Raw genomic sequence first — 139,408 nt, 5'->3', positions numbered from 1 at the left:
TTGGCCAGTTCCCTAACGGGCAACCCCCTCCTCCTGGGCTCTGAGTCCAATCCCTCCACTGGCCACACCCCAGAGCCCTCCTGGCCCCGCCGGGGATCTTTCATTCACTTTGCCCGCTTTATAGAGCGCCTGCTGAGTGTCAGGATTTGCCAGGCGCTGGAGAGTTCTCAGTGAACAAAACAGGTAAAAAGTCCTTGCCCTCGTGGAGTTTACCTCTCAGTGAGGGGAGTGTGTGTGTGTGCATGCTAAGTCGCTTCAGTCGTGTCCAACTCTGCACTCCATGCACTGTAGCCCACCAGGCTCCTCTGTCCATGGGATTCTCCAGGCAAGAATACTGGAATGGATTGCCGTTTTTCCTCCTTCAGGGGATCTTCCTGACTCAGGGATCAAACCCGCGTCTCTTATGTCTCCTGCATTGGCAGGTGGGTTCTTTACTGCTACCACCACCTGAGAGTCATTAAATAAGACAAATACAATACTGTGTGTGATGGGGAGAAATGCCAACGTGAAAAAAATAACCAGGGAAGGGATTCAAGAAGCCAGCAGAGTGAGGGTACAATTTAATACACGGTGGACTGGTAGAGTGAAGTTTCCCCCATCATTCATTCACATTTTAGCTCACACGCAAACCCTTCCGGCCTTTGCAGGATTCAGGAGACCCAGCATCCCTTCCACAGCTCCCCTCTTCCTCTCCCTCTCTGGCTTGGAGGAGCCAAGAGGCTGGCTCTAGACAATCACGTCTTCCGTGTATTCATTCATTTGACATGTACTGAGCACCTAGTGTGTGCCAGCCCTGTGTGACTTCATCCATTTGCAACAGGAAATCAGACAGGCTAGCCTGCTCTTGCGTGACCCACAGTCCTAGGCAGGGAGAGGGTGTACTGGGAGACAGCGCTCTATTTAGCAAATGTATTGTTGCCCTTTGTGATAACCAGCCCCTAGCTTCCTTCCTAGCATATGTTACACTCTGTAATCATCTTATTTACTTTTTCATTTTATCTCTTTGTAGCTCTGACCCAGGAGACTGTGAGCTCCACAAGGGCAGAGACCTTATCTGTCTTACTCATGTGCCTGGCCAGAGTCCACGGGATCTTACTGGGGACCTGGCACATTGGTGCCCAGTATGTTTTCTTGATTAGGGTTTTCAAGGATGGTGAAGCTGAAGCTCCAATCCTTTGACCACCTGATGCAAAGAGCCAACTCATTAGAAAAGACCCTGATGCTGGGAAACATTGAAGGCAGGAGGAGAAGGGGACGACAGAGGATGAGATGGTTGGATGGCATCACCGACTCGATGGGCATGCGTTTGAGCAAGCTCCGGGAGATGGTGAAGAATGAGGAATCCTAGTGGGCTGCAGTCCATGGGGTCTCGAAGAGTGGGACGCGACTGAGCGACTGAACATCAAGAATGGAAAAGGAGCGCCCCAGGTCCCATGCCTGCCACAAGATGGCAGCACAGTCCATGGCTCCTGGAGTCGCCACGAAGGGGAACTGGTCGGGGGGAGATGGGAGCCCCGAGGTGCACCGCGGTATCCAGGGTTCATCAGGGAAACCCCCACGCTCCTCCTGGGCGTCTTGCAGGGCGCGTAGTGAGCATTCACTCGGTTGCCTGTTGTTACAGCACGATTGCCGTTAGCTGGCACAAAGTAAGCACAGAATGGGATGCTAAAGGATAAAGGATATCCTGGAAGGAAAAAGCGGAGCGATCGATTCCAAACTCTCCAGCTCCGAAGACCGCCCCCCCCCACCCCCCACTCCCCAGCTGGGCGAAGGCTGAAATGCAGATTCCCTATCACCGCTGGAAGAGCCTAGGAATTTGCTTGTTTAACAAACTCTCCAAGTGGTTCTTCAAAGTGGACACGCCTGGCAGTGCTGGAGGTCATTCCCAGAGCTGGGATTTCAGGACGCTGAGGAATTGCGGGCCCTGAGGAGGGGGGTGGGGCGCTCAAAAGTGGGGGAGGTCGGCTCTCAAGAGCTCCTCCCACATGGGGGGCGTGCTCACTGTTGCCAGTACCGTATTCTGCCCAGACGGAATCTTCCGGGTCACCTCCACGCGTGTCTCCTTTGCCACAGAAGGTGCCGGCTTGGGGGAGCAGGAGCGGGCGTGAGAGATGCAAGGAGTGGGAGCAAGAAAAGCCACGAGGAGCAGAGGAGAGGCCCTGAGGCTGCGGGGAGGCTCCGGAGCTCCCGGCTACAGTCAGCGCCGCCCCTGCCCACAACCCGTGAGGACGCCACTGCCGGGAGGGGGGGTTAGGGGGAAAGGGGTGCGACAGGTGCGTGCGCACAGCTCAGAGTGGAAAATGGGGCCCAGAGGGGAGGGAGAGCCTAACTCCCCCTTCCTCCAGCCAAGGCAAACGAACCAGTAACAGCACCACCTGCCACGTGCTTCTATCACAGCACTGTTTTTCTATCCTTCATCCCTACCGTTTATTGAGCACTTACTTGGCACAGTGCTGAATCAGGCAAGGGGCTTCCCTGGTGGCTCAGAGGTTAACAATCCGCCTGCAATGCAGGAGATGCAGGTTCCATCCCTGGGTCGAGATGATCCCCTGGGGGAGGGCATGGCAATCCACTCCAGTCTTCTTGCCTGGAAAATCCCATGGACAGAGGAGCCTGGCGGGCTACAGTCCTTGGGGATCGCAAAGAGTCAGACAAGACTGAAGCAACTTAGGACGCGCGCAGGCACATACCAGGCATGGTTCTAAGGCTTTACAAACATTCAAACACTTAATCCTCAAAGATAGCCCCTGTCGTGATGAAAAAGTTTTGGCACTCCACAGAGGCGGCGGTTGCACAATACTGTGAATGCTCTGAATGCCACTGAATTGTACACATTGAAATGGTTCATTTTATCTTTTATAACTACACCTACCCTGAATATTCATTGGCTGAGCTGCAACTGAAGCTCCAATACTTTGGCCACCTGATGCGAAGACTCGACCCATTGGAAAAGACCCTGATGTTGGGAAAGACTGAAGGCCAAAGGAGAAGAGGGCGGCAGAGGATAAGATGGTTAGATAACATCACTGACTCAATGGACATGAATTTGAGCAAACTCCAGGAGATAGTGGAGGACAGAGGAGCCCGGAGTGCTTCAGTCCACGGAGTCACATGGAGCTACTGAACAACAACCAACTATACCTCAATTAAAACAAACAGCCTTTTCAGGTCAAAACTCTGTTAATCCTCATTTTAAAGACAAGGAAACTAAGGCACAGAAAGGTTGAGTAACTTGCCCTAGGTCACACAGCTAGCAAGGGGGTCAAACCCAGGACTTCTTCCCCCAGAGCTGCAGTGGAAGTACCCAAAAGGTGTGATTTTTCCCAGCCTGAGCTTCAGAGATATCCAGGCATCCTGGTCAGGACTGAAAGTGAAAGTGAAGTTGCTCAGTCATGCCCGACTCTGGGATCCCATGGACTGCAGCCTCCCAGGCTCCCCCATCCATGGGATTTTCCAGGCAAGAACCTGGAATGGGTTGCCATTTCCTTCTCCAGGGGAATCTCCCCGACTCAGGGATTGAACCCAGGTCTCCCGCATTGCAGGCAGACGCTTTACCCTCTAAGCCACCTGAGGAGGTACCAAAAGGATGGGCTGATCCAATGGGAACACTGGGGCATGAAGTCAGTCCCAGGGGCAGGACCTTTAGCCTCCACCTGCTGCTTCCTACTGGCCCTGAGAGAATGATCGAGCCTATCTGCCTATTGTTGTGGCAGGTTTTGAAGACTCCAGGAACTACCTCACATCTTTGAATATCTCCCTGCAGTTGAGCGCGTGTGTGTATGTGTGTGTGTATGTGTGTGAGATAAGGTACACATAATGGGACTTCTATGGTCATCCAGTGGTCAAGACTCTGCACTTCCACTGCAGGGTTCAAGGTTCAACCCCTTGTCAGGGAACATGCCACATGCCATGGCAAAAAAAAAAATGATAATAACATGAAATGTTTAAAAGCAGAGACATTACTTTGCCAACAAAGGTCTGTCTAGTCAAGGCTCTGGTTTTTCCAGTAGTCACGTATGGATGTGAGAGTTGGACGGTGAAGAAAGCTGAGCGCCAAAGAATTGATGCTTTTGAACTGTGGTGTTGGAGAAGACTCTTGAGAGTCCCTTGGACTGCAAGAAGATCCAACCAGTCCATCCTAAAGGAAATCAGTCCTGGGTGTTCATTGGAAGGACTGATGTTGAAGCTGAAACTCCAATACTTTGGCCACCTCATGCAAAGAGTTGACTCATTGGAAAATACCTTAATGCTGGGAAGGATTGGGGGCAGGAGGAGAAGGGGACGACAGAGGATGAGATGGCTGGATGGCATCACCGACTCAATGGGCATGAGTTTGGGTAGACTCTGGGAGTTGGTGATGGACAAGGAGGCCAGGCGTGCTGCCATTCATGGGGTCGCAAAGAGTCGGACACGACTGAGCAACTGAACTGAACTGAACTGAATAACATGAAAATTACAAGTTTTAGCCATTTTCTTTCTTTCTCTCTCTCTCTCTCTTTTTTTTTCCTGACAAAGCCAGAGACTTTACTGGGGAGTGGCACCCAGCTGGAGAACAGGAGGACTAAGTTATTTTCAAGTGTACAATTCAGTGGCTTTTCATGCATTCACAAGGCTGTGCATCCATCACTGCTATCTAGTTTCAGAACATTTTTATCACCACAAAAGAAAACTGATACCCATCAAAGCAGCCACTCCTTCCTACTCCCCTTCCCCCAGTCCTGGCAATCCTCAGTCTGCTTTCTGCATCACATCTCATTTGTCCTGGGGCTGCTTCTAATCCTGTTCCTTCTTCCTCCTCCCCAGAGCTCAGAGACCTCCCAGACTGGGGAACCTCCAGGGCCATCAGGGTCATTGGCAAGGGTGGTCATGTACGGATGTGCAGGTTGTAGCCTGCACAACTCTGTGTGGTTGTCCTGATCACTGGGCAGCTTTGATGGAGCAGAGGCTGAATCTGGGGTCAGCAGGAGTTGGAGGAGGGGAGCGAGGGGAGAGGAACCTGACCTAGAGGGCTGCACAGCCAGACCCCACCCACCTCAACCCCCCAGCCCACCCCCAAGTTCAGTCACTTCCATACAAACGCTCTGGGATTCCAGCAGGCATTGAAAGTGGAGTCGGGGTCCAAAGGTGAGCAAAAGTGTCAGAGCCCAGGAGCGCTCATCGAGGAGGAGAGGAAGCGGAAGGGAAGGTAGGATGCCCTAGCAGAGTCGCAGGGCCCTTGAGAGGGGGCGGGGTAGCAGGGTGGTGGGCGGCGGGTGCTGGAGTCCAGACAGGCCTGTGTGCAAGTTCTGGCCCTGCCACCTCCCAGTGTTCCGGCAGTATGTGTGGCTGCAATGTCCCCCCCTTTAAAATGGGGAGGATGTGGAAATGTTTCAGCCTTCAAAAAGGAAGGAAAGGCCCGTGGATGAACCTTGAAGACATTGTGCTCCGTGGAAGAAGCCAGACAGAGAAGGACAGATATTGCACAATCCTACTTCCATGTCGTCAGGTTCACAGGCTCGGAACACAGAGGGGTGGCTGCCAGAGGTGGGAGGGAGGCAGGGGCAGGGGAAGGGGAGTTAATGTTTAATGGGTGCAGAGTTTCAGTTTTGCAAGATGAGAAATTTGAGGAAGTCGTGGAGGTAGATAGCAGTGAGGGTTGCACAACAGTGTTGAGCGCACTTAATGCCACTGAACTTGTACTTAAAAATGGTTAAGGGACGTCCTTGGAGATCTAAGGCTTCTCCTGCCAGGGCAGGGGATGTGGGTTCAATCCCCGGTCAGGGAGCTAGAATCCCATGTGCCTAGTGGCCAAAAAGCCAAATCATAAAACAGAAGTGGTGTTATAACAAATTCAATAAAGACTTTCTAAATAAAAATGGGGCTTCCCTGGTGGCTCTGTGGTAAAGAATCCTCCTGCCAGTGCAGGAGACATGGGTTCAATCCCTGATCCATGAAGATCCCACATACCTCAGAGCAACTAAGCCGGTGCACCACAGCTATTGAGCCTGAGCTCTAGAGTCCATGAGTTTCAACTACTGAAGCCCTTGTGCCCTAGAGCCCGTGCTCCGCAACAAGAAACCATCACGATGAGAAGCCACAATTAGGGAGTAACTTCCGCTCACTGCAACTAGAGAAAAGCCCACTCAGCAACTAAGACCCAGCACAGCCAAAAATAAGAAATAAATAAAAAAATTTTTTAAAAGACTTAAAATGGTCCACATCAAGAAAACCTCTAAAAACATGATTAAAATGGTAAATTTCATACTATGTGTATTTTATCACAATAATAATAAAAAAAACCTCATTGGAGAAGTCGATAAAACAAAATAGTGCTAAATAGTGCCAGCTTGGAGAGAGAGTCCATTTCCCATGAGACTCTGTTGAGAGGGTGGTGTTGAAATGGAAGGGGAAGGAGACACCCACTCCCCTGCCCCTTTCTTTCCCACCTCCGTCATGACCTTCCTTTAGCCCAAAGTCATCTGGATGGTAGGGCAGACAAAGTCCCCGGTGGGGCAGGGAAGAAGGGCGCCATGTGTGAACTCCCCACGGCCGCTGTAACGGATCAGCACACTCTTAGTGGCTTTAAAAAACAACACAAATGGGGACATCCCTGGTGGTCCAGTGGTGAAGAATCCAGATCCCGCATGCATCGGGGCAGCTAAACCCATGAGCTCCCAATGCAGGGGGCCCCAGTTCGATCCCTGATCAGGGAACAAGATCTCACATGCTGCAACTAAGACCCAACACAGCCAAATAAGTCAGTAAATATTAAACACACACAAATGTATTATCTTACCTTTCTGGAAGCTGGAAGCTGAAATCAGTCACCCTGGGCTACAGTCAAGGTGTTGACCACCTTAGTGCCTTCTGGACGGTCTGAGAGGAGAATCCGTTTCCTTGCCTTTTCCAGCTTCTGGAGCCCGTGTTCCTTGGCTGGGGGCCACTTCCTCCTTCCTCAAACTTCGTCGTTCCCATCTCTGCCTCAGTCAGGCATCCCATGGCCTTCTCTTCAGGCGTGTCTCTGTCTCCAGCCTCCCTCTGCCTGTCTCTTATAAAGACATCTGTCATCAGATGCAGTGCATGTGGGCTATTGCCTCAGTCTCGTCTGACTCTTTGTGACCCTATGGACTTTAGCCCCCATTAGATTCCTTTGTCCATGGGATTCTCCCTCCTCCAGAGGGTCTTCCCGACCCAGGGATCAAACCCACGTCTCTTATGTCTCCTTCACTGGCAGGTGGGTTCTTTACCACTTGCTCCACCTAGTAAGCCCCATTGGATACAGTGAAATTGAAGTCACTCGGTCGTGTCCGACTGTTTGTGATCCCGTGGACTATAGCCTACCACACTCCTCTGTCCATGGGATTTTGCAGTGAAAGTGGAAATGAAGTTGCTCAGTCGTGTCCAACTCTTTGCAACCCCATGGACTGTAGCCTGCCAGGTTCCTCCATCCATGGGATTTTCCAGGCAAGAATACTGGAGTGGGTTGCCATTTCCCACCCAAAATCCAGAATGATCTCATCTTGAGATCCTTAATTTAATTACATCTGTAAAGACCCTTTTCTCAAATGAACTCGCGTTCCCAGGTTGCAGTGGGATAGGACTTGGACTGGTCTTCTCCGGGGGGGCCACCAGCAGCCCACTGCAGGACCCCACCCTGGGTCAATGTGCTGCCCTTGGCATATGCTCTCCACCCACTTCCCTGCTCCTGTGCCCCAGAGTCCCTTCCAAAAGCCAAGTCCCTGAGCCCAAGCTCTATTTTCAGGGGGACCTGGGTGAGGATGTTCAGCAGATCAGATGTGACCTCTGCCCCCTCACCGGAGGAGGGGTGTAGGGACCAGGTGGGGGGGGCAGAACTATAGTGCAGGCAGTCAGAAGTCTAGGAAGGATGAGGGAGGCTGGCCCTCGATGCTGGAGCCCGCACTCCAATGCTAGGAGATCAGCTCAGGTGATGATTCTGCCCGCCACGCTGGGTTAGACTAAGGGGCTAGGGATGAACGGAAAGCTGAGCCATGGGTACGAAAAGCTGAGCTTGACCTCTTCAACAGACCCCAAGGGACCCTCAGCTCCATCCCGGAGGCCCTAACTGCCCCTGCCTTGGGGAGAGGCTATGGTTCCAGGCCATTGACTGCTCCCCCACCCCAATGTGACAGTCGTCAGCCACAGGCAGCTATTTAAATTCATGAAACGGATATGAACATGTCATATATTTATGTAAATAAAAAATGTAAACAGCAAAATTAAACACGCAGTTGCACGAGCCACATTTCAAGTGCTCAACAGCTACGTGAGGCTCGTGCTGAGAGGACAGACTATTCCAGCACTTGCAGGAAGTTCCTTTGGCAAGGGCCGCTCCAAGTCACCCCCAGGGGCCGGCAGAGGCTGGGCCCTGACTCGGGAACAGGATGGACTGGGTGGGCGTGGAGCAGGGACCCCAGGGCCGGGAGGAGGAGGGTGTTTGTCCAGAGCTGACTAGCGTTGACTCATCACTTCCGAGGCCCAGGCCCGGATGGGGGATTAAGCCTGAGCCGGTGACCAGAGGTTGGCCTGGGGTGGGGAGGGGGTTAGCCTGCCATGGCTGGGCCTCCCGGGTCCAGGGCAGGAATGTTTGACCTCAGCAGAGAGAGTAGACAAAGGGCCTGGGCAGGTCCAGACTGGGTAGATAGGCCAACTTGCCGAGTTAGGGGCAGCTCTAGTTTAAATCAGAAATGGTCAAAACATCTGCTGCTTCACTTGTTACCACCTAGACTTTCCTCCCCGTAAGGCTATGGACCCCTGTCTTTCTGACCCCATCTGCCTGTCCAGAGCCTGGCAGTATCATTGTTCCTCTGCCCACCTCCCCATGGATGAGCAGTTAGGTCATTTCATTTCTCTTTTTTTTCAAGTCACAAATAATGCTTTTAATGATTTCGTTTCTTACAGTACTCATATGACAGAAACTGACAAATCCATGTTGTTGTTGTTTAGTCGCTAGGTCACGTCTGACTCTTTGCAACCCCATGGACCGTATAGCCTACCAGACTCCTCTGTCCATGGGATTTCCCAGGCAATTATGCTGGAGTGGGTTGCCATTTCCTTCTCCATTCATTTCTTTAAAGAAAAAAATTTTTTTTTTGGCCGTGCTGCATGGCATGTGGGATCTTATTTCCTTGACTGTCCTTCGGGATATTCGAGAGATGCCGTGATCTCCCCCTAGGGACCTCATACTCACACTGTCTCCTCATTCCTACCCTACTAGCTCCCTGAGAGCCCCCTGCATTGGAAGCACAAAGTCTTTTTGGTATGTTTTTATTTTGGGCTGTACTGGGTCTTCATTGCTGCCCGGGTTTTTCTCTAGTTGCGGCAAGTGGGGGCTACTCTCTAGTTTCGATTCCTGGGCTTCTCGTTGCTGTGGCTTCTCTTGTTGCAGAGCACCGACTCTAGGGCACTCGGGCGCAACAGATGCAGCTCCCGGGCCCCAGGGCACAATAGTTGTGTCACATGGACTTAGCTGCTCCACAGCATGTGGGATCTTCCCAGATCAGGGATGGAACCCGTGTCTCCTGCATCGGCAGGCGGATTCTTTACCACTGAGCCTCCAGAGAAGCCCCTGAAAGCACAGAGTCTTAAACCACTGGACTATCAGGGAAGTCCCAGGTCATTTCATTTCTTTACGTGTGGTCATCAGCTTGCTTTTCTATCCCTTTCTCTTCCCAGACCGGGTTGTTCAGGCTGTATCTTGCTAGCTGCTACTTCCCCAGGATGGGGAACTAGGTAGGTGCTCCATTAATGGGAAGCACACTGGGGGCAAGATCTTCCCCCCGGAACAGGGATGCCTGGTTCCCAAGGAAATATCAGTGATGCTTGGGAGGCAGGGAGGACCATGATGAGGGAGCTGGGGGTCCCTGCCTCCAGCGAGGGGCTCCAGCCACCCTCAGCCTGGGGTCTGGCTGCTTTCTTCACGGTGTCTTGGGGCCCAGTCCATGATTTTGTCTGCCTGTGGTGCTCCGTCCTTGGGGATATTCGAGAGATGCCATGATCTCCCCCTAGGGACCTGATACTTACACTGTCTCCTCATTCCTGCCCTATTAGCTCCCCAAGGGCAGGAACCTGTGTCCATGTGTTCCATTTGTATCCTGAGCACCTAGAACAGGACTTGTCGCATAGTAGATGCTCAATAAATATTGAATGATGGGACAAATGACTCCCTTCTCTTCCACCACAGTTCTGACTCAGGACCTACTAGCTCTGGTTGGTCCTCCTCTGGGGACCTTCCCTGGGACCACGGTGCAGTGACCCTCTCAATCACACCATTCATTCATGCAACATGACACTGGGCACCTACTCTGTGCCCAGCACCTGCTGCTGAATGGTGGTTGAGGTAGGGACAAGGGTGCTGGCTCAGACCGCAGGGTTTAAATCCTGAGTCCCTTCCTGACCTTTCTGAGTAAGCGTTGAATGCACTGAATGCCTTGGAGCTTCAGTTTCCACATCTGAAAAATGGGGAGAGGAAGAAGGCCAGTTTGCCCTCTTTGTTGTGGTTCCACCACTGTGTGCTTGTGTCAGAACTTATCAGATGATACACTTGAAATATATGTACTCTGTTGTATGTCTATCACACCTTGATGAAGCTAGAAATCACAGTGCTGGCATGCTTCCCCGAGCAAGGCCTGGCATACAGTAAATGCTCAACAAAAGTCGTTATTTTCTATCATTATTACATGTTTTATTGCTGGGAAAGATTGAGGGCAGGAGGAGATGGGGATGACAGAGGATGAGATGGTTGGATGGCATCACCGACACAATGGACATGGGTTTGGGTGGATTCCGGGAGTGGGTGATGGACAGGGAGGCCTGGCGTGCTGCGGTTCATGGGGTCGCAAAGACTCGGACACGACTGAGTGACTGAACTGAACTGAATCCTTTTAAGGCCCTGTGGAGCAAGTGCCAGAATGTCCACAGTTTTGCAGATGGAGAAACCAAAGCTCAGAGAGTCGAAGACATTTCCCCAGGGTCACACAGCTAGGAAATAGAGGAGCGAGGATTTGACATCTTAGTTCACGGTCTCTTCCCAATTTTACGGATGGAGAAATTGAGGTTCAGAGAGGTTAAGCCACTTGCTTAAGATCACACAGCGGGTTATATGGCTGAGCCAGATTTCAGACCCAGTTTGGTTTCAAGCTAAAGTTTGATTTGACTTTGTGTTTTGTCCCCTGTGGCCTGGCCTGTCCATCACTCAGGTCCCCAGGTGCAGGAGGGAATGGGGTCCTGACCTCCTGACCTGGGCCATCCCCAGGAACTGTCACACACTGGCCCCAGAAATGTAGCCCCACCGGTCTGGGCAGCGTGGGCCCCTGTAGGGCAGGGAGGAAGTAGGCTTGGTCGTGGGGAGGGGAGTTTTGGAGTTGGGTTGGGCAGCCTGTCCTGCGGTGGAGATCCCAGGTCTGGCAGAGCCAGTCTGGCCCCAGGACCCCACCCAGCTCCACTCTCTGCCCTGACAGCGTGACCTCCTCACTGCTCCATCTGAGAGGCCCAGGGATGGGCTTGAAATGAGGCATCCAGAGATGTAGAGTAGGTTGTGCCGGCAAGCCATCCAGGGTTCACCATGAGGCTCAGATCTGCAAGATGCTATGAGGGTGCAGTCTGGCTGGGCCAGAGGGGCTGTCAGCCTGTGGGTGAGGCCAGGTCCAAGAGGGCCCCTGCTGAGCAGAGGGTTAACCCCTCCGTGGCTGGGTCCTGTGGAAGGGGCCAGGGTGGCCAGGGGCAGTGGGGGCTCAGTTGAATAGCCACTGCTATTTAACCACTGGTCAGGAGCTGTTCCAATGTTTTGAAGCAGACAGAGTCATGCAGGTACACGGCCCTCCAGAGGGGGCCAGCAGGAAGGTCATCCAAGCCACAGATTCCCCCTTGGGGGGCATCAGGGTGGGGCTCCCTGGCAGGCAGTGGGGAGGTGGCCAGGATGGGGCAGCTTGCCTGGGGCCCCAGGCGGGTTCAGGCCAGAGGCACATTCCTGGGGGATGACTCGGGCAGGCAGAGTGGGTGACTCACCATAGACCCTCTCCTGTCTCTGCTGCCAGCGGCCAGCCTCCTCTCTGGTCCCGGGGGGCTGTGGTGGGGAGCTCACCGGCCCAGGGCTGAGTGTGAGTCAGCCCATCTGGACTGGACGGCCAGCATGATTTTCCATCCATTGCATTGTTCTGCGAGGAAAGTAAATACATGTTACAAAACATGGGGTGAAGCCGGGCCAGCCCCCTCCTGTCCCCTTGGAGGGTGGGGAGGAGAGGGCCCTCCATGCCACGCCATCACAGAGCACTGGCTTATCCACATTTTACAGATGGGGATGCCGGGTTCAAAGAGGTTAAGCCACCAATCCAAGGTCACACAGCTGGGCAGGATTCAAACTGAGGTTGGCCTCAAGCTACAGCCTGTGGGTTCTTCCCCAGCGAGTGTAGACCGGGCCTGCCCATGTGCTGCATCTCTCTGCTCACAGCTGTGTCTCTCAGGGCAGCCCAGAGACCCACAAGCTTTAGCATCCCGGGGTGGGGGGGCATGGGGGTGGGGTATGTGCTTGCTAGCATGCAGATTCTGGGGCTCTAGCCAGACCCACCAGCTGCAATCTCAGAGGGGGGCCCTGGAATCAACATTTCTGAATGTCCCCCAGGTGGAGGTGAGACCGTACCCCTGGAGAATGGCTGTCTCTCCACAGGAGGGCCGGGACTGTGCCCTGGGAGGAGAGACTCTGTGGTAAGGAACCAGCCTCCCGTCCTGCACACCCCTCTCTCTGCGGGAATGCTGCCCTTCTTGTTTCAAACTGGTTCCCCGAAACACCTGAGCCAGCCAGGGAGTGAGCGAGGGCCTCTCCAGCTGCTGGGGAAACAATGACAGCAAACAGGGAAGGTGTGGGTGACCCTTCAGATGTGGTGGCCTCCTGGGAGACGGCTGCCTGGCCCCGCTCTAGGCAGGGGATGGGGTTCAGGGGCCAAAGGTGGGCCTGGTTGCCAGAACGGCCCGGAAGGTACCATCCCCTCAGGGTGAACGTCAAGTCAACCCCCCAGGGAAAGCAAACACGCTCCCCGTGCCCCCGCCCCACAGCACAGGCAGAGTGGATGAGTCACTTGGCATACGAGGGCTCCTCAGAACCAAGCAAATCCCATCTGCCCACAGGAAGATCCACAGGGGCCAGATCCCAGCTCCCACCCCATCCGGCCTGCCCACGGAGCGTCGTGCACACGTGTGTACACACGTGCACACACATACACACACACGCTGCATCAGCTCAGAAACCCAGATTCTAGAGGCTGGAGGGAGGAGGGATGGTGAAGGACAACTCAGTTCCTCCCCAAATCTACTCATTCTCCCCGAAGCACTTGGGCCAGGCCCAGCTGAGTCAGCCCACGAGGGTGGAGACGGGTGGGGGTCCAAGAGCGCGGGGCCAGAGCAGGCTATGCCAGGAAGCAGCCCAGCTGGCACTGGGCCTCTCGGGCCTCAGCGAGCTTCCCTGGAACATAAGATAAGAGAGCTTCCTCTTGGGAGGGAGGGTCCTCGGGGAGTCAGTGGGGGTCTCTGGGGAGTGTCAACCCGCTGAAGCATGTTGGCCACATGCTGTGTCGCCTGACATGGAGTCAGTGCTCAATAATGGAGAAATGGCATTAATATCATCAATGTCACGTAACATCATCAGTGCCATGGCTGTTAACTGAGCTATCAGTTAGCTAACATCAGCTATCTAGCAGCTGAGCTATCAGCCTGCTCACCTGGAGGTCCCTAGTTTGGTTCCCTCCCAAAAGCCAAACTTCACTTTTCTAGGTGTGGGGAAGGAGGATTTGGAAGTTGGGAGAAGTCCGGAGTTCTGAAACAGTTTAGAGTTCCTGTAACTGCTTGTAACCCTCAGCCCCACGAGCATGGAGTCTCCACCTGCAGAGGTCAACCCCTCCCATTTGTGGGACCCTCACTCAGGGCCAAGGGGCATGCCAAGTGCTTAACACATGGGATCTCACCTAGGAGGTGGATACTATAGTTGTGTCCATTTCACAGACAGGGAAAACTGAGGCTCAGAAGGACAAAGTGACCTGCGTACAAGCTGCAACAGCTGAAAGGGATTGGATGAGAAGGCCACTCCAGGGCTCCCCAGGCTGCGGCCCCCACCCCATCTTTGGAGCTCTGATAAGGTTCATCTCCCTAGACTCATCCCAGCTGGCTTTGTAGTTGTTGTATCTTTGTCTCCGGCCTTAGACTGTCAGCAACTTGAAGGCAGGGCGGCTTCCTTCCTTAACATGGGTTCTATTTTGCCTAAATGTTATATCTCCCATAATCCTTACCAACCAGTATCTTTCAATCCAGTAAGGAAGACTGACAAGGAAGGAGGTTAACACCACAAAGTGTAGTGGACCCTAACAGAGGGGCATGAAGTGGGGAGTGGAGGCAGGGAAGGGTCTGGGAAGTGGGAATGCCAGGCTTGGGTCATTTTGAAATGAGTTTTTTTAAAGTAACTGAAGGACTTCCCTGGTGGTTCACTGGTTAAACTTCTGCATTTCCAATGCAAGGAGTACAGGTTCAATCCCTGATTGGGAAATTAAGATCTCACATGCCACATGGCTAAAAAATAGAAAGTAACTGAAAAAAGCCATTGAAAAATTAATCCAAGCACATATAAAAATAATATCCAAAGGAAGTTTTAAAAAATAAGACAAAATCCAAACACTATGAAAGAGTGTACAATGAAAATTCAGATTTGTCTCCTGAGGGGACTCATGGCTAACAGAGTCTTGTGGATCCTTCCAGAAATTTTCTGTACATACAGGCATATATATTCTCTGCTTCTCTCTCACACTTTGCTCCTGGCGCCTGACAACGAATTCCACATCGCATTCATTTCCAGGTGCATGGTCTTCCCAGTGTAGAGGCACTCTGGGTTATTTAACCACCTGATCCCCATCCCAGTGGCCATCAGGCTGTTTCCAGGATCTCCTCCCTAGCAACGGTGCTGCTGTGAATGACCCCAGTTTACCCTCCAAGGGAAAGGCAGTCCAGAGAAGGAAGGAAAAGAGTTTCCATGCAGAGTTGTGCCATAAAACCGGGGGTTGGACAGTATTCCCTCCTGAGCCACAGGAAGGGGTCCACGCTGAGCAAGTTTTGTCCTGACTTCAGGCCAGGTCCCTAGACCCCAAGTCACCCCCACCACCACCAAGCTGTGTGTTCTGAAACCTTGGGCTCCTCCCTGACACCTATTCCCAATGGACTTGTAGTCTGGACTTATAGTCTCTAGGTCTCCTGCATTGCAGGTGGATTTTTTTTTACCATCTGAACCACCAGGGAAGCCCAATGCTTGTAGTGGGACTCTAGGTCCCAACCCCACTCCCACCCCCGGAGCTAACCTCAGACTTGGGGAAGGAAGTCCCTTCAGGTTGGAGGGAATTGCTCAAGCCTTCAGCTGCCTGGTGGGGAGCTCCCCACCTAGAAGGGGCATCTGATAGAGAAGCTGGGGCAAAGCCAAATTCAGAGAGGAAAGAAGGGTTAGGTGTGGCTGGAAGGTCTGTACAGGGTTCCCCATCTGAGAGCTGCAGGCAAGATCCTTGCTCCTGGTTTCTCATAGAGGGGCCAGGGACCACCAGGGGGACTTGCTAAAAGTTTAGACTCCTGAGACCCTTCCTGAGCACCGCCCCCCAACCAGGAACTGGGGGAGGGGATGTCACGCCCCGGAATCTGCATTTTACAAGCTCCCCTGGGGAAGCTGAGCTGCTGCTCCTCCCAGGGTTCTTTATCCTTTTTAGGCCTTCAGATCCCAATTTAAGGTTGTCAATGTATTGTTAGTAGTATTAGTATGTGTCTTTTCCCCCTCCCTTAAGAGAAAGGTCTTTTACTGTTTTTTTGTTTTGTTTTTCCCTTTCCTCATCAACATAGCAGAACCAGGCAGCCACGCCTGGGAGAATGCCCATATCTGTGGAATGAGCCAACGAATAAGCCCACTGAAAGCGATAGACCCTCACCCTCAAAATGTGCGTTTGGACACATACACATTTTGAAAGCAACTGTAGGAGGATCCGCAGGCCCCCTTAAGCCCACCATAGATACCCCCTAACAAATAAGGTTTTCCCAGAATCTCTGTAGCACTTCAACACTGAAGTCCTGTGATGGCAGGGACAACAGATGACCTAAAGCAGCTGTCCCCAAACTTTTTGGCACCAGGCACTGGTTTCGTGGAAGACAATTTTTCCAAGGACGGGGTTGGGGGGGATGGTTTCAGGATGATTCAAGTGCATTACTTTTTTTTTAAATTGAAGGATAATTGCTTTGCAATGTTGTAGTGGTCTCTGCCATACATCAACATGAATCAGTTATAATTATATATATCTCCTCCCTCCCCACAATAGTAAACTCTCTCCTCCCAGGAAGGAGAAACTCCTAAATGGAGGTGCCGGGCATTGAACCTGGGGCCTCGTGCATGCTAAGCACACGCTCCACTATTGAACTACACCCCCGCTACTACACTTACTGTGCACTTTATTTCTATTATTATTACACCAGCTCCACCACAGATCATCAGGCATTAGATGGTGGAGGTTGGGGGTCCCCATGGCCTACAGGACACTGTTCTCAAATGCTCTGGGGTCTGGGGCAGGAAAAACCTGTAGGAATCAACTTCCCCATCAACCTCTTTATTTTTTAAATAAAAAACGGCTGGGGAAGCGACTGGCCTGGGGACTCTGGATGCCCGGTGGAGGGGGGGCGGTGCTCTGCCTCCTTCCCACATCATTGCTCCCCATCTGAGCCCTTTGGCATCTCCCCTGAGGACTGTGTGCTCTCCCTCCCAGCTAAGCTCAGAACCCTCAGTGCCCTCCAGAGGGACGCTGAACGCTCCCTGCTGTCAGGGCCCCACTCTGGCTCAGACCTGGGTTACTGTCTGTCTAACTGCAGCCTTCTCCGCGGGCACACAGTGCACCAGGGCCCCCGCGTGACTGGCCTCTGCTGGCACAGATGTAACTTGGCACATGGGACTGTGCGAAGTGTTGTGTGAATTATCTACAGGAATCCTCTATGGGGTGGAGTGCGGTTGTTACTACTGTTTGACAGATAAAGGAAACTGAGGCTGGGAGCGGAGAGAAGCCTTGCTGAAGAGTCAGCTGACCGTTCATAGCAGCAGGATATGAACTCAGGCAAGCGCACTTCGGCAGTTCCCAGGTGGCTCAGAATCCGCCTGCCAATGCTGGAGACGCAAGGTCCATCCCTGGGTCGGGAAGATTCCCTGGAGAAGGAAATGGCTACCCACTCTTGTATTCTCACCTGGGAAATCCCATGGAAGAAGGAGCCAGTCCATGGGATCGCAAGGAGTCCGGCACGACTTAGCGCCTAAAGAAGGCGCACTCCCAAGCTCCCTTTTCCCAATTGCGACCGACAGTCCTATCACCTGAGAGTAATTCTCTAGCTATCGGGGCATAGAGACCCGTCCGGCTTTCCCATCTGACTGGGGGCCCCACCTGGGTGTCAGCTAAGAAAGGGGAGCGCCGGTGCCCAAGAGGGGCATCCGAGAGCCGGGTGAGGGTCCTCAGCCTGGGGCGCGTGCGCCAGGCCGGGAGTCAGGGGCGAGGGGGGCTGCGGAGCGCGCTCGGGAGAGCAGCCAGGACGCCTCCACCCGCCTGCCCAGCTTCTCGAGTGTCCAGACTAGGGGGTGGGGTGGGCCGGGTCCTCCCAGGACCCCGTGTCCCCACCCCGGTTCCAGGCCGGGCGCCCCGCTTGCTCCGGCCGGGCTGAGGGCTCGCCTGGAAGCCCCGCCCACCCGGCGCCCCTCCCCCGAGAAGGTAAGCGCCACCTTCTCGGGAGCGGCGTGGGGAGCCGGGGCCTGCGGGCGCCCCGCCCCCCGCGAGTAGTGACCGGCCGCCGCCGCCGCGCCGCACTCGGGGCTCCCGCGTCGCCGCCCGCTCACCTGCGCCCGCTGCCCGCCCCTCGGTGCGCGCCGGGGCCTCCGCAGCCCAGTGCCCAGCCCCGCGCAGCGACCGCCGCCCCGCCCGGCCGCCACCATGAACTCGCTCTTCAGGAAGAGAAACAAAGGCAAATACAGCCCCACGGTTCGGACCCGCAGGTGAGGGGCCGCGCTGGGCCGAGATGCTCGGCCCGGGCCGTGAGGGGAACGGCCGGGCCTCCGGGGTTGCGGGGGCTGGGAGGGGGTGCCCACCGCCCTGGGAGGCCCGCGGGGCGGGGAACCCAGCCTGGAGTGCGCGACGCGCCGGGACCCAGGCGCCGGAGGGCCACCCGTGAGCTGGGAAGCACGGCCAAGGTGGGAATGGAGGTGGGCTGGGGGCGCGGAAGGAAAACACGCTGTTTGGCACCAGAAAGTTCTAGGAGCCCAGAGAGCACTGGCTTGGGCGCTTTAGAGGGCAAGGTACTGAGGTGGAGTCCCGGCGGGGGTGTGGGGGGGTCGCCGCGTCCCGCCGTCGCCCTTGGGCCAGGGGTCCTCGCGGGCCAGGAAGCACCGCCCGGGTGGAGAGTGGTGTGTCCGGCGGACGCTACACCCAAGGGTGGGGGCGGGGGTGTGTGCAGGGACAGAAGCACCGTCCAGGGGCGCAACCACGCGGCGAATTTGAGCTGGAGCGGGGGGCGTGGCGGGGAGCGTTCACCAGCGCTTCTTGGAGGGGCGCGCAGGTGCTTCTGGAGTCGGGGAGGCGAGAGCTGAGGGGACGGATGGGGGCGGGGAACGTGCCACCTGCAGCAGGACTTCCCGGCACCTGCCATCCTGAGCTCCAGAGCCCGGTTCGGAGGAAGCTGTGGGTGTGCGGTCGGGTTGGGGGAACCCGGGCTGAGGCACCCCTGGCCCACACCCCCTACCGCACCCCGAGGTCTGCGCAGCTCCTGGGAGGGCGGTGGGGCCTTCTCCCTGAGTGATTTCTCAGGGGCGTGGCTGCCCCCAGCCCCCGCTACCCCCCCACCTCCCCGCAACCAGCGCCGAAACTGGCGGCGTCTCTGAGAGCCTCCGGTTCCCAGGGCCGCCTGGGAAGGGAATGACATGTCTCGATGTGTTTGCGTTGAAACGGCAGCCCACGTCCGCTTGGTAAGCCTAATGTATTCACTTAATAACCGGTTTAGGGGAACCTCAGTGGAGATGCTGAGATTTAGGGAAGGGGCAGGACCTCAGACCCTTCCTTCGCCTCTCTCTAGGGAAAAGGAGGCAGGGGCTATAGCTGGGAGGGAGTCTTTATCCGACAAGGGGCTTCAGGCAGGTGGGGAAACTCAAAAAATAATTGTAAAGCTCACCTGCCCAAAGTGCCCTCCCCTGAGATCCCCTCCCCTGGAAGCAGTCCCTCACTCCCTCCCAGGTCACAGATGAAGGCGAGGAGACCCTGGCCTGCGCTCCCACCCTGGCCCTGTGGTCCAGCCCAGGCAGACCTGTTTGACAGGTGCAGGCGGCCTAGGCTTGGCCTGGAGAGGGTGGGCCCTGCATGTCTTTGTTCAGTCAGTTAGTTGCTCAGTTGTGTCCGACTCTTTGTGACCCCATGGACTGCAGCAAGCCAGGCCTCCCTGTCCATCACCAACTCCACGAGCCTGCTCAAACTCATGTCCATCAAGTCAGGGATGCCTTCCAGCCATCTCATCTCAGCCCTCACTTGAGACCATCTGAGATGTAGAGGGTAGATCCTCCATGTCTTTGAATTCCAGGCTTTTCAGAAACTCCCCTCCCCTGTGATCCCACTGCCCCTTCTCCTCTTTGCCTTGTTTCAAGTTCAGAAGCATTTCTTTCCCTCCCCTCCCAGGATCCCCTGCCCCCGCCACACACACACACACAAGCCTCCCTGGTCTTTCCCAACCCCAGGGATTGGGCAGGGCTCTGTACGCCGCTCCTCAGTGGCAGGGTCCAGCTGGCTCTCAAACCCAGCTGGGGTCCCGTCCAGTCCCTGAACTGTTCTTTCAGATGTTGCACAATCGGATGCTCCGTGCCAGCCAGGGAGGGCTGTGCTGTTCTCCCCCCACCAAGACCGGGGCCCCTCCAGTCCTCCACACACACGCACACACCCACGCACCAGGAGAAGGGCCAGCCTCGCCCTGCTCTCCGCCTCCCTCATCCCTCTGAGCCTCCCCTTCTTCCAGCTCTCCATCTGTCCAGTCCCCCAAGGGCTGGGCTTGGACCTAACAAAAGGTTACAATGAATCTGGACAATCTGGGAGGGTCTTGGCCTTCCCAGCAGAGGGAAGGAAGGAAGCAATTAACATCCTTTACAGCTTCGGGGACTCAGGGTTAAAGGGCACGGGTCCTGCACTTTGCAATACCCCTGGCCCAAGGCAGCCAGCCGCTGCCCCTGGCTGAATGTGTGATCTCAGCACGGAGGCCTCTTTCTCCAGGAAGCCCTCCCCGATTCTTCCCAGGATGGGATGAGAGACCCTTCCTTTGGGCCCTGTAGCCTTGCACAGTCACAGCCTTGGGTCGATGCCAGGTGACCGTGGTCTTGCCAGCCCAGCATCTCCATCTGCCTGTTCCCCTTGGTGGAGACAAGTTCCTGGACCAGATTGCAGGGTCGAAGGTAGCCTCTTGAGTGTTCCCCAGTGCTTGGCCCTGTAGCTCTAAGGTGTGGTCGCTGGTCACAGGGTGCTGACCCCCAAGTTACCCTTGCACCCAGAGTTTTATGGGGGCCTCCTCTTCTGTCTGGGGGAGGGCGGGGTTGCCAGTGAGATTCAGCATTGAGGTGGTCAGTCAGTTGAGGACCTAGCTCTGGTTCCAGAGAGGCTCAGGAACCTCTCTGAACCTCGGTTTCCTCGTCTGCAAGGCAGGCCTGGTACTAATATCTTCCGCGTGGGGTTTCTGGGAGGATCCAACGTAACAATGGAGAGGATGCCCCGGCACATAGGAGGTGCCCAGAGTGAGGGTCAGCATCCCTGCCCCCAGCAGAGGGGATCCGGGAGCCAGGACTTGTGACTCACACACAACCCCTCAGTCACAGGCTTTGGACGGCACAAGTGAACAGAAATTCGTGAATGGAGAGCCCCTTAGGAGAAAACCGCCCCTCCCTGTTTGTCAGCCCTGTAGCAGCTGGAACTGGGTGTGAACTCTGCTGTTCCTGCCGCCCTGGTTTCTAATGACAGGTGTCGGAACTGGTGTTCACACCTGAGCTAATGACAGGGTCAGGCTGTGGGTGCAGGTCACCAAGGATAGTGTCCAGCTCGGCGGGGAGGGCCTTGACAGGCCCTGGTCCTACTGCTCTCCTTGGGTGCTGAGAGTACAGTCCTGGCCAGTCCTTGCTCCCCAGCTGTGCCACCTGGGGAGAGCTGCGTGGCCTCTCTGAGCCTCTGCTTTCTCACCTGTGGAATGGGCATAAAAATACTACCTGCCTGTGAGGATTAAATGAAATGATGCAGGGAACGGGTTGAGAATTACAGGAAGCCTCAATTCACGGCAGCTATGATGGTTATAACTGTTGGATAAATTTGATTAGGCACCTGCTATATGTCTGGGATTGAGCTGAATGCTGTGATGGACAGGCCGTGCACTGCACAACTCCTGGGGTGCCATTTCGGGGAGTAGGGGTGGCTGTGGAGGAGACATTGACAGTCTCTCTACAGTTGATGGAATTTTGCTTAATTACCACTATGGTTGCAGGTCTGTGTCGTGGCGGTGATGGGAACCACTGAGAGTTTGGTGGGACATACCCTGGACAGATGAGATGTCCAGCCTGACGGCCCTGTTGCTCCCCAACTGGTCTGAAGAGAGATCTGTCAGGCTTAGGGTGGAGACCTGGATTGTCGGGGAGGACTTCCTGGGGAGGTGTCTGACCTGTCATTGCGAGGGATGGATGGTTAGACCCAGCTCTGCAGTTGGACTGAACTCTGCCTGTGTTTAAATTTGGCAAAGAAATTTGGCCTCGTTAGGAGCCTCAGCTTCCCCATCAGTAAAATGGGACTAATTTTGCCCGTCCACCCAGATCTGGGTCCCAGTGAGCACCCAGCAGCCTGGCCTCACTTCCTGACCTCATCTAGGCAAAGTCCTACAAGAATGGCCCAGTCCTAATGGGGATACCCTCTGGGGGAGTCAGGGCCCAAGGCTTTGGAGGCTGGTGAAAGGGGCGTCTGTCCTCCTGGAAGCTAGCTGGGGTACCCTGGGCTCCTTGGTGATTAAGAGCGTGTCGTCCAGGTGTGGGTTCAAGCTCCAGCTTTGCCTCTCCTGAGCTATGTGACCTTGGGCAGGTCACAAAACACCTGAGCCTCAGTTTCCTCATCTGTGAAATGGGAATGTTGCTGCAGCCATCAGCTGGTGAGGTCGCTAGTGGCTCAAGAGAGATCATGCGTGTGACAGGCCCGGCTCCCAGTGAGGCTCAGTAAGTCATGGCAGTGACCGTGGTGACGGCACACTGCTGTTAAAGATGAAAAGTGAAAGTCGCTCAGTCGTGTCCGACTCTTTGTGACCCCATGAACTATACAGTCCATGGAATTCTCCAGGCCAGAATACTGGAGTGGGTAGCCGTTCCCTTCTCCAGGGGGTCTTCCCAACCCAGGGATCAAACCCGGGTCTCCCGCATTGCAAGCGGATTCTTTACCAGCTGAGCCACAGAGATGAGGATGGTGCTAAGAACAGAGCTGACCAGGCAGCTGGGCTCCTTCCAGCCTTGGAGGCTGTTGCCCCAGGGGCACAGGAGGTCAGCTGACTCCCATTCATTCACCCCAGCATTCATGTGGACCCCCCACACACACCTTAAAAAGACACATGGAGAGACACACCTGCATGCATTGATCAGCAACAGCTGAAAAGCTGGAACAGTCTGCAGGAGGGCCCTGTCAGCAAAGTTCACCTCCCACTACGTGGGTAGTCAGAACTGGAGTGATCCGCCCAGCCGTTTCTCAACACCTGCTGTGCTCCCAGCACAGCCATGGATGTTTTATATATGTATGCATGTATATATATAGAATCTCATTCTGACACTGAGCCCGTAAGGCTGCTGGTGGTATCCCATTTCACAGAGAGGAATGCTGAGGCCAAGAGTAAAGGCACTCACCTTGGGCTCACAGCTCACACATGGCCAATGCTGGGGCCCCTGGAGAGGGAAACTAGGGCTCCCCACCTCGACCTGGGGCTAGTGCTGTCTCTGGGGCCTGCCCCAGGCCAGATGGTGGAGTCGCTGGGTTTTGTATCCCTGACTCCGCCCAGCAACCCTTTCCACTTCCCCTCTCTCTGGCTTTGCCCTCGCTTGCCCAGTGCTCTTGGCAGAGGGAACAAGACCTGGTGAATTAGATTCAGCACAGACCGGAGCTGAAACATGTAACAGTGGCTGCTAGTGGTGGCATTTCAGGCACGGTCAGGGAGCTCCTCTGGGGACAGGGAGTTTTGTGGGGAGAGGCTTACCTCAAGTCATACTTTTTAGGCAACACTCCTAGGTGAGTGAGGGGCCTCTGGAGGGCCCTGGGGGCTGGGGGAGAAGCTGCCTTTGAGAACATGTCCAAGGTTCCTTGTCAAGAGATTTCTGGCTCCTCTCTGCTCCAGGCAGGGCTGTGTGGGGTGTTGCCAGCGCCACCTGCCACTCTCCAGCCTGCCTGCCTGCCCTGACCTGTCTTAGGAATGGGGAGATGGAAATGGCCCCGGTCTTTGTTCTCTCTGCTTTTGATGGATCTTCTGTCTTCTGTCCTCCTGAGCCTAGGGAGTGAGGCCCCCGGTGCTCCTTCCTGCCTCCAGGCAGACTGAGCCCTGCCCTGGCCTCTAGGCGCCCTGTCTCCAGAGCAGGCAGCCCTGCTGGGCCCCCAGGCCCTGTCACCAGCACCTCTGCAGGAGCCGCTTCACCGTTCCTGCCTCTGCCCCATCACCCGACTCCCTCCTCCCTGTGGCAGCCAGGGAGCTCTCCTTGTTGTTCGGTCATTCAGTCAAGTCCCATTCTTTGTGACCCTATGGACTGCAGCATACCAGGTTTCCCTGTCTTTCACCATCTCCCAGAGTTTGCTCAAACTCATGTCCATTGAATCAGTGATGCCATCCAACCAACCTCATCCTCTGTCGTCCCCTTCTCCTACCCTCAATCCTTCCCAGCATCAGGGTCTTTTCTGGTCAGTCGGCTCTTCACACCAGGCAGCCAAAGTATTGGAGCTTCAGCTTCAGCATCAGTCTTTCCAGTGAATATTTAGGATTGACTGGTTTGATCTCCTTGCTGTCCAAGGGACTCTCAAGAGTCTCCCTGCCAGATGCCAGTCTGGTCCTGTCCACCCCTCCCCGCTGGTTCATCCCACCCCAAGCTTCCCTTTGCTCTCAGGCCCTGGGAACCACCACCCTGCATGCTACGAGTGCATTCCCCTCTGCTTTCCATGACCCTTCCAGCCCCTGAGCCTTTGCCCATGCTGTTCCTCCCGCCTGGAATGCCCTTCCCACCCCTCTGGGCTCACTTCTCTTCCTCAACTGGTCTCTGTTCCTTGGGGAAGCCCTCCCTAAACCTCTCTTTCCCCAGGCGGATCCACTTCCTGCATTGTCTCTCCCATCTCCTTGGTCACCCTTATCTCAGTGGCTGTTGGGTGGTCTGATGGAGATGAAGGTCTGTCTGCCCCAGAGACTGGCAGGGTGGCACGTTTGCTGAACGAGTGAATGAATGAATGAGGGTGGCCCTGGGGGCCTACAGAGATTTCCCCCTCCTGAAACATCTCAGGCCGATGCAGACACACACGCTCATACACAAGACACGCACGCATGCACTTGTTCCTACCAAGAAACCGGCTGGGTGGGTGGGGCTTTGACCTAGTGGAAAAGAATAAGGGGGCCTGAGCAGAGGGCCCCCTGCCCCCACCCGCTTCTTCTCTGTGCTGCGTGAACAGGCTGCAGCAATGCTGTGTGACAGATGCGGAGACAGTGGAGGCAAAGGCGGGGGCGCAGCAAGGGTCACGAGATGGCGAGGTGGGCGTCCACGCGCACCAGCCCGCAGAGCCATCATAGGGTGTGGACAGAGCAAGCTAAGGACACAGACAGCACATCTGTGTGCATTGATGAACATTCGTTCACGGACTTCCCTGGTGGTCCAGTGGCTGAGACTCCAAGCTCCCAGTGCAGGGGGCCTGGGTTCCATCCCTGGTCAGGGAACTAGATTCCGTATGGTGCAACTAAAGACCCCACATGCTGCACCTGAGACTCGGCTCATCCGAATAAGTAAATGTTAAAAAAAGAAGAAACCGAGAGATCATAGTAACAAAAACACTCTTTAAAAAATAAAAAAATTTTAGAAATTCATAAAAAGCAATGTATGTTTATAGATGCAGCCACCAATATGTAGTGAAAGTTTAAGACAGGCTTAGGGAGAAACCTGTGTAGATCACAATAAACTGTGGGAAATTCTTCAAGAAATGGGATTACCAGACCACCTTACCTGCCTCCTGAGAAATCTGTATGCAGGTCAAGAAGCAACAGTTAGAACCAGACATGGAACAACAGACTGGTTCCAGATTGGAAAAGGAGTACGTCAAGGCTGTATCTTGTCACACTGCTTATTTAACTTATATGCAGAGTACATCATGCGAAATGCCAGGCTGGATCAAGCACAAGCGGGAATCAAGATTGGCAGGAGAAATATCAGTAACCTCAGATATGCAGATGACACCACCCTTATGGCAGAAAGTGAAGAGGAACTGAAGAGCCTCTTGATGAAAGTGAAAGAGGAGAGTGAAAAAGTTGGCTTAAAACTCAACATTCAGAAAACTAATGATGGGCATTCCCGTCCCATCACTTCATGGCAAATAGATGGGGAAACAATGGAAATAGTGACAGACTTTATTTTCTTGGGCTCCAAAATCACTGCAGATGGTGACTGCAGCCACGAAATTAAAAGACGCTTGCTCCTTGGAAGAAAAGCTATGACCAACCTAGACAGCATATTAAAAAGCAGAGACATTACTTTGCCAACAAAAGTCCGACTACTGATTTTGCCAATAGTCATGTATGGATGTGAGAGTTGGACTATAAAGAAAGCTGAGCACTGAAGAATTGATGCTTTTGAACTGTGGTTGAAGTTGAAGAAGACTCTTGAGAGTCCTTTGGACTGTAAGGAGATCCAACCAGTCCATCCTAAAGGAAATCAGTCCTGAATATCCATTGGAAGGACTGATGCTGAAGCTGAAACTCCAATCCTTTGGCCACCTGATGTGAAGAGCTGACTGATTGGAAAAGACCCTGATGCTGGGAAAGATTGAAGGCAGGAGAAGGGGACGACGGAGGATGAGATGGTTGGATGGCATCACCGACTTGATGGACATGAGTTTGAGCAAGTTCCGGAAGTTGTTGATGGACAGGGAAGCCTGGCGTGCTGCAATCCATGGGGTGGCAGAGTCAGACATGACTGAGTGACTGAACTGAACTGAGGAAGAAACCAACAGCTCCAAAATTATGCTCCCCCAGAGGAGGGGGCACAGAGGGTACTGAATAATAACACTGTTTTTGAAAAAAATCTGAAACACATATGGCCGAGTGGGAACATCAGTGAAGTCTCGGTGGCGTTCTTTTCCATACTTTTCTGCTCGTTTGAGCTAGGTTAAGAGTTTTCAAGTTTTTAAAAGTGCGGGGTGGGCTAGATCAGGGGAGCTGGCAGCTGATACAGCCTGGAGGGAAGCCCACAGTTCTGGATCCGAGTCCAGTCAGCAGGGAGAGAGGGGGGAGGAAGAGGAAGGTGGCCTCAGCCGGGGGTGATGTCCAAGGCCTTGGGCGCAAGAATGGAGGGTTCTGGCTGCAGAGACTGAGAATTGCGGGAGGGAACAATGGCCAGGAGCTGGGAGAGGTGTGAGCACATGACAGCCTCTGAGGCTGAGGGGTAGAGGTACAGCCGTCCTGAATTATGCTTGCATTGTCCTTCTTAGATAGTAGTACCCTCGTCTCTCTTTTCCAGGTGAGGCTCAGCGTTTTAGAGTCTCAGCGGCTCTGAGCCGGGAGCAGATGAGCTGGCTGGTGGGGTGTCCGCACTGATTTCCCAGCCCATCCTTTCCTGGTCAGCGAGCTTGTCAGGTCTTATAAATGCACAGCGGGCTGCTGGCTGGCCGGAGGCTCCACCCCACCTGTGGCCTGCTGACTCGGGAAGGCTGCAGGGCTGCAAGAAGACCGTCCTGTGCAGAATTCTTTGCTGCGCCAGCAGCCGGGGCTCAGATGTCAGACTCATGGCTCTGAGGGCTTTTCACTTCTCCATCCTGGGATGGGGACTTTTGGGTTCCAGCTGGAGGTTGAGAAAGGACTCTGAGTTTGTGCCGCTAGGAACAGAGGAGGCTCCAGTCCTGCTGCTCTGCATCAGGAACGTGACTCTTCCCAACTATAGACTGGGCAGTGAAGCCCCCATGTTACTGAGAGGTGGAGGGCTTGAGGGTCGAGTTGGAGGCTGAGGTCAGGGATGGAGGGTGGAGTAGAAAGAGCCTGTGTTTGGGAATCATGGACCTGCTTTCCAGGCCCGATTGTGCCTCTGGTCAGCTGTGTTGCTGCCGGCCACCTTCCTGCCCCGCCGTGGGCTTCACAAAGATAGGGGCTCTGCAGACCGTGTGGTCGCTCCCACATGCCCCAAAAGATGCCTCACCATAGTAGGTGCTCAGCAAGTGGCAGTGAGAGGCCTGTTTTGAATCTACAAATTCGAGGTGTGTAGAATCATGGAGAGAACTGGAGATGATGTGTGTAAGAGCATCAGGCACATAGTAGGTGCTTCCTATTCGGAGGCCAGTACTCCTTGTCCACTGGTTTTGAACCCGGAATAATGTCCTACCAACTGGGTTTGTCACAGTTGGCTTGAGCCCCATTTAAATCTTGCGAAAATCTTCAAGACACACCCTGGTGTTACTCAAAGAGGTTTGAACTTGTGTGTGTGTGTGTGTGTGTGTGTGTGTGTGTGTGTGTGTGTGTGTGTGTAATGCGAGCCCAAAAGCACACGCCTGACATGAGGCCCCGAGGTGGGGAGGCCTTCCCTGGGTGGAAGCAGATTAAACCATGAAACAGGGCCGTAGTTACTCCACCAGCAGCCTTCTCACTGTAGAATCTATTTCCCCAGGATTAGCAGACAGTAAACTCCTCCACGCCCAGCTAATTATCGCTGAGGTTTCTAGTAGGGAGCCCGTCAGTCAGTTGACCTGTCAGCCTGGTATTTTTTGGATGCTTTCTGAGTACTGTTCTCTACAAGACTTCCTTCCTTCAGAGACCTGGGAATTCTTCCTCGATCTGCTGGTCTAACCCTGCAGCACATGACTCTGGTTCGTTTCCTTGTTCCCAGCCCTGCCAGCACGTTAGAATCATCTGAGTTTTGGGACTTCCCTAGCAGTCCAGCGGTTAAGACTCTGAGTTCCCAATGCAGGGGGCCCGGGTTCCATCCCTGCTCGGGGAACTAGGTCCCACATGCTGCAACCAAGACCTGGTGCAACCAAATTAAAAAAAAAAAAATTATCTGAGCTTTGAAGGTGATGTCCAGGTCCTATGGCAGACCAATTAAGTCAAAATCAGTGAGGCGGGGCCCAGACTTCAGTCTTCTGATGTGCAGCCGTTAAACCCAGTGTTTACGCTGCCCTGAGTAAAGGGGCAGTATAACTTGTCCATAGAATTATATGTACCTTTGTTGTTGTTTAGTCACTAAGATATGTCCAACTCATCTGCAGCCCCATGGGCTGTCCGTGGTATTTTCCAGGCAAGAATACTGGAGTGGGGTGCCGTTTCCTTCTCCATGGGATCTTCCAGACCCAGGAATCAAACCCATGTCTCCTGCTTTGCCGGTGGGTTCTTTACCACTAACCCACCACTGTACCTTGCCCTTCCTTTAAAAGAGCTAAAGCAGAAGTTGCCTGGTCTGTCACACTCTATTCCTTTAGTCTCAACCTTCCTATGTAATTTTATGTTAGATATGTGCCTTATAAAATGGCATAGAGCTGGCTTTTGTTTTGTTTTCCTATTCTCCCCTGAGAGGCTTATCTTTTAGCGGATGAGTTTAACTCATTCTCATTTATTACAATGACTGATGTGTTTGGACCTACTCCTGCCATATATTTTGTATTTCCTATTTATCATGCATTCTCTTTGTTTCTTTCTTGCTCTCTTCTTGCATTTTATGGGACCGACCTTTATTTTCACAATTAAATTAGGATACAAGGCCTGAAGTGGGCAGAGTGGATGAAAATACCCTGACCCAAACAGTCTGAATCTCTGGAATTACAGTTACTGGAGAGCTTTTCTAAATCCTGCCTATTAGACCATAAACTTTTGGACGATAAGGACTTACTTACCTTTTGGTGGAGGTTCTTCTGTGGCTCTTAATTCCAGGATTTGTGTAGGCTGGGGGCTCAATAAATAGGTGTTGAATTAAATAGACATTTTAAGCATGTTGACAGCTCCAGGGACTTGGTGATGGAGAAGGGCCTGTCCCCAGGGCCTGTAAGAGGGGCCGAGAGATGACAAGGAGTTGGGGGTGTGGTGAAAATTTATTCAGCAATTGCTGAGTATCTGGAAATCTTGACAATCTGGAAAGCTGACAGGGGGCGGCAACAGTCGCCAGCGTGGACACTAACCTTCTGGCCCCAGGCAGGTCTCCCTCCGTCCCCAGGCTCAGTTTATGTATCTGCACTGGAAGCAATAATAGTACCAAGCTTGATGATGGGTTGTTAGGATCAAAGCAGGAATGCATGTCAGACCCTGGGGGAGGGCGTGGCCCAGGGAGGGGTTCCGTCATACCAGTTCCTTCCTCCTGAATGGCCTGTTCAGAGGGACAGGCTGGCAGCCCCTCATGGTGGCATCTTAGGAGAATGACTCAGCCTCAGCTACCACCACTGATGGTTACTCAACCACTGGGATTAATTATACTGCTGAAGATGCCAACAAGTTGTAAGTCACTACGCCTCCCCTGGGTGGTGAACGCCTTGCTGCTTTGTCTCATGTCCTTGATCTCTCCCCATCACTTTGTGGAATAGTATTGACAGACCCTGATGCTGGGATAGATTGAGGGCAGGAGGAGAAGAGGGTGACAGAGAATGAGATGGTTGGATGGCATCTCCAACTCAATGGACATGGGTTTGAACAAGCTCGGGGAGATGGTGAAGGACAGGGAAGCCTGGCGTGCTGCAGTCCATGGGGTCACAAAGAGTCGGACACGACTTAGCGACTGAACAACAATATTGACATCTCTCTTGTTCTGAGGAGGTGGCTCTAACACCTGTTCGGATCTTGACACCATCACTTCCTAACAGTGTGACTTTGAGCAGGTTTCTTAGCCTCAGTTATCTTCATCTGAAAAATGAAGAGAGAAGAATTATTCACATGCTATAAAATGTCTGCTCAATTCAACATGTATTTATTGAGCCCCAAGCCTGTACAAAGCCTGGAATTAAAGCCTACAGAAGGGTCCTCCCAAAAGATGAGTAAATCCTTATTGTCTAAAAGTTTATCACCTGATAGAATTAAGAAAAGTATCCCCAATTACTATAAGAGTATATTTCTCCCAAGATTGCCAGGTGTCAGGAGATGTTGCAGGAATAGGCTGAGCGGGCGTGGGCACCTAGTAAGTCCTCTCAGTGTCTGGCTGGCTGTTTCATCGGTCATTTTCTGCACCTACTGTGTGTGCCTTTGTGGTCAAGACAGGGCAGGTGTCCTGGAGTAAAAGTCTTTGCTCTCTCAGTCTGGCAGTGTTTAAAGAAGGTGGGGTCTGGGGGCCACCTAGCACCCAAGATGAACTTGGAGGTTCCCCTCGGGGCCGCTTGGGCCCTGGAGGCAGGCAGGACCCAGAAAGGGTTGACCATGCGGAACAGGAGGCCAGGCCCCCTTCTCTGGACTGTAGGAGGGGCGAGGCTGGGACAGGCTGGTTCCCAGGAGAGGTGTGGGCTCCTGTGCATTCCAGACATTCCGAGACTGATCATCCAGCTCCGCTTGCACCCACTGAGACAGAATTAACCCCAAAAGGGAGGGACTGTGGACCTGATCAAGGACCAGAATGTGGGGACTGACTCAGGCCCGGAAGGGGAGGTGGCGCTGGCCAGGGAGGAAGGGCTCTCACCATCAGCCACACCCTGTCCCTGCCGGTTCCCATCTTGACACCCAGAAAGAAAAAGCAAGTTGGGCGTGACCAACAGGTGACAGAACAGTTCTAGGCGGGCAGCGACTGCTGGGGTGGGGGCTTATAGAAGGGCTGTGGCCCTTCCATAGTGGTATGAGCTGTTCCCTGGAGGTGGGTCAGGAAAGAGGCCGTTCTCCCAGGAAGGAGGGTGGCGTGGCTGGAGCAAGCTGTGTGCCTGGCTCTGGCCTGTGGCCATGAGCAAAGAAGCTGGAGTCAGGTAGCTAGAGACCCATAGACGAGACCTGGCCTTGGGCAGGTGTCTGGCCAGTCTGTGTGGGTCTGGTGGGACAGTGGCAGGGAGCAAAGGAGATGACCTTTTTTCCCCCAATTAATTAATTAATTAATTTACTTGGCTGTGTCAGTTCTTAGTTGCGGTGCACAGGATCTTCACTGTGTCACAGGGTATCTTTCACTGTGACACACAGACCTTCTAGTTGAGGCTCAGTAGCCTCACAGCATGTGGGATCTTAGTTCCCCAACCAGGCATCGAACCCACATCCCATGTATTGCAAGCTGGATTCTTAACCAGTGGACCACCAGGGAAGTTCCAGGAAATGACCTTTTATTAAGTGGCCCTGGGGCGCTAGTGGTAAAGAACCCATCTACCAATTCAGGAGATGTAAGAGATGTGGGTTCCATCCCTGGGTTGGGAAGATCCCCTGGAGGAAGGCATGGCAACCTGCTCCAGTGTTCTTGTCTGGAGAATTCCCATGGACAGAGGAGCCTGTTGGGCTACAGTCTATTGGACCACGAAGAGTCAGACACGACTGAAGTGACGTAGCATGCACGCGAGGATGCTGATAACCACCTCATGATGCATGCAGGTACCAGGCACTAGTGTTCCGAGCCTCCTTCAGCTTCATTATGGCAGAACTGATGGGCTGCAGTCATTGTGGGCTTATCGCAGAGCGGTCCAGGGGCCACAGAATCACCCAGAACTATGCCGTCGTATTTGTTAACCACTTGCCGTGTGAGATGTGCATGGAACAACCTGAGATGCCCTGCAAGTGTAAACCACATGCCCAGTGTTGATGAAAAGAAAATGTAAACTATCTCTTTAATAATGCTCTATTGGGGCTTCCCTGGTGGCTCAGAGGTTAAAGCGTCTCGGGGTCACAAAGAGTCGGACACGGCTGAGCAACTTAACTTTCCCTTTCACTATTGACTGTCAAAATAATGGTTTAGCTGTATTGTGTGTGTGTGTTAAGGCACTTCAGTCATGTCCAACTCTTTGCAATCCTGTGGACTATAGCCCGCCAGGCTCCTCTGTCCGTGGATTTCCCAGGCAAGAATACAGGACTGGGTAGCCATGCCCTCCTCCAGGGGATCTTCCTGACCCAGGGATCGAACCTGCATCCCTTATGTCTCCTGCATTAGCTGTATTAGATTAAATCAAATGTTGTATAAAAGTTAAGTTCACCTGTTTCTTTTTATGTTTTTCACGTGGCTGCTAGGAAGATTTAAACTACAAAGGTGCTCACATTCTGTTTTTATTAGACAGTGGCGGCCTTGAAAGCAAATCAACCTAGTCCCCACCCTATCCGCCTTGGGAACATTTTCCACCTATCAGATATGTCTTTCTGTTTGCTACCCAGTCAGTGGATCCAATAACCTGATTGTGCAGACAAGGAAATTAAAGGTAGGAGGGTGAAACAGCACACGTTGTTATTCCAAATGTCAGCAGCTGTTCATTAGATTACTGCTGGGACGAGCTCTGTGCCAGACACCATGGACACAGCAGTGAGCCAAGCAGACCAAAATGCCAACAATCCTGAGCCTTCCTGGCGTGACACACACGTCCAAGGTCCAACGTGTTTTACAAGGCTCCTCTCTTGAACTGTCTTCATCCTCTGGATGGGGCTGATTCTTATTCCCATTTTGCAGATGAGAAAACTGAGGCACAGAGAGGCTAAGGAACCTGCCCGGGCGCTCTCAGTCTCTGTTCTTTCCCTGGGCCAGGCTAACTCAGTTTCCCTCCCCACAGGCAGGATCGAGAGGAATGGACCAGTTGGTGCAGGGTGACCGGGACAGGGAAAGCTGACAGCCAGAAGGGCTGGGGCGGAGAAGGCAGGCCCCGGACTGGACAGCGAGCCCTCTCCTGAGCATGTTTGGGAGTGTCGACAAGTCTGGGGACGACAATGGCAAGATCTGGTTGGGTCGTTGAAAGATCTCTCCGACAAATGTGAGAAATTGGCTGGGGTCCACAAGGGTCAGAGTGCATGGAGATGGCTGGGCGTGGCCGTCACACTGATCCAGGTGAGAGGTGATGCTCTTGATCAAGGTGAGGGTTTTAGGGCCAGAGAGAGGATGTAAGCACAGGGCTCTCTCTTCCCAGGTGGAATCGGGTGAGGGGGAGGCGGAGGCAGGGGTCTGGGGTGGTCTTGGCGTTCTGCTTGAACAACTGGGTAGATGAAGCCTCTCCACTCTGCCTATCTGCGGTGTCCCTGCTGCAGTCCAGGGAAAGCAAAACTCATGGTAGAAACACCCTAGACCCCTCAAATCCCAAACCTAGTGACCCGATCCTTACTCCAAACCCAAGAGGGTTCTTCCAGACTGGGTCTGGGAGCTGCGTCCTCTCATTACCCGTATATGTGCACGGCCCCTCCCCGCAGGAGCTCGAGGAGACATGTCCAAATGTCGAGGTGACGTGAATTCTCCATTCCCCGGGCGAGGTGACATCCGCAAAGCGGAAGCAGAGTGTGTCTGGGCTTGCATGAAGATCGGTGTGGATGGCCTGGGTGGCCTGGGGTCTCTTTTTTTTTTTAGCTCCTCCATGCCTGTGGGTTCTGACATGGGGCCTTGGCTGCCAGCTTTTATCAGCTCCTTAAAAGGAGCCCAAATCCCTGGGTGGTGGCTCTGGGCGGAAGCAGAGAACCTGGGCTCCCTGCAAAGCACCACTTTGTATCTGCTCTCAATTAACCGTGCCCCAGCCCTGAGGGGTGTGGACTGCCGTGACCCCCAGTGACAGATGGGTAACCTGAGGCTCAGGAAGGTTAGGTGACTGACAGCTTAATAAGGACTGAGTCAGGATCCGGATCTAGGCCGCCTGCCTTTGGTCTGGGTGCTTAACCACCAGGTTATACTGTGGTACGGCTTATCGTGGAAAAGGGCCAGGGGCTCCCCACCCAAAGTAAAGCAAGAAGAAGTGATTAGCAGTAGGTGGGGCTGAGGGTCCTGCGAGAGCCCTGGGTTCTCTGTCTTTACCCACGTGGAGCATCCGCAGAGTCTGGGTGACCTGGAGTGCCACCTCTGTCCCCACTTCTCTGATGGGCTTTCCTGCCGGCCCACTGACCAGACCCCACCCCCCTGGGCTTCACAGCACGGGTTCCAGCCCCGGCTCCCCAGTCTGCAGCTGACTTCCTGGGCTGCGAGCAGCCACCTGCAGAGCAGGCCAGGCTGTGCTTCTAGAGTTTCTAACTCTGGGGACAGAGTCAGGGTGCCCGATGCCCCGTGAGGCTCCCAGGCCATCTCGCCACAGCTCTAACGCCCAGAGTACATCCTGAGGGACAAAGAGATGTCTATTCCAGGCTAGTGCATGCGGCCTCAGACCCAGAAAGTGATTGTTTGTCCCCAAGTGTCCTCAGACACAGTCACGGGACTCTGAGGCAGCCCTAGACGTCCCCCTGGCCGGCCTGTGCCCTGTTTTCCCTCCTCGCACCAGGAGTCTCATACTCAGACCGGGCCAAGGAAACGGGGTCCCTTGTCATGGCCTCAGATGGGACCTGGGCCCTCCTGGACCCTCGCCAGACTCCAGCGTCCTCAGCCTTGGAAGAGAAAACAAGGGCGGATTCTCTGGAGAAACAACCCCTGTCTGCAGGGTGTGACTCCACCTGGCTTGTGAAACCCATTCACCTTGTCTGACCAAAGTCTGGGCTGGGCTGAGAGGACCGTTTCTGGAGACAGCCAAGACCTGGGTCCCACTGGCCTTTATTAGTACCAGATGGGGTCTCGGGCCATGGCACCTACGGCCCGACTTGTCAAGGTGGGCATCCTAGACACACCATCGCCCAGAAAGATCTGCTCCTATGGGGTTTTGCTGGAAAACCTGGAAATCTAGACATGAAAAAGTGAGTGTTAAGTTAGCTCAGTCATGTTTCTTTGTGACCCCATGAACTGTAGCCCACCAGGCTCCTCTGTCCGTGGGATTCTCCAGGCAAGAATACTGGAGTGGGTTGCCGTTTCCTTCTCCAGGGGATCTTCCCCAACCTGGGGAGTGAACCCGGGTCTCCTGTATTGCAGGCAAATTCTTTGCCATCTGAGCCACCAGGGAAATCTAGAAGGAACCTTTAAAGAAAAAAAAAAAAAACAGCTGAGCTATGGGGGCTTCCCTGGTGGTCCAGTGGTTAAGCCTCCTCAGGTTAACCCCTGCCATCACTGGGTGCACACGTTCGATCCCCAGTCGGGAAACTAAGATCCCACATGCCATGCATTGTGGCCAAAACATTAAAGAGAGAACAACGGAGATATGAACTTTGTTCTGCCTGCCCAGTTTCCCCGGATGCCTCGTTCTGTTCCAGACCTGCAGGTTGTATTTAGTCATCGTGTCTCCATCATCTCCACCGGTCTGACAGTTCCTTAGTCTGGTCTTTCATGACCTTGGCCGTTTTGAAGAGGTCTGGCGAGGCGTTTTGCATTTGTCTGCTGGCTCCCAGCCATGGCTTGTGGGTCGAAGGTTACCAGGGAGGATTCTGAGGGAGTGCCCTGTCCTCTGCGTCCAGGTGCCTTCTCCCTGGTGGTGTTCACCTTGCTGTGAAGTTACTGTTTTTTAGAAGGAACCTACTTACAGCTTCCCTGGTGGCTCAGCCAGTAAGGAATCCGCCTGCAATGCAGGAGACCCAGGTTCCATCCCTGGGTTGGGAAGATCCCCTGGAGAAGGGAGTGGCAACCCACTCCAATATTCTTGCCTGGGAAATCCCATGGACAGAGAAGCCTGGTGAGGCACAGTCCATGGGGTCACAAAGAGTCAGACACGGCTGAGCGACTTTCACTCACTTCTTTTACAGGACCAGGCACCACTGGCAAGTGGGGTTCCCCAGGGGGAAAAGGGGGTCCATAAGCACAGCCCCATGCACAGATCAGGGAGCAATGTAAGGGCTCAGTTTCATTTAGATGGCAAGCCCCTCGGGATGTAAAAGTGCATGGAGTAGTGTTCTGTGAATAGTCATTGTCAGCACTTATGGGACCCCTGCAATGTGCTAGGTGATTAGACTGAATATTTGTTGAGTGTCTCCAGTGTGCCAGGCACTGTTTTAGGTCCTGGTGAAACTGGTGACACCCCACTCGTGAGGTGACATGATGTCTAACCTGCTTAGAGGCTGCTGTAAATCTCTAGCTCAGTCCTCGAACCCCAGAGTGGTCTTTGAAACTCGATTCCAGGGTCCCAGAAGTGACCCTGACCCTCGCCACCCACCTCACTTGCCTAGATAGGATGAATCTTGCCCACCTGACAGGTGATAAAACCAAGATTCAGAAGTAGAAAATAGTTCTTCCAAGGTTGTGTGCTCAGTCACTCAGTTGTGTCCGACTCTTTGCAAGTCCATGGGCTATAACCCGCCCTCCTCTGTCCATGGGATCCTCCAGGCAAGAATACTGGAGTGGGTGGCCATTTCCTTTTCCAGGGGATCTTCCTGACCCAGGGATTGAACCCCCGTCTCTTGCGTCGGAAGGCGGGTTCTTCACCACTGCACCACCTCTGTGGTGGGGATATTGACCACACCAGTGGAACTTCTCCCGCAGCGTCCTCTTCTTGACCTGTCCCTTCCTTTTCCTGGCGCTGGCTTAACGAGGTTACACGGACGGTTAGCGCACTCAGGATTTGAACCCTCTCTGGCTCTGGACACTGGCTGCTCCCCGGCATGACCTTGGGCGGGTGCCTGCGCTTTTGAGGGCCTCAATTTTCTCACCTGTGTAATGAGCAGGTGGGGCTCGATGACTTCCGAGGCACCTACCAGTGCCAACGGCCACTGCCCTCAGCATCTCTGTCCGTGTTAAACTTCTAAGTAAGTGGAGGGAGGCTGGGTGTGTCCCTCATCCAGCCTGTCACTCAGATCCGCTTCCCTGGTCCCTTCCCTTCTCTGGTGGGGCCGGCGGGGTGGGGGGGCACCTCAGCTTTCCTGGCTCAGCCCAGAGATTCCCATCTTCGTGGGTGGGACCAGACTCGGAAGAGGCTGGTAGGGAAGAGCTGTATCTGGGCCTCCATCAGTCGGGCTGACAGCCCCCAGGGGCCGTGTCTGGCTGCCTCAGTGTGGCCCATTAGCTGGATGAAAAGCTGGACCAGCCCAGCCAGTTCTCAGCCCTCTTGGGATCTGCATACACACACACACACACACACGCACACGCACACGCCTCTGTCCCTGCAGATTCCCGACTCACCCATATTCCTGTACCCCTGGTGCGGGGATCTGTGGCTCTTATGGGAACACATGTCTGCTCCTGTGGCCATCTGGATGGCGCGAGGAAGACAGGACCCTTTGGGGCCTCTCATTTGGGACTCCAAACCCAAAAGGCAGAAGTGCTGAGACTGCTCCAGAGGCGTGGGTTGGAATCCCAGCTCTGCTTTGCTTTAGCCAGTGAGACTGTGGCCAAGTTAGCTAATGGCTCTGTGCCTCAGTTTGCCCATCTGTAAAATGGGAGACCAGTGCTACTTCAGGGAGTGGTAGAATTAATGAGTTCATCTGGATGTGATTTGCTTAGCACCAACCGGGCACATGGTCAGCCCTCTGTGAGTTTTAACTAGCATCTTCCAGGTACCTGGGTGTAACCCAGGACTGGCCCAGCCTCCACGGAAAACAGGATAAAAGGTGGGAACCATTCGAGCGGGGGACGGAAGAAGAAACAAGTCCCTGCCACTTGTAAATGGCACTGGCCAGTGCTTTTGATGTGAGGTTTATTGAGATATAACTCACATACCATGTGTCTCACTCATTGTGCTTGTGCTTGGTTGGTCAGTTGTGTCTGACTCTCTGCAACCCCATGGACTGTAGCCCACCAGGCTCTTCTGTCCATGGGAATTCTCCAGGCAAGAATACTGGAGTGGGTTGCCACGCTTTTCTTCAAGGGATCTTCCCAACGCAGGGATCAAACCCAGGTCTCCCGTGTTGCAGGCAGATTCTTTACCATCTGAGCCACCCGGGAAGCCCAGTTCACTCATTAAAAGTGTACAATTCAGTTGTTTTGAGTATATTCACAAAATTATATGACCGCCACCATACTCAGGGTTTTCCCAGGTGGCACTAGTGGTAAAGAACATGCCTGCCAATGCAGGAGACGTAAGAGACTCAGGTTTGATCTCTGGGTTGGGAAGACCTGCTGGAGGAGGGCATGGCAACCCACTCCAGTGTTCTTGCCTGGAGAATCCCATGGACAGAGGGGCCTGGCGAGCTACATGGGGTTGCAGAGAATCGGACACGACTAAAGCAACTTAGTACGCATACACACCATAATCAATTTTAGAACATTTCATCACCTTAAAAAGAAATTCACACCGTTTAGTACTCACTCCCCTTCTGTCTCCCCATCCCAGCCCCTCCTGACTATTAATCTACTTTCTCTTTCTATGAATCTACCTACTCTAGATAATTCATGTAAGTGGACCTTTTGTGTCTGGATTCTTTCACTTACCCTCGTGGTTTCAAGGTTTCTCCATGCTGTAGCCTGTATTAGCGTTTCATTTCTACTTTCCATTGTGTGGATATTCTGCATTTCATTCATCTGTTCATTAGTTGAACATTTGTGTTGTTTCCACTTTCTGACTAGTGTAAATACTGCTGCTGTGAACATTTGTGTACAAGCTTTTACATGGGCCTGTGTTTTCATTTCTCTCGATATCTATTGAGTGGAATTGCTGGTTTCCTTGCTTGTAAAGGCGCACACACACCTCCCCCAGGGACTTGGGGTGAAGATGCTATCGGGGCCGTGTCTGTGGACGTGTCTGATGCCTGGTGAAGCATGTGCACTAGGTGTCAAGTTACCACAGTGACTCTGTGGTCATCCCGGTAGACAGATGGAGAGACTGAGGCGCCTCAAGGCTGAGGTGCCTGCCTGGGACGGTCCAGCAGGCCTTGGAACCCATGCCTCTCTGGCCACACACTCCCACCAAATTGCCCTTTGTTCCCCACCAGGAGCACCAGGTCCATGGAGCTGGCTGTCCCCATCCCACCGCCCTGGGTCCCCTTCCGATGCTGGGCTTCGGCTAGAGTAATGGGCTGGCCAGGGTGCGGCCCAGGAGGCGCTTTCCTCGAACCTGTCCCAACCAGTGAGGGGGCTGGTTTGGGAGCTGACCCCGTGCCCTGGGGTACGGCTGGGCTAGACCCACGAGGGATAGAGGCCCCCACCTAACCGACATTGCAGGTTCGCAGTGGTGGCCCTGGCTGTCATGGTTAAATATTTGGGTTGAGACTCACCACGTCTGACTGCTGAGGCCACAGTAGGGGTCAGTGGCTGGGGCTGGGTTGAGGGCAGAAGTGTTCACATTCGCCATGTGGTCTGCCCAAGCCAAGGCGGGGGCGTGGGGTGATGGGAGTCGACCCATGACCTGGCAGCCTCACCCCATCTTACCCAGATCCTCCAAGCACAGTCCCCTCTTCTGAGCCTTTCTAGATGCTCCACTGAATACCAGCTTTCTCCACCACAGGACTTCTCAGAGCCTTTACTGACTCATGAGCTTATTGAGGGGTCGGGTTTTCCTAACCGCCTTGAGTGACAAAGCTTTCATTCGAGGAGCAATGTACAGGACCAGGATTCCCGAGGCCCCACTTTGGGAAAGTCTGCCTCCTTGGTGTTCTTCGCAGAGGGTGTGGCCTGGGTCTTGTTCCCCAAGATCCTGACCCTCTCCCCTCCTAGCGCCTGTGTATCCAGACCTGGCACAGAGCAGGCCCCCAGGCAGGGTTTGGGACTGAGCTGGACAGTCTTGCAGCTTCTGTTCGTGTGCCTGTCTCTGCCACCACGCCAGCTTCCCCCGCAGCATCAGCAGTATCTGCAGTGTTGAGCCTCAAACCCTTTTGTTCAGCCGCTAAGTCGTGTCTGACTGTCTGCAGCCTCGTGGACTGCAGCACGCCAGACTTCCTGTCCTTCACCATCTCCCAGAGTCTGCTTAAACTCATGTCCACTGAGTTCGTGATGCCAGCCAACCATCTCATCCTCTGTCGTCCCCTTCTCCTCCTGCCTTCAGTCTTTGGAGCCAGTATATGAGGTCTCTGATGGAGACAGGAGGACTGAGTGCCGATCGCGACGACTGCTGGGTAGCTGTGTGACGGTGACTAAGCTGCTTCCGCTTTCTGGTCGTTGTTTCCTCCCTTGTTTAAAGAAAACAAGGAGGGACTTCCCTGGTGGTCCAGTGGCTAAGCTCCATGCTCCTGATACAGGGGGCCTGGGTTCAATCCCTAGTCGGGGAACTAGATGCCACATGCCGCAACTAAGAGTTCCCACAACAAAGATCCTGCATGGCCAAATAAATAAATTAAGAAAAAAAAAGAAAACAAGGAGCTGGACAATGATCAGTAAGGCTCCTTAAGTATAATCAAGAACCTTCGTGAGACTTATGGGGCGCCCAGCTCTTTGCCTGCATAACCTCACTCCCATGCCTAACACCCAACCAGGAAGGGTCCGTCTGATAGCAGGAAGCAGAGCCACAGAGAGGGACAGCAGCTTGGCCAAGTCACACAGCCCCAACGCACATCTGAGTCCCAAACCAAGGTCTCCTCCACTCCCACAGGAGTGTTTGCCAGGGTGGGCTGCAGTGGGATTTTGCGGGGCAGGCAGGTACAGCCAGAGAGAACACAGGAACACCGAGTGAGAGAGCCTTTCCGATTTCAAATCTCTCCCAGACACCCTGAGAACTCTCAGGAGGTCTCAGCTCAGTGCCAGCAGAGCTCTGGCTTGGCTGCGGGGCGTGCATGCCAAGCTCTGCCTTTAAGCAGGGGTGGGCAGGGCTCAGTTTCAACATGTGCAGGCGGCCCAGTGTCCAGCTAGAACTTAATGCCATCCTTTTATTTCTGTGGGATTTATTTTGCCTATTACCTCTTTATGGCAAGGGCTTCTGGCTTTCTGTTTACAATGAGGAAGCAAGTCCTCTTTCTTAGGACATTTATTTAAATATAAAGAATGAGTAGATTGAAAGAAAAGTATCAGGTACTTAATAATAAGGCTGCTGACACAAAACTTGTACCCGAGTGTCCAGAGAAGCCTGAGCCATCAATGGCCAAAAGGTGGAAACAGCCTAAATGTCCATCAGTGGATAATCAGGTAAACAAAATGTGGCATAGCCAAGGCGTGGAATATTATGCAGCCATAAACAGGAGTGAAGCACTGTTGCACACTATCTACAACGTGGATGTAGCTCCAAATATTGTTAAGTGAAAGAAGTTAGACACAAAAGGCCCTATGTGGTACAGAGTAGGCACATCCACAGAGACAAAAAGTAGATCTGTGGTTGCTAGGGGCCATGGGGTGGAATGGTGAGGAGTGAGTGCTAAAGGGGGCGGGGTTTCTTTTTGGGGGTGATGAAAATGTTCTGAGATTACATAGCAATGATGGTTTTACAACCTTGTGGATATACTACAAACCCTGAATTATGCACTTTATTTTTAAAATTTACTTTTATTGCTTTATTTGGCTGCGCCAGGTCTTAATCATGACATGTGGGATGTGAACTCTTAGTTGCAGCGTGTGGCATCTCGTTCCCTGACCAGGGATCGAACCCAGGCCCCCTGTATTGTGAGCGTGTGGTCTTAACCACTGGACCACCAGGGAATTCCCAGAATTAGCACACTTCTAAGGGGTGAATTTTATGACATGTGAGTTATATCTCAATGAAAAAGGTGGGAGAACAGAATAAGTGTGCTCTGCCCACATGGCCAAGAGAAGCATCGCAGTGACGGCCAGAGTAGAGGCTGATTCCTGGGCAGGTGCTGCCTCACTCTGCGCCTCTGGTGACATCGCCCTGGGGGGACAGCCAAGCTCCATCTGAGGCTCACTGGGCAGCTTCTGCTCTGAGCCCGGGGCTGGGGACAGCCTGGGTGGCTGGGGCGCTGGCGGAACCCCGTTCGGGCCTGGTGGCTCACCTCCCCTCTTTCCGCCTGCAGCGTCTCTAACAAGGAGCTGTCGGAGCTCATCGAGCAGTTGCAGAAGAATGCCGACCAGGTGGAGAGGAACATCGTGGACACAGAGGCCAAGATGCAGAGCGTGAGTGCCCACCTGCCCCCCGGTGCCCCTGAGATGCCAGCCCCCTGGGGACCCAGGGCTTGGCTGACCCCGAGGTTCTCAGCTGGGCATGATTCTGCTCCCGGGGGACGTGTGGTCACATCTGGAGACATTTTTAGCCATCGCACGTTGGGGAGTGCGGGGTTGGGTATCTAGTGATGGAGGCCAGAGATGCTGCTATGTAGCCTAGAGAGCAGAGAAGGATTCAGCCTCAAGTGTCAGGGTGCCCAGGGGGAGACAGACTGCAGAGGAGCCTCCTCCGTGCTGTTAATACCAGCTCCTCCACCCCGGATCCCGAGACCCTGCAGCCGTGGGCCCTGTCTGGAGCAGAGCCAGTTTCAGGAGCCAGGCCTTGGCTAGGACCTTGATTTTGTCACTTCCTGTGTGACCTTGGGCAAGTCACCTTACCTCCCTATGCACCCGAAAGGGGGAAAAGCCATCACCCCCTCTCCTGGGCTGCTGGAGGGATTTGATGAGATTATGCAGGTGGCGCTAGTGGTTAAAGAACCCTCCTGCCAGTGCAGGTAGACCTTAGAGACCCAGGTTCAATCCCTGGGTCGAGAAGATGCCCTGGAGAAGGAAATGGTGACCCACTCCAGTATTCTTGCTTGGAGGATTCCATGGACAGAGGGGCCTGGCGGGCTGCAGTCCATGGGGTCGCAGAGAGTCGGACACGACTGAGCACGTTATGCGGGTGCGGTGCAGGGCTCCCTGTGATTAGCAGCAGCAGCATCCTCACGTCCCTACCACTGCCACTGCTCAGACGCAGGCGGGCCAGATCATTTCCCCGCTCCGTGCCTCAGCTTCCTGGACTGTAAAATGGGGACAACAACCGGCCCGAGCCCAAAGGTTCTCCCAGGGATCCTGCTCCGTGGGCAGCCCTGCGGCCGTGCTCATGCCTGTGAGCTGCTAAGCTGGCCACCGCCTCTTTGAACCCCTCCGCACCAGCCCAGAGAGGTTGAGTTTATACCTTCTCTATAGCTAGAGAGGGCCAGGATGGATTGTGTCAGTGACAGAGCTGACCTCAGAGCCATCCCCCACCCCCCAGAGAGGGTGTTGCCAGATTTAGCAGTTCCATTTGAAGTTTAGGACACAAATTTTTATGGGTGTAAGTGTCTCCCACGCACTGCTTGGGATATACTTATATTATAGATTATCCATTGTTTACCTGAAATTTGAATTTAAACAGGTGTCTATATTTCATCCACATTCCAGGCATGACTAAGAGGCAGGTCCAGAGGCATGCAGAGGAGTTGAGGGTGGACAGGTCATGAGTCGTCTGGTTGGCCCCAGGGCCGTCCCCTGGCCATGACCTGGCTGCCTCTCCGCAGACCACCCAGGCGTCCACTCCCCTGAGGGCCAGTCCCCCTGAGAACTGAGGGACAGGGGTGGGTTGGGGGAATGGCACTCTTTGGGTGAGAAGTAGGGGGTGGGGAGAGCTCGAGAAGGGGGCAGGATGGACCCCGCTGGGGTCTCCCTCCCCCAGGACCTCCCTTCCCCCCTCCCCGCCTCCACCTCCCATCTTTCTCCAGGCCTCAGCCGGCCCTGCCAGCATCCCTCCCTCTGGCCATGCCCTGGCCCTGGTACCCAGTCCCTCTGGCAATTTTTTTTTTGTCCCCACTCTCATGACTGCCATGGTGGTGTGTGTACTTTCCTAAATGAAAACAGATTTTTGGGGTGTCTCCTTTTTTCCTCCTAATAAAAGTAATATGTGTTCGCCACAAACATTTCGGGGCCGATAAACAAGTATAAAGAAGCAAATTAAGATGGCGTATGATTCCACCAGCAGAGGGGAAGCCCATCCCCTCACATCCAATGTCTCTCTGACCTTTTCTGGCCTGTGTGAGAGTGTGGGAACAGACCCCAGTGCTCATCTCATGGTATTTGCTTAGAGTCATGACTCAAAGTAGCAAGGATGTGTTTGGAAGATAATTTTGAACTTGTTTTTTGTTTTTATTCAAAACAAACTTAAACCAGATTTTGAAGATGGCATGGGCTAATCTTTTTGTCTTTTCTCTTCCTTCTTTCAAAAGAAAACATCATTATTAATTTTATTTATTTATTTAACAAATAGTTTATAAAAATTTATAAACTATTTGTTAAATATATTTATTCATTTATAAGTTAAATTTTATTAATTTAACAAAATTATTAATTTTATTAAAAGAGAACCTAAAAGTTCTCTTTAATTTTCCTATTTTTTAAATGGAAGTGAGGTTCACATGAGATAAAGTGAAGCATTTAAAGTGTAGAATCTCATGGCATTTCATACGTTTATGATGTGCGATGACCACGTCTTTCTGGTCCCAAGGTGCTTTCATCCTCCCAAAGGGAACTCCCGTGCCCACCCGCCCAGCAACTGCTACTCCACTTTCTTCTCTTTGAATATGCATATTCTGGATATTTCATAGAAACAGAATCACACAGTGTGGGGCCTTGGGTGCTGCTATGCTTTCCCTGGTGGCTCAGATGGTAAAGAATCTGCCCACAATGCGGGAGACCCAGGTTCAATCCTTGGGTCTGGAAGATCCCCTGGAGAAGGGAATGCCAATGCTGTCTAGTATTCCTGGGGTTTCCCTGGTAGCTCACACGGATAAGAATCTGCCTGCAATTTGGGAAACCCTGGTTTGACCCCTGGACTGGGAAGATTCCCTGGAGAAGGGTATGGCAACCCACTCCAGGATTCTTTTTGTACCTATCCCAATTTTTAAATGCCAGAAAAGCCGGAAGGTTTGGAGAACACCTGTAACCTCACCACACAGACCCTACCAGTAACCATCTCCTGGATTTGCTTTATTGATTATCTGTCCGTCAGTGTGGGCAAAATTTGCAAGATATGTTGGTCCCTATGACTTTCTCTTTTTTTTTTTACTTAAAAAAACTTGTCTGTGGTAAGTGTCCAAATTTTAAGAGCTCACACTTGTGAGTTTTCGCATCAGTCGGTACCCATGGAACCTTTACTCAGGTCAAGTCAAAGGACATTTCCCGAAAGGTCCTGGGGGACCTTCGCAATCAATGTCACCCCCCCACCCCCGAGGTAACCACAGCGCTGACCTGTCCTCATCGATCAGTCCTGCCCGACTGTGGACTCCTGAACGCCCACATGGCATCTTTTGGCTGGATATTCTCTCCTGTTTTGGCTGGACACGGCTTGCATTCCCACGGAGGCCCTGCCTCTGTGGGAATTAGGAAATGATTAATTTACTTCCTCCTTTTGCAAAATTAATCTTTGACACGGTAATTGCCCAGCAGAGCTTCAGATCAACTGGTGATGATGGAGCTGATAAAATTCCACCCACGCCAAGAACCATGATGTTTTGCTGTAACTTTTAACCAGCCAGTCCTGCCCACAGTGGGGCGATGGTCCAGCGACTTTGACCTTCTGCCACATGGGCCTCACCCCCAAAGCCCCTCAGGAAGCTGCCCCCGCCCCTCACTGCCCAGCCCTCCCAGAGTTGGCCCAGGAAAGACCTGGAATGTGGGCTGGATACCATCTCTTCTTCCAAGAGGGAGCTGAGTCGTTTTACACTGTACCAGGCACCACACCACCTCCGTTCACTTCTTTTCCCTTTTGCTGTTTCTCCCTTTTGTGCTTTTTCTTTTTTTTAACAGCTTTATTGAGGCGGGTTTTACAGATCAGAAAATGCACCCCCTTCGAGCACACAGTGCAGTGATTTTTTTAGTAACATCACCGAGGGGTGCAGCCATTTCCACAGGTCGGTTTCCAAACCTGTAATCCCTTTGTAAGCTCCCCTGTGTCCATTGACTGCGGATTCCTGCTCCCATCTGGCCTCTTTTATAGATCGACTGACTTGGGGCAGCTCCCGGAAACCAGTCCCGAGGGGCGTGGCCTTTGGTGCCTGACTCCTCTCACTTGCTGGTTTTGAGCTCATCCCCATCTATACTCCCATCTTCTGGTGGCCGAGGGACAGTCCCCTGGTCCCTTGGCTGCCTCTGCTGAAGCGTGGGTTTCTCTTACTGCCCTTGCAGAGATGGGGACACCGACCCCCACCTGGGGGTAGGGGACTGGCCTGCGAGGTCCCCTGTGGGACCCCCCTCCTCCCCGCCTGTGCTCAATCCAGTCTCTGACTCGTCTCCCCCCACCCCCGGGCCTGGGGTCCCCAGGGCCTGGCTCAGAGCCCATCTGCTCTCCATGAAAGTCCACTAAGTGGATTAACAGGCTGTGTTTTGAAACCTGCTGTTCCCACTGCCAGTTCATCATTCTTCCCTAAATTATCAGAGACCCTGGACTCATCAACCCTGAATATTCATGGAAGGGTTGATGCTGAAGCTCCAATCCTTTGGCCATCTGATGAAAAGGGCCAACTCTTTGGGAAAGACCCTGATGCTGGGAAAGATTGAGGGCAAAAGGAGAAGGGGGTGGCAGAGGACGAGATGGTTAGATAACATCACTGACTCAATGGACCTGAGCAAACTCCAGGAGACAGTCAAGGACAGGGAAGCCTGGTGTGCTGCAGTCCATGGGGTTGCAAAGAGTCGGACATGACTTAGCGGCAGAACAGCAACAACGGGACTCATCAGCGACTGAGCAGTTATACCTCCCAGACATCCCCCCACTCTGTTCATGCTCAACATTTCAGTGGGCCACCCTCAGCTCTCACCTGGGCCTTGCCACAACCCCTGACTGTGCCCCTAGCTTGGACCCTCTCCCCTGACGAGCCCCTGGAGGAGTCGCCTTTAAGGATGGGTGGCAACATGCCCTGTCCCACCCCCAACTTCCTCCCCTGACCCTCCTTCCAGCCATCATTTCCTGCCACAGGACCTTTGCACAGGCCACTCCCTCTGCCTCCAAAACCCTTCCCCTTCTTCCTTCATTCTTAGCCTGTGTCACTGCCTCAGAGGGGCCTCATTGAATCCCAGAGCCCAAGCTCAAGCAGGTCCCCCATGTTCCACCTCTGCTGTGTTTGCTTGGTAAACACCGACCTGTACGAACTTTGTCATCTTTCTTCCCCGACCAGGGAGCGAACCCATCTCCCCCCTGCAGTGAAAATGCGGAGTCCTAACCACTGGACTGCTAGGGGGTTCCTGACTCTTTTTTGTTGACAGGCCCTTCCGGGGGTCTCCCTCCTCCCTTGGTGGCACAGTGGTAAAGAATCTGCCTGCCAATGCAGGAGATGCAAGAGCCTCCAGTTCTATGCCTGGGTCGGGAAGATTCCCTAGAGGAGGAAATGGCAACCCACTCCAGTATTCTGGCCTGGAAAATCGCATGGACAGAGGAGCCTGGCAGGCTACAGTCCACAGAGCCGCAAAGGGTCAGACATGATGAGCACACACACTGCCCTCCTCCCTGGGCTGGATGGGCCATGTCTCCCTGTGCACGGCTGTGTCCCGAGCCTGCTACCTCAGAGCAGGGGCTGGGCAGCGCCAGGGGAGCCCCCTGATCCCGGCTGTGCCCCCCGAGTCCCTGGCCTCTGTCTCCCCCACCCCTTTTTTGTGCCTCTCACAGGACCTGGCCCGGCTGCAGGAGGGCCGGCAGCCCGAGTACCGGGACGTGGCCCTGCAAAAGGTGTCGGACTCGGAGAAGCTGCTCTACGTGCTGGAGGCGGATGCGGCCATCGCCAAGCACATGAAGCACCCCCAGGGGGACATGATCGCCGAGGAGTAGGTCCACTCTGCTTCCGGTCCTGAGGGAGCCGCTCGGGGTCAGGGCAGGGGGCTGCAGCCGCTCAATGTGCAGGGACCTGAGTCAGGGTTTGTGGAGGGCTGACGGGGGGGCAGCCATTGCTGAACGCGTCACATGATCCTTCCAACAGCCCATTTCACAGCTGGGGAAATTGAGGCTTGGAGTACCCGGGTCTCCTTTCCTGGTCACAGTGTGACCACAGCCCCCGACCTCCAAGCTTGTGAGCGCACTTCCCCTGCCTGATGCCCAGCTGGCTTTTTGAGCTCCGGGCTCTTGCCTCAGCTCACACATGGACAGAGCACCGTCCCTGTCACAGCCCTACCGTGGGCCCTGCTGGGTGGATGGTGGGCTCCAGAGAGCAGCAGACTGGCCTGTTTGTCCTGGAAACTTCTACGGTTCCAGGCGCGTAGTAGGCCCTGGGGAAACATTGGTGGGGGGAGGCAGGATGAAAGAAAGTGGGCAGGAGCAGGGCAGGGAGTGGCTGCCTGAACCCAAGGCCACCGTGACCCTGACCTTCCAAGCTACTGAGCAGAAAGCTGAGGCTGGGGGCTGGCGTAGGACCCCCCTCGGGGCAGAAGCACTACACCTGCCACCAGCCCCACTAACCAGGGTGGTCTCTCTCCCTCCCCGCTCAGCATCCGTCAGCTGAAGGAGCGTGTGACCAACCTCCGCGGGAAACACAAGCAGATCTACAACCTGGTGGTGAAAGAGGTGGACCCGCAGGTCAACTGGGAGGCGCTGGTGGAGGAAAAGCTGGTACGGCCCAGGCTTCAGCTGGGGTGGGGCGTGTAAGGGCCAGGAGCCCCCCTCCATTGCATGGGCACCGGAGTCTGGCTGTTCCCGTTATTTCCTGATGTCTGTGTTGATGAGATGAGCAAGGCTCAGAGAGGTGTAGTGCCTAGCCCAGGGTCACTCAGCAGACATGGTGGAGGTTGGGACCCTTCCAGGATCGTTGGGGTCCTGGTCAGCTGAGGGCAGCAGCTAGATTTCTGGCCGGCCACTGGTCTTCCTGTGCCCTCACCAGCCCATCTCCAACCCTGGAGAAGCCCGGCCACTGGTGTGATTCTGAGCAAGCGACTCCCCCGGCCGAGCCTCTGTTTTCCCATCTGAGAAATGGAAACAGTAACCGCGAGGGCCTCTGAGGTTGCCGTGAGATTAAATGAGATCAGGGGTGACAGCCTCTTCCCCCATCCCTCCGGGGCTACTTAACTGCCTCCTCGGCTGGCGCTGTGAGGAGGAGAGCTAAGGTTCCCCGGGCAAGGGTACCGGGTGGCCCGCGAGTCCTGGGCCCCCTGGCCCACGCCTTTGCGTGTCGTCCCCCCGCCTCCCTGGCCAGGACAAGCTGAGCAGCCAGAGCTTCGGGACGGACCTGCCGCTGGTGGACCAGCAGGTGGAGCAACACAACATCTTTCACAATGAGGTCAAGGCCATCGGGCCCCACCTGGCCAAGGTGTGTGCGTGGGGGCAGGGGTTGAAGGGACCCTGGGGAAGAGGGGCTCCTGCCTGCACCCCTCAACCCTAACCCATGTCCCCGGCCTCATCCTCAGGAACAGAACAGTGAACTCCAGGCCAAGTACCAGAAACTGCTGGTGAGACGCCTCCAGGACCGGGATGGGAGGGGACGGGAAGCCAGGCTGTGAGCAAAGAAGTGTGTGCGGTTAACACTTCAAGCAGGATGGAGGAGGATGAAGTGGGGAGAAGCAGGACCCTGAGCCCCTACCTGAGAGGCGCCCCTGATTGCCCTTTGCTCATGGAAAACCCCAAGAGACCCTATGGATACAGTTTATCCTACTGTTTGCTTAATTCTTTATTGAGCACCGACTGTGTGCCAAGAACAGTGCCAGGGGCTTAATAAGCAAAAGTTCTCTATTTTCCTTTCCAAAACCTTTGAAGAATGTCTTCTTTTTTATAACTGCACAGTGATGCATAAGTGCTTTCTTGTTGTGGATGTCACAGACACCTCGGGCATGAGAAGGTAGGGGCAGCAACAGTGTTGCCCATGGTCGGAGGCTCTGGAGCTGGGCCGCCTCCACCCCTTCAGGTGGGGAGACCTCGAGCATGAGCTGCTGAGTCTCTGGGAACCTCAGTCTCCTCATCTGTAAAACGGAGTCACTTCCACTGCTTGGCTTACAGGATGCTTTCAGGATTGCATGAGTTGATGTTGGAGAAGTCCTTTGCACAGTCCTGGGACATGGTGGGCTCCCTCCTATGTGTTCACTACTGTTATTTGCTGCCCTGTGGCAGTTTGCACCATGACATGTTCAAGCCAAAAGTGGAAGCGTAGCTGCTGACGTTTATGGAGCACCAACTGTGTGCCAGGCTTGGTGGCCTATGAGATCAGTGCTGTTATTCCCATTTTGCAAATGAGTAAACTGAGGCTCCACAAACGTGTCTATTCTGTGAGGGTTTTGTCTGTTTTGCTCACTGCTATATCGCAGGGCCTGGAGCCATGACCAGCACTTGCATACATGCCAAGTCACTTCAGTCGTGTCTGACTCTTTATGACCCCATGGACTGTAGCCCACCAGGCCCCTCTGTCCATGGGATTCTCCAGGCAAGAACGCTGGAGTGGGTTGCCATGCCCTCCTCCAGGGGATGTTCCTGACCCAGGGATAGAACCTGAGTCTCTTATGTCTCCTGCATTAGCCCAGCACTTAGTAGATGCACAATAAATGTTTGCTGAATGAAGGAAGGGGTTTGAGAGGTTAGATGATTTATCCAAGGGAGTCCAGCGGGGCAGGAGGCATGGAGGGAGTCCATTGCCGGCGAGGCTGCAGCCCTGTCCTTACCCGCCCACAGGCGGCGTCGCAGGCGCGGCAGCGGCACCTGAGCTCACTTCAGGACTACATGCAGCGCTGCACCAACGAGCTCTACTGGCTGGACCAGCAGGCCCGGGGCCGCATACAGTACGACTGGAGCGACCGCAACCTCAGCTACCCCAGCCGCCGGCGCCAGTACGAGGTGGGCGCTGGGCTCTGGGGCTGCGGGCCCCGAAGGAGCGCGGGGCTGCCCAGCACGGCACTGAGCCCCTCCGCTGCCTTCGCTGCAGAATTTCATCCACCGGAACCTGGAGGCCAAAGAGGAGAGAATTAACAAGCTGCACAGCGAGGGTGACCAGCTGCTTGCCGCCGAGCACCCCGGGAGGAACTCCATTGAGGTGCGTGAGCCCCGGGGAGGGACGCTTGCTTCAGGCTGGCCTCCAAGTGACCTCTGCTCTGGGCTGCCTGCACTCAGGCAGGCCCCAGGGTCCGGTGTCCAGTGTCTGTCTGTCTCTCCACTTTACCGTCTCCCTTTCCTCTGACCCTGCCTCCTTCTTGATAGTCCCTAGACTTCTGAAGCCCATGTGCTGCCTGCATTACTTTCCTATTGTTGCTGTAAGAAATGACTGCCAACTTGGAGGCTTTAAACAATGGAAAGTTATTCTCTCATAGTTCTGGAGGCCAGAAATTCAGAGTCAAGGTGTAGGCAGGCTTGTTTCCTCTGAGGGCTCTAGGGGAGAATCCTTCCTTGTCTCTCTCCTTGAGTCTGGTGACTGCTGGCAATCCTTGGCTTTCCTGGTTTTGGAGCAGTATCACCTCCTAAATCCACCTCTGTGTCTTCACATGGCCTTCTTACCTGTGTGTCCTCTCCTCTTCTTGTAAGGACACCCTAAATCCAGGATTTCATCTTGATATTCTTAACCAATTATATCCACAAAAATCCTATTTCAGATAAAGCCACATTTTGAGTTCTGGTAGACATGAATTTGGGGAGTACCTTGTAAGATTTTTTTTTTTTAAAGCACCACTTTTTCTGGGTAGACATAGTCCCTACTTGTCCCTTGTACAGTGCACAACCTGTGCACCTGAACATGGCAGCCCTGCTTGACCGCTCAGTACATTCTCCTCTCTCCTCCTCCCACTCCTGGGCAGGAACTGGCTGGGAGTCACACCCAAGCAGAGCCCAGATGCCCCTCTCCTCTACCCTTTTCTGGTCTGGAATCCTGCCATCCCTCCCTTGGTGTCCCAGATCCCAGATACCTGCGGGGGTGTGTGCTAAGTCGCTTCGGTCATGTCCGACTCTTTGCTGCCCTATGGCCTGTAGCCCGCCAGGCTCCTCTGTCCGTGGGATTCTCCAGGCAAGAATACTGGAGTGGATTTCCTTGTTCTCAAGGGGATCTTCCCGACCCAGGGATCAAACCTGCGTCTCCTCCATCTGCTACAATGGCAGGCGGGTTCTTTATCGCTAGCGCCACCTGGGAAGCCCTGTCCCAGATACCTGGCCAGCAGCAATGTGCCCCTCTCTCCTGGCAGGCTCACATGGAGGCCGTCCACGCAGATTGGAAGGAATACCTGAACCTGCTCATCTGCGAGGAGAGCCACCTGAAGTACATGGAAGACTACCACCAGGTGCCTGCCAGCCGGGGCCCCGCGGCGGGGAGCCCCAGTGCCCACTTGGCTCGCTTGTGGGCTCAGCACCGCTTCCTCCAGGAGCCTTTCAAGCTGCCTTCCCACGCCTCCCAATGTCTGTGGTTCTCACGGTGGACATGCACGTGCCCCAGGATTGCCAGGCCCTTGTCTGCCTTCCCTGGGGGCTGGGACTGGTGAGTCTTAACTCACCAAGATAGCACAGGCACAGGAATAGGTGGGTAGGTTCTCATTTTGGTATACATTATACAAAATTTGCCATTTTAGGCATTTTTAAACATACAACCCAGTGCAGTGATTATATTCAGTGTTGTGCATCCATTGCCACTGTCTTTCCAAAACCTGTTCACCACCCCAAGTAGAACTTCTGTACCTAATAAGCAGTCATACCCCATTCCAACCCCTGATAACCAGCCCCCTACTTCCTGTCTCTTTGGATTTGCCTATTTTAGATATTTCATAGACGTGGACTCACATGATCTGTGGCCTTTTGTGTTTGGCTCTTTCACTGAACATCATGTTTTCAAGGTTCATCGTGAACCGGAACTTCATTCCTTTTCACGGCTGAATAATAGTCCATCGATTCCATTGTATGTGTAGACCGCATTGTGTTTATCCATTCACAATGTTGATGGAGACTGCATTATTTCCACTGGAATGTGTTTTTAATAAGACAGCTGCACATGATTATTACGAGCAGGTGGTTTGGGGACATTTGAACTCAGATGACACTAACATAACTAACTGTTACAGTGTCTCAGTCCTGCCAGGCTGTGGGCTTCCCAGGGATCCCAAAATCATGTTCACAGCTGCAGCCCAGGGGACCTCTGTCAATGAATGATTCCAGAGCTGATAGGCTGAAAAACGGGCAAGAGAGTGTCCCAGAACCAAGTGGGGAGGCTTGTCTTCCGTGTACTGAGACTTGGAATAAGTCAGGGTGTTCCCAGCACAAAGACAGGAGTGGCATAGAGGAGAACCCTAGGCTTACTGGTGTGCGGACATGAAAGCAGTATGTCATAGAGGTGGCGTTGCGTGGACTGTGAGAAGGGACCCGGTTTCTTCCTGTGAAGCCCCCCAGGAAGGTGGGCTGGGAGGGTTGGGGGTGTCCCCAAGCCTGTGGATTCAGGGTGAGTGGGAGGCCCAGCCCCACCTGAGAGTGGGTTTCAAGTCACAGCCAGGATGAGCCCCAGGCATCTTGGCAGACTCCCATCCGTGATGGGGCCCTCTGGTCTCCCCTAGTTCCACAAAGACATGAAGGATGCCCAGGAGCTGCTCCGCAAGGTGGACTCGGACCTGAACCAGAAATACAGCCCCGACTTCAAGGACCGATACCAGATTGAGCTGCTGCTGCGGGAGCTGGACGTGAGTGACACCCGCTGAGTCGGCCCTTCCCCGGCTCCCTGCCTGCTGCCTGCGGAGGGCTGCGTGGCCTCACCCGGGCACCCCCCTCCGCACCCAGGACCAGGAGAAGGCCCTGGACAAGTACGAGCATGTGGTGCGGGGGCTGCAGAAGCGAGGGCAGCAGGTGGTGCCCCTCAAGTTCCGCCGGGAGACGCCCCTCAAGCCCATCCCCGTGGAGGCGCTCTGTGACTTCGAGTGTGACCAGGTGAGCCCCTTCCCAGGTGTTCCAGGTGCCCCAGGCACCTTTCAGGTCACTGAAAGGCCTAAGGGGTGACAGGGCTGGAGGCAGGACCTCAGACGTTTTCAGGAGCCTGTGTTCATCTCTGTCATTGGGGTCACTCTCTGCCAGGCCTCCCCACACAGTCCCACCTGCTGCCCTGGCCTTCTGTCCCACCAGCTTAGCAGCGCCAGTCATCCCAGCAGACGTCTCAGGGAAGGTTCTCATTGGCCCACTCTTGAGTCATGTGTGCAGCCGGATCCAATCACTGTGGCTGCAAGTGCCGTTCTCTCATTGGCCAAACCTGAGTCACATGTTCACCCTGAGCAGTCAGGGAATGAAGGGAAAAGACCACTTGGGCCGGAACTGCATGGGGCGGTCCACAGAGGGAAGTCCAGGTGGGTGTTAGGCTGGCAGAGCCTCTCATCTTTATGATGAAACATCTTGAGGAGGGTCTGAGAGACGGGCTGAGACTCCCCAGGTGCCAGAGTTAGGCAGTGACTGGGCTCCCGGCCGCCAGCTGGCACAGGCCTGTCCGTGTGTCCTGACCGGCCTGTCCCCCACCAGGGCCTGATCTCTCGGGGCTACAGCTACACCCTGCAGAAGAACAACGGGGAGAGCTGGGACCTCACGGACAGCGCGGGGAACGAGCTGACGGCCCCAGCCGTCTGCTTCATGATCCCGCCCACCGACCCCGAGGCCCTGGCTCTGGCCGACAGGTACGGGGTGAAGGAGGGGCCGGTGTGGGGTGTGGCCGCAGCCCCGCTGGGCTCCCAGGCCCCATTCACAGCCCTGGGCACCACAGCTGAGCCTCAGGGTGCCACTAACGTCCCACACATGCACCCCCTTTGGAGGCTCAGGTGGGACAGCGGCAGATCCCGTTGGCCTGGCCAACTTGTGTGTGAGCGTCCGGCTCTGGGCACGTTGCAGGGAGGGGCCTCTCTGCAGGTGCCTGTGGGCCTTGGCATGCGTAATTCCCTCCACCTGCACATCAGCCCACCACTCTGTTGACTCAAGACCTCTTGGCTTGAAGACCCCAGTCTGGGGGCCACCTCTTCTGTGAAGCTGTCCTTGATTGCCCCCTCCAATCTGGCTCCAGGAAAAAAGGCTGCCGCCTCTTGGCCCCAAGCACCTTCTCCCACCTCTTGTGCTGCTCTCATGAGGGTGCTCTGTGTCTATGTGTCCATCCCGCTGGGCAGAGGTTCCTTGAGATTTAGTATATTTTCAGGGTCTTGTTCTATTCCTGGTGCAAAGCAGGCACCCAAGAACTCTCTGTTGAATGAGTGACTCAGGAACTCCTTCACTTATTCATTCAGCAGATATGTACTGAGCATCTGCTGGGCACTGCTCCCCCAGAGGTAGCATCGTGGTGGGGACAAGTGATGACCAGACAAGACCATTGTAGGTAGTAAGACTTGGTACGAAGAAAAGAGAGACAGAGGAAGGAAGGCGGGGTGGAAGGGGCCCACTGAACACGGGAGCAGAGAGACATCGGCGTTTCAGCAGATCCTCTGTGTGTGTGTGTGTGTGTTGACTTTTTAAAGCATTTGAGGAGCTGCCCGACTCCTCAGGTCTGCCTGTCAAGCCAGGACCCAGGGTTCCACTTCTGTGGGTGGTGGGGGCATGGACTGCCTCGGGGTCCCCAGCCCGTTTTTGCTGTCACAGCCTGGGCAGCCAGTACCAGAGCCTGCGGCAGAAGGCAGCCGGGAGCAGAAAGGTGCTCCAGCAGCGGCATGAGGTGCTGAAGGCGGAGAGCTCTGGAGGTGGGTGCCCGAGGCTCTGGGGGCACGGGGAGGGGGACTGATCCAGGGTCTGTGCAGCAGACTAAACAGCAGGGTGGGGGGGTGGGGGGACACGCTGAGCTGACCCCTAAACACCCCCAGGGCCCCCACGGCCCCCTGACTCTGACCTCCCTCCGGCAGATGCCTCGGACCTGCAGGGCCGCCAGCTGCTGGCCAGCTTGGACAAGGTGGCCAGCGACCTGGACCGGCAGGAGAAGGCCATCACGGCCATCCTGCGGCCGCCGCTGGAGCAGGGCCGGGCTGTGCAGGACAGCGCCGAGCGGGCCAAGGACCTCAAGGTACCGGGGCTGGGGGCGGGGGCTGGCCCCCTGGGCTCCCTGGGGGCCCTGCCTACGGTCTCATGCCCGTGGGGGCGCTGGGTGCTCCACGGGGACCGCTTGCCACGTGTAACAGGAAGCCGTGAGTCGCAGGGAGAGGGACTGTTCTAGGCTGAGAACTGAAGAGGTGCCTGGGGCCTGGTGCCCCCCACACATGTCTCCAGGAGAAAGGGCTCTTGATAGAGCTGATGGCAGGACCGTGGCCCGAGCAGGTCAGCACCCAGCTAAGAGAGAGGCATGACGCCCGGCGGCCCAGGGGCCCTGGGCCGACAGAGCCGGCCCCCTTGCCCTGACTGGAGACCTCAGTTTCTTCAATAAGATGGGCTGGCTGCCCGCTCAGGGAGCCTCGGGAGGCTGGAGCACAGGAACACGGGGCACGGCTCACCTCCCTTCACACACACAGTTTCTGGGGTCATCGGCCCCCTCCGTCGTGGGTGCAACCTTTCCAGGTCAACAGAGGAGGCATGGGACTCAGAGCAGTGCTGTGGCCCTTGACGGGGCTCATGCCAGGGCTGGGAGGGCGTGGGGGTGGGGGCGTGGCTGCAAACTCCTAAGCCGCATGGAGTCGTACCCATCTCATCAGAGTTCCCCCCAAAGATGAGTAGCACCATCCCCGTGGAGCAGTGGGAACAGGAAGTGCTGGGTGTTAACCTGTTGGTTTTCATCAGTCCCGAGTCCCCATCTGCTACATCAGAACCCCTGGGGATGCTCATTACAGACCCTGACTCCTAGGCCGGCACCCCAGACCCCCAGGCGGCCCCCACCCCGGGGAGGGGGCCGTCCCTGGGGGAGAGGGGCCGCCGGCTGTGGCCAACATGAGGCCTCCGGTCCCCACAGAACATCACCAACGAGCTGCTGCGGATCGAGCCCGAGAAGGCGCGCAGCACGGCCGAGGGCGAGGCGTTCGTGCGGGCCCTCCCGGACAGCGGCAGCACCGCCCTGCTGAGGACGCGGGTGGAGGACACCCAGCGCAGATACCAGCGCCTGGTGCAGCTGCTGGAAGCGGCCCAGGAGAAGTGGGTGCAGGCGGGCAGCGGGGAGGCCAGGCAGGGTGGTCAGCGGCCGGGCCACCCCAACCCCCCAACTAACTCCTGACTCGTGTCCTCAGGGTCGACATCGCCAACCGCCTGGAGAAGAGCCTGCAGCAGGGCCGGGAGATGCTGGCCACGTATGAGACGCAGCTGGCCCAGGAGGACACAGTGCCCGAGAGTGGCCAGGCCCTGGACAGCAGGAGGCAGGAGCTGACGGTGAGTGTGCAGACTCTGGGCCCCGGGAGCCCCTCGCTGAGCTGGGTATGGGCTCTAAGGGCCCCCATTCCCCGCTGCCTCTGGACAATCGAGGGGCCCAAGGCCCAGGACAGCAAGTCTCTCCAGGTTTGGAATCCCAGCCGCACAAGGGGTTTGTGCAGCCTGCGGAAATCAGGTGCTGGGATCTTAAAATCAGGTATCAGCATAACCACCCCCACTCCCTGTTTCTCTGCAGGAGCAGACCTGCCCACCTGGGCCCAGGTGCCCGCCGGGCAGGTCAGCTGAGCAGAGGCAGCTCTGCCTCTTACCCGGCACCTGCTGTTTTCACGGTGCCACTGGGCCACTCTAAGCACCAGTCTGCGAGCCCGTGGGAGGCCCCTTATTCATGAACCACCTCACAGAACCCTCGCCTTGTGGGACTCCCTCACCCGGGAGTCCAGGCAGCAGGCTCGGAGGGCAGAGCCTCCGCCGGGGGCACTTCAGTCCCTTCGCGGTGTCACCGGCCCGTGCTGTGAGCCGCAGGGTCTTAGAAGCGAGGTTTTCCCAGGTGTTGTTCACTGTCACGAGACGGAAACTGTAGAAGTGACCACAGGTTTGAGGACCAACTCAGAGGCAAAGCCCTGGTCCCTGACCGGGCCAGGCCCACCACCCCCTCAAAGCGGGCAGCCCCAAGCCCTCTGGGCAGCACTGCCCTGGGCCCTGGAGCCCTTGGCCACGGCTCCCGCCACCTGCCTCTCCACCCCGCAGGCCATGGCCTCCGAGCTGCAGGCCCGGAAGGCCCTCCTCGGCGAGGTGCAGCGGAACCTGCAGGCCGCCAAGCAGTGCTCGGGCTCGCTGGCCAGCCGCTTCCAGGAGCACTGCCCGGACCTGGAGCGCCAGGAGGCTGAGGTGCAGAAGCTGTGCCAGCGCTTCGACGGCCTCTGCCAGCAGGCGGAGCTCAGGTCGGGGGCCGCGGGGATGGGGAGGGTGGTCTCGGTGGCCTCGGCTTAGCTAGTCTGCCTGAGGCACCCAAGTGGGATTTCTACGGGCAGCACTGAAGGCTGTTTTTCAAGTAATTGCCGCTTTTTGGAAAAAAGCAATACACATACGAAATTTAAAAACCCAAAGGGACCAAACCGCTCCCCCCAAGATCAGCCCTGCTACCAGTTTCTTGTGCGTCCTTCCAAAGGCACTCTGTGCGAGCCGGGGTCGGTAGGAAATGTGGGAACGCCCAGCGTGTCCTACTATTTCCCCATCGTGTATTTTCCTGGCCTGAACAATCAGGAAGTGCTCCCTCCTCCTCTTCTGTTTTCTGGAAGAGGGTCTGTGAAGACTGGGTATTACTCCCTTAAATGCGTGGTAGAATTCACCATGGAAGCCATCTGAGCCTGCAGTGTTTTTTTTTTGTAAGAAGGTTTTTAACTACAAATGCAACCTCTTTTTTATTAGATATTTTGGACGATCTGGGTCATCTGATGCTTGAGCGGCTTCACAAGTTTGTGCCTTTCACATTGTACACCTTGTCAAGCTGTTGAGTTTTTGGCATGAAACGGTTCATAATATTCTCTTATCCTTGAACGTCTGCGAGATCTGAGGGAATGTCCTCGCTTTCATTCCTGACATCGTATCTTCTTTTGTTGTATTTGTTTATTCTCTTTTCTCCCCCCAATGATTCTGTCTGGGGTTGATCACTGACTGTTTCAATGAATCAGCTTTGGTTGCAGTGATCTTTCTCCTGTTTTCCTGTTTCCTGATTCACTGACTTCTGCTCATTATTTTCTACGGTAGCTGCTTACATCAGGTTCAGTTGGCTCTTCTTTTTCTTAAATTAGAAGCTTAGATGGTTGATCTGAGAGCCTGCTTTGTTTTTTTTTTCCCCTAATCTAAGCATTTAAGTACCTCTCGCTAAGTACCGCTTTCGCTTTGTCCCACAAATGATGTTTTTTATTTTCAGTGAGTTCCTAAGATTTCCACACCTCCCTTGTGATTTCTCCTTGGATCTGGGAGTTATTTAGGTCCTGGGATTCACAGTGGGCATGCCCTTGGGCCCACACACTCGGGGCTGCCTGCCTTTAACAGAGGCCGTGCAGTATTCCCACCCGATGCTCCGTAATTTACCTAACTGCTCCCCTTCCTGGCAAACGTCGCGCTGACTCCCAGTTCAGTTCCCTTTGGTAACCTCTAGAAAGGGACTGCAGGCGGCTCTCAGTGCGACCCGAGCACTCAAAGGCCTGGCTGGCTTTGCCCCGCAGGGCCCAGAGCCTGCAGAGCGCCCGGGCCGAGCACGACGCCTTCTGCAGCGGCCGTGACCGCCTGCTTCAGTTCCTGTCCCACATCCCCAGCTACGAGCCCCAGGAGACAGACGGCCTCGGCCAGGTGGAGACCAAGCTGAACAACCAGAAGGTGAGCAGGCTGCGGGTCAGCAAGCCCCTTTGTGGACGGGCGCCTGGTCGTGGTCCTGGACCAGCGGGCTCCCAGCACCCGCGTCTCTGAGCTCGAGGACAGGGCCCCCCTCACTGCTCCCTCCCCGGTTCCCTGCATGGGGCCTGGCCTGCAGTGGACCCCCCACGCAGGTCTGCTAAATTAGCGAATCACTGCAGGGACACCGGGGAGCCCTCGTGGGGGGAAACCCATTTCCACAGCCCAGCGCCCCAGCTCCCCGGAAGACAGCAGGGCCCTGGGGTGAAGGACGAGGAATGGAAAAGTCAACAGCCTCGGCTCAAATCCTGCTCCCACCCCTGGAGCTATGCACCCGCAGGCCAGGCACTGCACCGCGCTGGAAGTGAGGATGGTGCTCACCTCAGAGGATGTGGGGAGAGTCAGGGAGATAATCTCAGAAAGACACGTGCTTAGCCTTAGCACCGTGCCTGACACCTCCATGCACTCAGTAAACACTGCCTTCCTGGCAAGGTTCGTGACCTCCTTGGCTCTTCTTCACAGGCCCTTAGAACCATCTTTTGGAACCAACAAATGTAAACAAGGAAGCTCCTCATTATACTCTGTGCTACAGAAGAATTCCAGGCTCTAAGGAATTCAGCTACTCTATCTAGGTTTAGGATTTTTTTTTTCTTCAAGTTTTTATTTTTGAAGTCTCTGTTGTTGTGCAGAACCTGCTAGATGAAATAGCAAGAAGGGAAGAGGAAGTGCAGAAAGTCCACATGCACTCCCAGCAGTACCAGCAGGCTGTCAAGGTGAGATGCAAAACCCCGGCCCGGAGGGTGGGCAGCAGGGCCTCTCCCCCACCATCCCTCCCCGCTCTGAGCTGGGCCATGGGGGTGTCCTCAGGCACGGCTGGTGGCCTTGCAAACCGGTACCACCCTTTGGGAAACAAGATGGTACGAGGCATCAAATATCAAAAGGGTTTTCTACTGTTTAAAGCAGTATCTGGGGGGATTTATCATAACGGAAAAGATATGAAAAAAACGATAATGTGGGATCAACAAAATCACTATAAAATAAAAAATTATTTACAGTAGCCAAAGAGACAAAATAGAAGTAACCTAAATGTCCAACATAAGCAGAGGAACAGCTAGGAAATTATCATCCAGCCACTTGACGGATGTTTAAGTCACCAAACTGACCATACAGGAGGACTAGGACAGGGCGGCCTGGAAAAAAGCTTACGGTGTAGAGTGAAATGAAGACAGCAGGATGCCACATTCTCCAGGCCAGGGGCGGCCTGGAGGAAGGGAGAGGGCTTTGGGGATGAAGGGGTTTGCGGGCCCGTTTTCTCTTGTCTTGCGTGTCGTCCACGGATGTGGTTGTGTGCCGTTGATGGAGTGACAGTTCTCCAAACCTCCTGATGGTCAGAGCAGGGTACGGCTGAGCGGAAGACCTCCGCAGTCAGCCGGAAGGGGCATGGGAACACTTTGGTCTCATCTGCTCTGGTCTGCCCTTTGCCACGTCTCTCTCACCCAGGACTACGAGCTGGAAGCAGAAAAACTCAGGTCCCTCCTTGACTTGGAGAATGGAAGGAACAGCCACGTGAGCAAGCGGGCCAGGCTCCAGTCCCCTGCCGCCAAAGTGAGGGAAGAGGTGAGCTCCGCGGGCCCGGCCTCCTGGGGCTCCCTTCCTCCAGGGAGCATGGCACGCAGGCCTCAGGGGGGCACGCGCAGTGGTAAATGGGGCTGGGGGCCAACAGGCTCAGTGGGAGGAGAAGACGAACTAACTCTGGGCCGGTGACAGTGACGTGCCTGGAAAGACAGCCTGCTAGGCGTCATGGCTGGGGCGGTTCCCCGTGCTCCCCGCCGAGTGGGTCCGCACACACGGGGGGCTGACGTTACCTGCACACGAGTGCCTTAAGGCTCACAGACAGACCTGCCCAAAGTCCCGGGGGGTTCAGGCTTCTGACTCTCAATCCAGTTTTCTCTCTTACAGCTGAGACTAGTAGAACTCCAGGTAGGAAGTGGCAACTCTCCCTGGCATCTCTCCCCAGATGCCAGGTTTTTTCCGAACACCTTGCTCAGCTTGCTGATTCCTGTCTGTCTGCTCTCCTGTAGGAAGCGGCTCTTGCTGCCAAGTTCACGGAAGTTAATGCCATCAACAGACAGAGGCTGCAGAACCTGGAGTTTGCACTGATCCTCCTGAGACAGGTAATGGGTCTCAGGAAGGCATCCTACTGCAAACTATCCCAACAGCTAAGACGCTAGGCTCGCTCTGCCTCAGAGAAACAGAGGTGGCCAGGGGGTGTGGCCCCTTGCCAACAGGGCAGGACAGCGCCAGTGCCATGCCCACGTCCCCCCACGTCCCCGTGGGCATGAGTCCAGCCTAAGTGGCCTGTCGCGCAAACATTTGCTGAGTACCCAGTAAAAGGTAACTTACTTCTAAAACTCGAAAATGTTGACAACAACATTGAGAGACACTGGAAGTGACTCAGTGTTCATCAGCAGCGCGTGGCTGACTGGGCCACTGTCCACACAAGGGAAAACGATCAAACTGTCATACGATGAGGTGGTCTTCTCTGGCCGCTGCGGAGTCTCTCATAAGCGCCATCAACAGGGCGCATGCAGATGGGGGGCCACCATTCGTGTAGAAAAGATAAATACACGTCGCGCACAAAAATACATGTGTGACAAAGGTGACTGTGTCCTGTAGGATACGGGCTGCCCTGGGGGCTCAGGTGGTAAAGAATCTGCCCGCAATGCGGGAGACCTGGGTTCGATCCCTGGGTTGGGAAGATCCCCTGGAGGAGGACATGGCAACCCACTCCAGTATTCTTGCCTGGAGAATCCCCGTGGACAGAGGAGCCTGGCGGGCTGCAGTCCACGGGGTCGCAAAGAGTCGGACACGACTGAGCGACTAAGCGCAGCACAGCACATCCTATAGGAACAGGACTGGAAGAGACGGGTGGCCGTCACGTCGTACTCTTCTGTGGCTTTAAGATATTTTCCCAGATGCGTTTAAGCTAGTGGTTTTACCAATTTCAAAAGGAAGCCCAGGGCTCTAGTGGCCCCGACACTGAGCACGGGGTGGGGGGGTGGTGTCCCTTGGGGACCGCAAGACAAGCAGTGTGACCCTTGGCGGGTGGCGAGATGGGGACCAGCTGCATGGAGTCCGGCGCTAACCCTGCGTGGTCTCCCCCTTCCCAGCAGCCAGAGGCAGGTGCGAGCCAGGAGGCCCTGCCCGGGAGCAAGCCGGGCCCCGGAGCGGAGGAGACGTGGAAGATTCAGAAGGAGCTAGATGAGGAGACGGAGCGGCGGCAGCAGCTGGAGCATGAGGTCCGGAGTGCCCAGGAGGAGATCCGGGCCCTGCGGAGCCAGAGTCCGCAGGAGGCGGTGGTGACCAAGGAGGTGCTCAGGAAGGTGCCGGACCCGGTGCTGGAGGAGAGCTTCCAGCAGGCGCAGCAGACCCTGGCCGAGGAGCAGCGCAAGAACCGGCTGCTGCAGGGGGAGGTGGAGGCGCTGCGGCTGCGGCTGCGCGCCCTGGAGGAGGAGGCCCGGGCCGGGGGCCAGGAGTACGTGGTCAAGGAGGTGCTGCGCATCGAGCCGGACCGGGCCCAGGCCGACGAGGTCCTGAGGCTGCGGGGGGAGCTGGAGGCGCTGCGGCGGCAGAAGGGCGCCCGCGAGGCAGAGGCGCTCCTCCTGCAGCAGCGCGTGGCTGCCCTGGCCGAGGAGAAGCAGCGGGCGCGGGAGGTGGTCACGGAGAAGGAGGTGGTCAAGGTGCACAACGACCCCCAGCTGGAGGCCGAGTTCCGGCAGCTGCAGGAGGACCAGCGGCGGGAGCAGGGGCTCCGGGAGAAGCAGGAGGAGGAGCTGGGCTTCCTGCAGGACAAGCTCAAAAGGCTGGAGAAGGAGCGGGCCATGGCCGAGGGCAAGATCACCGTCAAGGAGGTGCTCAAGGTGGAGAAGGACGCGGCGGCCGAGCGGGAGGTGGGCGCCCTCCAGCGCCAGTACGAGGATGAGGCCGCCAGGGCCCGCGCCAGTCAGAGGGAGAAGACAGAGTTGCTCCGGAAGATCTGGGCCCTGGAGGAGGAGAACGCCAAGGTGGTTGTGCAGGAGAAGGTGCGCGAGATTGTCCGGCCCGACCCCAAGGCTGAAAGCGAGGTGGCCAACCTCCGCCTGGAGCTGGTGGAGCAGGAGCGCAAGTACCGGGGCGCCGAGGAGCAGCTCAAGAGCTACCAGAGCGAGCTGGAGGCGCTTCGGAGGCGGGGCCCCCAGGTGGAGGTCAAAGAGGTGACCAAGGAGGTCATCAAGTACACGACGGACCCGGAGACGGAGAAAGAGCTCCAGAGGCTTAGGGAGGAGATCGTGGACAAGACACGCCTCATCGAGAGGTGTGACCTGGAGATCTACCAGCTGAAGCAGGAGATCCAGTCCCTCAAAGAGGCCAAGCCCCAGGTGCAGACCAAGGAGGTGGTCCAGGAGATCTTGCAGTTCCAGGAAGACCCCCAGACCAAAGAGGAAGTGGTGGCCCTGAGGGCCCGGCTGGCCGAGGAACACAAGAAGCAGGTGGACCTGGAGCGGGAGCGGGCGTCCCAGGAGGAGAAGATCCAGGAGAAGGAGGAGGAGCTGGCCCGGGGGAAGGAGGTGGTGGTGCAGCAGGAGGTGGTCAGGTACGAGGAGGAGCCGGGCCTCCGGGCCGAGGTGAGCGCCTTCGCCGAGAGCATCGACGCGGAGCTGCGGCAGATCGACAGCCTCCGCGGGGAGCTGCGGCGGCTGCAACGCCGGCGGGCGGAGCTGGAGCGCCAGCTGGAGGAGCTGGAGCGCGAGCGGCAGGCGCGGCACGCGGCCGAGCTAGAGGTGCAGCGCCTCAAGCAGCGGCTGGCCCAGCTGGAGGCGCAGGAGGGCGAGGCCCGCGAGAAGGTGACCCTCACGCAGAAGGTGGTGCTGCAGCAGGACCCCCAGCAGGCCCGGGAGCATGCCCTGCTGGCCCGGCAGCTGGAGGAAGAGCGGCACCGCCGGCAGGGCTTGGAGCACGAGCTGGAGACCCTGAAGCAGCAGCTGGAGCGCCTGGAGAAGATGGAGGTCAAGGAGAAGGTGGTCTTCTCGGAGAGCGTCCAGCTGGAGAAAGGCGACACCGAGCAGGAGATCCAGAGGCTCAGGGGCAGTCTGGAGGCCGAGAGCCGTGGCAAGAGGGAGCTGGATGCCGAGGTGAGCCGGCTGGAGGCCAAGCTTTCGGAGCTGGAGTTCTGCAACTCCAAGTCATCCAAAGAGCTGGACTTCCTGAGGGAGGAGAACCACAAGCTGCAGCTGGAGCGGCAGAGCCTGCAGCTCGAGGCCCGCAGGCTGCAGTCGGAGATCGAGATGGCCGCGGCCGAGGCGCAGGGCCTAAGAAGCCTGCCCGCGACGGCTGGGGCCGACCCCGGGGCGCAGCTCGACTCGCGCCTGCGGTCCCTGGAGCGGGAGCTGGACGACCTCAGGAGGCTCTCCAGGGACAAAGACCAGGAGATCGAGGAGCTGCAGCGGCGCCTGGGCTCCGTGGCTGTCAAGCGGGAGCAGAGGGAGAACCACTTGCGGCGCTCCATCGTGGTCATCGACCCTGACTCAGGCCGTGAGCTGTCCCCCGAGGAGGCCCACCGCATTGGCCTCATCGACTGGAACATGTTTGTGAAGCTCAGGAGCCAGGAGTGCGACTGGGAGGAGATCTCCGTCAAGGGCCCCGGTGGCGAGTCCTCCGTGATCCACGACAGGAAGTCTGGCAAGAAGTTCTCCATCGAAGAGGCCCTGCAGAGCGGGCGGCTAACCCCCGCACAGTACGACCGCTACGTCAACAAGAGCATGTCCATCCAGGAGCTGGCCGTCCTGGTGTCGGGGCAGAAGTAGGGAAGACTCCGCCAGCTCGCTCCTGCCCGGGACCCTCCCCCGGGTCTTCTCTCCCTGGCCCCCGCACAGCTCCCAGTCCATGCAGAGCCCCGTGTGCCGCCACCCCAGCTGCTGGGCACAACCACAGGCGGGACTGGCCCCACTGGGCCATCCCTCAGCCTGGAGAGTGACCCGCTTGTCCCCGATCGTTCACGCCTGCAGTGCCCGTCTCCCCCCGCTACTTCTCCTACACTCCTCTATCAAGAGACTCCCCCTGGGACACCTGGAAGCAACTGACATCTACCACTAAAGCACAAGACAGGCAGCAGCCCCGTGGGCCAGCGTGGTCCGCACAGCACTGGCCTCCACACCGCAGCCGGAAACTCAGGGCAGGGAGGGCTCCATTTGGCAAAGCCCCGGCCCCCGGGGCCACCACCAGCATTCACAGCCCTCCAGATTCCAGCTCAGCTGACTCGCCATCGAGGCCTCCTGTGGAAACCGATCTGGGCGCTACACCAAAGGAGGCGCAAAGAAACTAGAACAGCGTCTGGCCCTGGTGCTCAGGTGAAGCTTAACTGTCGAGCCAGACTGTCCCAAGAGAACGCACCATCGGAGAACGTGTCGTGGTTCTGTAACTGAAGTACTTTCCTAGTGGACTATCTCTGTCGGCCTTGGATTCGGTGCCTGGTCCTGCTTATTCTTTCACTGCCACCTAAGACTCCACAGTTGATTTTTTACCAAATGAAATTTGGGTTCTCTGTATCTCATATATTATGTAAGAAAATGGGAAGAGGGAACTGTATTTATAGCGTGAAAATAAACACCTGGTGGCTTGATTCTAATTTCATGGAAAGTGTTTCTTCCTCTCTTTCGAGTGGGGCTGATTCCCCAGGGCCTGCTTGGCTTTCAGCCAGAATGAATGTTCCCCAACTACCAGCTCCTAAGGGAGAGAGAATTACTTGCAAATATGGTAAAAAGAAATGCGTAAGAAACGATGTTCTGGAAACCTTGAAACAATTTATTGTGTTGCTTTATACAAGATTAACAATTTCCACACCACCCCCAACACCAACATAGTCGCTGCACAAAAGCCACAGCCCTTTCACACCCAAGAATTGCCAGCAAGGGGAGCCCGCAGCGTGGTGGCCGGGATGCCTCCGCCTGCAGCCCTCCTTGCTGTGGCTCAAGTCACTCACTCTTCCGTTACCACAAATAAAGCATCAACAAGGAAAAGAAACCTCATCAACTCCCCATCAAAGAAACATTTCCCTGAGGCAAGAGGCATCGCTAGATTCCTAAGGAGGAGGGCATCCTGCTCCGGCCGCAAGCTGGGTGGTGCCGGGAGGTGGGGGCACGGCGGGAAGGGGCACCGCTCAGCGCTCTCGGACGGACGGCCTCTGCGCCGCTCTGAGCTCAGCAATACCAATCTCTTCTTTGGCTCTTTTGCTACTACCTAAGACTAGTCTGTAAACTGGATACCCAAGTTGCAAAAAATAGATATAATAAAGGGACAAGGACTCCACTTGGCCCCGTGTGACACACGTGTTGGTTTTTCTGTTAAAAAAAAAGTCAGAGCAGAGGCCTGGCCAGCTGGCTGGCTGCGGTCTTGCTCCCCGGGGAGCCGGGCAGCCTCTGAAAAATCACGAGACACCAAGCATCATATCCTGGGAGTCAGAACCCAAAAGAACTGCCCGTATCTCCACGTAGGCAGGCGCACATTCTGAGGAGGCTGTTTACTCTCAACATAAGGGAAATGACTTAGCTGGAGCAGTCAGTTCAGACTTCACAGGACAAGCAAGTGCCTGAAAATCCTTGAGAAGCAGCCACTGGCTGAGTGGGGCGCTGCCCCGTCCATCTCCCAGTGAAGGCAGAGCCTGCTGTCTGGAGAGCGCAGACCTCAAGGCCTGCTTCTGCACGGCAGACACTTCCCAGGGGCCTGTGCCCGCAGCCTAAGCATGGTTTTACAATAAACTGGAATGTCTACCTGTAGCCTGGAACTCCTCACATCCTCAGCCCTCAAAAAGAGGAAGAAGGAATTCGGGGCTCTGCAGCCTACCTGCATGAACTTGGGAGAAACAAACTGGAGGCCCTGGCTGAGCTGGGACCTGGGAGGCAGGGGCCTGGGTGACCTTCCAGTCAGGATGGCCCAGGTTGTGATGTGCAACCATAGAAAACTCAAAGAAGCTGGCTCTGTCTTAGATACAGACATGTCTTTAAAAAGGTCTTCATCTGAGACCCACTCAGAGGGCCGAGTGGACGTGTCCAGTCCTGCTCCACCATAAAGGCACTGGAATTATGTCTTCCTAGGAACAACATGACGTGCGGAGAACAGTCCAATTCTATCCAATGCGTTTAATGGTAAGGATCAAAACTGAGCCAAAAATAAGTGTCTTTAAAAATCCTACCACAATTGTTGAATCTACAAAGGTCTTTTCTCTAAAAGAGCTTCATTGTCATGTTCAGTGGAGAGACTGGCCCCCACGATGAGCACACGTTGGGTGTTCTGAGTATTGTTCAGAGAACAAGGTACCTCTCCCAGCTGGGATGTGAGCCAGGAGGATGGACGGACACTCTGACCAACCAGGGAGCCCACTGTGGCCAGAAGGAGCCCCGACCAGTAGGGTGCGATGAGGTACTCTGGCCAAACACGAGGAGCTGGGCCACCTGCTCTGCCCCGCCACCAGAGCTCCCAGCACGAGCCGGCATGCTCCTTGGCCTAGCGCTGCCCCTCCAACGATTGTCTGCAACAGAGCTGCAAGGCGCCGAGCACCAGGCTGGCCGGGGCCCCGAGAAGCACAGGGCTGCTCCCTGAACTGAAGGCACATCACACGTGCCAAGAGATGCTCCACTTAGCACTCACGCCTTCTCCAGAAGGAAACCAATGGCAGAGCGTAATTATTATCCAACTTCTGAGACCTCCTTGTTCAGCTTCCAGCCTTTGCCCTGAAAATCACAATTTCCTCGGTACACTGGGCCCTTTCCCATGAAGCTGAGAAGCATCTGAAAGACAGTAAGCAAAAACAGAACACAAGACTCTCAGGATCTCTGACTCCTTGAAGGCAGCAGTAACCAAACCTCAAGGGGACCACTTCTGAAATAGCAAAAGCCCCTGAACACCGAGTGTTCTGGGGCTCAAAGGAGCCGGACACGCTGGCAGGTCATCTGCAGCACAGGCAGTGCGCCGGTGCTGGGAGGGCGGCCGCTGGCTGAGCGCCATCCATGCTGCAAGTGCCGCTGCAAGTGCCGCTCCCGTTCCCAGCCACAGCTGCCATCCCGGGGCAGAGCCCGGCTCCTGGTGAGGCCTGTCAGATACAGCGAGCACCCCTCCACTGCAGACCTTGGTCTGGAAGGGCAAGCTCACAGGCACTCATGTTCTGAGCCCACACAGGGAAGAAAGCAAAGCAGACACGAGTCAGAGCTGAGACAGCAGAAGGCTTCTCACTGATGACCACTCAGTGTAATCCTACAACACGACAAGTGTCTAAAGAGAGACATTCAAGTGGTCTCTTATAGCCCAGATGCTTTTCAGGCAGCCTCTTAACTCCCAGAGGAAAAACAGGAAGGAAATAGTACAAGAAAACACTTTTCCCTTTTTTCCTGAAAATTCCACACATCAATAGTCACGTTTCCAATAGCACTCCCATTAGTTTCTGTTTGAGAGTGTTACCAAAAGCAAACACAGGCAGTGCAGTCTTGCAAATGCTACCTGCTCTCGCCTGGATGGCTCGGAGACCACCAGTTTGTGGAACAAGTCCCTGCTTTATCCACAGGAACAGGGAGTAACTGCTGACACAGGCTTAGCCCCAGTTTCTTTCTCTGAAAAAAGCATGTTTCTGTCTGAGGGACTTGCAGTCCACCATTGCACGCAGATGGCCTCTGGCATCCACTATTAAGCATCAGCCTCAGGACACTGATCAGTGCAGCCCCCAGGCCGTGTCTGCAGCAGGTGTGGAGCAGCGGGAAGAGCAGCCGGCCCTGCACTATGTGCAGCCAAGAGCCAAGGTCCCGGGACGGGGCCAGGCGGCCTGCCCACTGGGCATGTGCTGGCTCGGGGCGCCTGTGCCCTCTCCCATGCTGTGAACCAGGGCTCGCAGGCTGGCCCCTTCTGCAGCCACTGCTGTTTGCAGGGCAGACGCCAGGGAAGGAGGACACTGCCCAGTCCTGTCGTGCTCCCAAGCCCCCGCATCACCCCTGGACTGAAGCGCACGCCGCTCCTCTCCTGGACACACGCTCCATGAGGGGTCAGGGTCCCTCCTGAAGCCCTGTCACTGCCACCTGCCACTGCCACCCGACTCCCCCTTTCACTCACACTGAGATCGAGTCCTGTTAGCTGGTCCCACCTGAAAGGGGTGGCAGTGTGACCCCAAAGGCCTGCAGTGCCCCGGCCTGCCCCAGGAGTCAGCACCGTCACCCTTCCAGTCTCGGTCACGCTGAAGAGGAAACACGGAGCTGAGGGCGAGGAGGTCCTGAGCTGAGCACTCAGGCCACTGCGCCCGCCTCTGCGATCACACAGGGCAAGGCCGGTGTCAGTGAGGGGGCGACTGCATCCCTCGCGCCAAGCACCACGGAGACGCCCGAGCCTCCAAGGACAAACCGAGACAACACAGTGACAACGGGGGGAGACACTGTCCTTGGCAGCAGAGAAGGCATCTGATGGGGGGAGCGGCCGCAGTGCTCGCGGCACTGGGACCACCTGGAAATTACCTGGCAGGCTCTGCGGGAGGTGGGCAGACACGGCAGTGTGCGGGAGAGGCGCTGCACGCGGCGGGCTGGAGTGCACGCCGGCCAGGAGACCTGAGAGGAGACGAGAGGGGGAGGGGACAAAACGCACTGACGGGGAGCAGCCTGGGGCTCCAGGGCCCCAGACGGCCGACTGCCCTGGTCCCGGGTGCACAGCCCGGGCTGGGGGGTTGGCACACTGCCGGGGAGGCTGCCCACAGTCACACACCAGACACACACGGGCACCCAGCACGTGAGAGCAGAGCCCGTCGGTCACGGAGGCCCGGGGCCCCTCCTGTGCTCCGGTACGAGGGAGGAGGGGGGCACTTACTGTGGCCGAGGCCGTGGTGGAATGTCCCAGGGGCAGGGCCGGTGACGATGGCATCCTTGGAGACCCCCGCTTTAGCAGAGGAGTCAGCACTGAAGGAGATCACGTGGAGGGGAAGCTGGGAGATAATCCCCAAGGGGCTCGAGTTCAAGGCCCCAGGGAGTTTGGGACTGCCAGCCTTGTAGGATGAAGACAGCAGGTTCAAGGGTGAGGAGCCAGTCAACAGCACAGCCCCACTCGCTCCTTTCTGGGGAAGAAGCAGAGAGGGGTCAGAGGTCCAGCCCACTCACAAACCGAAGCTGGCACTGCACCGGGGGTGGGTTGCAGAGGGGTACGTGCACACCAGCTGCCCCTCAGCGGCAGCCCCGAGGGAGGAGGACCATTGTGAGAACCGGCAGAGAAGGGCTCCCCGAGCAGCGCTCACTTAGGTACTAACTATGCCTCCTTTGTGCAAGAAAGGAAGGAGAGAGCATCATACATGGACAGCCACCAATACAGGGATAGAGCAACATGTGTATACTTACCCCCATCACACACATACACGCACACAAGCACACACAGAGGCATTTCCCTTTAGTTTTTACAAAGAAACAGAAAAAACCTAGAAACTAAGGAATGCAGTTAAAAGGGCTGGAGGAGGAAGGCAGAGGCGAGTGAAGCTTTGCTAAACACACCTTTCTATAGGTTTGCTCTTTGCAACCACACTCTCTTATATGTGGGAAAAAAGAAGAAAAAATAAGCTCTCATTCCCCAACCTTCATCCAAACCTCCTGTAATGAACCACGCGAGGCGAGCCTCAACAGCCAGGGGCTGGGTCACGGCGCCTTTGTCTCACGTGCAGTCTCCTCAAACCCAACAGAACCACCCTGAAAAGTACCAGTCTTCCTGGTCACGACATCCCTGTAACTGACCACCTGAGGGCAGGACTAGTTTCACATGCTCCCTTGGAGAGATGACGGGCAGGAGGCTGTGCAGGGCGAGTTTCCTGACACCCTCTGGCCATCCGGATCCACAACCTCCAGACGCAGAGCTGCCCAGTCCTGCCCTGCTCGTCCTCCCCAGGAGACTTTTCAGGCTTTCCTGGGAGTCTGGCCACCAGAAAAGTAAAGGCCTGAAAACAGGAAGCCCGGTCCTCCTTCCAACTGGTGGGCTCGCTGTTCCTACCTGACCGTGAGCATCAGCTCTCACTCTCAGACCAGGGCGAGGCCAGCGGCCCTGCCCACAAGGCCCACAAGGGCGGCGGGCCGCAGCAGGACACTCACTGGCAGGGAGGTAGACGATGTCACGCTGCTCACCGCGCTGGGCTTCAGGGAGGAGGTCAGTAACTTGGCCACGCCCTGGGTTCCCCCACTAGAATCTCCATTGGGACCACCAGGAGGGGCCACCAGGGTCAACTTCTGGGGTACAGGCGGCTTTTTCACTGCAGGGCCAGGGATGGGTCGGCCGGCAGACTGTCCTGTGGAGGGAGGCTGAGCCGCGGGGAGCAGGTTCCCAGAAGCAGGGCTCTGAACCGGTGTTCCTCCAGACGAGGGGCTGCAGGACGACACCCCATGTTTGGAGGCAGAGCCCAGGAAGGGACTGGTCTTGTACGTGGGCCCTGAAGAGCTGGCTGAGTGTGGTTTTGCTGGATGGCTCACGGCAGCAGAGCATGAAGCTGGGGTCTTATGAGAGCTGCTGCTGGAGGCTGGTGTGCCCCCTGAGGAGGCTGGCGTGGAAGCATGGAAGCTCTGGCTTTTGGTTGCTGTCTTGACAAGCTGCAGGAGGGATCGGTGACACTGAGGGGAGCCCGGCTTCGGGCCCTGAAGCTTATTGATGAATGGAGCTGGAGGGGTGAAGCTCTTCTGCGGCTGCGAGCCGGCATGAAAGACCTTGACCTGGGGGCTGGGCATGGTGGTGCCTGCCGGGGGAGCGTGAGACGTCCGCGGCAAGCCGTGGTGCTTGGCTTTCAGCTGCTGCCCTTCCGGCGGGCCCTTGCCGAGAGCTGCCTGACAGGACAGCTCTTTGTAGCCGGAACTCTCTGCTTTTTTCTCCTGAGAGGACTGCCCCAGGGCCAGAGCCTGTTCAGCCAGGAAATTGAGGGGTGACTGCAGAGAGCTAGAGGGTGGAGGGGCTGAGGAAGGGCTGGGCTTTGGAAAGTTCCTTTTTTCTTCTGGACACAGAACACCCGCGACCTTCTCTGCAGGCACTTTCACGGGTGCGGGCAGTGGGAACTCTGAGCTCCCACCAGCCCTGCTGTTCAAAACAGCCAGTTCCTTGGACATTGCCTCCAACGAGGAGGCGGAATTATGGACCAAGTCTCCATCCAACGAGTCCTCCAGGTTGATAGGAGCAGGATGAGCGAGGCTGCCAGATGCCTGGGATGAGAGCTCCCGGCTTGCGGCCCCCATGCCCAGGCCTCCTCCCAGGTGCTCTGAAGGCAAAGCCAGGGGGCTGCCCATCTGGCCTGATGAGATGGACACCTTCTTATCTGGCTTAGCAGATGACTCCTAAAGGCAAGCAGAAAGGCTCGTGTTTACAAATATCCAAAGATGCCAACCCTGGCCCTGCTGAAGGAACTCAAGTGTGAGAAAACCAGACAGACAGCGGGCCTTCCAGTGTGATCGCGAAGCCAGGGCGGAAAGGCACAGGAGGCAGGCCTGCATGGACTCGGAAAGGCTGCGACCCCACCACCCTCTGCCACCCTCTGGCCATGGCTGGGCGGGGCTGGGCTGACCCCGGCATGCTGCCACTGCAACACACACAAGGAAACTGCGTTCTGTTTCTGAAAAACTGTACGAATTGAACAACAAGATGTGCTCCCTTCTGGCTCTCACCCCACCTTAGCTCCCAGCCACAATCAGGATGAAAGGGGACTGCTTTCGCTTTCTCTCCTTCCTGGTTTCTCCAGCACCTAACTCCCCTCTGGGCTCAGAGTCTGTCCTGTCACTCCCGCCTCCCCAGCACCTGGTGCAGTGAGTCTTAGGGACATCAGAGGATAGCAAAAGACACTTGGGAATAACTGATCTGCATGCTGCTTCCCTCGGGCTGCTTAGGGACAGTCAGGGGTGCTACAGAGCCTCAGGAATTGGCAAAAATTTTGGTGAAGCAGCAATTTTTACTACATCGAGAGAGCTCTGCAACATCAAAGTCATTTCACAGTCTCCAGTCTCTAGCCATTGCACTCCCCTCCGTGTCTGTCAATCAGCTGGACACAGACTCCTGCCTGCCTGATGCCAATCCAGGCTCACCTGCACTTGGCTCAGGGGCGCTCTTCCGTACGACGCAAGGACAATTCACCCATGACACTTCCCATTTTCGAGGGCTCAATGATTCTCAGAGGGCTACCAGAAAGACCTCATTTAACTCTACAACAACCCCAGGAACTGGCCAGGTAGGTGCTGCTTCCTAGACCTGGGGCTGGAGGGCACTAGTGGACCAGGTCAGGTCTCTGTCCTGCAGACCCCAGGCCCCTCCTGTGGGCCAGGCTGCCTCCTGGTACAACCTCATCTCGAACAGCTGTCCCCAGACCAGCAAAGCTCCATGAGCTGCTAGGAGCATGGCTGCAGAGAGCTAAGAGCAGGTGGCACACGACCGGGCAGGCTGACTCACCTTCACCTTCATTTTGGAAGAGGCCATTACTTTCTTCTTGGCCCTGTGCAAAGGAGTGAACACAGGAAAGGTTGAGAGGAACTCCCCAGAGATAAAAATGCCAGCAGTCCTGACAAGTGAGAACACTGAGACACTCACAGAACTGACGTCAGGTGCCCATGGCCTCGTCTGCTCTCCTTAAACAGAGTCCTGCAACAGAGAGACATGGGGAAGTCCTCACGAGCCCCTGAAAGCAGTCTGCTCCCCGAGCCTCCCCACCTCCCATTAATGCCAGGGGGCTGCTGAGGGCCTTACGTAGCTGCCTGACCACCCGAAAGCCACGGAGCTGGGATTCCCCCCAAAAGGCGATGACTCTGCCCCAGACCTCTCAGAGTGATTCCTCCCCTAACGGCAGGAGCACTCTCCTCACCATCTCTTCTCATCCCCCTTCAAAGGCACAACTTTTCCCAGAGAAGCTCAACAGAATTTTCTTTATGCCCTTTCCTACACACCGTCGGGAGTCCAATCTACAGTGAGAAGAGCAGTTCCACCTGAAGGGACTCTAAGAGAAGGCCTGCTCGACCAAGAACACTCCCGAGCTCCATGGGGAGGTCCTGGGAACATGCTGAGCAGGAAGCACCAGGTGTGGTCTCCCACCTGGACAACTACTACACTACACTGGCTGAACCCATCTGATGGAACTACTCTGTAACTTCAGAGGCTGTTCAAGCTTGCAGCTTCCAGGGGAGGACTCAGACGAGTAAACTGCGGTTCATCTTGGCGCTCAGCACAGGAGCAGCCGCCCACCCCCCACCCGGTGGCCCGCAGCTGCAGGCATTCCCGGAGCAGCTTGCACACAGCTTGTGGGAACCAGCGTGGGAAAAAAGACCTTGTCTCCAAAGACCAGGGACCTGTGCTCTGATGGCCGATTGTTGCTTCTGATCACGGGGGTGGGAGGTGCAGACACAGGGCGGCAGCCCATTGCTGCTGCTGAAGCAACTGCCAGGGGATCTAAAGGGCCAGGACCCCCTTTAACCTCTTATTTTTTTTATCATTTTTCCCCATTTTGGAAGTCAGATGTTAAAGACTAGAGCATTAAAAATATATATATATGTGGGAGAAATTAGAAAGTGACTGCGTGTGCCTAGGGAAAAGCTTGGAAAAGATGTAAGAATATCATGTTAGGTTCACACCTCAGGCTGATCCTTGACACAGAGACAGCCTATACTAAAAACAAAACACAAAACCAGCAAACTCCAGCCAAAGGGGAGAATCTGATTTTTGTAGTTATCACATTATTAGATTCAAACATCTGCTGTTCAACAAGAACAACAAAAATACAAGGTACATAAAGAAACAGGAAATATGGCCCGTTCAAAGGAAAAAACAAATCAATAGAAACTGTCTCTGAGAAAAGACCAAATGGCAGATACACCAGACAAAAACAAGTGTCCTAAAGGTGGACAAAGAACTACAGGAAGATGTGGAGAAAGAAAATAATGTGAAAAAATATCAACAAAGAAATAAGAAACCTGAAAAGAAACCAAAAAGAAATTCTAGAACTGAAAAAGACAATAATGGAAATGAAAATTTCAGCAGAGAGATTCAAAGGCAGATTTGAGCAGGCAGAAAAAAAGCAAAGAACCTGAAACAGGACAATGAAGATGATGGAGACTGAGGGGCAGCAAGGAAAGACTGAAGAAAAGTAATCCGAGTCTGCGGGACCCATGGGACACCATCAAGCGCACACACACCCTCAGAGCATGCCCATCCCCGGAGGACAGAGAAGGAGGCCCAGAGAAGAGTGAAGAAACAAAGGCTGAAACTTTTCAAATGTGAAAGCAAGCAATGTAAGCGTAAATGTATGAATATAAATATCCAAGAAGTGCAAAGAACTCCACATAAGATGAAACTGAGAGACCCACACCAAAACACATGATAATCAAACTTTCAAGAGTCAGAGACAAAGACAGAATACTTAAAGCATCCAGAGACTACTGAATCATCACACATGAGGGATCCTCAACAAAATTATCCGCAGATTTCTCATCAGAAACTTTGGAGGCCAGAAGGCAGTGGGCTGATACACTCAAAGTCTGAAGTAAGAACAGTGTCAACTAAGAACCCTATTATCTGACAAAACTGACCTTCAAGAGTGGGGTAGATGTAAATCAACTATACTTCAATCGAAGAGTAGAGGATAGCCCCAGATAAAAGTTGAAGGTGTTCATGATCAAAAAACCTATCCTGTAAAAAATGCTCATGGGTCCTGAAGGTGAAATGAAAAAACAGCACTTCAAAGTTACATGCACAAATAAAGATCTCAGAAAGGTGAATATACAAAGACCACTACAGAAGACAGTATCATTATAACAATGGTTTGTAATCATAAAGTATGATTTAAGAGACTAATACTAACTTAAAAGCTAGTAAATATTATTATGACTTTGGTTGGTAACTCTAAATCTTGTTTTCTGCATAATTTAAGAGGCATTTTAAAAACTATTAGTTTATGTTTTGGGGCACACAATGTATAAAAATGTACTTCTGTGACAGCAGCAGAGCTGTATGGGGGCAGAGTTTTTATATGTTAATCAACTTACAGAAGTATTAGTAACTACTTTAAAAAATAACAATTCAACACTCTAATCAAAAGACAGAGACTGGTAGAATAAGTAAAAAACATGATCTGATCTAACTACATGCTGTCTGTTGCCGCTGCGGCGCTGTGCTCAATTATGTCCGACTTGGTGCGACCCCATGGACTGTAGCCCACCAGCTCCCCTGTACGTGGGATTTCCAGGCAAGCTACAAGAGCCAAAGACAAGAACAGACTGAAAACAAAAGGACTGAAAAAGGTACTCCACGCAAAAATCACCAAGAGAGCAGAGGCAGCTGTATTAACATCAGACAAAACAGACTTTCACTTGAGAAGGTTACAAAGATACAGAAAGCTATTATATGTTAATAAAAGGTTCAATACAGCAAGAAGATATAACGATTATAAACATTCATGCACCTGACAAACCTTTAAAATATATGAAGCAAAAACTGATGGAACTGAAGAGAGAAAGAAACAGTTTTACAATAAAAGCTGGAGATTTCAATACCCCCTCACAAAAATGCCTAGAATAATCAGATAGAGGATAAAGCAACAGAGGACTTTACACAATAAACCAATTAGATATAACAGAGAGACACAAAAACATTCTACCCAACAACAACAGAACACACTTTCTCAAGTGCACATGGGACATTTTCTAGGACAGATCATATGTTAGGCCACAAATGAACTCTCAGTAGATTTTAAAAGACAGATATCAAACAAAGTGTCTTCTCTGATCACAACGGGAATGAAGTTAGAAATCAAACAAAAGGAAAACTGGAAAACAAAATTGTAAGAAAAAAAGGCAGATACATTAGACAAAACAACTTTTAACAACATACTTTTAAATGATCAACGGATCAAAGAAGAAATCACGAAGACAATTAGAAAATACTTAAAAAAACAAATGAAAACGAAAACACAACATACCAAAACCTACAGGACACAGTGAAAAGTGGTGCTGAGAGAGAGAACTCTTAGGTATAACTGCTTACATGAAGAAACAAGGAAGGTCTTGAATCAACAACCCAACTTTATAAGGAACAGAAAAAAGAAGAACTAAACCTAAACCCAGCAGAATGAAGGCTATATCAATAATAAAGATTAGTGAAGAAATAAGGAAAATAGAGAATAAACAATAAACAATTATAGGCCTATTTAGACTTCCTATTTTTTTCTGATTTAGTCTTGGTAACTTTTGTGTTTCTAGAAACTTGTCCATTTCATCTAGGTTGAAAGATCCATAGAGTAAAAAGGCAACCCAGAGAACAAAGAAATATTGGGAAACTATGTATCTGATATGGGATTAATATCCAGAATACATAGTGAACTCTTAAAACTTAACAACAAAAAAGCACACTAACTTAAAAATGGGCAAAAGACTTGAATAAACATCTCCAAAGAAGATATACAAATGTACAGTTAGCACATGAAAAAATGCTCAATATCACTAACCACTAGCAAAGTGAACGATGGGGCACCACCTCATATCCATCAGGATGATGGCTACCAAAAAAAGAGAAAACAACAAATGTTGGTGGGGATGTGGAGAAATTGGAACCTTGTGCACTGCTGGTGGGAATGTAAAAAGATAACAACTACTATGAAAAACAGTATGGTGGTGCCTCAAAAATTAAACACATCATCATATGATCCAGCAATTTCAGTTCTAGGTGTCCATGTAAAAGAACTGAAAGCAGGCTCTCACAGAGATGTCTGTATGTCCGTGTTCACAGCGGCATTATTCACAATAGCTTAAAGGTGGAAGCAACACCAAGTACCATCGACAGATGAATGGATGAGCAAAATGTATATATACAGGAGAATATTATTCAGCTTTAAAAAGGAACAAGTTCTGACACTTGCTACAGTTGATGAACCTCGAGGACATTATGCTGAGTGGAGTAAGCCAGACACAAAGACAAACACTTTGTATGAGTCCGCTGACATGAGGTACTTAAAAGTAGTCAAAACCAGACAGTAGAATGGTGGCCTCCCGGTCTGTGGGGAGGAGAAATGTGGAGTTGGTGTATTTAACACCATTGAACTGTGCCCTGAAAGATGCTAAAGTTTACATTAAGTATATTTCACCACTCCTCTCCCCCCCAATTTTTTTTTAAAGAACACTAGTTACAGGAAACTTTCTCTGTGTATTGCAGATATAGTCCATTCATGGAAAGCTATGTAACACAAAGGAGCCTGTTAGAAAAGTCTAGCACTTGGCTCTAAGAAGTAGTCACTCCTGCCAATTGCAAATAAGAATTCTGTTCAAAAAATTAAAATGTTCCCGACATGCACCTGCCTCCCAACTTCCAGTAGGCGCCATTATGTCACAGCAGAAAAGGGCATACTGACATAGAACTGAAGTGGGATAAAGAATGACGAAGACAAAATCCCACAAGTAACTCCCTCTTCCCGGGGAGACAGAGAAGCCCCTAGTTTCTCAGGTGAGATGAGAGTCCAATCCACTAGCCTGTGACTCTGAGGGTGGGGCTCTGGTGGCCTGGCACAGAAGAATCACTCAAAACATCTCTTTACCACAAGAATGGGCTTCCCTTGAAGCTCAGCTGGTCAAGAATCCACCTGTAATGTGGGAGACCTGGGTTCGATCCCTGGGTTGGGAAGATCCCCTGGAGAAGGAAAAGGCTACCCACTCCAATATTCTGGCCTGGAGAATCACATGGTCCACAAAAATGCTCCACCCTAGGGTCACACTGACTACACTGGCTGCCCACGGGCTCTCACCTGGCCTGCATCCAGCCTTTGGGCCAGAGAGGTTTGACCTCGGCATCCAGAAACGCCTTCACATAGTCCTCCCAGGACTGGGCCTTGCTCTTCTCCAGGTCAAAGCTCTCCAGTTTGATCTTTACCACCTGACAGAGCAGCTCCCTGCAGAGTGGACAGAAGTCACAACCTTTAAACCATCCCAAATGCTTCTTCAAGGTTTCAATCATGTGCTTTCAGCAGCCCTAATTAAAGAAAAAGATTCTAACCTTCATTAGAAACACAGGAACACGCTCAGACACTGGCCCCACAAACCCTCCACTGAGGCAAGGTCCCAGTTTGGGCACACCTGATTTCATCACTCCACTGGAACTTCTTCCGGGGTCCCATTATCCTCCGGCCCCCCTTCTCCTCATCTTCCTCCTCATCAGAACAGACCCGTTCTCTCTGCTCCTTGTCCTTCTCCTCTTCCAGCATCCTAGAGAGTGGGAAGGATTAGGCGGGACCCCAAGGTCACCACAGACCCGCTTCCTCCTGCCCACCGCCCCCCACCACCCCCCAAGACTTCTCAGAAGAGATGAGGATGCTGAAGGCAGCGAGGGGACACACTTACTTGGCGACCTTGGCTTGTGTGTGGGCCTGGCACTCGTCCTGGTACTTGGCCATCTGCTCCGGCATGGCCCTACCAATGGCTTCCTTAAGTTTCTGGAGTGGCTCCTTCAGACGCCCACCCTGCTAAGAGCAAGACCAGTCATGAGTCTGGTTTACACGTCACTTTTTACACTGAGGACACACTCTAAGCATAACCAACCACACGGAGGCAGTGCAGCAGCAGCTATGGCACCTGTGAGCATGCGATCACCCTCCCCACTGGGCCCCGAAGCCACAGGGCTCCACTGCAAGGTCACCCACCTGCTCACACAGGTGCAGTTTTCGTGCACGCTTGACCAAGGTGTCTTTGCTGCAGGGCAGGAAGGAAGCAAGGTAGGCATACACTCCAGAACGGGTCTGGCTGCTCAGCTCCCGGGTCTGCGCTTCTATGCTGAAGAACAGAGCAGAGTTACCCACCGCAGCACCTCTCATCTGCAGGAGCCAAGAGTGGGCCAAGCCTTATCTCGCCAGTCACACAGCATCACGGAGCGGCCAGCACAACAAACCCGACGAACTTGGCTAGGCAGAGTGCACCAAGGTTCTCAGGTCAAAGACAAGACTGAGTCAAAGGTGTCAAGAAAACTGAGTCTCCAAGAGTATAAGCTCTGAAGTTCTAAGTTTCATAAACAAAGAAAGCATAAATGCTTTCAAGCTGGGAAGTAATCGAGTTACTTGGGATTGACAGGGAACAGTTTCCAGCAGAGCTTCCCTTTTTTTCCCCTATAGTTCCAAGTTCTGTCCCTGACTCCGTGGGTCAAGGAAATCCTCACGCCTGCAGAATCCCCACTGAGGCGAGCAGAACACAGTCTGCCTTCCAGCCCTTGAGCTCTCTGGACCTGGCACAGTCCCGGGCACAGACCCCTCACCTGAGCAGACCCTCAGGTGCTCCCTGACTCCAACGGCCAATCTCCCTCTGTCCTGGCCAGACAAGGTGCTTTGCTAGAATATTCCCTGGTCTGGACCACTGGTTTCACACACGCAAAACCCTCAGCGGTTGCGTAGTCAGCTTCCTCTGGTACACAATGCAACCAGGAGAGAAACTGGCAAACCTGGTGGGCCAGATACAAAGAGTCTGGCTTGGATTTGTATGTGTGGGTTTTGGCTTTTTTTTACTTTTTAATCCAATTCATACAGTCGGGTGTCCCAGAGGCTCGTGTGTGTGAGATGGGGAGTGGGAGGGTGAGCACCGGCCTCAGAACACAAGTGCGACCAGGAGAGCGACCAGGCTCCCCGAGGAGCTCCCCGAGGGCAGGGCCAGGGCCTGCACTGAGCCGTCGCCCCCTCTCCTCAGAGACGGGCAGGCGGTGCCTGCTCTCTGCTCTCGCCTCACAGGCGGCACAACACCCTCCCCAGCACGCCGTGACAAAGACACATGGAGTCCCAACAACGTCTGCCGCCTCAGGTTAGGATGGTCTAGCAGATCCTGGAGACAAACATCTGATGTCCCCGCCCCTGACTTCTATTATAAAAAATCACAATAAAGCAATAGAAACCAATTTTTAAAAATCTCATCAGGGCTTTCTTTTCCCTCAATTGTACTCCCACTTCCCCAGGCCTGCAAAACCCCTGCATGGTAACAGCAGATGCAAAGAAACGAAAGATACTCACTCTAGGAGGATGCCATTAATATCCTGGGTGAAGAACTTCTGTCTGCTCTCTCCCTCCGCAGCTCTGGCAGCCTGGTTCATGGCAGACAGGAACAGGCGTTAGCACCCTTGCCCTGCACCGCCCGCACTCACCCACAGGCCTAGACAACGCCAGATGACAAAACCCTCGCGCCGAGCCCTGCCCCGCTCAATCCTAATCCAGACTAAGTTCACCTATGACCACTGCATGCTCCAAAAGTGGCGCATCCAGCTCTCTTCACAGGCTGCTGCAGCATCTACGGACAGACAGTCCATTCTTCCCAGGACTTGACACAACAGTCATGTAAGAGGGTTGAGTCTTATGTGAAGAAAATCAGAGTCAAGGGACTCGTGAATCTGATTCAGCCAGCGAGCGAGCTCCTCTGCCCGGCACTCTATCATCTAAACGGCGAGTTGTGTTTTCCATACCATCTACAGCACAAAACAATCAAGAACTTTAACAAACCTGCAATATTTGAAGGCCTTTATTCACCAAAACAATATTAGTAACAATGATAATGTGCTGCTTCAGCATTTAAAAACCATAATTCTTTGAAAATTCATAATCTATTTAGGGTATGTTATCACAAACTCTATTTATTACTCAGACCACTGGAATGACTAACCCACCTGACTACCTACTAACACAGATATAGCAGGCTGCTATGGTGCTGTGCTTCCCACAAGCACACAGTTCACAAGACCCTGGCTGGCCACCCTGGAGGCCCCTGAAGTCATCCCAGGAGGCGGCCAAGCCAGCAAAAGCACAAGCGAGGAACGCAGCATGCAGAGGTCCGGGCCAGGGGTTCTTTACTTGGCTGCGCACAGCTGGCGGCCTTCTGCATCCTAGATGCATCCCACCGGAATCTCCCGGGAAGGCCTGGGTCCCTTACAACAGGCCCCAGGATTAGGACTCTTTAAAATAACTCTGGTGACGAGCATGTAGAGGATCGAGAACCACTGACCTACACCCAAGAGTTTCCTGGTTCAAAGTCAGTTGCTCAGTCCTGTCTGACTCTTTGTGACCCCCTGGACTGCAGCCCACCCAGCTCCTCTGTCCATGGGATTCTCCAGGCAAGAATACTGGAGTGGGCTGCCATTCCCTTCTCCAGGGCGTCTTCCCGACCCAGGGATCGAACCTGGGTCTCCTGCATCACAGGCAGATCCTTTACCGTCTGAGCCACCAAGGAAGCTCCCTGGTCCAAAGGCTTTGGGCAAAATAAAACGTCAGGCTTGACATATAATAATGATGGTAAACAGAGACAAGAAGGTGACTGTCTACAGTGAAGTGATCAATCCTGATCAAACTTTGGGAACACCTACCTTTCTCTAGCCCCACTGGCCTTCCCCTCACCACATCCTCTGGGTCCTGTCCTGACTTCCTAGCTCTAATCTGTCTCCTCCACTAGCTCTTAGCTGCAGGCGCACTCCCAAGTTCCATCGAGAGACCTCTTCACCCAACAGTGTCTTCCCCTCAGCTTCAAAATAACACACATGCACAAAATAACAAACACAAACCTAAACCTCTATCCTTAGCTCTGGACCAGAACTGTCAATTATCTCCCTGAATGAATGACCCTGCAGTATACAAATCAACTTGTCCAAAATCTAACCCACTCCTTTCTGCTCTTCCTCCCAAGTCCCTACTTCTAACAACAGCACCTCACCCTTCTTAAATCCTCTCACTTTTCTTTAGAACTCTTCAGGAGGCCTTCCCAAGCCTAGAATCAAACCCAAACTCCTCCACCTGGCAGTCAGGGCTCTCCAGGACCTGGCCTCACAATCCTCTCCAGTCCCCACCTCCCACCATATACCAGGAGTCCCTGTTATTCAACACGTTGCCTGTTCTCAGCCCTGGGCCCTGGCTTACCAGAAGGCCACGTCATCTGAGAGGCTGGCCAAGCTTGCTGCTTCCAGTCCTTTCCCTATGGACCCCCAAGAGCCCCTCTTTCCCCTCCTCAAGTCTGGTGGTCCACTGGGCCATCCTGTTGGCCATCCAATCATGACAGCTTATTTCACCCTGCTCTGCCCCACAGCCCATTCTTTACATGGCTACCAGTCTGTTTATACAAGAAGCTCATGGAGAACGTGAACTGAATCTTACTCATCAACATGTTTCCTACAGCGGCCCATCACCTAACAGCTACTGAATAAACATCAGCTGAGTGGGCGATGAATGAACACACAAATGAACAGATTATCACCGCAAGGATGAAAACCAAGACGAAGAAAAGCTCACTACCAGACAAAACTTGCAGAGGATATGAAAAAATGTATTTAGCTCGGCTAGGGGAGGGGCAGAGGCCGGAGATGGCTGGCAGAAAGGGAAGGAAGAGAGGGTGTCACTAACGTCACCCGTTATGTCTTATGCTATCACAAAGTTTGGAATTCCCCGGTGGCACCTTTAACGTACTAGGATTGTGATTTCAGTTTGAGAGAAAACAAAACGGAGTCATTCTTTTAACTTAGAGACTGCTGGTTATAGGGCTTCTCAGGTGGCGCCAGGGGTAAAGAACCCACCTGCCAATGCGAGAGATGTGAGAGACATGGGTTCGATCCTTGGGTCAGGAAAATCCCCTGGAGGAGGGCACAACAACCCACCCCAGTGTTCTTGCCTGGAGAATCACATGGACAGAGGAGCCTGGCAGGTTATAGTCCATGGGTGCTGTGCATCGGGCCGCAGAGAGTCAGACACAACTGAGGGGACTTAGCACACTGCTAGTTATAAGATGCAGAAGCACCTTTACAGTAATCCAACCTAATTAACATGCACTTCAAATGTCTGTTTGTCAGACCCAACAACACCTCAGGCTTCCAATTTTTGTTTGTTTTTGGCCACACTGTGCGACTGGTGGGATCCTAGTTCCCTGACCAGGGACTGAACCCAGGCCCCTGACAGTGAAAGCAAGTAGTCCTACCCACTGAGCCGCAAGGGAATTCTCTCTAATCAAATTTTTAGATGTTAGCCATTTCAGAAGCTTTCTGGCTATATAATTTTTTTTTTTTCCTGATGCCTTCTGAATCATGCAGAACAGTGTCTCTGAGGATCTGGCTTTATGCTGAAGTAGTCAAGGGCTGCATTTTTAAATAAATCTAAATAAATGAGCCACTGACTATGTAGTTGATATCGTCTGCCAAGAAGAACTGAGATCCCTCAACCCTAATGAGAAACACCCTTGCCGGAGGCATTGTATGAATCAGTTAAATCAATCACTCCTAGGAAGACTAGCTAGGAAATGAAATAAAACCAGACAGCCAGATCGTGCTGATTTACAGTAGTTCCAATAGCCTTTTAATGAGCTCTTTATTCATTATAAGAAAAGCCACTTCTAGCCTTTCAGCACCTAGATCACAACTTTATATACTGTACCTGCTTTTGCTGAATAGAGTGAAATCTGACATGATTTTCTTTACAAAGACCAAATTGGTTTGTTTGTTTTTAGGTTGCACCGTAAGGCATGCAGGGTTTTAGTTCCCCGACCAGGGATCAAACCTGTGCCCCCTGTATTGGAAGTGCAAAGTCTTAACCACTGGACCACGAGGGAGGTCTCAAAGTTTTTTTTTCTATCTTACTCTCCTTGAATCTGTGTCTCTCTAGTTTTGCAATGCAAGGGTTCTAACTGTACAGAGGGGTAAGCAGTGAGCAGGTAGAAGGGTGGGCAACATGTGTCTCCATTTCTTTTCTATTTTTAGGATCACTATCCTTTCCATTTTATGCTTAAATGAAGAGGAAACAGACATGGGTCATCTGCACGAAGCAGGGTAAGTAGCTGCCAAACTCTTATCAAGACAGTTACCTATCAATGGGCAATGTTATCTCAACTTTCCAACCACCAAGACAAAGGACACAACCAACACATATTAGGAGAAGACAGACAGGGGCAAGGCTGTCAGGTCAAACCACTGGGGTCCCTGGGGCCCATAAATATCATAGCACATGGGAGTAAGAAGTGGAAAGTGAGCTAACAGGAGAAAACAGCAACAGTGCTGGAGTGCTCCCTCTCAGAATATCTCTTTCACATATGTAAATTTTCAAATGTATTTTTTGAAGTTTTAAGAATAACATTTAGTTAGAAGACAAATCTTATTTTCGCTTCCAACAGCAAAATATTTTTCCCTGGGAGACTGACGCACATCACGTTAGAATCTGCTTCAGAACCATGGGGGACTGCAAACAGGACCACGGACTCCTCCCCTCCCAGGGCAGGCTGTCCCCATGGGAGGGGTCCTCTAGCTGGTGACTTGCTTTCCCAATACAGTGTGGCAGAAGGGATACAGTGCATACTACCTCGAAGGCTAGATCATGAGGGTCTTATGGCTTCCACCTTCACCCTCTTGAGATAGTACCCTGAGACTGTCCTGCCCAGAATGAGAGACGGGAGGAGAGGCCCTGTGGTCCTGGCTGTCCCAATGCCCAGCCATCTCACCAGCTGAACGCAGCCCCGAAAGCCACCACGTCTGTGGGGTGGGGTAGGGCGGGTTCAGACACAGTAGAGACTATGCCCTCTAGGGCCGAGATTTAAAATCTCAACAATCACAAAAACAAAGCAAGGGGGGACAAAAAGAAAAAGAAGGGAGTGAAAAATAAAGTGAGAAACACATAAACACTGTCAATGTTAGTGATATATATCAAGTTTAATTTAAATTAAAAAAAAAAATAATGTCCAATTCAAGATCTAGGACAGGGCTTCTTATTAATGATCCAAAGATCCACACGTGACTTTTGAAAATTTGTGTAACTTTTGTGTACACAGGCATCTTTCCCTGGGAGGACACTCTGCCAGCAGACTCTCACAGTGGGGCCTGGGGATAGAGCACCTACGCCCATGTGCAGAAGGCTCCAAGTGCCCCCAGCGCTGGGGAGCCTTTAGGGTGGCATTAAGTAACTTTCTAAAACAAGCCTTCTTTGTCATGCAATCATTAAAAATAATGAGGGCTTTAGAATAATATTTATTAAGTGAAAAGAGCAGAAAACAATTATTGACAACTATAATTACAACTGCATAAAAACATATATACAGAGGCTAGAAAAGAAAGTGAGTTGAAAATAGTTTTCAAAGTGGCAGTTTCCCAAGTTTCTTAATGCTGGCATAGAAGGGCCAGGTGATGACTGAAGTAACAGTTTCACACGTGAATATACGTTCAAGCCAGTACAGTAACGTCTCATCACCACCTCCTCACCAGGGCCTGAGCCTACCTTACCTATGGGCCCCTGACCCCTCTCTCCATCATTCCTGAGAGATAACGGAGACTTGGCAATTCCTGAGGAAGGACAGCCTGCTCAGTGTCCACCTGATGGACTCCAGAAAGTAAGGTTTTCTCAAATCACGACCCAACGCTGTTCCACATGAAGCCACTCTGTTTCCACCAGACTTGTCCATCCTTCCCAAGAAAACGCAATAATGAGTCTCAGTTACCACCCTCGGTGGAAGCAGGGACGCATCCCAGAGCCACTTTTAACTTTTCTCTAAGGAATGACTGGCCTCTGCCACACACATCTGACTTGACTCAAGGCTTTCAGAAGCTACGGGATAATCTGATTACAAACCAGAAGACTGAAAAGAAGGAGTAATTTTTTTTTAACATGTATTCTTAGAGCAAGCACAGACCCTGAATCCTGACAGGGCATAATTCATTTAAATGGGTACACTCAAACAACACTGTACACATTCCACAAGGATGAACAGAGCTCTGAATAAGACATCTGAAGTATTTCGCATGCCGTGTTCAAGTATTTTTTGCAAGTGAGAAAATCATTTGCAGAAGTGGTTCACATTTTATCCTGCCCTGATCCTAGTGTATATGAGGACTAGTATACACAAGAGATTCTGAAACACTCAGAGTCCCTGGTTTAAAACTTAAGCTATAGAGTATAAGTGCCCCCAGGGTTGTCGTAAGTCATGATGTCCAAGGTGAAATAGTATTTTAACTAAAATACACTACAACTAATGACCCGTGCTTGGCTTATCATCAGTATTCATGGATCACGGAATTTACAGTCCTTAGTGCTCTAGTACTAGGTCAACTCCCCATCCCCAGGGGGAAAACAGGAGGAATGTCCACTATTTTCCAAAGACTGTTACTGTTTTTAACGTGGGGCATGGACAGCACTTACGGTTCAGCTCTTCTTACGTATCAGAATTCCAGATTCCTATAATCACTACCTAACAATAAACCCAGTGGCAACTAGGCATATGCCCCACACTCAACACGTCTGCAAACTTCTGTGAATGTTCAAAACCTTCAGATTACTAAAGAGATGGATCTCTGCCTCAGCTGCCTGCTGCCAACATGAGTGTCTGTCACACAAAAGGAAAGATGCTGACAGGCACAGAGGAGGAGAGAAAAATCTCTCCAGAAGAAAGTAGATTTTCCAGATGTGAAGGAATCACAAAAGGACAGGCAGAGCTGACCCTGTGCTCTTGCTTGGGATGGGAAGAAAGCCCAGAAAAGCAGACACTGGAAGCGCCCATGACTAAGGGTTGCCCTGGGCCATGAGCTGTGGGGGGTTCGGGACCAGCAACGATCCGCCCGATCGCTTCCAGGAGAGCCCAGCCACTCCATGTCACCATACCTGAGCCAGCTCCTTAACGCGCTTCTCCAGGGGTGCAGGCAGGCCTTCGGGAAGGGAAGAGGGCTGCCTGAATTCCTGGTCCAGTCCCACCCCAAGGGAATCGCTTTCATCATCCATATCGTGGAAGGGGCTTCCTTCTGGAGACTCACTGAGCAGCTGCTCCAAGTCCAAATCCGTTAGCGAGTCCATGGCGGTGGCCGCCTGTAGCAAGTCGTTGTCAGAGGCGGAGCCGAAGAGCGAGAGCAAAGGGTCGGAGGCACCTTCCAATTCCCGCAAGCCCTGAGCTTCCGCTGACGACACCGCTATGGGCTTGTGCTCTTCGTCCCTCTTTCTCTGAGCCTCTTTCTCCTTTTGGAATTTCTTCAGCATCTCTTTAACACTCAAAGCCGCAGAATACTTCTTTTTCTTCTTCTCCTTACTGGCATTGAGGGCTGTAAAGCTGCAAGTAAAAGGGAGAAGTCGGTTACTAAGATTGCAGGACCCCTCGCAAGGGAAATTTCCAGAGGGGCTTCAGCCCCGCTCCCAGCACAATGGTCTCCGGGAACCTCAGCCACAAGTCTACCCCTCCCTCCTCTTGGCACATGGAGCTCCTCCTTGCTGGGACCAAAGCTTGAGACTGAATACAGGTTAGCAAAACAGTAACACAAAATGCTAAACATCCGATAGGTTTTTTAAAACCACTGCCAGGCTGAAATAAAAGGTTGCAAAAACAGGAGGGGCAAGAAAGACATTTAAAGGGAGAAAGCAGGAGCAGCAGCAACTTGGAGGGCAGCTGGGATGAGACCAAGTGAGGCTGAGGAAGCAGGACCAAAGAAGACAAAGGGGACAGAGACAGGAGAACAGGGGCAGAGAAGGGTGCTCAGGAGGACAGGAGACGTCAGCAGTCACACAGTGACAGAGAGACCCGCCAACACAGACAGCGGGACAGAGCGCGCTTTGATGCCGACACACAGGGACGTGAGAGCCCCGACGAGGCCGCATGGCCCCGTGAGGCTGTGAGGAGGGCGCATGGCCCGGCGGCCCTGACGGTGCAGAGTCCTCCTAGCAAAGAAGCTGCTGCCTCTCACCCGGCTTTGGAAAACTTGGACTTTTTCGATTTCTTCTCCTTGTCATAAGTGTCATCTTTTTTCTTCTTCTTTATCTTCTCACCACCTTCCTTCAACTTCCGCTTCTGAGAATTAAAGACAAGGCACAGTTACACGGCTCCCCAGCTCTGGGAGCAAGTGCACTACGCAGCACTGGCCTTCTCCGCCCAGAGTACATCCTGAGAGCTGTCTTACTTCCTCCACGAACACACGGTTTCAGCTCAGTCCTTGGACCACAGACCCGCAGGTCAGGACAGCATTCCCACTGACAGCGGCTCCTAGGAAACCTGGGCCAGAGGCAACAGAGGCCCTTCTGCAGTCTGAACCATTTCTGGGGGCCCACCTCGCATTTTAAACACCCAGGCAGAGATAGACAGCTTTCAAAATAAGCTTATCTTAGGGCTTATTTTCGTTGGGGTGACAGTCCTGGGAACCGAAGTCCTCTAATGTCCACAGAAGAGACACAGTAAGCTGGTGCACACTTTCCTCACTCCACACCCATCACTGCCCTCGTCCCCGCCCTGGGGCCACCTCGAGGAGCGAGTCCCCGCTGAGCCTGCTGGGACACAGGCATGGACACAATGACTGAGCCTCCAGGGTCACGGCACACGTGTGAGAAGGGAACCGCCAGCCTTGGCACAGCTGGTGCCTCTCCGCCACTCTCCTGAGCCATCCTACACCGGCACAGATTCGGGCACGTCACCTACTGATCTCATAAGGTCACGTCAAAAAGCACTTCTGAAATCCAAAGGCGAGCAATGTTCTAACCTTGGGAGATTTTTTCTTCTTTTCCTTAATGAAGTCATCCTCAGATTCTGACGCTTGTCTAAACTGCAGGGTTCCCGAGTTAATGTAAAATCCTCCATACTTTGTAGTCAAAGAAGCAGGAACAAGCTCATCGTACTGAAGGGGGAAAACAAACTTGGGTCAGCTCCGAGGTCAGTGCTATGTCCACAGGTGCAGAGTGCATCCTGACAGAACGGATGTGACCCTGTCCCTCTGTCACACTTCAGATGACATACTAAGGTATGCTTCAGGTCAGTCACCAAGGTCCAAGTTAGGAGGCGCTCTGCACAGATCTGATCACCATATTCAGAGAGGGAACCAAGGCCCAGATTAAGGCGTCACTCGGCTCCCTTCAGAGCAGCTCTTTCCACTGAAAGGGCACACCCACTGACTCCACCCCCAGCTCCAGTCAGTAGGTGCCTGGGGGCCGAGGTCCTGGCGTCCTTAAGTACTCACCGCCTCAGAGTTATCAATGAAGGAATCGGATTCATCATAACCATAACCCATATCAATCAAGTCCTGTATTCGGTCTTTTCTACGTTTCTTTCCACCCTAAAATTTAAAATAGATCACATGCTTGTTTTTATACTTGTGATAGGAACATACAACACAAGATCTAAACTTTAAACAAATTTTTAGGCCCAGGGTCACAGGACTTCTTTGTTTTTAATACACAGAATTAATTGTTGCCTTGAACTCCAACAGCTAATGACTAAGGGTTATAAAACACTGGACCAGTCTCTATCACACATCCCCCAAAACCGTGTTCCCTAAAGACCTTTCAAAATAGGACAGATTTGTAAATGCGTAAAGTGGCCTAAGACTGAAGAAAGAACTAAATGGCCTTGCATCAAAACATTTATTTTCAGGACAAATTCTAAGGGTAAAAGCCTCCTTATGTTTATTCATCCATTTAGCTCCACATGTGTTCCTGCCATATGCACTTTCTGCACCTTAATGCATTTGTTTAATAACGTCATTCTGCTCTCTCCAAGCTCTATATTCTTTTCACATTAGTGTTGATTAGATAAACCACTAAAGGAATATGAAAATGTCTGAAAACCTCTCCCACCCGACAAGGTTGTTCTGTTGCCCAAGAGAGAAATCTTACATATTTTTCTTCAAATTTCCTAGCAAGGGCCTCCACTTTATGCCTTTCCTTTTCTTCATCATTGAAAGGATCCAAGAGATCTTTCTTCTGTAAAGAGACCATTCCACAAAAATAAGTCACAAAAAAATTCCCACAAAGCTATTCATTGTACCTTCACTGATTCCACACCGATAAACTATATAATAAAAGCAACTTTTTCAGAAAAGACAAGGTAAAATACATATTACCTTCCCATCCGTGTTTACCTTACTTGTTTAAGAAAGCAAAATTTCAATTCATGAGACTCAACAGAACTTGATTCAGTTCATTTCAGTTCAGTCGCTCAGTCATAGTCACGTCTGACTCTTTGTGACCCCATGAATCACAGCACGCCAGGTCTCCCTGTCCATCACCAACTCCCGGAGTCTACCCAAACCCATGTCCATCGAGTTTGGTGATGCCATCCAGCCATCTCATCCTCTGTCATCCCCTTCTCCTGCCCCCAATCCTTCCCAGCATTAGGGTCTCTTCCAATGAGAACTTGATTAAATACCTACAATCGCCCACTGAAGTACTAGGTCCTATAGTGCTCCAAATATGGCAAAAGGAGTTTAGTTGGGGATGCTCACCCCCATGTAAATCTGTGTTCCAATATAACTGGTTTCCTCTGTAATACTAGAAATTATTTTGTGCATTTAAAAACATTATTCTAAGAAAAGGTCCAAAGGCTTCAACCAGACTTGCAAAGCAACCAGTGGCTCAGAAAGGTTAAGAACCCACTGAGCACAGAACAAGCTCCTGACAGCTATTCAATCTTACCGGTTAGAAGAGTGGTATGAACTTATTCTTCTCTCAGTGCTATCAATAGTCAAACCCAAGTTTGTGCCATTACTTTTCCTTGGAAGCCTATCTTAAAGGATCAATAATCTCCCTTCCCTCTCAATCTCAATACTATCTCCAGATATTTTCAAGTAGTCTTCCAAAGTTTGTACTCCATAAACCTTTCTATTTTTCCTCAAATTTTCCAGAGTTGGACCTTAAGCTTTCATGGCAAGGAATCTTAATTTTAATAAAAGACTTCTGTATCAAATACACTGAAGACTTTGGAGTCCAAAAACACTAAGACTGGACTTTTACTTTTTCTACAATGATCACATATAACCTAAGTGGTTCAAATAATTTTAAGAAACCCCACTCATCTGGAGCAGCACTGGATTTAATGTTTACTCCTTAACGACCTGCAAACAGCAATCATCCACGATTTCCTGAATGCATGAAGGTCTGCCTCTGTCTGAACACAGCATCTGGAATGTAAGCTCCTCTCTGTCCAAGCCCTTCAGGGCCTGCATCTGTACCAGACTTAACAAGTACCACACTGTGACTCCTGTGACTTGTGTAGGTGTAATTCTCCTAAAGCATCTACGAGAGCGCAAAGTCCCTGAGGCTGGGACGGCAGCCTCCCCACCTTTACTCAGTCCTCAGCATTCCAGCACAGCGCCTTCACACTCTAAGGCACACGTGTTAAGTGAGTTAGCATAAGTGTGTCAGATTATACCGTGCTTTGAACACTGCAGAGCAGACAGGGTCATTAGGAGTTCTGAACCTGAAGCCAGAAGCGAATCCCCTGAAATCGGACCTGAAGCTCTCTGTGTAAGTTTCACGCATTTTTCTGCAATTGAGGAGGGCATCTGAACCCCACAAAAGGTGAAATCAGAGCACTGGAGTTCTGATCTCAGTTGACCTACTGATTTAGTATGAGCCCATAAATAAATACTTTAACCAATTCCTGCTACTTTCTCTTCCTCTCAAGGAAGAGGATACTGTTCCTACTTTGGAGAAGAGTTGATGAATGGATATGAAGTTACTTTTTCTCAGTCTACCCACTGGCCCTCATACAACCTGGCACAGACTGAAATGGCTTTCATTCATTCAATCAGATCTTTATTAAGGAAACACATTTTTATCTAAAAAAGTGGATAGTCCTTCGGACCAAAGACAGCCCAAAGAGCACAACCACAGGTCAGACTGAAGGAACATGGTGTGGAGGAGTCAGGCACCTGCATCATCTCTTCAACCTGATAGACACTGTGAGCCATGCCCGCCCAACCCCCACGTCCCTGGAGCCAGTCTAGAGACGGGAACGCCGCCAGCCCAGGACCCTGCTCACCTTTCCCACAGAGGCTGGCAGAGCACACAGGCTTACAGTAGGTGCTTAAAATAAATGCTCCTGACCCAGCTCCTACTCAAACTGCACGGTTCCACTGACATGAAATACAGAAACATGCAAAACTGATCTCAGCTATTAGAAATCAGGACAGTTTTGAGGGCTTGAGGGCTGACGTAATATTCTGGGAGGGAAGAAGGGGGGTTTCTATTAGCCCCAAAAATGTTGCATTTTGTAATTTAGGTGCAGGTTACAGGAGTGTTTGTGGAAAGTCCATCAAGTTGTGTATTTATCACATGTGCATTTTCATTATGCACATAATTCAAAGTTTATTAAAAAAAAACGGTACAATGTTAATGAATTGCCAAAACATCAGTAACAACTAAAGCTGGGTAATGGGTACATGGGGGCTTATTATATTATTCCTTCCACACTATACATGACAAAACCCACAAAAATAGGTTTCTATCCATCCAAGTAAAGAAACTATCCAGAATATTACTGTGCTTAGAGAGATGAGCAATCTGTGTCTTTTTTTGTCTGCCCTTGTATTAGGCACAATGAGATTCCCTTGGAAAAGAGAAATGCCCAGCATGAAATTCCAGGTCTGGAAAAGGCAGGGGCTGGTCACACTAAGATGCAACATTTATAGCTTTGGCATGAAAAAATCTGGTGTTTATTTGTGTTAATTAGCCATAATACAAATTAGCCTTGGCTGTGCCACACATTTTCTCTAGCATAAATGAGGAAAATGATTCTAGAAAGAATTCTAACCCTTCCCTCCAGAGGCAAAACTGGCAGACCATGAGCTTGCTTTGTTGGGGAGGCCAAAGCCTCTCTATGCTGCTTCCACCCTCCGGAGCCCTACTGACACACACTACCCTGAGCATTAGATCTGCAGAGCGAGTTGGGGCCACAGTGTACCTTGTCTGCGGGCTGAAGTCCTTTCACCTTCCCTCGTAAGTTCTTCACCAGCTCTGGGTAGAAGAACTCTGGGCAACGTTTGTGATCCGGCTCAAAGAGGGTGAGTGTGATTCGAACAGCAGCCGCGGCTGGCTCTGAGTCCTGATGCTGCTCTGCTCCCCCAACTTCCTCTTTCCGGGATTTCTTCAAAAACGCAGGATTCAAAGAACCTGGGAGAGAGGTGAACTGGACCCTGTGGGGCTCCGACATGGCTACCAACAAGTCTTAGCGGGTGTCACTGCATGGCTTCTGTTAACATTGAAAACAAGAGCCAGGTCAAACCAAGATGATAAAAATGGTGATTTTCCTGTTCAGTTATACAGATTTAAATTTAAAAAAAAAATTCACTGTCAAGAATCATTGTTAAATTTACCCTAATTATTGTTTACTGCTTTTTTCTGCCAAAATACTATTTACTTTAAATATAAAAAACTTCATATAGATATGAAAAACATCCCAAATCCTATACTCAGAGATAATCACTGTTTAGCATACTTCCAGTCTTTTTGTCCCATGCATATTCACTAGATCCTTGACACTTAAGAGAACCCATGCGGATACAGCCTTAAAGAATCCTCAGAACTGCAAAGGAACGCAGAGGAAACTGGTTTTCATTTAATTTATCCAATATACTTTTTTTTAAACTTCGGACTGAGAATAACCTCTTTCTTAAAACCTCTTTATTTTCAGCACCAGCAGTTTACTTTCATGTGGGGCCATTCTTCAAAATGACAAGGTTTTCATCAGTTCATAGAAGCTCTGCCTGCCCCAGGATAAGTTTAAGACCACTGTCTCAGGAGCAGTGTGGCTGGACTCACTTCCTCATACCAGTCTTCCTCATACCACCCAAACTTGGGCCTCAGCAAAGTGACAAAATATCACAAGCCAAAGACCTTCCAGGGGCTTTCCCCAGTGGCACTAGTGGTAAAGAATCTGCCTGCTGATGCAAGAGATGCAGTTTGATCCCTGAGTAGGGAAGATCCCTTGGAGAAGGAAATGACAACCCACTCCAGTATCCTTGGCTGGAAAATCCCATGGACAGAGGAACCTGGCAGGCCACAATCCATGAGGTCACAAAGAGTCAGAACGACTGAGCATGCACACAATATCCATATACATTATGTGTATGTGTATACATGCAATATTCACTTTATTGTGACCATAAAATTGTGACCTATAAAACCAGCTAAGGGAATAAAATATCTAAAAATGAAGAGTTAAAATAATTCTAATTAGGAAGAAAAGCAACTGGCAGCAAAACAGGTTGTTTTTTGGCAGCAAAAAACCATCGTGCACTAAGATGTCAAAAATTTCCCCTAAAAGAAACTTCAAGGCCCCCACGACATCTGTGATGCATTGGATTATAGAAACAAATCCAAGGTGAAGACATAAAGGTACCCACTCATAAAAGCAGGCAAAGTCCCACCATATGAAGAGAATCTGCACATTAACCAATGAAGGATGTAAAAAGGTCAACTTAGAAGTGGTAACTAGGTCCCTGCCTGACCAGTAGGTAATTTAAAAATGTAACCTTATCTTGGCCCAAATTTTAGACAGTATGACCTCAGTCAACCTAATGGTAAAAAAATGCATCTCGTGGTTGTTAAGTGATTTTGCAGGCCTGAGAAAACCTATAACATACTAACACTTAGGTTTTGTATTAAGTTTCATAGGCAATGTGATAATTGCTGTTGCTTGTTAGTATTTCAAACATTTAAGAGAATCAGACATATTAATGACATTAAAATTACAATTTTAATTTGAAATCCTTAGAAAAATATAAAATTGAAAGTGTGCTTTTAAAAGACCTGACTTACACCTATAAAAGTTTATTAGACTTACAAGAGTTAAGTCGTGGAAAGATTTAACTTTAGGTTTATGAGTTCACTGTTTTAGAAGTTTTAGGTACTTGGGAGAACAAGCATAAAGAACTTTAAATGCAGTTTAAAATACTCAAAGAAATTTAATTTTTAAAAAAATTCATTGTTTATGAGAATTTAATCTATTAAACTTGAACTGTGGTGGAGAAGACTCTTGGGAGTCCCTTGGATTGCAAGATCCAACCAGTCCATCCTAAAGGAAATCAGTCCTGGGTGTTCACTGGAAGGACTGATGTTGAAACTGAAACTCCAATATTTTGGCCACCTGATGAGAAGAGCTGACTCATCTGAAAAGACCCCGATGCTGGCAAAGATTGAAGGCAGGAGGAGAAGGGGATGACAGAGAATGAGATGGTTGGATGGCATCACCAACTCAATGGACATGACTTTGGGTAAACTCCGGAGTTGGTGATGGACAGGGAGGCCTGGTGTGCTGCGGTTCATGGGGTCACAAAGAGTTAGACATGACTGAACTGAACTGAATCTATTAAACTGGTGCTTTAATTGAAACTTTGTCAAAAATCAAATTTTTTTTCAAATAATTGAAAAAATCTAAAATGTTTCTTTTTATGTATACATTCTTAGATTTACAAACAAGATTTGTTGAAAAAGCTTAAAAGGCTTAAGAAAGATTAAACATTTAAATACTCAATTTTAACGAGTTGACTCTTAATTCTAAATAAAAGCACAGTATTCTACAAACGAAAGCACCCCTCTTAAAAAACCTCAACCTGGAGAAGGAAATGGCAACCCACTCCAGTATTCTTGCCTGGAAAAGTCCATGGACAGAGGAGTCTGGCGGGCTGAAGTCCATGGGATTACATGACTGAGCATGTGTGCACGAGGGTGGAGGGAAATGGGTTGGTAGCAATAAAGTGGTAGAACTAAAAAAAAAAAAAAAAAACACCTCAACCCAGGTTATCCAAGAAATTCAAGCCTCCTTTTGCATCCCAGATTATTCCAAGGTATGGTACTTTTTGTTGTTTCTATATACCCTCTCAATCATATTTTCAAACTGATTATTGGTGAAATGTAGAAAAACCCACCGAATATTGTGTGCTAATTTTGTAATTAGTCTCGTCAATGAATTCCTAGCTATTTTAATGGTTTTCCCTTAACTCTGTTTTTCAAAATAGGCTGTCCTGTCCTGTTACAGTGGAGAAGGCGATGGCACCCCACAGCAGTACTCTTGCCTGGAAAATCCCATGGACGGGGGAGCCTGGTGGGCTGCAGTTCATGGGGTCGCTAAGAGTCGGACATGACTGAGTGACTTCACTTTCACGCACTGGAGAAGGAAATGGCAACCCACTCCAGTGTTCTTGCCTGGAGAATCCCAGGGACGGGGGAGCCTGATGGGCTGGCGTCTATGGAGTCGCACAGAGTCGGACACGACTGAAGCGACTTAGCAGCAGCAGCATCCTATTACAGAAATGAGAATTTTGTCTCCTCCTTTCTGGAAAATAATGTTCTATTTTTGTTTCATGTCTTATTGCATTGGCTATAACTACCAAGATAATATTAGACAATATATTTACTCATTACCATGTTCCCAGTTCTATCGCAAATGTCCTTAGGGTCCAGTGTGATACTGTCGTACGATTCATAAATTTTACTAAGTCATTAAAAGGTATCCTTTAATTCCTCAAAAATTAAGAGTTCTTAAACCAGGAAGATGTGGTCAATTTTCTTATTTCCTGGAAACTTAAATATGCTTTAAAAAACGATCAGTCTGGTCTATAAAACAACATGACATAGTTAACAGTGAATGACAGCTCCTGAAACTAGCTGACGGTACTTCGGGGAAGCTGAACGCAAAGAGAAACCGGGCCACAGATGAGCCAGTTCTCGAAAAACCCCCTCTTACAACCAATTTACCTTTGGGAGACAGCGTGTAGACCTGCCACTTTTTTTTTTTTTTTTTTTGAGCATAGGATGGCTCAATAAAAGTCCGGTTCTAAGTTAAGTCAATATCGGCGTTGGATTCTTTGGGTTCTACAACTAGAACTGGGGATCTTAAAATATTTTTATTTTCTACCTGGGCTGTTGAGCAGACGCTGTGCTCAACTGCTGTCCCCAGTTCCCCATTGAACGGCTTAGTCTTAACGCAATGATAAACTACGCCTTAGCATCTGCCTTCCTGCTGTCAAAAAAAACCCTGCTCCCAACTTCCCCCCAAAGTGTCAAACTACAACAAGGCTGACGTGAGAGCCCGGACCCGACAAAGACACGCACCTTTGTCCCCGGCGCGACGCAGCCTACGGCCCCGCGGGTCGCTTTCGTGCCCCTCGCGGCAGTCTTCATGCCGGCCCGGGAGCTCGGGCGGCGGCGCCGCTAGCGGCCGGCCCCCGAGCCATGCCTCCCAGAGGGCAGCCGGCCCGCGCCGCGGCCCATGGCCGGGTCCCCGCGCGCCCGGGGTAGTGAGCGGAGCGAGGGGGGGACGGCTCGCCGGCTCTGCCGGCCCAGGAGGAAGCGGAGAGACGCCGGCTCCACGTCGGCCGGGCAACTCGGAACCTCGCGGCGGGCAGCGCTGCGCCCCGGAGAGAACTTGCGGCGCGGAAGCAGGCTCGGAGCGGCTCCCGCTGGACGCCGGCCGTTAGAGAGTGCGCCCCGAAGGACCTGTCCGTCCCCCGGGGGCGACCACGCAGAGCCCGCTGGGCGCGGGGCCCCGGGCGCGGGCGGAGCGCTGGCTTCCAGGCCGCGCCGAAGTCCGTCAAGGCAGCTACCGGCGCGCCTACGCGGCCGGCCCCGGGGCCCGCGCCGGACTAACGGCCGTAACGGAAGTGCTGTCGGGGCGGGCGCTGGAGGCCAGGGCCCGGGGGCGGGGCGGGCCGCACGGCCGGCTCCCTCGCTCGTTCAGCCGGCCGCACCGTCGCCGCCGCCGCCGCCACCGCCGCCGCCGCCACCTCAGACCGCGGCGCTTCGTTGTCACGAGCCGGAGGGAGGGGGAAGGAGCCGGGAGTCTAGGAGATCCGGCGCGCGGAGACCGCGGCGCCCGGGTCACGTGCCGCTCGGCCGGCCAATAAGCCCCTACGGGCGCAGTGACGTCAGAGCAGCGGCGTGGCCGGGGGGGACGGCCGGCCCCCATCACGTGGGCTGCCTCACTCCAATGGGCGGTGCCGGAGCGACCTGATGTTCCCGACCGCCCGTGCGTCGGCGGTGGTTGGGTGGTAAGATGGCGGCTGTGAGTCTGCGGCTCGGCGATTTGGTGTGGTGAGTCCGGGCGGCCGGGGCCAAGAGCGGTGCGCCGAGGAGCTGCCTCCCCGGGCGTGGGGTGTGTGGCCCGCCCCGAGGCGGCCTTTCTACGCGCTCCAGGTCGTGGAGAAAGGGCGAGACGAGGTGCCGGCGCTGGGAGTGAAGCCGGGCGGAAGGGGCAGCCTGGCCCCGGGGGACTGAGGCCGAGGGTGGCCGCGGTGGGCCCAGCTCCGAGCACCGACGCCGCTCGGGGAGAGCAGCGCTCCGGACCCGGACGCGTGGCGGCCCGCTGTGAGGAGAGTGCCTGGCGCCGCGCGGCTTCCACGGACGCCCGGTTCCTCGCCCCGGGGTCTGGGCTGGGGGGCTCCCAAGAAGAGCAGGAGAGCCGGGGAGCCCACGGGGCCATCTCGTCTGGGCAAAGCCCTTCGACACCCGCGTTGCGCGACGAAACCCACCTGTGCGGGCGGCTCGGCCCGGGGGTGTCGAAAGCGGACTGCCGGCGCTGCGCTTTGAAGAAATGGAGGGGACACTTCTCCATTACAGGCGAAAGCTTGGCAGTGACCGGTACCCTCTCGTTGTCGGCTTCTGTGTCCCGGACAACCGCCCGGACCGAGACGGGACTGTCGCCGCCTCCCTCGAGCTGCGCAGCTCGTCTCTTCGACCCGGAGGAAGGGCTTCCCTTAGCGTTTTGTCAAAGCCAGGCTGGTGAATTAAACCAGACTTTGTGAAGGGGAAGTCTTGTGTTTACAGAGCGAGCTGCCCTCTACTCTCGTCACGTCACGGGCAGGCTCTAGACAAACGGCTCTCGGTGGTTTTGTTTTGTCTTTTCTGTATTCCTCGTCGCCAGAAGGATGCACCTATCTGGCGCACCGAAGTCTTCGAATTTTTTTATTTTTTTGCATTGCGTTTCTGAGGAATTTGGGCATCTTGGGCCCAGCTGTGGAAGCCACGTTTAAGAATTCCTTGTTGCCAGCTTTTAGTGTGGCAGTGGAGGGTGAAGGTGGATATTTAGGAAAATAAATTGCATGTTGAGTGTGTTGAAGGAGCTGGAGTTGCTTTTCCAGGGCAAATGCTGACTCTCTGTGTTTTCTCTAGGGGGAAACTCGGCCGGTATCCTCCTTGGCCGGGAAAGGTGAGTGTCTTGCTACTGAAGGAAGAACGTCTGAAGTTGGCTTTGAGAAGGGGGAGCATGTAAGATGGAATTCCCCACAGACTCTAGCATTGAGTTAAACTGGGCTTATTCAAATAACACACGGGTTTTTTGTTTTTCTTTTTTTTGTCTTTAGTATCAGTTTATTTAGAAAAGGCAGTATACATAAACCAGATCTTTTAATCTGCAGTGAATTATTATTTCTTGACTCAGAAGTGGTTTTTGATAAAGTTTTTTAATTCTGAAAATCCATTATGACTTGAATTTAGCTTTACATAAATCGAACAAAAGGAGAAGAAGATGAACTTTTTGGGAAGAAAAAAATCTAAATGTAGGTTAGTGAAAAGTCAAAGTATTTTTGTCCCAACTAAGTTTAAATCTTCCATTTTACCATATGTGCAGCTCCAGTGCGTCTTTGCAGAAGTTGGCATTCCACATTTTGCATGAGGCGATCCTTCATAGCTTTCCAAATGTTCTGTTTTTATATTCTTGCTCAGAGCCCAGGAAATGTCTTTAGACTGTGTCTTTGCAATATGGCATTTGCAGTGCCTTATTTATTCATTACTGTTGTTGTCACCTGTCTCAACTCTTGTACAAAAGAATTTTCAGGAGTGTCCTGTATGTTTCTTCAGTGACGACAGGGCCACATTGCAGGAGTAATACTTTTAAAACAGGGCCATTTTAGTTAAAGGTATATTGTATCTACCGAACACTATAGATAATAATAGATGTTGGGAACTCCTGGAATATTTGCACATTTCCACGTATCTCAGTAGGAAAGCACCAGGTTTGAACATAAACTAGGCCCTGTGTTTGGTTTTGTTTTTTTAAGACATATTTCTTTTATTTCATGTTTTTTCTTACCAACTTATCACTGTGGAAAAAAACCTTTTTTGTTTTCCTCTTTCATCCTCTAGATTGTTAACCCGCCCAAGGACTTAAAGAAACCACGTGGGAAGAAATGCTTCTTTGTAAAGTTTTTTGGAACAGAAGATCAGTGAGTAGTGCTCACTAAGAGTTTCACTTTCCCTATGTTTGGGAGTTGCCCTGGGTTGAAGCTGCTTTGTGAATATTCTAATTTGGTCTCCTAATTCAGTCTTATCATGGTCTATAAAAATGGCATATCCTTCTGGTTTCTGCCTAAATAAAAGGTGTTATTTTTCTCTCCCAGACATCAGTTGAGAAATAGGGCGATGCCTTCTAGATATGATCACCTCATTGAGATAGGTTCTCCCATCTCTTTACTCAACCCCTCTCCCCTCCAGGCAGATCCTTTGTTTTTGTTTGGTTCTCTTTTAATGGCTGTTTATGATTGTGGTTCGAGCAGGAGTTATACAGTGAAAGCTAAAATTTCTTTTGTCTTATAAAAGTAGTTGTTTAGCCTTGTTCTTGTAAAACTAGATGATTTTATCTAGCATTGTAACAGTAAAGCTTTTTAACCAGATCTGTTCTAGAGTTGAAATCAGGATTGTTAATTTGAGATTCTTTGATAGGCTGTATAATAAATCGCAGCAAAGGGAGGAACGTGTACTCATGTTTCCAGTGACTTGTTTAGCTTTCTCATCACTCCATCAAGTTGATTGCCTGGTTCTAGCTAGATGGTTTAATTTCTTTAAGTAATTGTGTTTGTATATGTGATTCTTACAGGAAAATGTAGCTTTGGGTTTGAAAAATGTATGCTTATAGAAAGTGATGTATAACATTCCATAGGGAAATCTCTTATAAATGGTATTCTTTACTAGCAGAATTTTGCATCAGAGTGCTCATCCTGGTTTAGAGTTTGCATAGCATGTCTGCATTCACCATACACACATGTACCGACATACCCAGCCCCAGTGCTTGTCTCAAACCAACCTAGCAGCCTTTTGGTGGCAATATTTCAAGGGACTCACTGGCCCAGAGCTGTGAGAGTCAGAGACAGTCTGGAAGAGGGGATGTTCTGCTAATGCTGTGCGCGTCACAAGAAAGATCATCTGGATGCATAAAACAAGGACTGAATGCGCAGCCAGACACCAAAGAGAACTTCTAGGAAAGCAAACGCTATGGTCCCTGTCTTCTGGGAACTGAGGTGACAAGACATAGACACTTCAGATGGGACCAAGTGTATGAGGAGCAGAATTATTACAGGATTCGAGAACAAGGAGAAATCAAGAACAGCAAGGAGAAATTTGAACGGGGTCAAAGGAGTCTACTTGAAGAGACAGGATTTGGATCAAACTCTGGAGGATGGGTAGAATTTGGAGAGGAATAGTAGGGGCATTCCGGACAGGATGCCGTAAACCACTGGGAGATAAGTTGAACGTGTGGACAAAGAAAGCCTTCCTCCCAGAGGTAAAGAACCTGTGCTTGAGGAGAGCAGGGCAATATTGTTGGCCTACCTTGGTTAGCTGAATGAAGAAGTCACCAGTCTAGAACACAAATGGGAACTCATAGAAAGTGGAGAGTTAAACAGCTTTCAGGGGACCTGAAAGCCATTGTGTTTTTATGATAATTTTTAACATGCTGGGAGTCTAGAGGAATAAACTGTCCCTGTGTATAAGAAATACTACAAATAGGACACAGAAAATTGGAGCGGAGTGTATCTCAGCACTCAAGATCTCAGCCAGGCAGACCATTGAAGCCAGTGAAAAGGATGTGCTTTCTGGACACAAAAATAGCGTGTTAGTGATGGTGGTGATGTTACGAAGTTTCTTGAGGAGATTCTTAAGCAAACAGATACACAGCAGTGGCTAGATACAGTATCTTTAGCCTTCTAAACTTCCTTGATACTGTTCTTCATGAAAAGCCATTAAGTTATGAGGGGGCTAACATGTTAACTTTTTGTAACTAAGCAGTTGTCTTAGTGAAAGGAAACAAAGGGAAAGGAGCTGCAGCACTTCTCTAACCAGAGAAGAGTTCTTAGTAGTTAGCATTGAGGCAGAGTTTAGAATCTTTGTATCTTCTGAAGGGGAAATCTCCAGATTGTTTCTTAGTAGCAGATTACTTTGGGTACGGAGCTCTGGATTGTTACTGGCCTGATGTATATTCAGATACCAATTTCACCTGCTCTGTGATTTGGGCCGTTTGACTTTTTTAAGCCTCTGGGTCCTTGTCCACATGTGGGGACAACACTCTACCCGGCAGTTATGAGAAAGCAGCATCATTTACTCATTGTATTGGTTGGCATACAGCAGGTTTTCAACAAGCATTGGGTTAAGGTTAGATCTGTTACCAAAAAAAAAAAAAAATAGTTGATGAGAAGCAGGTGGCTTTAAGTAAAGAAAATAGGAGAGAGAAAGAAACGGACCCTGCCCATGGTAGGGTAGGGTGTGGAGGATCTGTGTTTGAGAAGAGAGTGGTCTGAGAGCTGGAGATTCCCAAGAATGTCAGCCAGGTTTGCTCTTTTGACCTTAAAGGCTTTGAACACAAAATGATACATTGTGCCACCTTTTTTTGTTTGGCTGATGTTTTATTTTTGTTATTCTTTGTTTCTTATTTTTAAAATTGTTTCACCTTTATGGAAAAACTACATTGTTCCTAGCCAGGGGTGCTATGTGCTGTCCAGTCGGTCCTCCTGATGGAATCTGATGGAATTAACATCGGGAAAGGGGACTAGGTCAGGTGAGAGAGAGAACTCTTTAATGTGAAAAAGCAAAAACTGAGGAAAGAACATGAGCAGAATTGATGAAATAATTGACCTTAAGGAGATAAACACTGACTTGATCATAAATCCTCAGGTGTTTGACAAAGGGCACCGTGAGTAGAATAAACATTGTGTGACCGTGTTTAGGAGGGTTGCGTTTAGGACTGTGTGTAAGGAGGGCTGTGTGAGATATAGTTCAGACAGGAAATGCAAGTGGATTTTAGGAATGAGAACTGCTTTGTGACGGACAGAGCTGTGAGTGGCTATGGCAGAAGCCGGACTCTACCTCCCCTTAATGCCTGCTCCTGGCACATCCTAGAGGCTCTGTCGGTCACAGGGTCCTGATCTCAGTGGACATGTTCCTATCTTTTAGAAACCTGATTTTTTTTCTATTCTTCCCTTCCAAAACATCTAGAAAATTTTGTTGCTCTCCCACTGAAAGAGAGTACCAAGAAGAGAGGATCCGGGAGTGATGTCACCAGGATGGCGACAGAGTTCGTCCCTGACTTTGCTCCCCCTCACAAAAAGGAAGAGAGGATTAGACCTTTGCAGCCAGCCTCCCCTGTGACGGGAAGGACTTAACAAGATGGCCCGGTTGAGCTCTCTGAGCCTGGGTGGCTACATGGGAACTGCCCACAGTCCTTTTCTATTTAATGAAAATATAGAAGGGAGGATACAGCCACCAAGGGACCATAGCCCAAGACTAAATCTCTGGTGCGCGAGGGCCCACCTTGAACAGGCGGTTGCCATCAGGAGGAACTGAGCTCGGGGTTCTAAAGTTTCTTCAGTGGCCGGGGATGGCGGAATGGAGGGAGTTCATTCAGTTTGCAGGTGTGCGAAGCCCACGGAAGACAAACCAGTTCAAAGAATACTGTGGGCAAACGATGTGTAAATCCGTAACAGCTACTTCAGAGTTTGTATAGCAGTCTTCACATCTGATCCTTACAATAGCCCTTTCAGAAAACAAGGCAGTTGTTCCGGTTCTTATTTTTCAACAGATACAGAAACTGAGAGGCAGGAAACTTGAGGACTTAAGTGATAATATGTCCAAGGTCCCAGCCTGAGGTTCTTTTTACATCAAGCCAGATATAAGGTGGGACAGGCTGGTTGTGAGGTGTCTAAGTAAGTGCTGAAATATCAGTAACTTCTAGAAAAATCTGCCTCGTAATTAGAGGCACGGCAGGTTAGACCCACCTGAGCATCCCCCACTTTCCCTGCCTCCAACACCATGTAATGGTTGGAGGCTTAAGACAGGCCGGGAGTGAGAGCCACTGCTCAGTGTTTGAACTGAGCCAGCAGTGTCCTTCTGCCAGAGCTGGACAGCCGCGATCCTCGAGAGTGCTGGCAGCGGCTCCTGCCCTTCAGGTGAGACACCCTCCGCAGCTGCAGCAGGGCGCCCCGGGGGCAAGGGTCAGGCCCCTCGTAGAGACCAGTGAGGAAAGCAGTGGCTGGCCATGGCGGTGCAGCTTGAGAGCCTTATCCAGCACTGGGGATTGTTGTCAAGTTTCGGAAACAAAAATTTTCTGTATGTTATAGGCAAGTCTTTGTTGACATTTGTATGATAGTCAGTGCTTGTAATTAACTGAAATTGTTGAACTGTTAACTGTTTTGTGACCTTTTTGGTCTTTTGATTTGCATTTGGGGGGTGTGTCTTGATTTCTGAATAGTTTAGACTTGGACCTGTAACACCTCAGTAATCCTCAGTCTCTGTGACTGGTTTAAGCTGGGGGGCGGGGGGTCTGAGAGTTATTTACTAAGTACTTCTCACCAAATCCAGGTGGAGGGCAGACATACCTCTCTGACCATGTCCTTGTTCTCACCTGCAGCCTATGCCTATATGCCCTCTCCCCACCCAGGTCACTGTTTCCGAGAGTCTGAGACACATGTGTGGGTGTGTGAGATCTTTCATAGACTGGCTTCTTCACTAGGATATCTATATAGTCTAGTTTTAATTAAGAGGAAGGCAGGTCAGAATTATGAAAGTGTTTGAAAATGTGAGATTTTTTTTAATGTTTGTTCATTTTTGGCTATGCTGGGTCTTTGTTGCTGTGCAGGCTTTTCTATGGTTGAGGTGCGAGGGCTTCTCACTGTGGTAGCTTTTCTTGTTGCCAAGACTTCAGTAGTTGTGACACACGGGCTTAGCTGTTCCACAGCATGTGGCCAGGGATTGAACCCGTGTCTCCTGCATTGGCAGGAGGATTCTTTACCACTGAGACACCAGAAAAGCCTGAAAATGTGGTATTTTTACATTCATTTTGAGTGTATAATCAGAGGGTAGCTTAGGGGAAGGGTTCTGTTCTCAAACGAGAAGTATTTGTAGGAGGTGTATCAGGTTACTGGGGTAAGTTTGCTCTTGGCTGTGTCACAGGTGCAGTTAACCGGCAGCCAGGCAGTAGCTGCCCACCTGAACAGACCTACACAAGGAAGTCATGGGGGAGAGCCCCCTTCTCAGTAGAGATAGCTCATGTGCTACAGCACGGGCCCTTGTTATTGATTTGTTGAGGGATTTTTTTTTAATTTCATTTATGCAGATTTTTAATATTTATTTATTTATTTGGCTGTGCCAGATCTTTGTTGTGGGATCTTAGTTCCCCGACCAGGGATCAAACCCCGGCCCCCGCATTGAGAGTGCACAGTGTTAGCCTCCGGACAGCCAGGGAAGTCCCTGATTGTTGTTTTTTTAAGACTAATAGATATTTAGGGTTTCCGCCCAAATCAAGCTTTAAACCGTTGAGACAGTTCCATTCCTCCTCTTCCCCTCAAGTCTCTGGCCCACAGGCATCTAGTTATACTAGTTTCTTACGACGAGTGCCTCAAGAGATACTGGGTGCATAATCAGGAAGTTGCATGTTCCTTTTTCCTCGTCTTTATGTCTTTATGCAAGTGCTAGCATACTACACACACAGCTCTGTATCTTGCCGTTTTCCACTTAGCCAAGTATCTTAAAGGACTTTCCATTTCATTCTTTATAGTGACCTCACTGATTGCCAGTTAGCTTGTTTTCGGGCGTTTACTTCTACAAACAATGTGTAATTAACTTCCTTGAATACAGAAGCAAAGCCAGTTCATTAGACACAACTTGACTAAGCGTGATTTTTTTTTTTAAACTTCTCAGCCTGCAGCAAATTGATTGGAAAAAGTGCAGTTCCATCTAGGCATTGGGAGCACATTGAGGGAAATCAAAAGTTACAGCTTAAATCAAGCAAAGAAACAGAACACTCACTTTAAAAACATATAAACAACAGCAACCACCACAGAAAGCCTGCAGAGTCATCTGTCGTTTTAGCCCAGAGGCCAGCAGTCCAGCCTCCCTGACATGCCTGGAAGGCTTCATTTACTGAGTAATTATTGAGCACCAGTTGCATGCCAGTTCATGCCTGGCTGGCCTCAGTAGGACCTTGCTGAAGCTCCAGCTGAAAAGCACACTCTTTTTTAAGGAGACAGAGTTTTACAATATAGTTTTTGGAGAAAAAATTATTGAAATGGCCAAAGTAAATTTCCGTTCATTGTGCTTTCAGGAGATAATCCTTCTGGGGCTCTGCTGGGCTCATGTTTTATTTACTATTTTTCTGATGTGACAGGATGTTTCTCCAGCAGAAGGTGATTTCTTAGGTAGATTAACATTTCTCTTGAAGTCATACTTAAACTGTCACTTCTTTTAGCAAACTTATTTTCACTTTTCAAAGATGGTCATAAGAGAGGAAAATTTCATTTTAGTATCTCAAATGCCAGTCTTTATTTAGGATGAATCAATTTTGACTATTGCTGTTCTCTTGGCAGAACTCAGTAATCCACTTAAAATGCTTCAATGGAAGATAGGCCTGGGTTTATTGGTGCTTTCTCCACAAATATCCTCACCTTTCCACTTGCTCTGACTCCTCGGTTAGTGTGAGGAGATGGGGGAAGAGGGATTTAGGAATCAGGATTCTTACAGTCCTTTCTCAGGGACGCTTGATTAAAATCACCCCATCCGTCTTACACTAGGAATGCATGCAGGTCTCAGCATCTGACCTGAAGCTGGGAGAAGGAGGAGGTTTCTTTGAGGATTGTAGGTCTCTAAGTTTCATTACTGATACTGAGTAATTTTTCACCTCAGAGCTCCCAGTTAATCTGAAAGTTTAACTTACTTTTCATCTGATTGTGCTGGTGGTTTGGCCTTTTAACATTGTAAACACACTTGCTGAATAATATGGGGTCAATTTAATTCCATTTTTCCTCCTTATAGATTGGACCCATGGGGTCTGTTGTGTCCAATTTCAGACTTCAGGATGAGTTGGTCACTTGGAAGTTACCTGCTTACCTCATCTTTTTGGAAATCTGCAGTGAGACCAGCGTCCGAGTCCCCATTCACTGTTTTGTTCTCGCTCGTCTTGTTTACCCACAGATAATATGCCTAGTCCTAGTTTGCAGACTGATGGTTCCAGATGTTGTGTTTTTACAGACACATTATTACAGCCATTCGCACAACACGGAGCACAGGTGGCTGTTGCTGGGTTAGTAGCACTATTTTTATGTGCAGAGGTTAGCACTTCGACTATTATTAGTGAGTATTCTCTAGCTTTCTCTAAAGGAAAGAAGCCTAAGTTAATGTAATAGCCCCATTTCTATATCCTTGACCTGACCCACTTTTCTGAAGGTTATGCTGTGAAACCTCTGAGTTTTACAGGGTAAAATATGTAAATAGACTCTTAACCTTGCCAAGCCTATAATTCTCTCCATTGTACCGTGTTTTGGAAACTGACCGTCATTTAAGGAAACCACAAAAGCCACTGGGGGCAGATTCGTGCAGGTTAGGGTGGCAGGCCAGTTGTTCCAGTGTTGATGGCTCTTTTCATTCTCACATGTTACGCATTGGTGGTGGGAATCAAAAATCAGAATACGTTTCTCTCCCTTTAATCACAGGCAGAGCCTTGTTTCTGAAGCCTCCTTTTGTGACTGCTGCCCTTGTTCCGAACCGTGTGTCACCTGTTTTGTGTGGTTCAGTAGCCTTGGGTACAATCATTCATGAAGAAATACAAGCTCCGAGACTGCAGACGTCTGCAGGAGCAGCAGGTTTTTGAAGCTGTTGCCTTACTTTAGCTCTCGGAGCATCCCTGAGTCTTGGGATTGACAGGTCATCGGTCTGACTGAGGTTTTTGACTGGCAGTGATGCTGCTATGGTTGATAGTGCCAAAAGTCCTGATTTCCTGGGCTCCAGATGGAGCCATTTGTGTTGTGAGAGTGGGAGCGCATCTCCAGGTTTCCTTTGTCCTGAGCTAGTGGCAGGGTGTGTGTGTTTCAGCATGGAAGGCTGGTGAATGAGAGTGGAAATAACCCACAACGGTGACTTTATTTGGAGGATGCTGATTTTGGTGGTGGTGGTTTGACTTGTTTCCGGAAAACATACTTTTAGGCTCAAGAGTCTAGGGGGTGGTCAGTAGTATGTTTTGAAAACATGGCAGGCCTGTCTCAAAGACCAGTTAAACCAAATGGATACTTGCCCTCTGCTGGGGTGAGGTCTTTGATACTTTCTGGCATAAGCAGTGTGGATCATGTCCTTGCTCTGTATGTTTTCTGCCAGTGCCTGGATCAAAGTGGAACAGCTCAAGCCGTATCATGCACATAAGGAGGAAATGATCAAGATCAACAAGGGGAAGCGATTCCAGCAGGCTGTGGACGCGGTGGAGGAGTTCCTCAGGAGAGCCAAAGGGAAGGACCAGGTGAGAGGCCCCGTGGTTCTCACTCTGTGCCGACTCCAGACTGGTTCTTTTCTGCATAGTAACTAACAGATTAAGTATCGCCCGAACCTGAAGCTATTCTCGTGAAATGCCAGTGGGGAGAGAGCTACTTTAGGTCTAAGGCGTCAGCATTTTGCTGATCAGATTGAAACTCCATGCATCTGGTTGGCCTTTTTGGAATAGATTGTTGCCCTCAGGAAAGTCGTTTAGACCCAGCAGACGTCACTCAGCTTTTGAGTACAGCACAGGCCTTCTCCCTTTAGTGGAGGTTAGGAGCATGCCTCTGGGATCTGTCCACTGCCTGAATGTAAATCCAGTTTGGGGACTGTGGCAAATGACTTGAATTTTATTTTACTCTACTTCCCCAAATGTAAGCAGGGGTGACAGCAGCGCCTACTTCATAGGACTGTCAGGTGGATAACGCATGTACAGAAGTGCTCACCACCGGGCGTGGCCCGCGTAAATAGGGGTCGCAACGGTAGCAGCCATTGTGGTGGTTATCACTATTATTATTAAACTTACAGACATCATCCCACAGTTCTGCTGATGACAAGAATCGGCGTAATTCCAGTGAGGAGAGAAGTAGGCCAATCTCAGGTGATGAGAAGCGCAAGCTTAGCCTGTCTGAAGGGAAGGTGAAGAAGAACATGGGAGAAGGAAAGAAGAGGGTGCCTTCAGGCTCCTCAGAGCGAGGCTCCAAGTCCCCTCTGAAGAGAGCCCAGGAGCAGAGTCCCCGGAAGCGGGGTCGGCCCCCCAAGGACGAGAAGGTTGGTTCTGTCTCTGTAGCTTCTGGGACTGGTGACTGTCCTTCTACAGGGCAGAGTCGAGCTCTCCTGTGTGCTTCAGCTGCCTGAACGGACGTAGGGTCCCCTGCTCTGTGCTGCCCTAAAGAATTCTGCAGACAGGGAAGGGGCACGGCCTGGACGCACAGGCGTGACAGGAACACAGAACTCGAGCGTTCAACCAGACACATGGTCAGGGGAGTAGAAGGGTCCACTGAGCCAGCGTGCAAGGGCTGAGCAGGAAAGAAGGGAAGGGCTTCCATGGACGAAGGGCACAGCCGCCCACGTGGGTGTGTTGTTGGCTGGCGTAGTCTTAGTCCTGGTACAGGACAGATGGGTAAAGGCAGCTTGTCACTAGGTCGTGGAGAGCCTCCAGGTCTGCTTAAGCAGTGTTGTGCCACCATGGAGTCAGTAGGGTGGCGTGAAGGTGTCAGAGCTGGACGTGGAGGTGGCAGTGTGTGCCAGGCTGTGTGTTACAGGTCACGGCTGGCAGTGAAGGAAGGCTCAAAGCCGATGAGAAGGGTAACATCAGGTGTGTGTTCATAATGGGATTTCCTTGGGGAGGGGGAGGGGAGCGTTAGCAAATACTGAAAGGAACTGTGTGAGAAGCACTTCAGAGGAGGAGTTGGTAAGATTTGGTAACTGGTTGCATCTAGGGGATGATGAGAAAAGGGGAAGGGAGATGATTTCAAGTCTGTGCCTGGAGAAACGTGCCTTTCTTCTGAGCAGAGGAGCTGGCTTTTGGGGCGAGAGGACCAGTTCCATGTGTGATGACATTGAGTGATGTCTAGACTACCAGGGAGGCTTCCAGGAACATAGGATGGAAATGTTGGTGTGGGGGAGCAAATATCTAGAGAGGACATTAGATCCTGGAGCCCTGATTGTGGTTATCTTGAGGGAAAGCCAGGAGAGAGGAGAGGGGAGGGAAGAAGTTGGCTTTGAAGAGAGAACGCCCACAGCTCCAGGCTGAAAGAAGTGGGTGGAGCTGGCGAAGGGAAGTAAGGCAGAAGTAACATACCTCTCACCTTTCCAGAAAGATCTATGTGGGTCTTGGAAGCCAGAGGAGGAAGATTTTAGGTGAAGCAGGTAGTCTGTCAACACACAGGGGAAGATTGGTAGAGCAGGATCAGAGGCTGGAAGCCAGATGGCCGGCACAGACCTGGGATGATGGGGCCGTGATGAAATGCTGGAAATCAGATGGAGGCGCACAAATTGAGATACCAGCGAGACCAGGCAGGGATGGGAAGAGGGTGCTCAAGCAGGAAGCTGAGCTGAAGGTGTTAGGGTGGCAGCAGCTGCCATCTGGCGAGGCCATGCCCCATGCTCGGACTCCCAGCCAACTTTTGCCAGATCCTTTGGTTTTTCTCAAGAGAAGCTGGAAATGCAGATTTTTTTTTTTTTTTTTTTTGAAAATACAGATTTTAAGTGAAATGTTCCTATTTTATATATTAGAAGCTAATTCAAATTTTTACAACATTTCTAAGTCCAAAGGAACATCACTCTGGACTACATTCAGCCTGTCGGCTGCCGCAGTACAACCTCTGTTTTAGAGTGGGTCCTTCTGGCTGTTCAGTGACCTAAGACAGAATAGATGAGAGCAGCTGAGTGGTGGGGACAACCCGGGTGACCAGGAGCGCAGGGAACCTCCAGCCAGAGGGGAGGGAAGTTTAGAAACTGCCGGGTGTGGTGCATGAAGAACTTTCAGGAGATGTGATCTGGCTTGATCCGGTTGAGTTGATTTCGTGGGGACCCACAGAAATCTGGGCTGCTGGGTTTTATCTGTTCTCCAAATGCATGCTGTCCGGCATCTCACACCACGGATCTCACCACCTCCTGTGCTCACCCTGAAGAGAAACAGCTTCTTTGGGGGTAAAGGGAAGTATGAAGGAGAGGAAAGGAGGAGGCCCTGGGGTCTCCATGAGCTGCTACAGCTGTATGACCGTGGCCAGCTCCCTTCACCTCAGTTTCCTTGTTTGGTCATTGAAGATAACAGTGCATCTTAGGTTTATTTTAAGAATTAAATGAGTAACACAAGCCAAGCACTTAAGATAGTGTCTGCAGCACTATACATTTGACAAACATTGCACATTTATTATTGTTCAGCAGAAGCGTTTGTGTGGTGAGAGTGTGGTGGTTGTAGTGCACTCCTGGGGGCCACTGCCAGGCTTACGTGGAGGGACTCTTCTCACACAAGCATGTGTGTTGCTATAGTGATCGTCATTTGGCTGGCGAGCTCCTCATGAAGCAGAGTGCAGTAGTGTAGCTGGGCAGAGCCCCCAATGAGTGCTGTTCTGAGCCATAATCCTCTGTCCCGTGAGGGTTAGCGGAAAAGGCTGAGCTCGATGGCAGGGGTGTTGATTACGTGCAGGAAGGCGAAGGCTGGGTTTGTGTCCAGCCCCATGGGGGAGCCATGCTCAGGGGGTGCACACACACCCTCTCTCTGGGGCTCGAGTCCTGAGAGGAGAACTGGGACTGTGGGCACAGACCACGGGACAAAACAGAGCTGTCCTGTGGCCCTCCTAAAAATCCAGACTCATGCAGTCAATCAGGAGTGGAGGCCTTTGCTCAGTGCTGGATGGACCCACAGCTGTTTTCCTGCCTTACTCTTGTTCTGTTGTTATGGTCACTAGGCTAGGGACCATTTACATTTAAATTAGTTTACATAAAACCCAAATTAAAATCCAGTTGCTCAAGTCACACTGACCGCATGACAGGTGCTCCATAGTGACACAAGCTTCCTGGCTGTTGCCCTGGACCAGTGGGATACGGAGCACGGCCATCGTGACAGCAGCTTCTCTGGGGCAGCGCTGCTCTGGGCTACTTGGTTTCGCTTTGCGCATCTCCACACCGGTCTGGAGATCTAGGGATAAAGCTACAGCTCTTCTGCTCCTGCCCCTCTGCCGCAGGCTGCCTCGTGTCCCTGTCCCCATTTGCTGTCTCCCAGCCTGGGTGGCCCTACTGACACTTGCCCGCAGCTGTCTAGTGGAGAGCGTCACCTGCTGCGCTGAGCTCTTGACTCGCTGCCCCCACGACACCTTCCTTCTGTCTGGGGGGAGAGTGGACTCCTGGATCCTGACTGCCCCAGGATCTAGTTCTGACTTCATCACTTAGTGGCTCTAAAATGTTGGGCAGATCTCCTCACTGCACCACGTAGCTTCCTTAGGGTTTTTTTGAGATACAGTGGATTCCTTTTTAAGTCAGTACTGTTTTTCTAATGCTCATTATTTGCAATAAGGAGTTTTCCCTGTGACCTGCTGATCACACTACAGACCACAGTTGGTCTTTCAGATTACCTCCATCCTTGAGGAAATTTGGCCCAGGAACACATTTGTCATTTCTGGACCAGAGAAAAGAAAGCTTCCCTCTGTGTTGATAAGGACTCGCCCTGTTTCTCCCGATAAGACAGTCCTCAGAGCTGTGCCTGGGGAGACCAGGGAGCTGGCTAGGGGAGTTTGGGGTGGAGTGTGACTGAAGGAAGCAAAGCAGTGAAGAGGGGCCCCCGACTGAGGGAGGAGGACCCCTGCTCCTGAGGTGCCACAGTGTTGTGACCACCTGTCTTTCCCTCTGTAGGACCTCAGCATCCCTGAGTCCAGTACTGTGAAGGGGATGATGGCTGGACCCATGGCCACATTTAAATGGCAGCCGAACGTGAGCGAGGTAATGACCCCTCCCTTGGGCCATGACAAGCCCAGCCTCAGAGCTGGTTTCCCAGCCTGTGGTGTGCTTTTCCCAACACTTTTTACTTGCCAATGAATACAGAAGTGTGTGAGTCCACCCTGGCACAGGCTTGTGTCAAGTTTGATTTAACTCACTCCAGACCGTTTGGCACACCCACTTAACCATCAGGTATATAATCACATATCCATGTTACAGGTTTTTGCTTTTGGGAGTAGTGTTGATTTTTACAAAAGTGGGATCATTCTGCAGTTTTTTTCCACTTGGTACTTTATAGACACACTTTGATCACGTACACAGCTGTGATGTTTGGTTACCTGCACACTGCCTTATCCTTGGAGTGGGTGCGCCTGCTGTTCCCCTGCTGCTGGGCCTGCTTATGAAAAGCCCTTGAAAGTCCTGCAGTCGTTGCCTCCTCCTTTCTGTTAATATTAACCCTCGGTGAGCATTTGGCACCAGGTACAAGTGGGCCAAAATCCTAAGACTGGAGGAGCCTGAGAATTTGGCTTGGTCTGCTGGGTCATCTGAAGTGACTGGTGAATGCTGGATTTAAAAATCACTGGTACACTTTTTAATTATTTTTCCACAGTGTTTGGGAGTAATTTATATACCAGCCTGGCAGAAACATCCATTCTTTTCCACTTGAAGCCAGTTTTCCTCCAGTTGGAATGGGCATTGTTTATAAAAGGCTTAGAACCAGAGTGGGAAAAGAGTTTCCAGGCAGTTGTAAGCTCAGCTCCCAAAGATGTGTCAGCCAGAGGAGAGACTGGTTATCAGTAGAGGGAGGTGACCTCTGGTGGAAGATAACTTGTTTTATTAAATCATTTTCTGATTTCAGCCTGTTAAAGATGCAGACCCTCATTTCCATCACTTCCTGCTCAGCCAAACTGAGAAGGTAGGTTTGTTCCTTGAGGTTCTTGATCCTCCATTAGGAGCTGGCCTGAGGGGAGAGTGCTGCTTCGTTGGAGCCTCACCCTAGTCTGCTGCCTGTACTGCTGTCCAGAGCAGCAACTAGTTAAATTTAAATCACATAGAGGACACTCGTGAATCAGGCATTGTTAAGATTTAAAAGGAACCCAAAGCTTTTAAAACTTAGTGGCTGTGTGCTTGAGACATTTGTGGTTGCCCTCAGAGTCTAGGACAGAAAGCCAGCCTCAGGAGCTGGTGTCCACCCACGGGTGGCCAGAGCTGCTGGATGAAGATGGTCTTCCTTGAGCCCGGGGGTTGGGGCAGTCTCCCCAGGTCTCCCCAGGGCTGCCAGGTAGGCTGAGCCCTGATAGGGTCTGCTGATGGTGTGTGACCTTGGAGTTGACACATCAGGATTCCAAGGCCAGGTACACTGACCATGCCCATAATTCTGGACGTATAAACCTCTGATTTTCAGCATCATCACCAGCAAAAAGCACCTTGTAGAGCCACATGAGAGCTGAGTGGAGTAATGCGAATTAAGTTTTCACGTGTTGGAGTTCAGCAAAGTTGTACACCAAATAAGTTTTGATCTTAACTTTCTGTTTTGGGTCTTGCCTCAGTAGGGAAATAGTAACTAAGACGAGTTAAATGTTCAGTTTAATAAGTGATTTTTTTTTTCACTCTTTATTAGCCAGCTGTCTGTTACCAGGCAATCACAAAGAAGTTGAAAATATGTGAAGAGGTAAATAGGTTCCATGCCTCCTGACTTTTATTCTCACCGGGGCCTGGCACAGGCAGGCCAGCCTGACAGCCTGTGTTTCCTCCCCCAGGAGACGGGGTCCACCTCCATCCAGGCCGCAGACAGCACGGCGGTGAATGGCAGTGTCACACCCACAGACAAAAAGTAGGGCCTTCGGGGGAAGGGCTTCCTTGGGCTCTGGTTCTGTGGAGCTGGGGGTGACCTCAAGGGGGCTTACTAAGGGTTGTGTCCCAGCCGTTGCTGGGACTAAGTGGAAAGGGAAAATTGTAATTCTTAACTATTTGCCTGGGAGTAACTTGACTTGCGGGAGACAGAAATTGCCCTGTGAATGTACTGTGGATTTGCTCACTAGTGAGTCTCCTAAGCAGGGAACACTTGGGTCAGTGGTTCTCAGACCTTCCTATGCCTCGGAACCACCTGGAAGACCCTTCGTAAAACACCAATTGCTGGGCTGCACCCCTAGAGTTTCTGGATCAGTCGGTCTCAGGTGGACCAGTTCCCAGATAAGTGGCTGCTCATCAGGAGACCACACTTGAAGAACTCCTGACCTTGGCCCTGGTGGGGGCAGGTGGGAGCAAGAGATGAAGGCAGCCCGATGTCCTGCCTTCCCCAGTCCTCCCAGTGTACCTGCCGGCTGCCCTCCACCCCACCCAGACAAGTGGGGCGCTTCGACTGCAGTCCCCGGGCCTTAGCTGGCATCCACCCTCGCCTTTGCCTCTATTCTGACAGCCCCTTGTGCTTCCCAGTCGTGATGATGAGGAGGGCTCTTAAGGAAGGAGCATTCTCCTGAAGAACGTCTGAATCTCCCATCTGAGTCTTCTGTGCGGTTCTTTCTCAGACTAAAAACACTTTTTTTGTGCTGTTGAAGTCACTTGTTCAACCGGATATATTTGGTGAACTTCCATTGTGGTGTGAAGGAGCTGGAGGCATGTGCTAATTAAAGGAGGAATGGGTGTCACCCATTAAATCAACGAGGAATGTGTTGGCTTTTTTTTTAAGAAGTCCAACTCCAGGCCAAGGACAGAGTCCAGTGTTTTGTGCCATCACTCAAATCCTTTTTTATTATGAGTGTAAAGCCAGCTACTGAGCAGATTAGCTGCATCGTACCCAGTCCACCTGGTCCACATTTTCCTTGCCTCAAGGACATCATGAGCAACTGTCAGTTGCCATGTAGAAATGCATAAACTTTATCCCCAGGTCTTCTGGGTGTCCTGGAACACTGAACAAAGGAAAGAGAATTAGTCTGTCATGATTTAGAATCCTAGAGAAAACTGGTTGCCACCCAGGTAGCTGTGAATAACAGATTATACCTTTGGTGAGGAGGGTGGTAGGTTCCATTTTCAGCATTTGATTCAGGTGACTTAGAGCAGGCTAGACAGAGAACATGAGAGTGTTGTATTCCCACAAGGATAGGGGAACCTTTGAGCCAGTTGGCAGAGGTGGCTGTGGATATGGCTCCCAGGAGACTGAAAATACTGAAGGATAACACCGGTCAGAGTGGAGAAGCTGCAGACAACATTAGAGCTGAGAGAGAGACAAGCTGGAAATGAGACCATGAGGTAGTAAATGAAGAAAGAGGCGAAGAAAAAGAGAAAGAGGCGTTGTTTAGCCATGTCTCGTGCAAGGAGAGATAAAGAATTGTAGGAACCAAGAAGAGACATTTGAGCAAGATAAAATCATCCACTGAACCATGTGGCAGTTACAAGCCCCAAGTTCTGGGGCTGCAGGAAGGAGCAAGCGAGCTGTAGCAAGTGCAGGTAAGCAGCACGTACTGACCACCTGCGTTTTAGTCACAGAAGGAGCATGATGGGCCTGCAGTTAGCAGGCGTTGGGGGAGCAGAGGAGGATGGGCCCAGAGGGAGCAATACGGGGGAAAGAGAGGTTCAGGAGAAGACTCCACGCACCGGGGAAGATGGACTCCACAGAGCAGGCGAGGCTTTGAAGAAGCGTGGCGAAGCCCATCCCTGCTGACTGCATGAAGAGGGCAGAGGTGGTGCAGAGCGTGAAGCCAGGAAGGGGAGGTGAGCACCAGGACCTGGGCTTGTGCAGGCGAGGACGGTGGGGGCTCCGCACGTCTGGCGCCTGTTACGTGTCATGGATCCCAGGGTGCTCGAAGTTGGCCCCTCAAGGCCTTGCACCTGAGGTGGCTGGCGAGGAACTGTTGCATGCGCTGAAGATAAATGTCTGCTTTCTCACTGCAGTGGAGTTGTATGCTCAGCCCCTCCATCAAAGCAACAAGGAAATGGTTGGGAAGATTTGCTGTAACCTGTATGAGTCATACTTCTTGCAGTGGCAGTTGAGGGTTTAGAAATGCCTGTGTAAACTTATAAGCACTTTTGAACAGGGGCGGAGTGAGAAAAGTGCGCTGTGCCAGCACTCCCGCTGGCTCTGCGGTTGTGGTATCAGACACTGCTCTGCAGTGTGCGTGATGGACTGAGGTGAGGTTCCCCAGGTTTAAGAGGAACAGAGCGAGGGTAGTACTCAGAATCCCACCCTGTCCTCCCCTCCACCCCATCCCCCACTCTGAACTGACCAGTCTCTCTTTTCTAGGATAGGATTTTTGGGCCTTGGCCTCATGGGAAGTGGCATCGTCTCCAACTTGCTAAAAATGGGTCACACGGTGACGGTCTGGAACCGGACTGCAGAGAAAGTAAGCATTCATGGTGGTGCTTCTTGGGTGGGTGGGATGGGACCTGAGGCCTTGGAGTTGGGGTAACTGAGGACAGGAGTCTCCCTGCTGTCTCTGCTCCACGTTCTGTGTGCCATGGAGTAGAAGCCAAGCTTCTAGTCCAGGCAGGGGAGGATGTAGGTAAGCCAGCATAGGATGCGATCATAAAAACTAAATATTGAAAATACCCAGGGGTATAAAATGAAATAGAAATTTACCCATCTCTGCCATTACCTGAAATAGGTAATAGAAGGTAATAGGGAAAAAAGCCCTGTCAGGTTTTTCCATGTGTGTGTGTGTGATGAATTCATTGATACGGAGAGTGTGCATCAGTGATCTGCTTCATCCGAGTCAGTGGCCAGGCTCTGTTGCGTTTGGATTCTGCTAACAGCCCTGTGCCACAGAACATTCTGCATGAAGGAGCGGTGCTGTGTCTGCACTGGCCTCTGGAAGAGCCACTGACCACAGGTGGCTCTGAAATACTGGGATTCATGGCTCATGGACTGAAGAATCGAATTTTAAGATTATTTCACTTAAGATTAAGCAGTGCTAGTGGCTACCATGTTGGACAGGACAGGTTCAGAAATTCTTAATCTAAGGTGGTCTGTGGCTTCACGGGGCCTGTGCGTGCCCTGAAATGGAATTCCAAGTCTTGTGTAATGGAGAAAGGTCATGGCTCCCCTCAAGTTCTCATCCAGGAAAAGGTGAAGAACCATGATCTAAGTATCAGAAAAATAATGCACTGTGCTTGCCAGGGAGAGAGACCGAGAAGGAACCAGCCTCTTACATGTGTCCGTGAGGTGATGGGCAAGCACCCACGTGCGCAACACGGGAGAGCAGGCGTGCGGGGGGTGGAGAGCTGATGGGTTTGGAGCAACAGAAACGTTCCAGGCGAGGGGAGCAGGTCACTTGGTTGGAACAGTCCCCTTTCAAGAATAACAAGGAGCTCGTTGGAGAGGAGATGGAGCCTGGGAGAAAGGGCCCTGAAGGCTGTTCTAAGAGATGTGGGCCTCAAGTGCTGGGTGTGAGGTAGCCATTGCAGGACCTAGGTCAGGAGCGAAATCCCAGAGACGCTGTTGGCAGATATTTTGTGATTCATAGCCAGGGCAACCAGGAAATCTAGACACACATAGTTGAAGAACATTGGGAAGCTCCAAGTGTATGTTCCCATTTGATAGAAGTGCCTCTGGTCAGCCTGTTTGCTTGATTTGAAAGCCTGTTATAAACATGGCTATGCCTTTCAGATTAATTTATGAGAAGGCAGTACAGCAAAGCAGTCAGGAATGTGAGTTTGGAATCAGTTGTTACCCTCTTTCTTCAAAAGAAAAAAACCAGAAGGAAACAAAATTTAATATTAATATAGATGTTTTTAGAAGTCTTAAAGAGTTACCAAAGACAAAGATGAATAGGTTTTGGTACTACTTCCCACAACAACAAAAAAGATAATTTGAAAACAAGATTTTGTATTTTTAAAATTTTCCCACTACCCTAGCAGTTTCTGTGTTTTCCCAGAGAGAGAGAGAGAGAGAGAGAGAGAGAGAGAGAGTGTGTGTGTAGGTACGGTTGATTTACAAAAGTGCATGAGTTCCAGGTGTGTGTGTGTGTTGAGGTACAGTTGATTTACAGAAGTGCATTAGTTCCAGGTGTGTGGGTGTGTGTGTGTGTGTGTTGAGGTACGGTTGATTTACAGAAGTGCATTAGTTCCAGGTGTGTGTGTGTGTGTGTGTGTGTGTGTGTGTGTGTGTGTGTGTGTGTGTGTTGAAGTACGGTTGATTTACAGAAGTGCACGAGTTCCAGGTGTACAGCTCAGTGAGTCAGGATTTGTATAAGTTATGCAGCATTGAAAGCTATTATGAAATAATGACTGTTTTTCTGTGCTGCAGTATATATCCTCGTAGCTTATTTATTTTATACGTAGCAGCTTGTACTAACCCCCACTCCTGTCTTGCCTCTCCCTGATTCCCTTTCGTCACTGGTAACCACTAGTTTGTTCTAAGTCTGTTTCTCTTTCGTTATATTCATTCGTTCTACTTTTTAAGTTCCATATATAAATGCTGGAGAAGGAAATGGCAACCCACTCCAGTATTCCTGCCTGGAGAATTCTATGGACCAGGGAGCCTGGTGGGCTACAGTCCATGGGGTCTCAAAGAGTCGGCCACAGCTGAGCGGGTAACACACACACACACAAGTGCAGGTGTAGAGTATTTGTCTGTCTCTGTCTGACTTATTTCACTAAGCACAATAGTATTCTCTAGGTCCATCCACAGTGTTGCACATGGCAGAACTTCTTTTTTTTTATGGCTTAATAATATTCTTATATTCCATAGTATGAATGTATGTTCATCCATTCATCTCTTGATGGGCACTTGGGTTGCTTCCATATTTTGGCTTTTGTAGTGCTGCTTTGAACATGTGGGGGACATGCAAATTAATGTTTTTATTTTCTTCAGATATAAAACCAGGAGTGGAATTTCTTATTAAACAGTTTAATAATGATATAAAGATTTTTAAATAGGTCACAAGGAAACAATCAACAAAGGTATTAGATATTTTGTACTTAGAAATAATCAAAATGTATCACACAAAGAAGTTGCTATTTTTGACTTGTTAAATCAAGTAGGACAAAGAGTTAATGTATTTATGGATACTGTGCTGTTTTTAAATAATGTATTCTATGCTGCTGATATGATAAAACCATTTTCAGAGCCTGTTTTTTACCCTCAGTTCAGTTCAGTTGCTCAGTCGTGTCCAACTCTTTGCAACCCTGTGGACTGCAGCACACCAGGCCTCCCTGTCCATCACCAACTCCCAGAGTTGGCTCAAGCTCATGTCCATTGAGTCGGTGATGCCACCCAACCATCTCATCCTCTGTCATACCCTTCTCCTCCTGCCTTCAGTCTTTCCCAGCATCAGGGTCTTTTCCAATGATTCTTTTCTTCACATCAGGTGGTCAAAGTATTGGAGCTTCAGCTTCAGCATCAGTCCTTCCAAAGAATATTCAGGACTGATTTCCTTTAGGATGGACTGGTTTGATCTTGCAGTCCAAGGGACTCTCAAGAGTCTTCTCCAACACCACAGTTCAAAAGCATCAATTCTTCGGGGCTCAGCTTTCTTTATAGTCCAACTCTTACATCCATACATGACTACTGGAAAAACCATAGCTTTGACTGGACAGACCTTTGGCAGCAAAGTAATGTCTCTGCTTTTTAATAATGCTGTCTAGGTTGGTCATAGCTTTTCTTTCAAGGAGCAAGTGTCTTTTAATTTCATGGCTGCAATCACCATCTGCAGTGATTTTGGAGCCCAAGAAAATAAAGTCTGTCACTGTTTCCATTGTTTCCCCATCTGTTTGCCATGAAGTGATGGGACCGGATGCCATGATCTTAGTTTTTTGAATGTTGAGTTTCAAGCCAGCTTTTTCACTCTCCTCTTTCATTTTCATCAAGAGGCTCTTCAGTTCCTCTTCACTTTCTGCCATAAGGGTGGTGTCATTTGCATATCTGAGGTTATTGATATTTCTCCTGGCAATCTTGATTCCAGATTGTGCTTCATCCTGCCTGGCATTTTGCATGATGTACTCTGCATAGAAGTTAAATAAGCTAGTTGACAATATACCACTTTGACGTACTCCTTTCATAATTTGGAACCAGTCTGTTGTTCCATGTCCGGTTCTAACTGTTGCTTTTTGACCTACAAGAAGAAGTTTTACCTTTCTTGTTGTTTTAGTCATTAAGTTATGCCCCACTCTTTTGCAAAACTATGGACTAGAGCCCACCAGGCTCTTCCATCCATGGATTTTTCCAGGCAAGAGTTCCGGAGTGGGTTGCCTCTTCCTTCTCCAGGGGATCTTCCAGACCCAGGGATCGAACCTGCATCTCCTGCATTGGCAGGTGGATTCTTTAGCACTGAACCACCTGGGAAGTCCCTTACATGTATTTGTTGGGGTCATTTATAATTAGGCCAGGAGAGCCATTAGGTAAATTCAGATATGTCTCTCAGTGGGGCAAATTAGATACAAAATCATAGGTCCAAATTATTCTAAATACTTTTTTTAATGCTCATAGAACAAGGAAATAGACCAAAATGTTAATGATATATTTTGTTATGAGATATTTCAGGTGATTTTAACTTTTTAAAAAAGAAGAGTTAGTGCTTTTTGCCCCCCCACCCAGAAGCAATTCAGTAGGAAGTGGCAGCCTGTTGGCCCCAGCCCTGCTTCCCCGGCTCACCCAGCACTGGGCGGATTTTGCCACAGCCGAGACAGCCACAGAGAGCTGTGGACAAGTATTGTTCACATGCTGTTCTTGGTTCAGGAAGCCTCCAGCAGACACTTGTTTTGTGCTTCCTGTGGAGCAGAATGTGGAACACGCATCCTTGGCACCACGTTTGCAGAGACACAGGCTGTCATAAGGGGCTCCCGTCCACTTCCCCTCGAGCAGTCAAACCGCCTGCCTTGGGAGGCCACGCAGAAGCATGGGCGCTGCGTCTCTGGCCCGGCTAGTCTGTGTTCTGTGCACTGCCTGCAGCTCACATTGGGATCTGTGACTTTTGCAGTGTGATTTGTTCATCCAGGAGGGGGCCCGCCTAGGAAGAACCCCCGCTGAAGTCGTTTCAACTTGTGACATCACCTTTGCCTGCGTGTCGGACCCAAAGGCAGCCAAGGACGTAAGGATCCCTCCTTCCCCTCAGCGTCTCAGTTTGTGGCCAGTAACGCTGGCTGGCCTCCTCCCCTTGTCCCCTGCACACCGAGTGAGTGTCTGCATGTGGGGGGTTGGGTGTCCTATTTGGGGGCCATCTCCCATTGTGAAGGGTGTTTGCATAGACTGAACACAAGACTTCCTTTAATTCAGAACAAAGAATGAAACTGACTGGGGTCCCTGAGGTCTGTGCTGAAATGGTTCCTGACAAGCTCATGTGTTCCTGGTGAGCTGGAAGCTTTGGGGCTGAGTGTGCCTTTGGTCCATGTGCCAAGTTCCTATATTTAGCTATCACTGTATTTGTATGCTTTAAAAGTTCAAGTGCAGTCGTTATCTTGTTGGACTCGTGACTAAACTAATGCAGGTAAATCCAAAGAAGCCAAAAAATAAATACTGACCTTTCATCTTTTCAGTGGGAGGCTTTTAATAAAAAGAGATACACATATATTCTTTTTGAAGGTAAATGGGAACATAACATAAATTCTTCTCTTTCCCTTGCTTATTTACATACTCTTCCCTTTTGAGCTTTAATAATTAGCTTCTGTTTGGGAAATGAGCCAAAAAAATCAGCAGGACATTGACCTTAGGTCTGAGGGTCTCCTGGGTGTCCGGCTGGGAGCCTGGGCTATTGCTTCTCCCTTGTGTCCCCACAGCTGGTGCTGGGCCCCAGTGGCGTGCTTCAGGGGATCCGCCCCGGGAAGTGCTACGTGGACATGTCAACGGTGGATGCTGACACAGTCACCGAGCTGGCCCAGGTAGCAGCCTCATTCAGGCTGGCCCTCCAGCGTCCTTTCAGTTGGAGCCCAAGAGCCAGGCTCACCGCACCCTAGTGCGGGCCACATGGTTACTGCAGAGCCACAGCAGAGACTGGGACTCTAGCCTGTTTTTCACTCTCTGCCTTCAAGTCTACAGCTAGTCTGCGTGGCTGAGAGAGAAGTGCTGCTTAGCTGGGAGAGGCGTCAGGTCCCGTGGCCGCCAGCCTCTCGGTTGGAAGCAGTCCAAGCTGCCAGCAGGGTCTTTGTGGTTTAAATAGCTTTCTGCAGTTGATACTAGCAGGATATTCCCCCCCGACCCAAGCCTCTGGGCCAAGGTGAGGAGGTGGTGACTTGTGGCCCATGTGTGTTCAAAGGGTGGCTGAAATCAAAGAAGGGCAGTGTCTGTCCTAGAAAGTGTGGTCAGCCAAGCCATAGGTGTGGTTGTGTTGATGATATCTTTGTAATGGGAGCCTCTGAGGACCCCCAGCTCCTCGCTGTCTCCGGCATGGGATTCGGGCATCTGGTGGAGGACAGTCTGCTGGCCCTCCCCCAGCGTCAGCCCAGCACCTTGGTACATGGGTCTGCTCTGGGGCTCAGCGTGGAGGGCCTAGTGCTCCAGCCCCTGTGTGCTCCTTGCTTCCTGCCCAAGACCCTTGTGAGAGGCACAGCCTCCAGAAGCTGTGACTTTCCTTTCCAGGTGATTGTGTCCAGGGGGGGCCGCTTTCTGGAAGCCCCGGTCTCAGGGAATCAGCAGCTGTCTAATGATGGGATGTTGGTGATCTTAGCGGCCGGAGACAGGGGCTTATATGAGGACTGCAGCAGCTGCTTCCAGGCAATGGGGAAGACCTCCTTCTTTCTAGGTAACACGCCTGCCCACCTGTCGGGCCACTGCAGGCCTGGAGGCTGGGTGGGCCACATCCCCTCTAGAGCACCCTGAGGACAGCGTCAGTCCCGCACGGCCTCTCTGCCTGGGGCCCCCGTGGGAAGGTTTCTTTGACTTGCACAGTCAGTGCCTGCAAGGAGGAAGAGCCAGAAGGGTCAGAGCCAGTTCTGTCAGGGGCAGGTGAATGGGGCCTCCCCTGGGTGTAGAGGTGGGTCCGAGCAGGGGTGAGGGTGGGCAGAAAGTCCCTCCCCGTGGGATTCCTGGGATGTGACCGCAGTTCTTTGCCGTGGGCAGGTGAGGTTGGCAACGCAGCTAAGATGATGCTGATTGTGAACATGGTCCAGGGGAGCTTCATGGCCACCATTGCAGAGGGGCTCACCCTGGCCCAAGTGACAGGCCAGTCCCAGCAGACACTCTTGGACATCCTCAATCAGGGACAGTTGGCCAGCATCTTCCTGGACCAGAAGTGCCAAAGTAAGTTGCCTTTGATCACCCTTGTTGCGTTTTAGTTTTGGTTCTAGCTGGGGAGCTGGGTCCGGCAGCCATCACAGAACAGTCTCTTCTTTGGGAGCTCCTTCTGTGTGAATGACACATCCTGTCCAGTCAGTCTGGCCCCCAATCAAAGTGAAGTGAAAGTCACTCAGTCATGTCTGACTCTTTGCGACCTCATGGACTATACAGTCTATGGAATTCTCCCTGCCAGAATACTGGGGTGAGTAGCCTTTCCTTTATCCAGGGGATCTTCCCAACCCAGGGATCAAACCCAGGTCTCCCTCACTGCAGGTGAATTCTTTACCAGTTGAGCCACAAGGGAAGCCCAAGAATACTGGAGTGGGTAGTCTATCCTTTCTCCAGCGGATCTTCCTGACCCAGGAATTGAACCGGGGTCTCCTGCATTGCAGGCAGATTCTTTACCAGCTGAGCTCTGAGGGAAGCCCCGTAGGTTTTGGGGGTGCAGGCTGGGAACTTGTCTCTTGGGTGTCTGAGGAGGAGGAAATGCTAGGTGTTGAGTCCTGACAGTGCTCCAGATGCTTTCTTATTAAGGATCCTTTTAATTCTTCCGGTGAATGCCTTTCCCTCCTCAGATATCCTGCAAGGAAACTTTAAGCCCGATTTCTACCTGAAATACATTCAGAAGGATCTCCGTTTAGCCATTGCGCTAGGTGATGCCGTCAACCATCCGACCCCCATGGCAGCTGCAGCCAATGAGGTAACTGCAGGAGACTGTGGGTGGGGCCGGCAAACTTCCCTTGTTTCCCTTGCATTGCCCCCTCTGCCAACTTTGCCTTGGCTTGGCTGTGTCTGACCTCTCCAGGGGGAGTCTTAGATTGTTGATTTTAGGCTTTCCTTTTCTAAAGTTGTATGTGTCCTCCAATCCATGCTGACTTCACTGGGAATTCTTTGACCTGTGGATTACTTAAAAGTGTGTCAAATATGAGTAAAAACCCTAAAGGGTTTCCTAGATATCGAATCATTATTGATTTCTAATGTATCTTTGTGGTCAAAAAATACATTCCATGTGGCTTTTAACTCTTTGCATCGATTCAGACTTGTTTTGTGGCCCAGCAGATGGTCTGTCTTGGTAGGTGTGCCATTTTCACTTAGGAAGACTGTGTGTTCTGCATATATCAGTTAGGTCAAGATAGTTGGTAGTATTTTTTCAGATCATCATTACTGACCTTTTTCTCCAGTTCTTTTAATTGCCAAGAAAGGGATGTTAAAATCTCCAGCTATCATTGTAGGATTATCTGTTTCCCCTTTAATTTTGTCCATTTCGCTTAATATCTTTGGAAGTTTTTGTTATTGGGCTCTTATCCGTTTATGATTGTACTGTCTTCCTGATGAATTTTCCCTTTTGTTATTAAGAAGTGTCCATCTTGATCTTTGTCTTGACATCTGTTGTCAGACTTTCATGTGGCCACTGTAGCTTTCTCAGGTTTACAGTTTGCGTGTGTTGTATCTTTTATTTCAATCTGATAGAAGTATAATCTTTTAGAAAAACAGCTGAGCAATAGTTATCTTTGAATTGCAGTAAGAACCACATTTTGTGAAACACATACATATATAAATCATGTAGATTCATTGTAGAAGCGTTTCTCTTCCAAGTGCTATAAGCTGTATGCATTTTTATCCAAGTTAAATAGAGGTCCCTAGTGGCTTTTCCTGTAGAGGCAAGGAAATACAGATACACAGTACTGGGGAGTTCCCTGAGGGTCCAGTGGTTAGGACTCTGTGCTCCCACTGGTGGGGGCCTCGGTTTGATCCCTGGTTGGGGGACTAAGGTCCCACAAGCTGAGCAGTACAGCCAAAAATCAGTAGAAAACATACAGTACTGTTCTCTTTAAACCTGCCTTTTCATAGTTGATCATCTTCTGTCCTTGACCTCTATGTCTCTCTCTTCCTTGTCTGTCTGAACATCTCAGAGCACTCATTTCAATCTTCCAGGCTGCAGTACCATTTCTGGCTCCTCCTGTCTTACCTCAGGTTCCCTCTTGGCAGTGAAGCTCCTGGCTGCTGTGCAGCTTTTTGGTGATGAGTCTGTCTGTAACTGGTTGCTTCTGAAGGGTTCTGTGGTGTCTGTGTTGGGAGCACTGCTCTTTGAGGTGATTTCTGCTTGCCCCTCCCTGACTACAGGGTTCGTGGACTTGGAGACAGACATTTTGGCTCATTTCTCAGTGGAGCATGGTGGTTCCTGGTTGTGAGTTTAGGTTCTCCGTTCTTTGGAGTTCAGGATCTTAAGGCCAAGTTGTCCATTAACATTTAGACTTTGTCTTGAAGTCTGTTGGTGTGTGGTTGAATTTGGAGCTACTGTTTTATCATTTGATTGCCATTTGTCCCCATGGCTTTTGTCTGTCTCTTTCTCCTTTCTTTCGGAACATCTGAATTGTTTTTTAGGATCCCATTTTTTATCTATTGGCTTTTTTTTTTTTCTATTGGCTTTCTTTAACAAGTGCATCATCTTTATTTTGTCTTTTCTCTCGGGATTACTGTATGCATCTTAACTTCACATCCTAGATTGGCCCTCTACGTGAAATGTGTATCCATTTACCACTTCCTCCCTCTCATCCTTGGAAGCATTTTTCCCGGCCTGGGCACCACTGACACTTGCTGTGGGAGCTGTCCAGTGCATTGCAGCATCCCTGTCCTCTACCCCCTGGATGTGATTGCACCACCTCGGTTGATAGGAGATGTCTCCAGACACTACCAAATGTCGCTCCAGGTGGGGAGCAAAAGGACCCCAGGCTGAGAACCCTTGCTTTAGTGTACAAATGTCCTATGTGTTATGTTTGCTTTTATTTTAAGCCCACCATTGTTGGAGTGTCTCGCTTTAGTAGTCATATGAATTCTAAAGATATTCAGAGAAAAGTTCCAGTTCTTTCCTTTCCTTTCTGAAGAGTTGAATTTCTCTCTGGTATTGTTTTTCGTGCAGCTGGAAGAATTTGCTTTAGCATTTCCTGAACGCAGGTCTGCTGGCAACAATTAGTTCTCTTTTATCTGAAAAAGGTCTTTATTTAGCCTTTGTTCTGAGTTCACAGCTATACCCGAGCTGTAATGGACATCAATCATGATGGCTCCAACCGAACTATGTTTAAAAATAGAAAAAAAATACACCTGTGTCCAGCTGCATTTTTTCAACATGACTGGACATTGTCCTGCCCTCATTGAATGATGGCTTTTTTAAGTTCTCTCACACTCTTTCATATTCACCCTGGTACCTTTGGGGTGGCTGTTAATTGCCAAGGACCATTCTAGGCTCTGGGGACACAGTGCAGCCCCTTCTCTTCCTTGTAGAGGTTACATTCTAATGGAAGGAGACACAAGGTGAGCACATGAATGTTTCAACAAGGAGGAATTGCAGAAGGTTAGAATTGTGAATAGAATGGAACAGAGTAAAGGGATGGAGGTGGCCGGGTAAAGTGGCACAGCTGGTGCTTCAGATGGATGGCGGGGAAGGCCCTGGAGGTGATGGGGCAGGACAGGGGCAGCAGCCTAGAGAGAACGGGGCAGGCCTCGGAGTGTCTTCAGATGGAAGGGATGTGATTGTAACTTACTAACCAGTGTTGAGCCCTGCCTCTGAGCACTGTCCATCCCTCAGTCCATTTAACCTTCACAGTAACCCTGTTACCCTCCCCATGAAATCAAGAAGCAGTGCTGGAGGCACAGAGAAACTGAGGTACTTAGTCCAGGGTCAGGCCAGATGTGGGAGATCCAGGAGTCACACCCAGGCAGCCTGGGCTCCAGAACCTACCCACCTAACCACACCTAGAAGCCCTCTAGGAAGCAGGTCTGTCTGTAAGTCAGCTCTGTGGCCAGACTAAGCTTGTGTTGTTTTTTTTCCCAGGTGTACAAAAGAGCCAAGGCACTGGACCAGTCTGACAATGACATGTCTGCCGTGTACCGAGCCTATATACACTAAGTCCTTGACCCCACCCCACCCCCATCTTCCCTCTGAACCCCTCTTCCTCACACGGAGTTGGGGTCCTGGGACTAACTCTGGACCAGTCCACCTGTCTCCATCTCCTTTTATACAGACTTTGAGACTTGCCATGAGCACAGCACACAGCATCGCTCCTCCCCTGGAGGTCCTGGAGAGAGGAGGGGTGTCAGCAGGAGTGGCCTGTGAGAAGGCTCTTGAGCTGGGCACTGGCCATGGACTCGGTGGCTGTGTGTTCTCACACACACACCCCCCCCTACACACACACACCACACACTGGCTCTTGCCCCAGGATAGAAGCTGCCCAGAAACTGCTGCCTGGCTTTTTTGTTTTCCCTTCTTCCGAGCTGTCTTATCTCAGACCCTTCCAGTTGAGGAACTCGAGTCAGCAGTGAGAACTGGAAGCTTTCCCACTGCTTCCCTCAGAGCGAAGAGGCTGTGGTTCTGTCCACTGTCCCCCACTGGATTCCACACGGAGAGAGGCTCTAGGCTACGATGAGCCAGCAAGACTCTTAAGCAGAGGGTCGCATGGCCCCTCCAACCTCAGGTGACCCGCTGATGAGGATTGTCATGTTTAAGCTACCAGTGTGCAACCAACTCTCCATAAATGCCTTTGTGAGCTGAGAAGAGATGGACACAGTCAAGCAAAGACAGAGCTCTGGCTTTCCAGGGAAAGCGACACACAGCCCACCCTAGGCAGATCTCCTGGAAGCCCGCTCTCCTCAGTGCTTCTGCGTACCTGTCGCAGAAGTCTCTGTCACTGTGGAGCCTGAGGGGCTGATCTGACTTCCTCACCAGGCTGCTGTAGTATTGGATTTGCATTCCAGCCCTTGGGAAGCGGTCCTGAGGGCACCCACTGAGGAGTGAATGGGGGAAGAGGGTTCCTTCCTGTTTCCGTTATGCTGTAGACCTTCCACCTGGTTCTGGAGAGCCGCTGTGACCCAGGTCCCCTCACAGCAGTCCCCCTTCTCCAGCCCGTCTCTGCACAAGTCCTCTGTGCCCTCCCCTCTCCATCCGCCTCCCGCCCCCCCTTTCCTCCATGGAGACAGTATTTCATTCTGTCCATTCCTCCTTTGGCCCATACCCAGCCTGACCAATGACGACTATTTCTTAGGCTCAGCTCTTGAAACAGGAATGAGTGTCTTCACTTAAGCCAGCAGCTTGGTCTTCGGTGCTTTCAGGGCCCTGGGGTCTGTCAGGAGAGAAGAGGAGATCTAGGCTTGACGTTACCAGAGCTCACTGACCCTCAGAGGTGGATCTAAGCATTTCTCCTTGGATAGGGGACCAGAGGGGCTTGGAATGTGGCATGAGAACAAGGAGAAGTCCCCTAAAGGATGTCAGTGTTCTGTCCCCCTGCTTGGGTTGGATTCTCCGAAGTCAGGCTGTGCGGAAGGTCGGCGTTTGCAGTGAACACAGTGATAAACACAGTTAGAGGTGGCTACGCTGCTGTGTGCCCCTCCCCCTCGCAGCTGTGGCCCTTTTCCACTGATCGGAACCCAGGATGGGGGATCTCAGAAAACATGGGGGGGAGGGCGGGGGAGAGGCCTGTGGTTTTTGACACAGTTGTTCATTTCACTGGGATTTTGAATTCTTTTCTGTCTGAACACAAAGCCTGTCCTAGTCCTAGGGGGACACTGGGGGGTGGGGGTGAGGGGAAGATGCTGTAATGAAACTGGTTAGTCAATGTTGTCTTAATATTGTTGACAATTCTGTAAAGTTCCTTTTTATGAATATTTCTGTTTAAGCTATTTCACCTTTGTTTTGAAATCCTTCCCTCTTACGGAGAAAATGTGACACTTGTGAAAAAGCTTGTAAGAAAGCCCCTCCTCCACCCCCCCCTTTTTTTTCCTTTAAACCTTTAAATGACAAATCTTCTAGGTAATTAAGGTTGTGAATTTTTATTTTTGCTTTGTTTTTAATGAACATTTGTCTTTCAGAATAGGATTGTGTGATAATGTTTAAATGGCAAAAACATGATTTTGTGCAATTAACAAAAAGCTACTGCAAGCAAAATAAAAACGTTTCTTGGTAACACAACTGACTTTGGTGGGGTGGTCTGCGCCCGGACACCAAGCACCACGCGGGAGGCAGGGGTTTTCCCTCCGGGATCAACGGAGGGAGGCGAGACCGGGCGGGAACAGGCTGCCCCGGCGGCCAGTCGCCGGGTGCGGCGAGAGCTAGCCATACCGCCGGCCAATCGCCGAGCGCGCGCAGTACAGGGCGTCCTATCAGAGCCGACGAGGGGCGGGATGAGCGAGCGCCGCGCCCCGGCGGGTGGACCGCTGCGGTAGCTGCAGCCCGAGCGCGCAGCACCGGAGCCTGGCGCGGGCCGTGTCCTGGGCGAGCCGGCGGGGGCAGGTCCGCGGCGCTCGCTGCGTTGCGAGCTGGGGGCGTGGCGGGCGCCCGCGCAGCCAATCGGCAGCGAGGGTGGGCCCGGGCGCCGCCGGCTGACCGCGGACCCGCGACGGTCGCTGGGCAGCGAGCGGCGACGATGGCGACCGTGATGGCAGCGACGGCGGCGGAGCGGGCGGTGCTGGTGAGGCGCGCGGGCCGGGCCGGGCCGGGCGGGAGGCGGCCGCGGGCCGGGGCGGCTGACAGCGGGCCTGTCCCCGCAGGAGGAGGAGTTTCGCTGGCTGTTACACGACGAGGTGCACGCCGTGCTGAGGCAACTGCAGGACATCCTCAAGGTAACCTCGAGGACCTGTGCGGGCGCCCACCCTCCCCACCCGCCCCCAGCGCGGCTTCCTCCTCGGCCTCCCGCGGCTGCTGCGTACCCGACGCGCGGTGTTCAGACCAGGCCCTGCCCTCAGGCCCCGGACTCAGTCCTAGGACATGAAAAGCGTCTAACCCGGGGCGCCAGCAGATAATTACCCAGTTCCGCAAGCCGTCCTGCCAGGGCTGCGGGCCTGGATTGAGCCCCGGGGTCCGGGAAGCTACCCTTTGAAATTGACATTTAACTTCCTATCTGAAGGACCCAGCATTTTGACCTCAGCCGAGTCCTCGATCTCTCTGGGCCTCCCCTTTGCAAAAAGGAGATAGCAGTACCGCCCTCAGGGCTGTTGTGAAGATTAAAAAAAAACAACCAATGGAAATACAAAAAAATGTCCAGGCGGTGCCTGATAAGGCCGGAATTACCGGTTGCCATGACTACTGTCTTCCCAGACTTTGCTCCCCACTTCCAAGCTCGTCAACAAAACGGGGAGGGTGTCTCTGGGTCCTCTATCCTGTATGGGACACGTGGTAGGCCCCCAGGGAATGTGGAAGGAGCGGGTATGGGTTCAGGTAGGACCTGAAACTGGCCGTGGGGGTGGGGCCCTGGGAGCGGGGCTTATGGAGAAGGGGCTTGGCTGGAGTGGGTGAACTTTATTTACCCCACTCCCCTTTGCCCCCCAGGAAGCCTCGCTCCGCTTCACTCTGCCAGGCCCAGGCACCGAGGGGCCCACGAAGCAGGAGAACTTCGTCTTGGGCAGCTGTGGGTGAGCCTGGGCTGGGTGGAAACTGGGGTGGGGTTGGGGGGTGGACTTCTGGGAGGAGGGACCCTTGGGGATACCCTCCAGGACTGGTGGTGTGGCCACGGCCCTGCCCTGCAGACTGACTCCAACTCCAGCGTCCAGAGGGTGTGCAGTGGGACAGGCTAGACTATCCTGTGACAGCCGCTGGGAGGCTGGGGTGGTGGGAGGGGGCAGCTGCAGGTGCTGCTCTGACCCCCATGTGTTGTAGCACAGACCAGGTGAAGGGCGTGCTGACTCTGCAGGGAGACGCACTGAGCCAGGCGGTGAGTCCCCCTGCCCCTGGCCTCCTCCCATGCCGCCACAGCAGCCAGTGGGCAAGAGTCAGGGGGTGGGGGGCTTCCTGCTTTAGCTCAGCTCTGCCACCCGCTAGTCATGTGACTCTGGACAGGATCTTTGACCTCTCTGGGCCTCGGTTTCCTTGTTTGAAAATGGCAACAACCCCCATAACCTGATAGGTGTGTGACTCCATTGAGAGGTGCAGCAAGTTGGGGGGGGGGGGGCAGTGGGTGGTGCTTTGCACACGGCACTACCTATAGTCTGGCTCCGGGATTAGGCTGGCCCCAGACCAACATCTTAACTCTTTCTGCCCTTGATCCTGTAGCAGGTGCCAAGGCCTGGGGGAAGGTCCCCCTCCTCCTCAAGTGGGCGTTCCGTCCCTTGGCACCTGCAAATGTCCTCCATCTGCCCATAACCACACACCTTCTCCCTCCCAGCAGAAGCCACCTTCCCCTTTCGTGGCTCTTTTCCCTTTCATTTCTTTGTAGTTCCTCTTGGGCCTGAGTTCCTGTTTCCTGTTCCCTGTTGGCCCCCGCCCAAATGGCCATGTTCTTACCCCTCTCCCACATGGAGTGGCCAGGGCCTGAGCCACCACACACTCTGTTTCTGCCCCCATCTCAAGGGCTCAGAGTGGCCGGCAGCAGGAGGGCATCCTTCTGCCTGGCTTAGCCCACCCTTGCCTGTCAGGACGTGAACCTGAAGATGCCCAGGAACAACCAGCTGCTGCACTTTGCCTTCCGGGAGGACAAGCAGTGGAAACTGCAGCAGGTAACTGGGCCCTTCCCCGGCCGGGGCCCAGGGCACAAGGGCAGGCAGGAACAGGCCCTTGGAGCGCTGAGGCCTCCAGGGCTGGCCGCTCTGGGGCCTTGCGGCTGCAGCGGACTTAAAAAGATATTTCCTAACAGCGCAGCTGGGGTGGGCAGTGCCTGGTCTCCTAGCCTGTCCTGTAATTGGGCCTGGCTTCTGCCGCCTCCCTCTCCCCTCTCACTGGCCATCAGCTGTTTCCACTTCACGGTCTTTGCTTGGACTTGTCCCTCTGCCTGGAGTCCACTCCCTCAGCTTTTGCCACCGCACAAGCTTCCGTTTAAGAATTGCCTTCCCTCGCCGCCGCGCCCCCGCCCCCCATCACCTTGTTTCCTTGTGAAAGCTGAACAGGCTATTATCCTGTGCCTTTCCTCTGCTACCCTCTGTCCTCCTTTGGAAAGTGAGCTGCAAGGGACCGGGGAGCGAGGCTGCCTCACTGCACCAGCCAGGCCTGGCAGGCGGCACCCACCCCACCCCCACTAGGAAGATAGGCCCTCGGGGTGGGGATCCCTAGGCTGTGCCCCCAGAGACCATGGGTGATCTGAGGCTGGCACCTTTCCCTGCCGAGGCCCAGCCCACTGACCACTCAGTGGGCCCTGCTTTTAGATCCAAGATGCCAGGAACCACGTGAGCCAAGCCATTTACCTCCTTGCCAACCGCGATGAGAGCTACCAGTTCAGGACGGGAGCAGAGGTCCTCAAGGTGAGTCACCTCAGGAGTGGGAGAGCCCGGTTCCCTGACCACCGATCGGGCCCCTGGAGAGCTCTGCCCCCACCCTCAGGTGAAGCTGAGAGTCGACCCTTCTTCACCTCTTGGTGTACGCCATGTCCTTCCAGCCAGTTGAATGGCTCACAACCCAGGCCCCAGAAACAGATGTAGGTTCTGATCCCAGAGCCTGCACTATGAGCCAGGCCACCTCAAATCCCTTACTCAGCCATTCCGTGCCTCAGTTCCCTCACCTGATAAAAGGTGGGGACAAGTGCTCGCTTCGGCAGCACATATACTAAAATTGGAACGATACAGAGAAGGTTAGCATGGCCTCTGCGCAAGGATGACACGCAAATTCTTGAAGCGTTCCATATTTTTAAAACCCACTGCAATGTTGTGAAGTAATTAGCCGCCAACTAATAAAAATAAATGAAAAAAAATAAAAATAAAAAAAATTCTAAAAAGGGGGGGGACAAGCTGTCATGCCTGCCATTGTGACAACGCCGGTGACGTTACCTCTAGTAAGCACCCAGTCGACAGAAACTGCAGGTATTACTACCAGCAACAGAAAAGCTTCTGTAATTAACAAAGTGAATCCACATGGTGTGAAGGGACATGATGAGCTCAGGTTCCCTGAGTTCAGGCTTTAGCCCTGCCTCCAACTTGCTGTGTGTCCTCGGGTGGTTTGCATGCCATCTCTGGGCCTGATATGAAAACTCGAAACCAGATGGACCAAAGTCCCTCTCAGAACTGTGAGTGTCCTTTGGGGTATAATATGCAGCCCAGTAATTCTGCCTTTCCTGGGAGCCAGGTGACCCCAGCACCCACAGCAGCAGCTGGGTGAAGAGTTGGAAGCAGTGGGCACTGGGGCTCTGAGAGCTTTGCTCCCATGCAGAGGGAGGGGATGAGTCTCCAGAGGTTCCACCATTCCTCAGCCGTGCGGCCTTGGACCTATGGAGCCTCAGTTTCCTTCCTCACCTGTGAAAACAGGGCTCCTGTCCACCTTAAGGCCTCAACTCAGCCATCCCAGTGCCTCCTCAAGGAAACCCTCCCTGACCCCTTACACCCAAGCTGAGTTAGGGTCCATCCTAAGCTCCTTCATTGACTGAACCCTCATCCTCAAAGCCCTTGGCCCCCTGGGACTGACTTCCGGGCTCCTCCACCCCAATTGGACCAGGACCCCGGATCCCAGATGGTAGAACCTTCTGGATGGGTGGTCAGCAGCACAGATGTCCTGCCCCCACCCCCCAGCTGGAGCCCGATCACCCGCATCTTTAGCAAGCCCCGTGCTGCAGGGGTTCCGGGCCCGAGTCTGTGACCCCCCCAGGGAAGGAATTGGGAGCTCCCATAACTTGGTTCCTCCTGATGGGGCTGCCCCGGCAGCCGCTGTGACCAGCTCTCCTCCCCAGCTGATGGATGCCGTGATGCTGCAGCTGACCAGAGCCCGCAACCGGCTCACCACTCCCGCCACCCTCACTCTGCCTGAGATTGCTGCCAGCGGCCTCACGGTCAGTGCCTCAGGCCCACGCCTGCTCCAGGAGAGGCGGGAAGGACACAGGTGCCAGGGCGTCCTGCAAGCCCCAGATTGTTGACAGAGTTCTCTGTGCGATTTTCTTGGATTGGGTCTTTGGCTTCCATTCTGAATCCCCAAAATATATCTCCCCCCTCCCCTCGGATCCGGGTCACTGGTTTCCAAGCCAAGTGGTGCAGGAAGCTACCTGGGGCACCTGGCAAGAATCAGAAGGCCCCAGTCCCCGGGATGGGGACTGGGATTCCCCCACAGAGGTTGGAGGGGCGGGGGTGGGACATGCCTGCTGGCCCTCATCCCCGCTGGATGCCCGGCCCTCCCCTCACAGCGGATGTTCGCTCCCACCCTGCCTTCTGACCTCCTGGTCAACGTCTACATCAACCTCAACAAGCTCTGCCTCACTGTGTACCAGCTGCATGCCCTGCAGCCCAATTCCACCAAGGTGAGCCCCCGCACCCAGCCTGCCCTCGCCCACCCTGTGGTCCCAGGCCTGACCCCATCTGATGCTTTCTTGTCTAGAACTTCCGCCCAGCAGGAGGCGCCGTACTGCACAGCCCCGGGGCCATGTTGTAAGTATGCTACCTGAGAGGGGTCTCAGGAGCGCCCCCGCCCGTCCTAGGATGGCCCTGGCCCTCTGGGCCGCCCTCAGGGCTGCTCTCGTCTCCCCCAGCGAGTGGGGCACGCAGCGCCTGGAGGTGAGCCACGTGCACAAGGTGGAGTCCGTGATCCCCTGGCTCAACGACGCCCTGGTCTTCTTCACCGTCTCCCTGCAGCTCTGCCAGCAGCTCAAGGATAAGGTGGGGGCATAGGGGTCAGGGCCGGGCTGGACCTCACTAGAGGAGGCCGGCCAATCCACGGGCCACTCAGCCCCTTCTTTTGGGGTGGGGGCGGGGATGCCAAGGGCTCCTTGTGTGTCTCCAAAGCAGCCCCTGATCTTAAGATCTGTTACACTCTGCGCACACCAGTCGGGGGTGGGCCATGGTGTCACTCGGCAACACTGTCTTCTTCCGGCCTCTTGGCCCTTGGATGACAGAGGCTGCAGCAGGGCAGACCTCCTGGCCCCACCCCTCATCATGTCTTCCATCTCCCTCCTCCCCAGATCTCCGTGTTCTCCAGCTACTGGAGCTGCAGGCCTTTCTGAACAGAGCACCCAAGAGCCTGTCCCCAGGGAGTGGAGCCCAGGGCGTCCTTTCTCCCTACACACCCTCCCAACCCCAGAGTGCCGTCCAGGGCCGAGCACTGCAGGCTATTTATTTCCCCCTTCACCCTACCCTTCCTGTCACCCCTGCACAGATGGGCTGGAACATTGGATCCGCTGGGAGGAGGGGACGCCGGTGGGCTTTTTGTTTTCGAGGGGGGAGGTGAGGAGGCACACAGTGGCCTCCAGTCCACATCATGGCCTCCCGACAGGGCAGGAGCCTTTAGACTTGGGCTGGAGCCAGGCTCTCCTTCCTCCCCCTTCACCTCCTGCCTGGCCCCACCCCCAGGAGGGCGAGGGGCGGCCACACACCCCCTCCCGCTTGAACCTGAGGGCTGGGCGGGGAGGGAAGGACAGAAGCCCCCCCACCACGACTGCATTCACTCAGCAACCCTGGCGGGGTGTCCAAGAAATAAAGATTGTCCAACTTTGTCTGGAGCCCTTCTCTCTGTCTGTCCGGGTGGGGACCTGGCCAAGGGCCCCTGATAGTTAGGAGCCAGGCTGAGTACCCAGTGACTTGGCCTCCCAGATACTGAGGGGCTGAGTGGGCTGGTGAACGGACAGTGGCTGGGTGGCTACAGCATGTCACCTAAGGTCTCCTGGTAACAGCCATGCCAGCTGAAGTCTGGGGAACCCAGTAGGCGGCTCAGTGAAGCCGTAAGGACCTGCACTGCCCACCCTGATGGGACGAGCTGTAGACTCAGGCTTTGGCTGAACGAGGCTTTGTTATTACTCTCCAGCAGAGCAAAGGCAGGGAGGCAGGGACTGTCCGCATTAAGGCTCCAGGCGAAGTTATCAAATCCCTGGAGTAGGGGTGGATTCCTACAAGAGAGGCACAGGGGGGCCAGTGGCTTCACTCCTCGGCCCCCCGCCCAACCTACTGCAGCTCCTCGCTGCCCCAGTGCCTGCCCAGCCCTGGTGCTCAGAGCTCACCTTCTGGGACCCGGAGGAGCAGCTTTGTCAGCAGGGCAGGGAGCAGCCAGGAATACAACCGCCACAGCCGGGAATACAGCCGCCACAGCCAGGAATACAGCCGCCACAGCCGGGAATACAGCCGCCACAGCCGGGAATACAGCCGCCACAGCCAGGAATACAACCGCCACAGCCGGGAATACAGCCGCCACAGCCGGGAATACAACCGCCACAGCCGGGAATACAGCCACCAGCGCAGCCGTTGATGCCAAACAGCAGCAGGAGCACCATGACCACTGTGGGCAGGACGGGGGTCCAGATAAGGCCCTGGGCCTGGGCGGCTGATGGGGACCGGGGCTGAGCCTCACTCACCGAGGAAGAAGACAAAGGCGATGGTCCAATTGGAGTGGAAGAGCAAGGTCATCAAGTCCATCTCAGCCTGGAGGTCCTGGGTGCCACCTGCTCCAGCCCCCCCACAGAGGGCCCCTCAGAATCATGGCTTCACTGGGGCTGCTGCAGGCCAGCCCTTACACTGTCCTCCCACACTGCCCCCTGGAGCCTCGCCCCTACACTGCTTCTCTCCTGCTCCTCTCCTGACCCTGGCCTAGGCAACCCCCTTCCCACCCGCCCCCCAAAGCAGCCCCATCCCCGGACCCCCACCTGCCTTGGAACGGCCCCAGTCAGGTGGCTCCTAGGCCCAGGGAGCACAGATTGCCTCCTGCTTCCAGGTCCGCGGGACCTGAGGCCTTAGCAACCCGCCCCGCCTCCCACCACTCCCCCAGCACAACCCCGCCTCCCAGGAGTTCAAGCGAGGGCAAGCCCTGTGCCCCACAGCTGTGCTTGCTGCCTCTGAACCTCCGCGAGTGCTGCAGGAGCAGGCAAGAGGCCACAGGCCTGGTGGCCTCTTCACTCTGGGTCACTTTTTCTCAAAAGACCAGAGAAGCAACCTGGGACAGCCTGGCCCTCAGCCGCTGTTGACTTCACAGGTGAAATAAAAAGATGGTGGTGGGTTGGAGGGATCAGTTCAGTTCTGTAGCTCAGTCGTGTCCAACTCTTAGCGACC

The 139,408-nt window shown here is 52.3% G+C and overlaps 4 protein-coding genes and 1 non-coding gene across 13 annotated transcripts; 4 read left to right on the top strand and 1 right to left on the bottom strand.

Moving 5' to 3' along the window:
• Positions 1-17,910: 17,910 nt before the first annotated feature.
• PPL (periplakin) lies at positions 17,911-66,246 on the top strand. The gene is made up of 22 exons (XM_061152773.1): positions 17,911-18,031; positions 42,031-42,130; positions 47,616-47,770; positions 48,428-48,548; positions 49,129-49,242; positions 49,340-49,381; positions 50,592-50,753; positions 50,842-50,949; positions 52,085-52,180; positions 53,438-53,560; positions 53,658-53,804; positions 54,384-54,535; positions 55,482-55,579; positions 55,739-55,896; positions 56,773-56,951; positions 57,044-57,182; positions 57,930-58,123; positions 59,414-59,564; positions 60,269-60,352; positions 61,080-61,196; positions 61,661-61,753; positions 62,750-66,246. Exons 1-22 carry the CDS (start codon positions 17,970-17,972, stop codon positions 65,420-65,422), a joined length of 5,268 nt encoding a protein of 1,755 aa, XP_061008756.1. The 5' UTR covers positions 17,911-17,969; the 3' UTR covers positions 65,423-66,246.
• Positions 66,247-66,398: 152 nt separating this feature from the next.
• Positions 66,399-98,544, bottom strand: UBN1 (ubinuclein 1). 4 transcript variants are annotated; one of them, XM_061152775.1, is made up of 19 exons: positions 98,395-98,503; positions 96,932-97,046; positions 94,244-94,531; positions 91,177-91,263; positions 90,522-90,617; positions 90,048-90,182; positions 89,262-89,365; positions 88,195-88,633; positions 81,604-81,674; positions 80,257-80,386; positions 79,958-80,079; positions 79,694-79,822; positions 79,366-79,509; positions 74,175-74,225; positions 74,037-74,079; positions 71,711-72,934; positions 70,452-70,695; positions 70,106-70,195; positions 66,399-68,401 (listed from the first exon to the last, which is right to left on the bottom strand). In XM_061152775.1, the coding sequence occupies exons 3-19, from the start codon at positions 94,490-94,492 to the stop codon at positions 68,352-68,354; spliced, it is 3,408 nt and encodes a 1,135-aa protein (XP_061008758.1). In that variant the 5' UTR covers positions 94,493-94,531; positions 96,932-97,046; positions 98,395-98,503; the 3' UTR covers positions 66,399-68,351. The 4 variants fall into 4 exon arrangements, with proteins under 4 accessions (XP_061008758.1, XP_061008757.1, XP_061008759.1 ...); XM_061152774.1 differs by lacking the exon at positions 96,932-97,046 and having other exon boundaries at positions 98,395-98,544; XM_061152776.1 differs by lacking the exon at positions 96,932-97,046 and having other exon boundaries at positions 79,958-80,076; positions 98,395-98,544.
• A 708-nt stretch (positions 98,545-99,252) lies between these two features.
• Positions 99,253-131,444, top strand: GLYR1 (glyoxylate reductase 1 homolog). 5 transcript variants are annotated; one of them, XM_061152779.1, is made up of 16 exons: positions 99,253-99,372; positions 100,450-100,486; positions 101,422-101,501; positions 109,687-109,825; positions 110,368-110,610; positions 114,196-114,282; positions 115,139-115,195; positions 115,901-115,951; positions 116,040-116,113; positions 118,520-118,619; positions 123,210-123,302; positions 123,988-124,089; positions 124,787-124,949; positions 125,267-125,446; positions 126,058-126,182; positions 129,315-131,444. In XM_061152779.1, the coding sequence occupies exons 1-16, from the start codon at positions 99,335-99,337 to the stop codon at positions 129,387-129,389; spliced, it is 1,644 nt and encodes a 547-aa protein (XP_061008762.1). In that variant the 5' UTR covers positions 99,253-99,334; the 3' UTR covers positions 129,390-131,444. The 5 variants fall into 5 exon arrangements, with proteins under 5 accessions (XP_061008762.1, XP_061008761.1, XP_061008766.1 ...); XM_061152778.1 differs by having other exon boundaries at positions 123,192-123,302; XM_061152783.1 differs by lacking the exon at positions 110,368-110,610.
• Positions 131,445-131,841: 397 nt separating this feature from the next.
• ROGDI (rogdi atypical leucine zipper) lies at positions 131,842-137,871 on the top strand. 2 transcript variants are annotated; one of them, XM_061152770.1, is made up of 11 exons: positions 131,842-131,943; positions 132,023-132,094; positions 132,801-132,883; positions 133,128-133,182; positions 133,883-133,963; positions 134,606-134,701; positions 136,117-136,215; positions 136,564-136,677; positions 136,755-136,804; positions 136,906-137,032; positions 137,335-137,871. In XM_061152770.1, exons 1-11 carry the CDS (start codon positions 131,899-131,901, stop codon positions 137,374-137,376), a joined length of 864 nt encoding a protein of 287 aa, XP_061008753.1. In that variant the 5' UTR covers positions 131,842-131,898; the 3' UTR covers positions 137,377-137,871. The 2 variants fall into 2 exon arrangements, with proteins under 2 accessions (XP_061008753.1, XP_061008754.1); XM_061152771.1 differs by lacking the exons at positions 131,842-131,943; positions 132,023-132,094 and adding an exon at positions 132,585-132,689.
• LOC133064101 (U6 spliceosomal RNA) lies at positions 134,979-135,085 on the top strand. Its single transcript, XR_009694575.1, has one exon. It is a non-coding gene; the product is annotated as a U6 spliceosomal RNA (small nuclear RNA).
• Positions 137,872-139,408: the final 1,537 nt, after the last annotated feature.

Source organism: Dama dama, chromosome 10, assembly GCF_033118175.1.
Source record: "Dama dama isolate Ldn47 chromosome 10, ASM3311817v1, whole genome shotgun sequence".
NCBI lineage: Eukaryota > Metazoa > Chordata > Mammalia > Artiodactyla > Cervidae > Dama > Dama dama.
This window is presented reverse-complemented; position numbering and strand designations above follow the sequence as displayed.

Excerpts from the sequence above, each read along its gene's own strand:
- PPL (XM_061152773.1), top strand. The coding sequence starts at position 17,970 with ATGAACTCGCTCTTCAGGAAGAGAAACAAAGGCAAATACAGCCCCACG. Across the intron at positions 18,032-42,030 it reads CCCACGGTTCGGACCCGCAG|CGTCTCTAACAAGGAGCTGT; the intron begins GTGAGGGGCCGC and ends TTCCGCCTGCAG. Across the intron at positions 49,243-49,339 it reads TCGGGCCCCACCTGGCCAAG|GAACAGAACAGTGAACTCCA; the intron begins GTGTGTGCGTGG and ends CCTCATCCTCAG.
- UBN1 (XM_061152774.1), bottom strand. The coding sequence starts at position 94,492 with ATGTCGGAGCCCCACAGGGTCCAGTTCACCTCTCTCCCAGGTTCTTTG. Across the intron at positions 80,080-80,256 it reads AACTGCACCTGTGTGAGCAG|CAGGGTGGGCGTCTGAAGGA; the intron begins GTGGGTGACCTT and ends TCTTGCTCTTAG. Across the intron at positions 74,080-74,174 it reads GGGCACCTGACGTCAGTTCT|GGCCAAGAAGAAAGTAATGG; the intron begins GTGAGTGTCTCA and ends TCCTTTGCACAG.
- GLYR1 (XM_061152778.1), top strand. The coding sequence starts at position 99,335 with ATGGCGGCTGTGAGTCTGCGGCTCGGCGATTTGGTGTG. Across the intron at positions 101,502-109,686 it reads TTTTTTGGAACAGAAGATCA|TGCCTGGATCAAAGTGGAAC; the intron begins GTGAGTAGTGCT and ends GTTTTCTGCCAG. Across the intron at positions 124,950-125,266 it reads GAAGACCTCCTTCTTTCTAG|GTGAGGTTGGCAACGCAGCT; the intron begins GTAACACGCCTG and ends TGCCGTGGGCAG.
- ROGDI (XM_061152770.1), top strand. The coding sequence starts at position 131,899 with ATGGCGACCGTGATGGCAGCGACGGCGGCGGAGCGGGCGGTGCTG. Across the intron at positions 136,678-136,754 it reads TGCAGCCCAATTCCACCAAG|AACTTCCGCCCAGCAGGAGG; the intron begins GTGAGCCCCCGC and ends TTTCTTGTCTAG. Across the intron at positions 136,805-136,905 it reads CACAGCCCCGGGGCCATGTT|CGAGTGGGGCACGCAGCGCC; the intron begins GTAAGTATGCTA and ends CGTCTCCCCCAG.